This window comes from Rutidosis leptorrhynchoides, chromosome 11 (genome assembly GCF_046630445.1).
Source record: "Rutidosis leptorrhynchoides isolate AG116_Rl617_1_P2 chromosome 11, CSIRO_AGI_Rlap_v1, whole genome shotgun sequence".
Classification (NCBI taxonomy): Eukaryota; Viridiplantae; Streptophyta; class Magnoliopsida; order Asterales; family Asteraceae; genus Rutidosis; species Rutidosis leptorrhynchoides.
The window spans coordinates 351,047,570-351,191,748 of record NC_092343.1 but is presented as its reverse complement, the minus strand read 5'-3'; the positions used below and the strand labels follow the sequence as shown (position 1 = coordinate 351,191,748).

General features: G+C 34.0%; 1 non-coding gene across 1 annotated transcript; it reads right to left on the bottom strand.

The window, feature by feature from the left end:
• Positions 1–80,273: 80,273 nt before the first annotated feature.
• Positions 80,274–80,380, bottom strand: LOC139879228 (small nucleolar RNA R71). Its single transcript, XR_011770082.1, has one exon. It is a non-coding gene; the product is annotated as a small nucleolar RNA R71 (small nucleolar RNA).
• Between the last annotated feature and the right edge of the window lie 63,799 nt (positions 80,381–144,179).

The following is a 144,179-nucleotide window of genomic DNA, read 5'->3' as shown; positions in this document are numbered from 1 at the left end:
GTTTAAAGACGGGTTGGGTCGTTTCAAGTGGTATCAGAGCATGGTTTAAGGGATTTAGGCGACTTGAGATAGGTGCCTAGACTTAGACTTTATTGTGTATACGTTTTATGCGGGACTTGTATGAGACGGGTCAGACCGGGTTGGTTAGTGCCTAGGCTTGGGTGAACTAACCTTGTATTGATTGTTTTGTTTTATGTTTGCGATCATCGAGCGAGGTAGACGTTGTACTAGCGAGTTAATGCGACGTGCTCGCGTAACAATGACTGGAAACCATTGTCACAGGTGCAAATCATGTTAAACAAGCAATGTACGACGAGTATTGAGCGAGATGGACCGGTGTGGTGTACGTATGTTGTTCTCGTTTGTTCCGTTGTTTAACCTATTTCGTTTTATAGAATGAAGATGAGAAATGGGCACGATACTGATAACGGGGGTACGAGCGAAGATTCCGACTTCACGGCTAAGGTTGAGGCCATCTTTAAAGGTCAAAAAGAAAAACTTTTCGAGGATGTCAGAAAGGTCTTCCAAGAATCGGTTGATGATCAAATAACTGAGTTAATCAACGAAAGAATGAATGCCGCGGTCGAAGAGGCATTCGAAGCTAGGAACATTTATCCTCATGGTGGAGGGGGTGATGGTAATGGGGGACATGGAAGGCGATACTTCCATTACAAGAATTTCAAGGATGCCCAACCTCCTATGTTTAATAGGGTGAGAGATCCGTTAAAAAGTACATGTTGGATTTCTGACATCGAGGGGGCTTTCCGTACTAGTGAATGTCCTCCCGAGAAGAAAACGAGATATGGTTCTAGTATGTTACGTGAAGAGGCTAGGATGTGGTGGGATGAAAAGATTCAATTGTATGGCGAAGAGCAATGTATGAGCTTGTCGTGGGAAGAGTTTAAAAATGAATTCTTAATGAATATCGAACTCAAGCCGACCTTAATAAAATTCGGTAAGAGTTGCGCGATTTGCGACAATGTTCGATGGACTTGGTTACTCTCAAGTCTACCTTCTTGTCAAAGACTCGTTTTTGTCTGGAGTATGTTGGTGATGACCGAATTTTGAAGCTAGATTTCTATCGTACTTTAAATGATGAGTTGAAAGGTAAGATTAGTCAGGGAATGGCTAAGTCTTTCGAAGAGTTGTTTGAGTTGGCTCGGGTTTCGAACTGGAGATCTCGAAAAGAAGTGATTTCTCTTTCTCTAAGAGAAAGTTTGAAGGTTCAAGTCATTCGAACTTTTCAAACAAAAAGAACAAGAAGGGTTTCGAAAGTGTTAATAGCGTGAAGAAAGGTGGTACTTTGAGTTATGGACCCACGTGTTTTAATTGTGGTCAAAAGGGGCACATGGTCCGTGATTGTACCAAGGCACCGAACAAACTTACTTGTTACAATTGTCAAAAGGAGGGCCATCGAAGGACGGAGTGCCTCGATTTGTATGGTGATCAAGTGAAGAAGTTAGAGAAAGCGGCGGGTACGGCTAGGGGTCGCAAATACTTGATGACCAATGATGAAGCCAAACAATCCAATGAAATTGTCTCAGGTACTTTCATGGTTAACTCTAATCCAGCAAGGAAACTATTTGATAGCGGTGCTAATTTAACGTTTGTGTCTCCAAAGTTTGTGCCTAATCTTAATAAACCACTAGCCAAGTTAAGTCATCCGGTAGAAGTCGAAATAGCGGATGGTAAGACGGTTCTAGTGGTTAATGTTTGTAAAGATTGTAATGTTGTGTTTGGTACCGAAACATTTAAAATCGATCTCATTCCGATGACTCTGGGTGAGTTTGATATTATTGTTGGCATGGATTGGCTCGATCGTTATAGAGCCGATATCGCATGCCACGAAAAGTTCATTCGTGTAAAGACCCTAAGTGGGGGAGAGTTAATTATTCATGGCAATAAGCGAAGGAGACTCGTACCATTATGCACTTATGCACGGGCGCGTCATTTCCTTAATAGTGGAGGAATGGTTTTTCTTGCCCATGTAGTTGATACTCATGAAGAGACACCATCCATTCGTGAAATTTCAGTGGTTAACGAATTCGAAGACGTTTTTCCGGATGAGTTACCGGGTGTTCCGGCAGAAAGACAAGTTGAATTTCGCATTGAGTTGGTTCCGGGGGCTACTCCCATTGCTAAAACTCCTTATCGTTTAGCGCCGACGGAAATGCAAGAGTTGTTGAATTAAACCCAAGAGTTACTTGAGAAGGGTTTCATCCGACCGATTGCTTCGCCTTAGGGCACTTCGGTTTTGTTCGTAAAGAAGAAAGATGGTAGTATGTGGATGTGCATTGATTATCGGGGGTTGAACAAAGTGACGATCAAGAATTATCCATTGCCTCATTGATGATTTGTTTGAACAACTCCAAGGTGCGATGTATTTTTTTAAAATTGACTTGCGGTCCGGCTATCACCAAATGCCGGCCCGTGAGGAAGATATTGAGAAGACGGCTTTTCGAACTCGTTACGGACATTTTGAATTCGTAGTAATGCGTTTTGGTCTTACGAATGCACCGACGGCATTCATGGATCTTATGAACCGAGTGTGACAACCTATATTGGACAAGTCGGTAATTGTGTTCATTAACAACATACTTGTCTATTCTAGGAGTATGAAGGAACATGAACGCCATTTGCGTGAGGTGTTGAAGACGTTACGAAAGGAGAAGTTGTATGCTAAATTTTCCAAGTGTGAATTTTGGCTAAGGGAAGTGCAATTCCTTGGCCGTATTGTGAATAAAGAAGGCATTCAAGTAGATCCGGGAAAGATAGAGACGGTAAAGAGTTGGGGATAACTGACTACACCTATAAAAATTTGATGTTTTCTCGGATTGGCCGGTTATTATCGTCGTTTTATCCAAGACTTTTCCAAAATTGCTTCTCCGTTAACAAAGTTGACAAGGAAGAACGTGAGATTTAATTAGGAAAATGAGCAAGAAATTGCCTACCTATTGTTAAAGGAGAAATTGTGTCAAGCTCCGGTATTGGTATTACCGGAAGGAATTGAAGATATAACGGTTTATTGTGATGCCTCATTAAAGGGGCTCGGGTGTGTTCTAATGCAATGAGGCAAAGTCATCGCTTATGCCTCTCGACAATTGAAAGAACACGAAAAGAGATACCCGACTCACGATCTTGAATTGGCGGCTGATATAGCCAAAACAGACGGTTTTGTTCGTGCGGTGTCGTTAGGTCGCAGAGCGTCAAATTTGGTATAGCACACGGAAGTTGTCGTTTAATTTATATTGTGCGGGGCCTAAATTTACTTTTAACTTTCTAATGTAGAAGGTGTAAGTTAACCTAGGGTCGTGCTTTTGAATGGTTACGAATTGAAGATCAAGGGGATAATTGTCTTTTATTTAAATTACCTGGATAAAAGATAGTAATTGGTTTAAGCTAAAGTCCTAATTGCGGAAAAGTAAATAAAGTGAGAGGATGTTCGGAGTATGCAGACCAAGGAAATGTTGACCAAGATATTAGTTTGGGTTAGGGAAAGGTAATTATGTTGATATTAAAGCTTATGATTGAAATGGTGTAGATCTGGTTGGATGAGCCAATTACACAGACCTACTTATGTAAGACCTTGTTCCTGTTTCAGTTTTGTTCAGTTATATGGGACACCGTCCAGATTGGGGGACGCCGTCCAGTAGAGAAGGACTGGACGCCGTCCAGAATGTTGGACGCCGTCCAATTGGTCTGTCGTGCTAGCTGTGTAATTTTAAGATTTTAAAAGGCGTATGTTGGTCTTTTCACTTGGTGGCTGGTTTTAGCCACAAATGGGCAAGGTTGAGCTCATTCAAACTTATCTTCACCAACACAAACACTATCATCCATATCTAGTGAGAGAGTAAGAGTTTAGAGAGAGAGCTTGATTTGGAGAGGAAGGAGTCGGATTCTCGCCAAAGCTTGGGTATTAAAGTTGTTCACCTCATTCACGGCTACGTTGTAGTAGTATTGGTAAGTTCAAACTCCAAATTTCATTTGTTAGATTTGATATTCAAGTTAGGGTTTTAGCTTGTTTAATTGTGAAACCCTTTTGATGATGAAGTGGGTTTATGGTGACTAGTTTTTTGTGGTCACTTGACGGGTTTTGGTTTGGTTGACATTTTGGCCATGATTAGGCTTTGATAATGGGTATAATCACTAGTGTTAGTGATTATGGAAGTGTTGAAACCATTTGAGGGTATTTGGTTTATTAATTTTGAAATGGGTCAAAATTAGGGTTTATGTGTTAATTTGGGCAAGACGAGTGTTTAACACTTGTGTTCGGGTTTAAATGGCATATTAGGACCATTCTCACCTGTGTTAGTGATTATTGGTTGGTTTGGACGCGGTTTGGTGCTAGGAAGTGCAATGGGTCGAAATTGCACTAAGGGTCAATTGGGCTGGTTTGTAAATCCACCCTAATTGTGTTGTTTGTATTGTGATAATGGAATAGGTACTTTCCATTGGCGAGTTGCGGATTAATTTGGTTGCATTCATCAAAGACGACGAGGTGAGTGTTAATATCCTATGTGCATATGTATGTGTAGGATGGGTGCGGGTCGGGTGAAGTGGTTCTCGGTTATAGAGCTGACTTCACATATAGGTGGATTTGATGGACTTGTGTATAGGTCCAATTGGCACGGTTGTGCATTTTGGTTGACCACCTTTGGCCAGGTGCACACTTTGTGTATACGTTAACACATGTGCTTGTGATGTGGATTATATAACCCCAATGGCGAAGGGTTGATATTGAGTTGTGATTGGATAACCCCGATGTGGTGGATTTTATAATCCCGTGACCGTGCATTTTGAATTGGGAAGTAAATCACGTGTGGATGCGGATTTACGATGACGCGTGTAGTTCAGTCATCTTATTGAGGTAGTGATCTCGTGTGGTTGTGGATTCACTAAGGTTCGTGTAGTTCGGCCAACTCGATGTATTGTGTTATTGATGATAGCAGTCTCGTGTGGATGCAGATTTACTAAGGCTCGTGTAGTTCGGCCAAATCTTCATTTGGGTATTGGGTTAAGGGGTTAACCTTGGGTGCTTTACGCGTTTTTATATATATAGACATATATATTGTTGTATCGTTGTGATGTAGCTAACCCTCCGGGTGTAGCTTGTTGGAGTTGTTCACATCATCGTTGGTGATCTTACCTTGTTAACTTCTTAGCTTTTGTATAGCGCTCGTACGGTATGCTTAGTTAGTTGCCTTATACTTGGATGCTCCGGCATGTGTTATTTGATTATTTGTGTGGCGTGTCTATTTTATGCATATATATATATATATATATATATATATATATATATATATATATATATATATATATATATATATATATATATATATATATATATGTATGTAGTATATATTCTCACTCACTAAGCGTTAGCTTACCCTCTCGTTGTTTACATTTTTATAGATTTGCATGGATACGGTGGCTCGGGTAAGCGTGGGAACTAGTGGACTCGCGTAGTTGCTTTAGAAGATCTTGCTTTTGGATTGATTAGGATTGGGTAGCATATCCCCAATCGCCATGCTCGGTCTTTAGTTTATGTTAAAACTCACGTGGTCGAAAACTTGTGATTTTATACGAAAGTCGTAAAACGGCCGATGTGGGCACGGTGTCGTAAAACTCGGTTTTATTGTGGAAAACTCTTAGTTTTAATTATTATAACATATTGTGAAAGTGTTTTCGCGTGAAAGTGTCGGGAAGCGGGTTTTTTGCTCGCGTGTAAATGTAAAACTGATCAGAATATTTTAGTTCATTTGGCCGCCGTCCAAAAGGCTTGGACACCGTCTAGTCCTTCAGAGCTGGACGCCGTCCAGATAACCTGACGTCGTCCTGATGCACAGTCTCACAAATAATTTTTTTGACGTGCTTTTGTTCGGATAACGGGTTGGGTGGTTACAACTTATCTCTAGAATCTCAGAGTTCTCGTTGAGTAGTGAAAAGTATGTCACGTGGTTGTATAATAGAAATGTAACTATACCTCGGAGGTTATCCTTAGTAAAGCACTAGGTTTATTAGTGAGTTGAGTTCTAATCCTAACTCTCGTTATCAGTTTGGTTAACTGATTAACAACGTGCCGTGTTGATTGAACACTGATCACAAACGGAAGGAGTCCGTCGAGTTAATTTGACAAAACCTTAAATGAAAACTAACAACCATTTCATCATACTAATGAGATCAAACCAAGACAAACATTATACAGCATTAAAGTTGATATACTGAAAGTAAAGCAGATAGAAACATAGCAGGTACCTAGACGGTGAATATGACTTAATCCTAGGGCAACAATCAAACAAGAACATGCAATGAAAGGACTCGTTCATATACATTATAAACGATTCACAATAGTTGATTTCATTGCGAGGTACTTGACCTCTAAATGATACATTTTACAAACATTGCATTCATTTTTAAAAGACCAACTTTCATTACATCGAAAGTTGACGGCATGCATACCATTTCATAATATATCCAACTATAATTGACTTAATAATAATCTTGATGTACTCAACGACTCGAATGCAACGTCTTTTGAAATATGTAATGAATGACTCCAAGTAATATCTCTAAAATGAGCAAATGCACAGTGGAAGATTTCTTTAACACCTGAGAATAAACATTCTTTAAAGTGTCAACCAAAAGGTTGGTGAGTTCATTAGTTTATTATAATCATTCATTATCATCATTTTAATAGACCACAAGATTTCATTTTTTTCCATAAATATACATCTCATATCAGGCATTTCGCAAACTGCATAGAGATAAAAATTAATCATATAGTGAACACCTGGTAACCGACCTTAACAAGATGCATATAGAATATCCCCATCATTCCGGGACTCCCTTCGGACATGATAAATTCGAAGTACTAAAGAATCCGGTACTTTGGATGGGGCTTGTTGGGCCCAATAGATCTATCTTTAGGATTCGCGTCAATTAGGGTGTCTGTTCCCTAATTCTTAGATTACCAGACTAAAAAGAGGCATATTCGGTTTAATAATCCAGCCATAGAATGTAGTTTTCGATTACTTGTGTCTATTTAGTAAAACATTTATAAAAGCAGTGCATGTATTCGCAGTCCCAAAAATATATATTGCAAAAGTATTTAAAAATAGAGCAAATGAAATTCACAATACTGTATTTTGTAGTAAAAATACATATGACGACAATGAACAATGCAGGGTTGGCCTCGGATTCACGAACCTATATCATTTGTATATATATTAATATACATAGTTGTAATCAAACAAATATATATATAAATTTATTGGTTATATCCTTTTTATATTAATAATATATATATGTTTCTTATATTCATTTTGTTATATAAACTTAGTAATTTTTTTATGTTATATGTTTTAAATATATCTTTATATAGGTATATATCTTTTGTTTGTTAAAAATAGTAATTTTAGTAATAATATAATTATATTAATATTGATAAAAATGATAATAATTATAGTAATTAATATCACTGATAAAAATAATAATGTTAATAATAACTATATTAATGATATTAATAGTGATATTAATAATAATACTTGTAAAAATATTACTTTTACTGTTAGTGATTATTATGATAATGATTTTAATATCTATATAATACTAATACTTATGATGATAATAATAATACTAATAGTCATGATACTGATATTTGATAATAATAATATTTATATTACTAATACTAATGATAATACTGGTAATAATAACAGTAATACTATAAGTTTTAAAATGATACAAGTCTTAATTTTTAATGATCTAATACTAAACTTTGTTATCTTCATAAAAATAATAACAATGATAATCATAGTTATAATCATAATAATTATACTAATACTTAAGAACAATACAAAAATAATAATATTAGTAATGACAATGTTAATAATAATTATATTGATGATAATAATAATAATAATAATACTAATAATAATAATAATAATAATAATAATAATAACAACAATAATAACACTAATAACAATAATGATTATAATCATAATTATAAAATTAATAACTAATAATAATAATCATAATAATAATAATAATAATAATAATAATAATAATAATAATAATAATAATAATAATAATAATAATAATAATAATAATAATCATAATAATTAATAATAACAAAAAAAAAATTTGTATACCCTTTAAAGCTTTGCATAAAAAGAATTGCCCACAACGAGTCTCGAACCTCCGAGCTCTCATTAAACCATCAACACCCTAACCAATCCATCTGCCTTGCTTTTTTGAATGAAATCCATGATATAAATATTTAAATCAGTATTCTGTGTTTATAATCACTCTTCTTGTTACAAAATCAAAATCGACCAAAACATATACTAATCATAAAATCAATTTATATGTTTTCTTCAGATTACCAAGCTGAAACATAAATCAATTTTGCTGTGTTTGAAATTAATTTAAACAGAAAAGAAACAAAATTGTACAGCCTATATATGTACACCATAAACTCATAAATTGATTTTGAAATCCAGAACGTTTTAGACCTCGATTTGAACATGAATTATACTCTAAATCATTCCTAGAAACTTTATCTATGCTCAATTGAAATCAAAACATAAAAACAAATTCGAATTTCACTAAGATCAGACAGTTTGACTTTTGAAAATTTGAGTTTGACCTTCAAATTAAAACTTGATAGAATGAATTGGAACTTGATATTTTCCAAATAGTTTGAGTAAAAGTTTCCTAAGAAAACGGCATTAATACATTTTGAAATCAATTTTGAATTCGTGATTTGTCAAAAAAAAATGGAAGAAAGAGGTGTCGTTATGAAAATAAAAATTTGGTTAAATTAACAATTGGAATTCGTTTATATATAATTGTAATTGTTATAGAAGGTAAATAAAATGAGTAAATTTTTACAATGACACTGAGAAGAATCGTTTTATAACAATTTGATGTTGACAAGAGAATCATCATATACAGAGAAAAAAAATAAAAATAAAATAATAAGAATGCGTACGATTCCTAACAAATTTGTTGTATCTGTAATGGAAATCCTTTTGAAATCACTTTAAGGACAGAAAACAAAAATCACACAGTAAGATTGTGATGGAAAACCAATTTTGTACGAATTCCCTTTAATTCATATATTTAATAAATATAAATAATAATAATAATAATACTAATTAATAATAATTATATTAATAATAATAAATAATAATGATACAAAAATCATTATAAATTATAATAATTTTTATTATTACTGATAATAATAGATTGTATCAATTTTTAATAATAATAACTATAATAATAATAATAATAATATTAATAATAATAATATTGATAAAGATAATAATAATAGTAATAATAAATAATAATTAATAATAATTAAAAATTGTAATCTTACTACTAATTATTATATGAATAATGATAACAATAATATTAATAATAATAATAATAACAATATAACAAAACAATTGTATCAAATTTCATATTTATGTATTTTACATAATAATAAATACACTTATATTTATATTAAATATCTATTCTAATAATAGTAATGAGAGTAATAAGATAACAATTTAGATGCACTAAATTTCATATTTATATATTATCTATAATAATATAATTAATACGGATATTAATGAAAGTAATAATAATATTATTATAACAACTATATTTTAACTTGTTAATAACCTATTATTAATTATGTAATATTTAATAATCATATAACATTATATGATAACTTTTATTGATAAATCATTATTTATAAATTTTATATATATATACATATAATAATTATACATGAAATCATATATATATAGATTCACTTTAAATTTCACTTAATTACTTTGTATCATATTCTACCTATTTGATTTTATTATATTATATTACTTTCAATTATTATTTATATATTTATATTTATTTAATTATATTTTTTTTATATATAATTATTTTTATTTACAACAATGGTTCGTGAATCATCGGAAATAGTCAAAGGTATAAATAGATCTTTGTAAACAGTTCAAAATTTTGAGACTTAATATTATAGACTCTGCTTATCGTGTCGAAACATATAAAGATCAAGTTTAAATTTGGTCAGAAATTTCCGGGTCGTCACAGTACCTACCCGTTAAAGAAATTTCGTCCCGAAATTTGAGTGGGATCATCTTGGCTAACAATAAGAATGTTTTCCTGGCGAATATGAGCTGAAAAAAAGAGTTTTATTACTGTTGAGTAATATGGATAAGATAATTCGATTACTCGAAGAGTACGAGTGAAGCTATCACAAAAGAATGAAATGAGTAAATGCAGGTTCGTCTTAACCGGTGACGTAGTCATGGTTGATTTCCGGAAATCAAGGAATTTAGAGGAAATCTTTGTAATAAGATTTGGTTCTTCGGAATTTAAGGAAATTAGGATTCTCTTTGTTTAAATGCGATGATCTGTCTCGATTGTTTTGTCTGAAATTTCACTACAAATCCACCCTCTTCTTTTCCATTAAATTTTGAAATTCCATCCTTTTGTTTTCTCTTCCCAACTCTAAGTCAAGCGAATAATGGTCCAGAATTCGTAGGTATGAAGTTTCGTATAAACATGACTAACGTTCTAAGAGAGAAATTGTAATAAAACGATCTTCATTGGTTAATTTACCAGAATTCCAGAGAGAAGATAGAACTATCAAGAAAATATGTTCTTGATGTGTTTATAGATTAAATAGAATGTAAGAGTCGTGTAACATGGCACATAATGACGTTATGGTCTGTGAATCATCACGTTTCATTAGAAACTCAGCATGACTTACTATAATATAATCACGTTGATCAAGTGTCATTATATTATACTAACTCATGCCTATGTTCCCAACACTACTTCAAAAACAATCATGTTTTAAATTCGAATTTTTAGGATTTAGAAACTAAAACAGTTTCCTTTCTGATGTAATACAGATAACACGAAGAGATAAATGATTTCAGATAAGAATAGTTATGAAAAATATCTTTAGAAATATGGAGGATATTTATAATGAAAGATACGATAATATCTTAGAATTTTAGAATTAAATTGTGATGAAGAAATTCATTCATGATGATTTAGAGCGATTAAGGAGCAAGGTATTCGCTAAAGATTTCATCAGAAATAGAATCATCAGGATTCTTTATGTACAAGTTTAGTCCTTGTGATTTGTTCAGAGTCTCCTTCATGATTTGCTAAATTCATTTTTCAGTATCAAAATCTTTGAGCTCTTTCAACACTCTAATCTTTATCATCAAACTTTTGACTGTTACGGCAGTCTTCAGTTTTCACTGCTTCATCAGCCTTTTCAAAACTTGGAGTATTGATTCGTAGACTTAGTGCTTTTCAGAATTTTAGAATGGAAGATCATAATTCTAAGAGATAAATGTTATATGTATACATATAATTGTTGATGTAGACATGATGTGAGATTTCAAAATACTGATTGCTAATTCTCGGTAGTTGGTATGGAAATTATTGTTACAAGATGTAGATGAGTAAATGATAAGACTTCGATAGATATATATAGTGATTTGTCGGAAAGATTTAAGCCAAGGAGCAACGAGGTTGCTGGTACGTCTGTTGATAATATGGTGGAATATAAAAGGTTCCCTGGTAACAATAAAAGAGCACACATATATATCAAGGTTATAATAAGGTTGTTTCGTGCGAAAAGTCGAAGTTGACTTGCTGGAGCTGTGACAAAAATGGTTATGTCGAACAGGAGTCGCAATGTTATTTTCGGTAATAAAAATTCCAAAGGAGCTAGTACAGATCGTGTTCAGGTTCCGAGTGTTTTCAGGTGCATGACTATATGCATCAATCTTTTCTTTCATAGATGAAGTGCGATTGGTTCATCCTCTCGATTGAGGTGTTTTCAAGAATCATAAAATGTTTGAACGCAGATTGTAATCATCAAGATACAAATGAGGTTTAAGATAAAATAAAGTGGCAAACTTGAAGAGAGGTTTAGTTTCATATGTTATAATCAATATTTTAATTCATTTTAATTGTCCAATGTTGGTAGTCCACAGTTAGTAGTCCACAATTTGTAGTTCAACAATTCATATATAGTTTAATATATAATATTTGAATTAATTAATACATGTCGTGACCCATTATATACATGTCTCAGACTCGATCACAACTCAAAGTATATATATTATTTTTGGAATTAACCTCAACCCTGTATAGCTAACTCGATCATTACCGCATATAGAGTGTCAATGGTTATTCCAAATAATGTATATAGATGCGTCGATATTATATGTTAAAACCTTGTATACGTGTCCCGATATTTAAAATGCGTAAATAACAGTATTTAAATGACGATAAAAAAGCGCGTAAAATAAATAACAGAAATTAAATGACAATAAATAAAATTGCGAGAATTAAAATTGCGATAAATAAATTGCGATAAATAAATGTAATAAGGAATTAACAGTTAGCTAGGAACAGTTAGCTAGGATTTTGTTAGCGTGGATTCTTAACAAAATTTCTCATAGTTAATTTGTTTATTTCTAACAAATTTTATTTTGTCCAATGTTTTCTTCATTATGCCACTTGTTGGATTCTGATAGGTAAAAAAAATCCAAATATGAAATTGAATGATAATGGTTATTCTGTGATGAACGAATATGTATATCTGTGGATGTAAGTAGGATAGTAAACGACTGTTGAATCAGATTGGAAGAATGTACAGTGTAACTTATTAATGTGAAACCTAAATATTCCTCGGGTATTACCTACCAGTTAAAATATTTTCACCATTAACAGTTTGTACAAAAGAATTTTTAATTACAATCTTTATTAAAACATATATACATATATATTTTCTTCAGATGTAATCATGGATTTAATGAGTCAATATGATAATAGACTCATTTGATTTACCGTTAGAACAAGAATATATAATATCTAAAATATTAGAGAATACATAATCGCCATGTCGAACGAAGATAAATGATGTAGAACATCATGTAGAACAATGATTATACTCGAGGTACAGAATGAGATGTTGAGGCATGGATTGTTGATGGTACTGGTGCTGTACTGATGGTACTGTTGGTGCCGATAATGTTGCTGAAGCTGGTAAATTTTGCATCATATTCTCCAAATTGATTACTCGAGCGCGAAGTTCGTTGACTTCTTCTATTGATTCGGGATGATTGGCGGTTGGAACGAGCGGATGAATAAGATTCAGAATTTGAGATAGTATATAATCATGGCGAGATATCCAGGGAATGAGGGTGAAAAGGGTGTTTCGAATTGGTTCGCCGGAGAGTGCTTCAGGTTCTTCACCAAGAAGTGAATTCGGTTGGTGGAAGGGATCGCCTTCTTCGCATCTCCATTGATTAAGTCGACTATGAACCCATTAGATGAATTGGGGGTGGTTGATTGGTTGATTCATTCTGGTGAGGTTGCTTTCGGAGCTTAGGTGAACATCCATGTCAGAATAGCTGTCGGGTTCCGAAGAATTTGAACTAGTGACGAGTTCAATTTCGTACGATTGAGTAAAGGGTTTTTCGGTATGAAATGATTTTTGGCTATCGGAAAGTATTGTAATTACATAGAATATCTATATATATAGAATAAAAGATTTCGTAGAATAAGGAGGAATTTACTGAATATGTCAGGCAAAGTTTACAGTAACAGATACACTAAGATATGAATTTTGTCTATACACTATTCATGCAATCAATGCAGTAAGATGTTTCTAGACTAAGAATGATAAGCAAGTGATTTCCTAAGAATGATAAGCAGGTAATTTTTAACACGAAATGATAAGCAAAACTTTTGACATGCAGACACGGTCGAAGTCCAGACTCACTAATGCATCTAAACAACTATCAGTTAGACACACTAATGCAAGACCTGGTTCGCTAAGACCACCGCTCTGATACCAACTGAAAGGACCCATTCATATACATTATAAATGATTCACAATAGTTGATTTCATTGCGAAGTACTTGACCTCTAAATGATACATTTTACAAACATTGCATTCGTTTTTAAAAGACCAACTTAAAAAGACCAACTTTCATTACATCAAAAGTTGACGGCATGCATACCATTTCATAATATATCCAACTATAATTGACTTAATAATAATCTTGATGAACTCAATGACTCGAATTCAACGTCTTTTGAAGTATGTCATGAATGACTCCAAGTAATATCTCTAAAATGAGCAAATGCACAGCGGAAGATTTCTTTAACACTTGAGAATAAACATGCTTTAAAGTATAACACCCCGCCAAATTACCATCTGACGGCGTGTTAATCCAGGTCCCACAGTTAACAGTTACACCCTCTATATGAGACGTTTAAAGCAATAGCATTTAATTTTATTAAAAATTAACTTTCAAAAGCATAAGTCAATAATCCCAAAATAGAAACACTGTTGTGATCGTAACCACAAGCCAACAGTATTTAAACAATATAAAAGTTTTAAATGCGAAAGTAAATAATGTTCTTTAAAATCAAATGCTGACTCCACGACCAGTCATGCAGCAAACACAGCGGAAGCATACCTCTTAAGGACCTGAGAATAACAACACACAAAAACAGGTCAACAAATAATGTTGGTGAATCTATAGGTTTAAAAGTATAACAGTATCTGAAAAGCAGTTATGTAGCGACCCGACCAAATCGTCATTGACGGCGCCGTCTACTTAGGTCCCGTTACGTGGTCATAAGTCTTTAAAACAACGTTTGACCAAAAGATATGTCGCATTCATTTCAAATGTAAAAATAGTTCAAAGTTTACAAGAATAGTTCCACCACAAGTTACGTTACAAAGTTATAAGTACAATGAAACTTATGCGACACAATTTAAAAGTGGCCAAAAGACGCTCCATGTATGCATATATACTCGACATCCAATGCAAGTATCAAAATAATGAGCGGAAGCATGTATCATGTATCGTTCAAGGACCTGAGAAAAACATAGAAATCTGTCAACGAAAACGTTGGTGAAATCATAGGTTTGAGTAAGTAAGTACAAGTGAACCACAAGATTTGCAACAATGAGATAATAGTAATACATTCCAAAAGTTTGTTTCACGAGCACCCAATTATCAATGCTTAACATCCCTTCCATAGAACCCCATCACAATAGTGTTAGAACATACACTGTTTCTCGAAAATACATTTCATTCGTAAACGGTAGCGAACCGTTTGAATGAGGGTTTGTCAAACCCATATGGCCATATAACATAAGTTCTCGCTTACACCCGGCAAGTGTAACTAATGATAATCGAATTGAGGATTTTTGTTCAAACTCGTATGTAGAATGTTTGTTTTCCTGTACTTGTGTTCACTTAGTTAAAAAGGAACGTTTACGTTTTCTCATCCCAAATGTAAGTTTCAAAAGAGTAAAAGTGGGACTATGATCTCACCTTGAGTGCACGAGTATTAAAGTACTTCAACAAGTAAACGTGTGCAAAGAACAATGCTAGTCTTGACCTAAACAATAGGTTGTATCAATAACGGTAAACACGATAGGTCAAAGATGTTCAATTAGTCCTATGGCTCGTTACGACTCGAATACTACAACATGTGAGTCAAATTGTCACGTTTCATGCAAGATTCAAGTTATAAAAGCATGTTAGAACGATTGCACAAACATTTGGTTAAGTTTGATTAAAAGTCAACTTGGTCGGGTCAAAGTCAACAAAAAAGTCAACACGTTCGGGTCGGGTCCCGAACTATTTTTCTGAGGTTTTTAATCATATATGAGCATGTTAGACAAGTTACATGTGAATCGAAGGTCCATAGCATAGCAAACATTTTTCGAAAAATGACCAACGAAGACAGTAGCCTGCCAGGGTATCTGGACGGCGTCCAGATTTTCTGGACGGCGTCCAGCTTTGAAGGCTGGGACGGCGTCCAGATTTTCTGGACGGTGTCCAGCTTTGAATACTGGGACGGCGTCCAGGTATCTGGACGGGTCCAGGTTGGATTTCAAGTCTGATGCAGAACTCCTAAGTGCACGAACCAAAAACCAAATAAACACAATTTATGATCCGCAAACAATCAAGTCAAGTATTTTATACCGTTGGGAAGGTAATTTGACGAAGAAAACGACTAGACACATTTCAACAAGTAATTTAACACCTACAACAACCCAAAACCGCATTAAACGTTCATAATCAAAGGTTCAAGTTCTAAAACGCATTTCATGATTCGGGTAACCAATTTACATGTATGATATGCCGTTTCGAAGGTAATCAAACACACGTTGCAACAAAACACTTATCAACAATATTTCATAGCATTTGATACATCAAAAGTTCATATAAAGCTTATCAAACCCTAACCAACATCTCAAAACCAATAATCATGTTAATGTAAGGTTTTCATGTCAATCAACACACCAAAACGAAGTTAATGAAGTAACTAACACTTTGAACACACAACCATTAACATCTAAACACATTTTATCATTCAAAATCAAAGGTTAAACTAACCCATTTCAAGTGTTCATGCTAGTTACACCAAATAACAAGATCGAGCCTACAAATTACATACACGACATCACAATGAGCCATAGACACTAACTAACACCATTTCAAGTCAAAAACACGAATTTAGAGAAATCTAGAGTTTTAGAAATGTTACCCAAACGAGATGAAGTTGGTACCAAAATGAAGAGGATGAAGAGAGGATCACGAATATGTAATTTATTTTGTTGTAAGCCTCCTAGATCGAATTTAGATGATGATTGAATGAATTTGGTAATTGTGTGTGTGTTCTTGCTAGAGAGAAAGAGAGAGATTGAGATGGTTGAATATGGTGATTGGGGTGGACTAGTTGACCTAGTCAACTAGTTTGCCCCCTGTCAATTTTAGTCCCTCAAGTTTGAATCGGGTGCGTGAATTACCTAATCGAGATAATTTAAAACGCGTATTAACGAAAGATGTTATAAATATATAACGGACTTTAAAATAGTTAAACAGAAAGTAACCAGAAAAAGGCGGGATGTTACATTACCTACTCCTTAAAAGAAATTTCGTCCTGAAATTTAAGTAGGCGTAGTAGTCGTTGTTTCTTCCTCGAGATCTTGCGTTTCCGAATTCACGAATAGATGAGGATACTTCCTTTGCATTTGATCTTGTCTTTCCCAAGTAAACTCGTTTCCCCTTTTGGCGTTCCAACGGACTTTAACAATCGGGATTCGGCTTTGTTTCAATGTCTTGACGGAGGTGCCCACAATTTCAACCGGTTCCTCCACAAAATGAAGTTTGTCATCAATAGTAAGTTCCTCGAGAGGGATGACGATATCGGGTTCGGCAAGACACTTTTTCAAGTTAGATACATGGAAGGTAGGATGAACGGAGTTCAATTGAGGCGGAAGATCTAAACGATAAGCAACGGTTCCGATACGCTCCAAGATTTTGAAAGGACCAATATATCGCGGATTTAGCTTCCCGCGTTTCCCAAAACGGATTACACCCTTCCAAGGTGCGACTTTTAACATGACGCGGTCACCGACTTGAAATTCAAGGTCGTTGCGTCTTTTGTCGGTATAGCACTTTTGACGACTTCGGGCCGTCCTAAGCCTATCTCGGATTTGAACGATTTTCTCGGTGGTTTCGTGAATGAGTTCGGGTCCGGTAATTTGCACGTCGCCTACCTCGGCCCAACAAAGAGGTGAACGACATTTTCGGCCATATAGCGCTTCAAAAGGTGCGGCCTTTATACTCGCGTGATAACTATTGTTGTAAGAGAACTCGGCGAGGGGTAAGTGCTTGTCCCAAGCTTTTCCAAAATCAACCACGCAAGCTCGTAACATGTCCTCTAAGGTTTGAATTGTACGTTCACTTTGTCCATCGATTTAAGGAAGATATGCGGTGCTCATGTCTAAACGCGTTCCCAACGCTTCTTGTAAAGTACGCCAAAATCTAGAAACGAAACGGCCATCTCTTTCGGAGATAATCGATAAAGGTACACCGTGTCGGGCTATGATCTCCTTAATGTAAAGTTGTGCAAGTTTCTCCATTTTGTCCGTTTCTTTCATGGCAAGGAAGTGTGCGGATTTGGTGAGACGGTCAACAATAACCCAAATGGTATCATAACCGCCCGTCGTTTTTGGTAGCTTGGTGATAAAATCCATCATTATCCTTTCCCACTTCCATTGCGGGATCTCGGGTTGTTGAAGTAGTCCGGACGGTCTTTGGTGTTCGGCTTTGACTTTGGAACATGTCAAACACTTGGAAACATAAGTAGCTACGTCCCTTTTGATGTTCGGCCACCAATATAGTTGTTTAAGGTCGTGGTACATCTTATTGGCACCGGGGTGAATCGAGTATCGTGACTTATGGGCTTCATCGAAAATAAGGCTTAGTAGGTCCCCATAACTAGGCACCCAAATCCTTCCAGCGTAATATCGGAGTCCGGTCTCCCTAATTTCGAATCGAGAGGCGAGAATGTTCAAGAGCTCGTGTGAAAGGTTTTCATCCTTGAGAGCATCATCTTGGGCTACCCGAATTTGGCTATTAAGGTTTGTGTGGATGGTGATGTTTAAGGCTCGGACACGAAGAGGCACCACTCTTTCTTTTCGACTTAAGGCATCGGCTACTACATTTGCCTTCCCGGGATGGTAACGAAGCTCGCAATCGTAATCGTTTAAGGTTTCAATCCACCTTCGTTGTCTCATGTTTAGTTGCTTTTGATCGAAAATGTGTTGGAGACTTTTGTGCTCGGTAAAGATAGTACTTTTGGTTCCATAAAGATAGTGTCTCCACATTTTAAGTGCAAAGACAACGGCTCCGAGTTCGAGATCATGCATCGTGTAGTTTCGTTCATGAATTTTGAGTTGTCGAGAAGCATAAGCAATGACTTTCGTTCGTTGCATTAATACACACCCAAAACCATGTTTCGAGGCATCGCAATATACAACAAAGTCATCATTGCCTTCAGGAAGTGACAAGATAGGAGCGGTGGTTAGCTTTGTTTTCAAGATTTGAAATGTAGATTCTTGTTCGGTCTCCCAAATGAATTTCTTTCCCTTGTGAGTTAATGCGGTTAGAGGACGTGCAACCAAAGAGAAGTTTTCGATGAATCTACGATAGTACCCGGCGAGACCCAAGAATTGACGAATGTGAGTAGGAGTAGTAGGAGTCTCCCATTTACTAATGGCTTCGATTTTTGTGGGATCGACTTTAATACCTTGGTCACTTACAACATGACCAAGAAATTGAACTTCCTTTAATCAAAATTCACACTTGGAGAATTTGGCATAGAGTTGTTCTTGTCTTAAAAGTTCAAGCACAAGTCGGAGGTGTTCCTCGTGTTCTTCTTCGCTTTTTGAATAGACTAAAATATCATCGATGAACACGATAACGAATTTGTCAAGATACGGTTTGCACACGCGGTCCATAAGATCCATGAACACCGCCGGTGCGTTAGTGAGACCAAATGGCATGACAAAGAATTCATAACTACCATAACGAGTTCGGAAAGCGGTTTTGGAGACATCTTCTCCCTTAACCCTCAATTGATGATAACCCGAGCGGAGATCGATTTTCGAATATACACAAGACCCTTGTAGTTGATCAAAGAGGTCATCGATGCGAGGAAGAGGATATCGGTTCTTAACCATCAATTTGTCTAGTTCACGATAGTCAATGCACATTCGTAGGGATCCGTCTTTCTTTTTAACAAACAAAATCGGAGTGCCCCAAGGTGAATGGCTAGGTTGGATAAAACCACGATCAAGTAGTTCTTGGATTTGACTTTGCAATTCTTGCATTTCGGATGGAGCAAGTCTATACGGTGCAAGTGCTACGGGTGCGGCTCCCGGAATAAGATCGATTTGGAATTCTACCGGTCGATGAGGTGGAAGACCCGAAAATTCGTCGGGAAATACATCGAAATAGTCACTAACAATTGGCACATCATCGATGTGCTTCTCATCGGACTCGACTTTCTTAACGTGAGCAAGGATCGCAAAACAACCCTTACGGAGTAGTTTTCTAACTTTAATACACGAAACGAGGTTGAGTCCGGTGCAACTCTTATCGCCATAGACGATCAAAGGTTCACCATTCTCGATAGGGATTCGGATTGCGTTAAGATCACAAAGGATGTGAGATTTCATTTTGACTAACCAATTCATACCGATTATTACATCAAAGCTTCCTAGTTCCATGGGTATCAAGTCAATTTCAAATTCCTTACCCAAAATGTTTAACGTACACCCCCGGTAATATGTGTCGGCACTTAATAGTTTCCCGTTAGCCACTTCAATGGCATAAGTGGTATCTAATGGAAGAGGTGGAGTGCTAAAAGAATGAGTCAAAGTCTTGGATACAAAGCATTTATCGGCACCCGAATCGAATAAACAAGTAACATAAGTGTTGTTGAGAAGAAACGTACCCGTGACCAATTCATTATCATCTCGGGCTTCCTCGGTGTTGATGTTTAAAGCTCGGCTGCGCGTGTTGGGGTTATCTTTCTTCTTTGGGCATGCATTTCTATAATGACCCGTTTGGCCACATTCGTAACAAGTGCCCGTCTTTGGTGCATTGAGCCACTTTCGAGCGACGGGAGCGGCACTTTTACAATCATTGGCCTTATGACCAATTCCTTGGCACCGATGGCAAATTAGCTTACTACATTCGCCAAAGTGATGTTTGTTGCATTTGTTGCAAAGAGGTAGATTTCCGGCATAACCCTTCTTGCCGTCGGAGGTGAAAGATTTCTTGGCAAAGTTGTTGTTGCTTGATTGGGGAGCTTCCCATTTTCTTTTGTTGTTACCCGACTTGTCCTCGGCTTTAGGTGCCGGTACTACGATTTCGTCAACCGTTTCTATCAATTTGCGGGCCATGTTCAAAGCTTCTTGATGATTAGTGGGTTTGGATGACATTACTCCGTGTTTGATACTCTTTGGAAGACCATCCATGTAAAGTTCAACCCTTAAAGCTTCGGGGTTCACAAGATTTGGGCACATCAAGGCTAGTTCAGAAAATCGTTGATTATAAGCCTTGAGGTCATTTCTGATCGCTTTTAAAGTTCTTAGCTCTTGTTCGAGCCTTCAGGTTTCTTCACGAGGGAAATATTCGACAATCATCTTTTCCCTCAAGTCGGCCCAAGAGAGGGCGTGAGCTTCATCGGTACCCACCGATTGTACATAAGTATTCCACCATGTAAGAGCGACACCGGCGAAGGTGTGAGTAGAGTATTTGACCTTGTCTTGGTCCCGACAACAGCTTATGCTAAAGACGGCTTCCGTTTGCTCAAACCATCGGGTGAGCACGACCGGTCCCCCGGTTCCATCAAAAGTGTGAGGTTTGCACCCCATGAAGGATTTGTAGGAGCACCCTTCGTTTGAGTTACCGGCTCCATTGTTGTTGTTGTTTTTGTTGTGGTTGTTGTTATTATTGTTGTTGTTGTTGGATGAGTGACCGGCCATGGCCGCATCTACGGCGGTAGCTATCATCCGTTCGAGAGCTTGTTCGGGAGTTTCATTGCGGCGTACATGACGAGGAGCCATTGTTCCTTCAAGACACAAGAATATCATTGATTAGTATTCTCAATAATACTAACCGTGATATAGAATAAAGATAAAGAGAAGTTTTTCCTCGACTCGCCTTAAATTCTTTATGTCATAATGTCGGAACGTTCATATGAGTCACCGTAATATAATCCCGACAATTATATTACCCTGATTCATATGTGCATTCGACATTATTCTATAAAGTCAAGGTGGCGTGTCAATCAAATTAAACAACGTGAGATTAAGATGAACTAAGAGTAGATATGAGTAGAAGCGTTCGAGTATAAATGCACAAGTAGTCAAGTAATTCCTACTTCAAGTCTATATGCCGGTTGTAGTCTAGACTCACCAATGTACCCTATGACTCGAGGTTGACACCAATGAACTCTAAATCCCTACAACCAACGCTCTGATACCATCTGTAGCGACCCGACCAAATCATCATTGACGGCGCCGTCTACTTAGGTCCCGTTACGTGGTCATAAGTCTTTAAAACAACGTTTGACCAAAAGATATGTCGCATTCATTTCAAATGTAAAGATAGTTCAAAGTTTACAAGAATAGTTCCACCACAAGTTACGTTACAAAGTTATAAGTACAATGAAACTTATGCGACACAATTTAAAAGTAGCCAAAAGACGCTCCATGTATGCATATATACTCGACATTCAATGCAAGTATCAAAATAATGAGCGGAAGCATGTATCATGTATCGTTCAAGGACCTGAGAAAAACATAGAAATCTGTCAACGAAAACGTTGGTGAAATCATAGGTTTGAGTAAGTAAGTACAAGTGAACCACAAGATTTGCAACAATGAGATAATAGTAATACATTCCAAAAGTTTGTTTCACGAGCACCCAATTATCAATGCTTAACATCCCTTCCATAGAACCCCATCACAATAGTGTTAGAACATACACTGTTTCTTGAAAATACATTTCATTCGTAAACGGTAGCGAACCGTTTGAATGAGGGTTTGTCAAACCTATATGGCCATATAACATAAGTTCTCGCTTACACCCGGCAAGTGTAACTAATGATAATCGAATTGAGGATTTTTGTTCAAACTCGTATGTAGAATGTTTGTTTTCCTGTACTTGTGTTCACTTAGTTAAAAAGGAACGTTTATGTTTTCTCATCCCAAATGTAAGTTTCAAAAGAGTAAAAGTGGGACTATGATCTCACCTTGAGTGCACGAGTAGTAAAGTACTTCAACAAGTAAACGTGTGCAAAGAACAATGCTAGTCTTGACCTAAACAATAGGTTGTATCAATAACGGTAAACACGATAGGTCAAAGATGTTCAATTAGTCCTATGGCTCGTTACGACTCGAATACTACAACATTTGAGTCAAATTGTCACGTTTCATGCAAGATTCAAGTTATAAAAGCATGTTAGAACGATTGCACAAACATTTGGTTAAGTTTGATTAAAAGTCAACTTGGTCGGGTCAAAGTCAACGAAAAAGTCAACACATTCGGGTCGGGTCCCAAACTATTTTTCTGAGGTTTTTAATCATATATGAGCATGTTAGACAAGTTACATGTGAATCGGAGTTCCATAGCATAGCAAACATTTTTCGAAAAATGACCAACGAAGACAGTAGCCTGCCAGGGTATCTGGACGGCGTCCAGATTTTCTGGACGGCGTCCAGCTTTGAAGGCTGGGACGGCGTCCAGATTTTCTGGACGGCGTCCAGCTTTGAATACTGGGACGGCGTCCAAGTATCTAGACGGCGTCCAGGTTGGATTTCAAGTCTGATGCAGAACTCCTAAGTGCACGAACCAAAAACCAAATAAACACAATTTATGATTCGCAAACAATCAAGTCAAGTATTTTATACCGTTGGGAAGGTAATTTGACGAAGAAAACGACTAGACACATTTCAACAAGTAATTTAACACCTACAACAACCCAAAACCGCATTAAACGTTCATAATCAAAGGTTCAAGTTCTAAAACGCATTTCATGATTCGGGTAACCAATTTACATGTATGGTATGCCGTTTCGAAGGTAATCAAACACACGTTGCAACAAAACACTTATCAACAATATTTCATAGCATTTGATACATCAAAAGTTAATATAAAGCTCATCAAACCCTAACCAACATCTCAAAACCAATAATCATGTTAATGTAAGGTTTTCATGTCAATCAACACACCAAAACGAAGTTAATGAAGTAACTAACACTTTGAACACACAACCATTAACATCTAAACACATTTTATCATTCAAAATCAAAGGTTAAACTAACCCATTTCAAGTGTTCATGCTAGTTACACCAAATAACAAGATCGAGCCTACAAATTACATACACGACATCACAATGAGCCATAGACACTAACTAACACCATTTCAAGTCAAAAACACGAATTTAGAGAAATCTAGAGTTTTAGAAATGTTACCCAAACGAGATGAAGTTGGTACCAAAATGAAGAGGATGAAGAGAGGATCACGAATATGTAATTTATTTTGTTGTAAGCCTCCTAGATCGAATTTAGATGATGATTGAATGAATTTGGTAATTGTGTGTGTGTTCTTGCTAGAGAGAAAGAGAGAGATTGAGATGGTTGAATGTGGTGATTGGGGTGGACTAGTTGACCTAGTCAACTAGTTTGCCCCGTGTCAATTTTAGTCCCTCAAGTTTGAATCGGGTGCGTGAATTACCTAATCGAGATAATTTAAAACGCGTATTAACAAAAGATGTTATAAATATATAACGGACTTTAAAATAGTTAAACGGAAAGTAACCAGAAAAAGGCGGGATGTTACAAGTTATCAGAAAAATAGTTTAATTTCCTTGACCACGAGATTTTAAAAGTACAACACAAAGTCATAAAATGTTTTCATAATATGAGCACCTGAATACTAGCAATAACCCGTGTATAGAAGCCACTATACCCGCCTTACCTCGTAAAATGTTATACACTTGTTCGAATGTATTTAATGTTCAAAGTAAATGCGACACGGTTAATATTTTTTGGGCGAGGTTGTCAACCTAACGGATCCGTCCATCTAAATTGTGCTTACACCGATGATATTAAAAGTATTCAAGCTAGAGGCTTTTTGAACAAACTCAATATGCACATATAGTACTCATGTCAATACAAAAGCCTTTGAAAATATATGTACAACAGCGTGTATTCTCATCCCTGAAAACATGTAAAAAGCGGGACTGTAGACTGACATTTGAATAAAGCTCGGATTGAAAAGTGAACAATTAACTTGTACCGTTTATAGCCGAGTAATGCAAGCTAAGTACACGTATTTAGGTTGGTCAATATATGTATCTTAAATAAGTGTGGTTTCATAGTGTACGTTGTCTTATTGCTCAAATGGACGCGTTTCAAAGTAAAAGTCAACTATATTATGCAAGTCAAACAAAGTCAACCGAAGTCAAACCGAAAGTCAAACTTGGTCAATGTGGTCAACTAAAGTCAACATCAGTAGGTTCATGTCAAATATTTTTCAACATGTCAAACCTAAGTCAAACAATACGTTTCAGGTCATGAATGATCATTTTCACAATTTCAGTTTATCGTTATGCACAAAGTTCTTGAACACGTAGCATACTTAGCACATTATCTCATAGTACAAAATTCAATTAAACATGAAAAACTCTAGAACATAAATATTCTTAAAATCGATTCCAAAAAGTCTGGCCAGGGACTCATACGACAATTAAAAGTCAGGAATCAGAAGGGATACATTTGGGGTTTTCCAAGTCAGTTTCTGACCGCCCACTGATTTCATTTTGGCTATAACCGGAGTTAAGAACATGAAATTGATACAAAACCAGTGGCCATAATTCAAAGACAAATCATAGTAACACATATCAAAAATCTAGAAACTTTTGTTTAGCCAATTTGTACAGTTTATTCGTGCAAATTGAACATTCAGTTTTCAGCTCAAATCAGAATTCACATAAAGTATGGCTCTATTGTGCCCAATGCATAAGGTTTCAGAGATTAAAATAAACTAACAATAAGTCTCATATCATGTTAAGTTTAATTTTCCAGAAGCATACATTCTCATGCAATATACAAAATCCACAGAGTACAAAACCGTGAGAAAGTTACAGATTCGATTCCCATTTAGTTAGTCATATTCGCATGTGATTATCCGAAGATCAAGATACAATTAGCCTATGATATCCACATGAAAAGTGAAGTAATTTTTGTCTATATTTCAAATATGCAAAGCTTTAATCACAGAAGTTAACACAGTTTATCATAAAAGGTTATTTCATGCAAGTACTGTATAAAACTACTTTTACACTAATTCAAGCATATCTCGGGCTATACATAATCAAACGACATGATATCCTAGTCTAAATTGAGTGTTTTTAAATTATATTTCCAGTGGTATAAGTCTCACATGCCAATTCGTTGTCTATCAATTCCAGATTTCTGATTAAGCAACAAAAACACAACGATAATTCAAATTGACATAACTTAATCATACGGAAACGAAATCAAGCGAATCCAAAGCCTAAACTCAATTGTTTTTCGCAAGGAATCTGATTATAACATAATAATTAACATTTGAAAAACTTAATTTTTCTGATCAAGCAATAATAATTTCGTTTTAAAACCCTAGTTCATCAAACAATCAAAATAACGATAACGATTAACACGTACGCGTATAGACTTGAGCAATTGACAACATAACTATGAAACTCTCATAAAAATCAGATTTTAAGAATTAGGGTTCATGTAATATACCTTAGATCGCTAAAAGAATTATACCAATGCGTAGAGGATATCGAGAATTGCAACTTTCGTGTTCAAAGTTTTATCAAAAAATTAAAATTGAATGTGTGTGTATGTGTGCTATGGGCGATGGCTAGCAGCAAGGTGGGGAGGGAACAAAAAAAGTTGATCAAAAAAAATTATGGGGAAGGGTTTCTATTATTGCTTGCTTAATATAATTAGTTAGGGCCTAAACTTAATCACCACAATAGTACTAATAAGCCCAAAACAAGAAAAATAAGGGGGAATGGGGGAGGGTAGGCCGAACATGGCTCACATGGGGTTCCCGGGCTCGTCTTGTCCAATTCCTTGTAATCGTGGTTCGTTTTAAGTGTCGTTTAGTCGTACCGAAGGCCCAGAACGCTAACCCGATCGTTAAACGCAACCAATCGCTTAATTTATTAAAAACCCAATAAATTAAATATTTTAAAAAGTTAATAATTAATAAAATTAATTATTAAAATAAACCCGAGCGTTTCGTTGCTCAAAAAGCTATTATCAAAATCGTATCATTTTTATCGTATCTCATTATCCGAAATATTTATTTGAATTAATATCAACCCATATTAATTATTGTAACCCTCTGAAGATCAAGTATGCATTTATTACACATAAACACATAAAAGTTAAATAATCGCCGTTAAATAAACTAACGGAAGGTTAACGGAAGTAACGAAAAAATCAGGGTTGTTACATTACCCACATGTTATTGAAAATTTCGTCCCGAAATTTTAGTGATCGTCCGCTGAAGTAGTTTTCTTGGGAAACAATTGCGGATACTTCAGCCTCATCTGGTTTTCACGCTCCCACGTGAACTCTTGTCCTCTTCTCGCGTTCCACCGAACTTTAACGATAGGAATTCTGCTTTGCTTCAACTGTTTGACCTCACGGCCCAAGATTTCAACAGGTTCCTCAATGAAATAAAGTTTGTCGTCGATACGTAGTTCCTCTAAAGGAATAATCAAATTATCATCGGCTAGGCACTTCTTTTGTAACACCCCAGGTAAAACGTTCCCCGTAGCATGATATTTGTAATGACCCGCATTTTTCCGATCATTCTATACTTATAAGATTAACATTTACAAAAATTAAACTTACCAACATGATAAGCAATCCAAATTGTTGAGAATTATGTTTTGAAAAGAGTTTTACACAACGTTTGACCGTCTAGTTGACCGATGATATCACGAACTATATAACATATGATAATTATACGTTTGTGTATATATATGTATATATACATATTTAACATGATCTAAGAATGTTGTAATATCTCATTTTGTATTAATAACAATAAGTTAAAAGTATATTTTAAAACTACTAACTTAAGTTTTCAAAACGATAACCATACGTAACGTTATTTGACATAAATACTTATGACCTATAATGTTTATACATATATCGTATATGTAATGTATTTAATCACTTTTTAAGGACTTAAATACATAAAACAATATAAGTGTATTCACAAAAGATAGCTATATTTGAATTCTCGTTCCGTTTTCACAAGATTTCTATACGTATATCTAGAGTACATGTACCCGTATCATACCTAGCTTTTATACGTATTTACTATTGGTATATACACATCAAATCACCACCAACCAGCCCTTGTTCATGCCCTAGGTATAAGGTAATTGAATTTGGAAGCAAGTATGACAAATTGCACAAAAGAACAACCTAAAATTTTGTCCATGTCCCCCCCCCCCATTCACGTTTTTAATGGGGGTATTCTCACCTCATTTTGGTTCAACTTCTATCATCATTTCTCTAGCTAAACACACACACTTACTAGCCTCATGTCTCTCTAAGAACTCCAGCAAAAATCCTCTCAAGAATCACCTTAAACACCACCATAACAAGATCAAACAAAAACACTACAAAAATACAACTTTCAATTCAAGTTTATGTCTTAAGTTGCTTCCAATCTTTCATCCAATTCCATCACTCTTTTGGTTCTAGGTTTTTACTTCTCTTTTACAGCAATCTTGTCCAAGTAACTTGAGGTAGTAACTTTGTTCATAACCTTATTTGATTCATATATATATAGCTATCTTATTTTATGGTATAAAATTTTAACAACAAGAACATAGTTTGAATGTTTTCAAACTTGTTTGCAAACTAAATAGATCCTTCTAACTTAACTTTTAAAATACTTCAAGACCTGTAATATATCATAAATATATTCTAATTTAACAAGGTATAACTTGGTTTTTCAAAGAACACCTTAAAAACTGTTTTTACGACGTCGGAGTGCAACCGGGGGCTGTTTTGGGTTGGATAATTAAAAACTATCTTGAACCTTGAATTGGAGGTTTATTTTCTGTAAAAATGATATTTATTATGAATATGATAACACATAAAAATTTCATGATTTAACTCAAAGTATAAGTATTTTTAGAAAAATAATCATTTAAGGTTGTTTACATGATGGAAAATGATTAACTTCATAAGTTTCACCAAAGTTTGACCTATGACCTATGATTTCGAATACAAACTAAGGTATTTACAGTTCATAGTCTTAAATAAGAACTCGATCCAAGGAAGTGGCAAGTTGAACCAACGAAAACGGAGTTGTAACGAAGAAACTATGACCAAAACAAGAGCGGATATCCAAAACTAGTTTAGCCACGAAAATAATTGGAGAAAAATTAAATGAATCACATCTTTCTAAAATAACATGATATTTTATATATATGTACTCATAATTTAATTTTATATATTTCAGGACCACCCGTAAACAATACGAGAAGATTAATCATAAGATCCCATGATTGTACGCAACACGTCATTTGACAACACCGGTACTTTATGTACGCAACACGTCATTTGACAACACCGGTACCGTGGGTCAAGATTAATCCCGACCAATACAAATACGATGGGGTTTTATTTATTTCGATGGGGGTTTTATTTATTAAACACCTAAATATGAACCATTAAAATTGAATTACTAACATCGGACTGCTAACTACGGACTAAGAAATTATTAAAACTATTAAAAGTATAATAAGTATATATATGTGACGATTGTTTAAAATGGAAATATATTGATAAACTATATATGGATAGGTTCATGCTATCAACCGGAGACCAAGTTAAAATATATATATCTTCAAGGCAAAAGTGAGTATATAGTCCCACTTTTAAACTCTAAGTATTTCGGGATGAGAATACATGTATTTTATGTTTTACGTTATGGACACAAGTAACTGAAAAATATATTCTACGTTGAGTTGTACCACTGGCATACTTCCCTGTAGCTTGGTAACTACTATTTACAGCGGTATTGTAAACGCGAATCCTGTTGATAGATCTATCGGGCCTGACAACCCCAACCGGACTGGACGACCAGTATTCAACGGTTGCACAGTACTTCGTTTCGTGACTACACTTGGTACGGTGTAGTAAGATTTCATAATAAAGGGAATATGCGACGTGATTAAATGTTAAGTATGGTTACCAAGTGCTCAACCACTTAGGATATTTTTATTAAAATGTTTACATATGAAATCTTGTGGTCTATATTTATATCGCTGCCGGCATTAAACCTATATCTCACCAACTTTATGTTGACGTTTTAAACATGTCTATTCTCAGGTGATAACTAAAAGCTTCCGCTACAACATGTTGAATTTAAGCAAGATCTTGAGTATGCATATTTGTGTCAAAAATAAAACTGCATATCCGAGGAATTGTAATGTAAAATATGCTAGAAATCGTATTGTTATCATCACATGTAAAGTTTGTAAGTCTAAGATTATCGCTAAACGATAATCATCTTTATATTGTCTAAAGCTTGTATTAACATAAGAGTTATGGTTTGTAATGTAAATAAATGCAGTTGTTCTTTTAAAAATGTCGCATATAGAGGTCAATACCTTGCAATGAAATCATACGTTATCTAACTCGTTCTTATGATTAAGGACGGGTTATGACATGTGGTATCAGAGCGGTGGTCTTAGCGAACCAGGTTTGCATTAGTGTGTCTAACTGATAAGTCGTTAGGATACATTAGTAAGTCTGGACTTTGACCGGATCTGATTTAACAACCATTGCTTATCATTGTTGTTTAAAATTTATATGTAAATATTATGTAGTACTAATGGGTTAGTTGTTGTGTGATAGATGTCGGGCTCAAAACTTATTATCACATTCAGTGACTCCGAATCAGAATCTTCAGATGGTGTTTCAGTCATTAACCTATCCGATGACGAAAATAATATCTTTGGGGAAGACTCACAAATTCCAGATGAACTAACAATAAAGAACCCGGAAAGTGAACCCGAGGAGGAAAGTGAACCCGAGGAAGAAATACAAGAAATTACGAAAGACAAGTTCGAACTAGGAAAGAAACGAAAGGCTAATGAATTAGAAAATTCAAATCTTGAGTTTTGTAAGGATGATGTGGCACCAACTCCACTAGACACTACCACCCCTATTCCCGCTATTCCTATTCGTTCTATCCCGGCATCTAGTTCTTCAGCCCCACAGCCAAAATATAGGCAGACAGCTAGGATAAGCGTTAGGCCATTCCTTGAACCTAAACGTCCTAGAAAATAGACCAAACGATGCGCTGCCGTATTAAACCATGGGATCATATAATGTTTTGTATAATATTATTAGTGTGGTTTGCTCAATGTTCGATGTAAGATAAGCATATGTAAAATAGTTAAGTATGAAATGCAATAATTTTCCATGGGTAAGTATTATTTAGATTGTAGTAATTGGTTCTGTACTAAGCTATTAAGTATGAACATTAACGGGTAGGTACTACCCTAGATATAATTATAAAATGCTAATAAGAAGAAAAGGCTTTTATAATAATACCTGGTTCATATTGTTAACAAGCTATAATGTACTATAAATACACACTACATCTATAATATTCCATGTGAATAATTATTTTCTTTCATTAGGAAATGGCGCGATTGAATCGAATGACGGAACAAGAAGTCGAGGAATTCATCAACCAGCGAGTGAACGATAGAATGTTATGGGTCGAAGCTGCAAGAGCTGCTGCAGTTAACCCAAATCCTCGTGTAGGATGTACCTACAAGACTTTTCAAGCTTGCAAGCCCTCATCATTCAGTGGAACGGAAGGACCGATCGGTTTAACCCGGTGGATAGAAAAGATGGAGACTGTGTTTAAAATCAGTGGTTGTGTTGAAAAGGACATGACCAAGTATGCATCGTGCACTTTACAAGATAGTGCACTCACGTGGTGGAAAAATTATGTGAAGGCTGTAGGAGGAGATGTAGCTTATGATACCCCATGGGAAGAATTCAAAATAATGTTAATCAACGAGTATTGTCCAAGGAACGAGGTTAGGAAGTTGGAAGATGAATTACGAAGCCTGAAGGTTGTTGGTACTGAAATCACCAACTACAATCAGCGATTCATGGAATTAGTTTTGCTATGTCCTGAATTGGTTCCAACCGAAGAACGGAAGATTGAAATGTACAAAGATGGTTTGCCCAAAAAGGTCAAGGCAAATGTTACAGCATCGAAACCTAAGACAATTCATGAAGCTATAACCATGGCAAACGAGCTAATGGATCAGGTCATCATGGATAAGAAAGTATCCAATACTGATGTGAAGGTATCAGGTAACAAAAGAAAGTGGAATGGAAATTATGATCGAGGTAACCAACAACAATCTTTTAAGAAACAAGAAATCACGCAAGGTGCGGGTAGTGGTTTAAGCTTTGGTTACAAAGGAAAAAATCCTTTATGTAACCGATGCCACAAACATCACTCTGGTTACTGTAATGTGGTATGAAACAAATCTAATCGAAAGGGTCTTCTTGCTGAAGATTGTAGGGCTCTCGTTACAAATACAAATGGTACCAAGACTCCTGTCACCAATGCAAATAGAACTGCTTTGGCTACCATTACTTGTTTTGGGTGTGGAAAACAAGGTCACTATAAGAGCCAGTGCCCGAATCCAGAGAAGAATATCGGACCTGCACGTGGGAGAGCATTTATTATTAATGCTAGAGAGGCGTGTGAAGACCCGGAGCTTGTTACGGGTACGTTTACCATTAATAACTTATCCGCATCTATTATATTTGATACTGGTGCCAATAGAAGTTACGTGAGTAGAGGCTTTTACGCTAAATTGAATTGTTCATCATTACCTCTAGATGCTAAGTACATGATTGAGTTAGCTAATGGTAAACTAATTAAAGCCGATAAAATTTGTCGTGATTGTAAAATAAATTTAGCCGGAGAAATGTTTAAAATTGACTTGATACCCGTAGAATTAGGAAGTTTTGATGTAATAGTCGGCATGGACTGGATGTCCAAAGTAGGAGCTGAAGTTGTGTGTGCCAAGAAGGCAATTCGCATTCCTTGTAAGGATAAAATGCCGGTGATGATTTATGGAGAGAAGGGTAACTCAAAGCTAAAACTCATTAGCTGTTTGAAAGCCAAGAAGTGTTTAGAAAAGGGATGTTATGCTATTCTAGCACATGTTAATAAAGTCGAAAAGAAAGAAAAAGAGAAGTGCATCAACGACGTGCCTGTGGCAAGAGATTTTCCTGAAGTTTTTCCGGAAGAGTTGCCGGGATTACCTCCATTTAGATCTGTAGAATTTCAAATAGATTTAGTACCAGGAGCTGCACCAGTGGCTCGTGCTCCATATAGACTTGCACCGTCCGAGTTAAAAGAACTTCAAAGTCAGTTAAAAGAATTACTGGACCGTGGATTCATACGACCAAGCACTTCACCGTGGGGAGCTCCAATTTTGTTTGTTAAGAAGAAAGATGGATCTTTTAGGATGTGTATAGATTATCGTGAATTAAATAAGTTAACTATCAAAAATCGGTATCCACTACCGAGAATTGATGACTTATTTGATCAACTCCAAGGATCATGTGTGTACTCGAAAATTGACCTAAGATCGGGCTATCATCAATTACGCGTCAAAGAAGAAGATATACCGAAAACTGCTTTTCGGACACATTACGGTCATTACGAATTTTTGGTCATGCCGTTTGGATTGACGAATGCGCCAGCTGTATTCATGGACCTCATGAATCGAGTTTGTAGTCCATATCTAGATAAGTTTGTTATCGTTTTCATTGATGATATTCTTATCTATTCCAAGAGTGAGCAAGAGCATGAGCAGCATTTAAGGTTGATATTAGAGTTGTTAAGAAAAGAACAGCTATATGCTAAATTTTCTAAATGTGCTTTCTGGTTGAAAGAAGTGCAATTTCTTGGCCACGTTGTTAGTAGCAAAGGAATTCAGGTTGATCCAGCAAAAATTGAAGCCATTAAAAAATGGGAGACTCCTAAGACACCAACACAGATACGCCAATTTTTGGGTTTAGCCGGTTATTATAGAAGGTTTATTCAAGATTTTTCCCGAATAGCTAAGCCGTTGACAGCGTTAACGCAAAAAGGGAAGAAATATGAATGGACATCTGAGCAGGAGAGTGCATTTCAATTACTAAAGAAGAAGTTAACTACGGCGCCTATTTTATCGTTACCAGAAGGGAACGATGATTTTGAAATATATTGTGACGCTTCGCGACAAGGTTTTGGTTGCGTTCTTATGCAACGGAAGAAAGTTATTGCATACGCATCCCGACAATTAAAGATTCACGAGCGGAATTATACGACGCATGATTTAGAACTGGGAGCAGTCGTGTTTGCATTGAAGATATGGAGACACTACTTGTATGGGGTTAAATGCACTGTGTTCACTGATCATAAAAGTCTTCAACATATTTTTGATCAGAAACAGCTGAACATGAGGCAACGTAGGTGGGTCGAGCTGATAAACGACTATGATTGTGAAATTCGTTATCACCCCGGGAAGGCGAACGTGGTGGCCGATGCTCTAAGCAGAAAGGAACGAGAACCAATTCGAGTACGAGCAATGAACATAAAAATTCGCATGAATCTCAACTCACAAATCAAAGAAGTTCAACGAGAAGCACTTACTAAAGAAAACATAAGAAATGAAATAATGAAGAAGTATGAGAAGCAACTCGTTATACGGGAAGACGGAATTCGATATTTTGCAAACCGTATTTGGGTACCGAAGTTGGGTGGATTAAGGAAGTTGATATTGAATGAGGCACATAAGACAAGATACTCGATACATCCTGGAGTTGGAAAGATGTACCAAGATCTTAAGACACATTATTGGTGGCCTAATTTAAAGACAGACGTTGCAACATATGTTGGGGAGTGTTTAACTTGTTCCAGAGTCAAAGCAGAACACCAGAAGTCGTCAGGGTTACTTCAACAACCAGAAATCCCAGAATGGAAATGGGATGGTATTACCATGGATTTCATCACGAAGTTACCAAAGACTGCCTGGGGATACGACACCATTTGGGTAATTGTTGATCGTCTTACCAAATCTGCACATTTCTTGCCTATAAAGGAAACGGATAGAATGGAGATATTATTACGATTATATATAAAGGAAATAGTTTCAAGGCATGGAATACCTATTTCCATTATATCTGATCGTGATAGTAGATTTACCTCAAAGTTCTGGCAATCACTACAAGAGGCACTAGGAACTCGTTTGGATATGAGTACTGCATATCATCCGCAAACCGACGGGCAGAGTGAAAGAACAATTCAGACTCTTGAAGACATGCTCAGGTCATGTGTGATCGATTTTGGAAACGGATGGGATAAATATCTACCGTTAGCAGAATTCTCGTATAATAATAGTTATCATGCGAGCATTAAAGCTGCACCATTCGAAGCACTGTATGGAAGGAAGTGTAGATCTCCTATCTGTTGGAATGAAGTAGGAGATCGACAATTAACTGGTCCCGAGATCATACATGAAACTACTGAAAAGATAGTACAAATTAAGGAGAGATTGAAAACAGCCCGTAGTCGCCAAAAGAGCTACGCCGATGTTCGAAGGAAACCATTAGAGTTTCAGATCGGTGACATGGTTATGCTAAAGGTGTCACCTTGGAAAGGTGTAATACGTTTCGTAAAAAGGGGTAAACTGAACCCAAGATACGTAGGCCCGTTCAAGATTATCGAACGCATTGGACCGGTAGCTTATCGACTCGAGTTACCACAACAACTCGCCGGAGTACATAATACATTTCACGTCTCGAACCTTAAGAAGTGTCTTGCAAAGGAAGATCTCACCATTCCTCTTGAAGAAATCCATGTCGATGAGAAACTACAATTCATCGAAGAACCAATCGAAATCATGGACCGTGAAGTTAAACAGCTCAAGCAGAGCAACATACCGATCGTTAAGGTTCGTTGGAATGCTTGAAGAGGTCCTGAGTTTACTTGGGAACGAGAGGATCAGATGAAACAAAAGTATCCACACTTGTTTCTCGATGACGCAAAATAGGTACAATTTTAAAATTTCGGGACGAAATTTATTTAACGGGTAGGTACTGTAATGACCCGCATTTTTCCGATCATTCTATACTTATAAGATTAACATTTACATAAATTAAACTTACCAACATGATAAGCAATCCAAATTGTTGAGAAATATGTTTTGAAAAGAGTTTTACACAACGTTTGACCGTCTAGTTGACCGATGATATCACGAACTATATAACATATGATAATTATACGTTTGTGTATATATATGTATATATAAATATTTAACATGATCTAAGAATGTTGTAATATCTCATTTTGTATTAATAACAATAAGTTAAAAGTATATTTTAAAACTACTAACTTAAGTTTTCAAAACGATAACCATACGTAACGTTATTTGACATAAATACTTATGACCTATAATGTTTATACATATATCGTATATGTAATGTATTTAATCACTTTTTAAGGACTTAAATACATAAAACAATATAAGTGTATTCACAAAAGATAGCTATATTTGAATTCTCGTTCCGTTTTCACAAGATTTCTATACGTATATCTAGAGTACATGTACCCGTATCATACCTAGCTTTTATACGTATTTACTATTGGTATATACACATCAAATCACCACCAACCAGCCCTTGTTCATGCCCTAGGTATAAGGTAATTGAATTTGGAAGCAAGTATGACAAATTGCACAAAAGAACAACCTAAAATTTTGTCCATGTCCCCCCCCCCCATTCACGTTTTTAATGGGGGTATTCTCACCTCATTTTGGTTCAACTTCTATCATCATTTCTCTAGCTAAACACACACACTTACTAGCCTCATGTCTCTCTAAGAACTCCAGCAAAAATCCTCTCAAGAATCACCTTAAACACCACCATAACAAGATCAAACAAAAACACTACAAAAATACAACTTTCAATTCAAGTTTATGTCTTAAGTTGCTTCCAATCTTTTATCCAATTCCATCACTCTTTTGGTTCTAGGTTTTTACTTCTCTTTTACAGCAATCTTGTCCAAGTAACTTGAGGTAGTAACTTTGTTCATAACCTTATTTGATTCATATATATATAGCTATCTTATTTTATGGTATAAAATTTTAACAACAAGAACATAGTTTGAATGTTTTCAAACTTATTTGCAAACTAAATAGATCCTTCTAACTTAACTTTTAAAATACTTCAAGACCTGTAATATATCATAAATATATTCTAATTTAACAAGGTATAACTTGGTTTTTCAAAGAACACCTTAAAAACTGTTTTTACGACGTCGGAGTGCAACCGGGGGCTGTTTTGGGTTGGATAATTAAAAACTATCTTGAACCTTGAATTGGAGGTTTATTTTCTGGAAAAATGATATTTATTATGAATATGATAACACATAAAAATTTCATGATTTAACTCAAAGTATAAGTATTTTTAGAAAAATAATCATTTAAGGTTGTTTACATGATGGAAAATGATTAACTTCATAAGTTTCACCAAAGTTTGACCTATGACCTGTGATTTTGAATATAAACTAAGGTATTTACAGTTCATAGTCTTAAAGAAGAACTCGATCCAAGGAAGTGGCAAGTTGAACCAACGAAAACGGAGTTGTAACGAAGAAACTATGACCAAAACAAGATCGGATATCCAAAACTAGTTTAGCCACGAAAATAATTGGAGAAAAATTAAATGTATCACATCTTTCTAAAATAACATGATATTTTATATATATGTACTCATAATTTAATTTTATATATTTCAGGACCACCCGTAAACAATACGAGAAGATTAATCATAAGATCCCATGATTGTACGCAACACGTCATTTGACAACACCGGTACTTTATGTACGCAACACGTCATTTGACAACACCGGTACCGTGGGTCAAGATTAATCCCGACCAATACAAATACGATGGGGTTTTATTTATTTCGATGGGGGTTTTATTTATTAAACACCTAAATATGAACCATTAAAATTGAATTACTAACATCGGACTGCTAACTACGGACTAAGAAATTATTAAAACTATTAAAAGTATAATAAGTATATATATGTGACGATTGTTTAAAATGGAAATATATTGATAAACTATATATGGATAGGTTCGTGATATCAACCGGAGACCAAGTCAAAATATATATATCTTCAAGGCAAAAGTGAGTATATAGTCCCACTTTTAAACTCTAAGTATTTCGGGATGAGAATACATGTATTTTATGTTTTACGTTATGGACACAAGTAACTGAAAAATATATTCTACGTTGAGTTGTACCACTGGCATACTTCCCTGTAGCTTGGTAACTACTATTTACAGCGGTATTGTAAACGCGAATCCTGTTGATAGATCTATCGGGCCTGACAACCCCAACCGGACTGGACGACCAGTATTCAACGGTTGCACAGTACTTCGTTTCGTGACTACACTTGGTACGGTGTAGTAAGATTTCATAATAAAGGGAATATGCGACGTGATTAAATGTTAAGTATGGTTACCAAGTGCTCAACCACTTAGAATATTTTTATTAAAATGTTTACATATGAAATCTTGTGGTCTATATTTATATCGCTGCCGGCATTAAACCTATATCTCACCAACTTTATGTTGACGTTTTAAACATGTCTATTCTCAGGTGATAACTAAAAGCTTCCGCTGCAACATGTTGAATTTAAGCAAGATCTTGAGTATGCATATTTGTGTCAAAAATAAAACTGCATATCCGAGGAATTGTAATGTAAAATATGCTAGAAATCATATTGTTATCATCACATGTAAAGTTTGTAAGTCTAAGATTATCGCTAAACGATAATCATCTTTATATTGTCTAAAGCTTGTATTAACATAAGAGTTATGGTTTGTAATGTAAATAAATGCAGTTGTTCTTTTAAAAATGTCGCATATAGAGGTCAATACCTCGCAATGAAATCATACGTTATCTAACTCGTTCTTATGATTAAGGACGGGTTATGACAATATTGTCTGCTTTGCAGAGATAGGGACGTACCCTTGTCTCCCCCGTAGGTTGCTCATGGATTTTTCTTGGCGACCAAACACGACGAGCACTTTCCCAGGAGGTCATCCATCCTGGTAGTGCTCTCACCTGAGCACGCTTAACTGCAGAGTTCTCATGGGATCTGCTGCGCTTGTGGTCCCAAAACGCGTCATGCTAGGAAAGGTCACCACACCCTTATAAGGCATGCTTCGTTCCCCTCTCCAACCGATGTGGGACGGATGTAACACGGATGTTACAATCCTCCCCCCTAATGGGACACAGCGTCCTCGCTGTGCACGTTTGGTCCGGGGCCTGGCTCCGATACCATTCTGTAATACCCTAGGTAAAACGTTTCCCGTAGCATGATATTGTCCGCTTTGCAGAGATAGGGACGTACCCTTGTCTCCCCCGTAGGTTGCTCACGGATTTTTCTTGGCGACCAAACACGACGAGCACTTTCCCAGGAGGTCACCCATCCTGGTAGTGCTCTCGCCTGAGCACGCTTAACTGTAGAGTTCTCATGGGATCTGCTGCGCTTGTGGTCCTAAAACGCTTCATGCTAGGAAAGGTCACCACACCCTTATAAGGCATGCTTCGTTCCCCTCTCCAACCGATGTGGGACGGATGTAACACGGATGTTACATCTTTAGATTGGATACATGGAAAACGTCATGAATATCGCTGAGTGCTTGTGGCAGTTTCAATCTGTAAGCTACCGGTCCAACTCTTTCAGTTATCTCAAACAGTCCAACATATCTAGGACTCAGTTTACCTCGTTTTCCAAATCGTACAACACACTTCCAAGGTGATACCTTAAGCATAACCTTGTCACCAACTTGGAACTCTATGTCCTTCCATCTAACATCGACGTAACTCTTCTGATGACTTCGAGCCCTTCTCAATCGTTCCTGACTCTGTAGGACTTTCTCAGTTGTCTCCTGAATAACCTCAGGACCTGTCAACTGACTATCTCCCAACTCGCTCCAACAAACGGGAGATCTACACTTCCTTCTGTACAATGCCTCGAAAGGTGCAGCTTTAATGCTCGCATGGTAGCTGTTATTGTATGAGAACTCAGCCAGTGGTAAATACTTATCCTATCCTTTAACGCCATTAAAACGATAAATTTTTTTTTTTTTTTAAAAAAGGGTGCCATCCCAGGTCAAGTCATTTGCCGCGGCGCGGCTCCTTTTGTCGCGGCACGACATATAAAGGGTTTTTATCTTATGTTTAGCTGCCTTTATGTTACCAAAATGCGTTTAATGCCGCGGCGCGACACCGAATGTCACGGCGCGACATAACCCACGAACTGGCACCAACCTGCAACTTATTAACAAAATCACACTTTACCCAATTCAATAGCTCAAAACACATTTTTAACATCACAAGACATATTTAAACTTGACTAAACCAGTTTCAAGCATCATTCGACATTACTAAAATCTTTTGAATTAAGAACACGTGTTCACACAATTTAACAACATCATTTGGTCCCAAAGCATAACGAAAACATAATCGTTAAATACAAAAGGCTTGGCGTTGATAAGCGGTACCCAAAAGAGCTTGATTCAAAATAGAGACTTGCATTACCACTTACTCTAATGCTAATGCTCCACTTTCCTCAAACGGGTTCCTTACCTTCACGATGACCTTTCGTCCCTATAAAATATAAAACAACACGGGGGTAAGCTTTTACACTTAGTGAGTTATAGGCGAATATTTAAATATACAATGCCGGGCATAATCTTTTCATTACATTGCCTTTCAACCAAACGGTTGCTTACTTACTTTCGGATCCGACCCATCACTTACCATAGACATAACTTACTAGGCCGACCCTAGTAATTATGTCTAAGCTATCCATAGGCATACTCTTATGCCTAAGCTACTTTAATCACATTTCAATCATACATATGCACATAGACATCCAAAGTGTCTAAGCTAAACCATCCATATACAAGATTACCAAGCAACCTTAATAATCTTGCCTAAGCTAAACATCCACCATAGATACAATTATTAGGTGAACCTAATAATTCCATCTAAGCTATTCAACTAGTGCACTCAGCTGTTGCTCTCTTGCACGGATGCAATCCGAGAACACTAAGCCACTCTCGACCCGCCCATTTTACCCCCTATAAACTCACCTTGATTAAATGGAGTTCCTTGGTCACTTGACGTTCCTTTTCCTTGATTAGCACCTATACATGAGCTAATCTCATCAATAACATATCTCAACAAAATTACAATTTCCACAAGCTTTCAGCACATTCATACACTTGCACATTGACTTAACCCCCTATTTACTCCAATATACACATAAACACTTACATACATAGCATTTTAATCTCACCTTTTCCAATATAACCACACTATCATGCCAACATTACTTCCTTAATCACACAATTCTCTAGTTCATCTCTTACAATCATAACATGCAATTCTTCCAAATATTCCATTAAACATCAAATGTGCATAAACCCATTTCTATTACTAGCAACCCTAAATCATCAATTATCCAAATTCCATCACTTACAATAACAACAACAATTCACATATAAACTTTCTTCTTTAAAATTCTTAACTAAATCACATAAACATTTCATTGAGACATTTCATCAAACACCTAGTGTGCATGACTTGATTCTAAGCTAAAACATCACCAAATTCACCATATACATATCATTTACTCAAAATGCAAGTTTATACATGAACTTACTTCCATAATTACTAACAAATTTGTTTTCAATCAAGCAAGTGTGCACAATTTCAACAAACAACAACCTTTAAGCTAGAGATTCATCACAATCACCCAATATTAGTGATACATAGTTACAAAAGTTCATACATTGTCTTTAAGGGTTCAAGAACCCTAATTGTGCACAAAGGAGAAGAATTTGAAGAAATAAAACTTGCTAGAATGCTTAGTGTGCCTTAGATTTCACTAACTTATAATTGCATGAACACAATTTCTTAATTGGAGCTTCCCTCTTCTTCCTCCTTGTTGAGTCGACACCCACAGCACACACACATACGTTCTGTATTTTTTTTTTAAATAACTTTGCTCAAATTGCACTTTCTACCCTCCCTACCAAAACTATAATGAGGGAGGTTCTTAGTTCTAACCTTGCACCTTTAGTCCCTTCTAACTTAACTAACAAACTTAACTCTTATCTATTTATTTATACTAAATCATACCATCCATGTATATAATAATAAAATTACATAAAATAATACCTTAATTAATTGGGATGTTACAACTCTCCCCCTCTTGGATTGTTCGCGTCCTCGCAAACCATTCTTGATGAAACGATGGATAATACTTCATAAGCCATTCTTCGGGTTCCCACGTACATTCGGAGCCCTTTCTAAATTGCCATAACACTTACAATAACATAACCGACTTATTCCTTAATTGCTTCACCTTATGATCCAAAATCTTTATTGGCTTCTTCGCATATCTTAACTTATCATCAACCTCAATCTCATTCAATGGAACATAAGTTGATTCATCCGCCAAGCACTTCCTCAATTGTGACACGTGAAAAGTGTCGTGAATATTACTTAATTCATCGGGCAAGGCCAAACGATAGGCTACCTTCCCGACTTTTGCCACTACCTCAAATGGTCCCACAAATCTTGGACCCAATTTTCCCCTTTTTCTAAAACGAATAATACCCTTCCACGGGAAACTTTAAGCATTACTTTATCACCCACTTGAAATTCTATCGGCTTCCTTCTTTTATCCACATAAGACTTTTGTCGATCTTGTGCCACTTTCATTCTTTCACGAATTTGATCTATCATTTCGGTGGTTTGATGTACAACATCCGTGCTTCCTAATTCCCTTTGACCCATTTCACCCCAACATTATGAGGTTCTACATCTCCTTCCATACAACATCTCATAAGGCGCCATTCCGATAGTAGAGTGATAACTATTATTATACGAAAATTCCACTAAAGGTAGATGAGTATCCCAACTACCACCAAAATTAATGACGCATGCGCTTAACATATCCTCAAGAGTTTAGATAGTTCGTTCACTTTGGCCATCCATTTGTGGGTGAAACGCGGTACTCACATGCAACTTAGTGCCCATCTCTTCTTGAAACTTTCTCCAATATCGTGAGGTGAATCGAGTGTCACGGTCCGAAACAATGGAAACCGGTATTCCATGTCTTGCAACAACCTCCTTCATATATAACTTAGACATTGCTTCCGATGATGAAGCTTCTCTTATTGCCAAAAATAGCGCACTCTTAGTCAATCTATCAATAATAACCCAAATTGCGTGGTGTTGTCAAGGTGTCTTAGGCAACTTAGTCACTAAATCCATTGTAATGTGTTCCCATTTCCAAATCGGTACTTCTAATGGTTGCATCTTACCGTAAGGCATTTGATGATCGGCTTTAACTTGAAGACAAGTAAGACATTTATGAACATATTTTACTATATCCCTCTTCATTCTCGGCCACCAATAGTCCTTCCTTAGATCCCTATACATTTTTGTGGCACTGGGGTGAATCGAATACTTAGATTTGTGAGCTAAGTCAAGGATCTCACTTCTAACACCACTTTGTAAAGGTACCCAAATTCTTCCATATCTAAGCCGTAGACCACGAGAATCTAATATAAAATTATCAACTTGCCCCTTGATCCTTTCTTTTCTCACGTTTTCGGGTTTCAACGCTTCATCTTGTGCTACTTGGATACTATCGAATATATGTGGTGATATTACCATAGCCAAACTCGTTATCTTAATCGGTTGGTGGCTCGACTTCCTACTAAGAGCATCCGCCACCACATTAGCCTTCCCGGGGTGATACAAAATTTCACAATCATAATCTTTCACCAAGTCGAGCCCTCTCCTTTGCCTATCATTTAAATCCCTTTGATCGAATAAATACTTTAAGTTCTTATGATCAATATAAATAGAGAACTTAACCCCATAAAGATAATGATGCCAAATTTTCAAAGCAAAAACCACGGCCGTTAATTCTAAATCATGGGTGGGATAACGTTTTTCATGTTCCTTCAATTGTCGGGAAGCATAAGCTATGACTTTCTCATTTTGCATTAACACACACCCTAAACCTTTCTTAGAAGCATCGCAATAAACCGTCATATTCTCATTCCCTTCCGGTAAAACTAGTATAGGAGCTTGAACAAGCTTCTCCTTAAGGAGTTGAAACTCTTGTTCTTGCTTTTCTTCACATCTCCATGGCACATTTTTACGAGTCAACTTTGTGAGTGGGGGGGCTATTCTAGAAAAATCTTGTATAAACCGTCGATAATACCCCGCTAAACCTAGAAAACTCCTAACTTCAGTGGGATTCGTAGGTGGTTCCCATCTCATTATCGCCTCAATCTTTACCGGATCGACACAAATACCCTTCTTATTAATGACATGTCCCAAAAATTGGACTTCACTAAGCCAAAACTCGCATTTAGAGAACTTAGCGAACAACTTTTCTCTCTTTAAGGTTTCTAACACTTGTCGTAAATGCAACGCATGCTCCTCTTCCCCCTTGGAATATACTAAAATATCGTCAATGAATAAAATCACAAACCTATCGAGCATTGGTTGACAAACCCTATTCATCAAATCCATAAACGTGGCAGGAGCATTAGTTAACCCAAAAGGCATAACTACGAATTCATAATGACCATACCTCGTACGAAAAGCCATTTTGGGGATATCTTCTTCCTTCACCTTTAATTGATGATAACCCGACCTTAGATCTATCTTTGAAAAGAAACATGCACCTTGTAATTGATCAAACAAATCATCTATTCTCGGTAATGGATATTTATTCTTAATAGTGACGTTATTCAACTCACGATAATCTATACACATTCTCATTGTCCCATCCTTCTTTTTCACAAACAACACCGGAGCTCCCCAAGGTGAACTACTAGGACGTATAAAACCCTTATCTATCAAATCTTGTAGTTGAATCATCATTTCTCTCATTTCCAACGAAGCTAATCGATAAGGTGCTTTGGCAATTGGCGTGGCTTCGGGAATCAAATCTATTCTAAACTCTACCTCTCGTTAGGGAGGTACACCGGGCAACTCATTCGGAAACACATCCGGAAACTCATTAACTATCGGTACATCATTAATTTCAACAACCTTCTTTGAATCATCTACCACATGTGCCAAAAAAGCACAACACCCATGAGACAAAAATCTTTTAGCTCTAGCATACGTGCATATAGGAATAGCACGCCTAGCCCGTTCTCCGTAAATCCATATAACTTTCCCACTTGGTGATTGAACTAATACAATTTTATTACGACACAAAATTATTCCTTCATTGTCATCTAGCCAATCCATACCCACAATTACTTGAAATTCTCCCATATGCATGGGTATTAAATCAATAACAAACTTTTCATCATCTAAAATAATTTCACATCCCTTAATGATACTATACACCATAACGGTTTTATTATCCGCTATCTCAACCTCTAAAGGGTGCTCTAACATACTTGGGGTCATGTTAAAATGTTTACAAAAAGAATAAGAAACAAACTGTGACGACCCGGAAATTTTCGACCAAATTTAAACTTTAATCTTTATATTTTTTCGACACGATAAGCAAAATCTATAATGTTGAGTCTCGAAATTTTTGAAATGATGTTCATATATTCAATTACCTTGTGACTATTCCCTACGATTCACGAACCTTTAATTATAAACAGAAATATAAATAGTTATATATGAAAATAATTATATATGATAAATTAAATAAACTAATGAACTATTATGAGAATTAGTTAGTATGAAAAATATAACTTAAAAATAACTAAAACATGTTGTAGTGTACTCTGAGATTATTAGTAATTAATATATTTATTTAATGGGTAGTTAAAATATACTTAGTTACGTAGTAGTTGAAATATATATAGATATATAATATATATGATGAATATACATATTCATTGATTGTATGTATATTATAATAAATTAAATATTCAAGATATATTATTATATCATAGATATTATATAACATGATATATTTAATAAATAGAAGTAAATATATATTAAATAAATTTACAAGTTGAAAGTATAAGTGTATTAGTAATATTATCATTACTTCTAATATTACTACTAATAATAATATCAATATTGTTATAATTCAGTAGGCTTATAACTACCTTTAGTGGTTTGATTTTTGATGTTATAATTCAGTAGGCTTATAACTACCTTTAGTGGTTTGATTCTTGATGTTATAATTCAGTAGGCTTATAACTACCTTTAGTGGTTTGATTCTTGATTTAGAATACTAATAATGAAGTGTAAGAACAAAGATGATAATGGAGAGAAAGAAAGAAACACTTTGTAAGTGTGAGAAATGGTGCCATTTTAATGTTTGCATTCATGAGTATTTATAGCCTAAAATCTCAATATAAAAATACATACTTTGTGTACCAAAATTGACTATCCATATCTATATTATTATTATTATTATAACACTCCCCCTTGGATAGCAATTTTATTTTGTTGAAGATCAACTATAAATTACTGCCTCGTAAAAAACCTTGCTAAAGAAAACCCAGTGGGAAAAAACTTTAGCTAAGGGAAAAAGAGTGCAGCATGGAGTTGACTCCCCCTCAAGTAGACATCGCTTCAGCTGTTACATCTTTTGAACATGTCTCATGCCAATGTTATGAACGTGTGTTCTGAAAATAGCAGTTGGAAGTGCTTTCGTGAAAAGATCAGCAGAGTTTTTGCTAGATTGCACATATCTCATTTCAATCTGGTTGTCCTTAATGAGATTTTGAGTGTATGAGAAGAATCTAGGTGGTATGTGTTTTGTTCGGTCACTTTTGATATACCCTTCTTTCATCTGTGCTATGCAAGCTGCATTATCTTCATAGATAGTTGTTGGACTTTTATCGCGTTCTAGTCCACAAGAATCAGTAATGAGTTGTGTCATTGATCTCAACCAAAAACATTCTCGAGTAGCTTCATGTAATGCAATCACTTCGGCATGATTTGACGATGTAGCAACAAGTGTTTGTTTTTGAGAACGCCATGATATTGCAGTACCTCCATTTAGGAATACATATCCAGTTTGAGATTTAGCTTTATGTGGATCAGATAAATAACCTGCATCTGCATAACCAACCAAATCTTGTTTTGATTCGTTAGAATAAAATAATCCTAAATCAGTAGTTCCTCGAAGGTATCGAAATATGTGTTTGATCCCATTCCAGTGTCTTTTGGTAGGAGCAGAGCTGAACCTTGCCAACAAATTAACTGCAAAAGAAATGTCAGGTCTTGTACAATTTGTAAGATACATAAGAGCTCCAATTGCACTAAGATATGGTACTTCTGGTCCAAGAATGTCTTCTTGATCTTCACATGGACGAAATGGATCAGCTTCAACATTGAGTGATCTAACAACCATAGGAGTACTTAATGGTTTTGCCTTGTCCATATTGAAACGTTTCAAAATCTTTTCAGTATATGTTGTTTGATGTACAAGTAAACCATTAGGCATATGCTCAATTTGTAAACCAAGGCAATACTTGGTTTTTCCGAGATCTTTCATTTCAAATTCTTTCTTTAGAAGTTGAATGGCTTCATGGATCTCTTTATTTGTACCTATGATGTTAAGATCATCAACATAAACAGCTATGATCACATATCCGGATGTTGTTTTCTTAATGAAAACACAAGGGCAAGTAAGATTATTTGTATACCCTTTGCTTATCAAGTAATCACTTAATCGGTTATACCACATACGTCCCGATTGTTTTAACCCATATAAAGATCTTTGTAATTTAATCGAATACATTTCTTTGGGTTTTGCATTTGATGCTTCTGGTACCTTAAATCCTTCAGGTATCTTCATATATATATCACTATCAAGTGATCCATATAGATAAGCAGTCACAACATCCATGAGATGCATTTCTAAATTTTTAGAAACTGCCAGACTGATTAAGTACCTAAAAGTAATTGCATCCATAACAGGAGAATAAGTTTCTTCATAATCAATTCCCGGTCTTTGAGAAAAACCTTGAGCTACAAGTCTAGCTTTATACCTTGTAACTTCATTTTTCTCATTTCTTTTTCGGACAAAAATCCATCTGTATCCTACAGGTTTCACATCTTTAGGAGTGAGAATGATGGATCCGAAAACTTTTCTTTTATTGAGTGATTCTAATTCAGCTCGTATTGCTTCTTTCCATTGAGCCCAATCATGTCTATTTTGACATTCAACCATAGATGTTGGTTCTGGATCATCATCATTATTCATGATGTCATATGCAACATTAAATGAAAATTTCTCATCAAGATTTTTCATTTCATTTCGGTTCCATAATATTTTTGAATATGCATAATTGATTGCAATTTCTGTATTGACATCATCAATCTCCTCTGCAGTAGGAGTACTGATTTGTGGTTCTTCTTGAACACTTTCTTTTACTTCATTATCAGCTGATTTTCTTTTTCGAGGATTTTTATCCTTTGAACCGATTGGTCTTCCACGTTTCTGACGTGGCAAAGATTCATGAGTGACGTTATTGCCAGCTTTTGGAATTTCAATTCGAGCTGGAGTATTTACTGCTGGTATATATGATTTTGTCACCGTTTTTGTATCTGTAAATGCATCAGGCAATTGATTTGCAAGTTCTTGTATATGCATTATCTTTTGAACTTCTGTCTCGCATTCTTTTGTGCGAGGATCAAGATACTTTAATTGAGGTTCACACCATGAAACATCATTTTCTTTATTTTTCATTTCTCCCCCTAATCTAGGGAACAATGTTTCATTAAAATGACAATCAGCAAAACGTGCTGTAAAAACGTCACCTGTCATAGGTTCAATATACCTTAATATTGAAGATGTTTCATATCCAACATATATTCCCAACCTCCTTTGAGGACCCATTTTTGTACGTTGTGGTGTCGCAATTGGAACATACACTGCACAACCAAATGTTCTAAGATGGGAAATATTTGGCTCTTGACCAAAAGCAAGTTGTAGGGGGGAATATTTATGACTTGCACTTGGTCTGATGCGAATCAATGCAGCAGCATGTAAAATTGCATGACCCCATATAGATACAGGGAGTTTTGTTCTCATTATCAATGGTCTAGCGATTAACTGTAAACGTTTAATCAATGACTCGGCTAAACCATTTTGTGTATGCACATGAGCAACAGAATGTTCAACAACAATTCCTATAGACATGCAATAGTCATTAAATGCTTGAGATGTAAATTCACCAGCATTATCAAGTCTCACCCTTTTAATGGTGTAATCAGGAAAATGAGCTCTCAATTTAATAATTTGGGCAAGAAATTTTGCAAATGCCACATTACGGCTTGATAACAGACAAACATGAGACCATCTGCTAGATGCGTCTATTAGAACCATGAAATATCTAAATGGTCCACATGGTGGATGAATTGGTCCACATATATCACCTTGAATTCTTTCAAGAAATATTGGTGATTCTTTCTCAACCTTAAGTGGTGAGGGTCTAGTTATCAATTTTCCAAGAGAGCAAGATGTACATGGAACCATTGTATCATGATGGATTTTTCTATCCTTTAGTGGATGTCCATGAGTACATTCAATAATCCTTTTCATCATTGTTGATCCTGGATGGCCTAATCTGTTATGCCATAAACTGAATACACCAGGATCAATATATTTTTCGTTAACTACCATATGTATTTCTGGTACATTTATATGTGTATAATGTAATCCAGAACTAAGTCTTGGCAGTTTTTCAACCACATGACTCTTGTCAGTGATACTTAAATATTTCTCATTTTCTGTTGTCACTGACTGATAATCATACCCGTTAAGGTATATGTCGGAGAAACTCAATAAATTTCTGCTTGACTTGGGAGAAAATAAGGCATCATTTATTAAAAATTTTGTACCATTTGGTAGTATGAAATTTGCCTTTCCTATCCCTTTTATCAAGTTAGCAGGTCCTGATATTGTATGTATAGTTCCTTCCGTTGGTTTTAGATCAATAAAATATTTCTCGGATTTAAGTATAGTGTGTGTAGTTCCACTGTCTGCTATACAGAGATCTCCACCACTTGATTGATGTTGTATTCCAGCAAAATTCATATTGAACTTCATATATAAGAAATAAATAGTGAGTACATTAATATTACACAATATTTTAAACGCAAATAGATAGTACTGAAACATTTAGCAAACATAATGACAAAGACAGACGATATTAAATCGTTTATTTTTCAAAAGACACACAACTTAAACATTCAAGAAATCTTCATATAAATCAGATGGTTTCTCAGTGACTGTTGGATCAATATTATCCACAAAATTTACTTCCTTTTCTTTACCTTTCAGCGAATCCTGATACATCTTAACAAGATGTTTAGATGTTCGGCAAGTATTAGCCCAGTGGCCCATTCTACCACATCTGTAGCAAGATTCTTCAGAATTTTTAGAAGAATTTTCTTCAACATCTTGTTTAATGGGCTTGTTTTGTGGTTGATATTTATATTTTCGTGGATTACTATTTCTTTGACCACCACGGCCACGACCACGACCACGTCCACGCCCATTACCATTACCATAAGGATGGTTTCTACCATAGTTATGGCTTTTGGCATGATGATGGTGATGGTTATTATAACCACGACCTTGCCCGCGTCCTTGTCCCTGTTTATAATTATTTGCAGTATTTGCTTCAGGGATTGCAAGTGTACCAGTAGGACGGGATTGCTGATTTTTCATTAATAGCTCATCATTTTGCTCTGCAACTAAGAGATATGAATTAAGTTCAGGATATGTTTTGAACTTTAGCATTCTCAAATTTCTTTGCACTGTGATGTTTGCAGCATTCATTGTGGAGAAAGTTTTCTCCATCATGTCTGCATCACTAATTTCATGTCCACAGAATTTAAGTTGTGAACATGTATTATACAGAGCTGAGCTGTATTCATTTACTTTCTTAAAGTCTTGGAACCTTAATGTTCTCCATTGTTCCATTGCAGCTGGAAGTAAAATTTCTCTTTGATTATTGAATCTGCTTTTGAGACCTTCCCATAAAACATGGGGATCTTCTACAGTCACATAATTATTTTGTAAGCATTCATCAATATGTTGATGAATAAAGCAACATGCCGTAGCTTGTTCTTTTTCAGAACAAGTGTTGTTTTCATTTATGGTTTCAAGAATGCCCATTGATTTAAGATGCATTTTTACTTTTATAACCCATGGCATGTAGTTGTTTCCAGTTGATTCTAAAGGAGTAAATTTAAGCTTTTCCAGATTCGACATTTTCTATTATCAAAAATTAAAACAAACATCATGATAAATTAGAGTCAATTTATATTCATAAGTATATAAACATTAAACATAAATTTAATATAACATAAATGATAAGTAGGTGACAGTGTCGACCATGTGTAAGCAATCATAAATAAATGTTATATAACAAAAATATAAATATTAGTAAACATAAATGAAAATTTGGCGACAGTGTCGACCATATATTTTTTCAGGTGGTATAACCGACCTATATCATTCTGGTGGTATAACCGACCATATATCATTTTGGTGGTATAACCGACCATATATCATTTTGGTGGCAGAGCCAACCATATTTAGTATTAAGATTATCGTGCTGATAACGTGTTATAATTCAGTAGGCTTATAACTACCTTTAGTGGTTTGATTTTTGATGTTATAATTCAGTAGGCTTATAACTACCTTTAGTGGTTTGATTCTTGATGTTATAATTCAGTAGGCTTATAACTACCTTTAGTGGTTTGATTCTTGATTTAGAATACTAATAATGAAGTGTAAGAACAAAGATGATAATGGAGAGAAAGAAAGAAACACTTTGTAAGTGTGAGAAATGGTGCCATTTTAATGTTTGCATTCATGAGTATTTATAGCCTAAAATCTCAATATAAAAATACATACTTTGTGTACCAAAATTGACTATCCATATCTATATTATTATTATTATTATAACAAATATTAGTATTATTAATATTATTATTATTATTATCAAAATGAGTATCGTATTTAACATCATTATTATTAATTTTATTATTATTATTATTATGTATCAACTTACTATTTGTAATAATATTATTATTAATACAAGTATATATTTATTTACTCAGGTTATATTCAGATACATATACAAATATGTATTTATACACTGATGTGTATATATATATATATATATATATATATACAAATACGTACTAGTAATCAGTATTATACTTATATACAAAAACATGTCATATTAATAAACAGATATAGATATATACGAATCAGATTTAGATCCTGGTTACAATCAAAATGTGTTAAACTTTTGTTCTTGTCTCAAATCCGCTACCCATCTCTATCTATCGTACAAATTGATTCCAGTTAAACAAATGCAAACAAAATCGGTTAAAGGTAGACATCTACTTTCAATTTTTTTATTCTTCATTCGTACATGATGAAACAGAAACTGTCGATGACCTTTGACTTTAAACAAATGAATAATATATGTACTCTCACCATAACAACAAAATTCGTTTGCCATCTCTATCTGTATATCTATTTTATTATTTCTCTAATTAAAAGTTTATGTACTTCATGTCTTCAATTTGTTAAGTGTCGATATCAATTCACATTACTACAATTGTGATAAATTATAGAAGCCTCACTCTGTACTCGATCGCTCCATAAAATTCTTTTACTGCAATACTTCTTGTTTCTTTCTTACTTGAACACCATGATCACATCTATCTCTCTTTACCAGTTTCTTTTCGTTAACCTTAAATGGACCATCACCCTTGACATATCTCTATCTCTCTTCATTTAAATCGCCACCTTTATCACAACAAACAACACCATTTTTGAACTATCAAACACCATGAATCACCTCCCTTAGCCGTCACTTTGTTGCTACGTTAGGCAGCCATCAAACTCGATCTCCACAATCATTTTTTGTTGTTGTACGTGGCTAGAACCCACTCCAAAACAACCTTTGAACATTTTTGTTCTTTGCTACTCGCCACCTTCTGTTTCCATATATTTTATTGGTTTGAAACTCTTATACACCGCCACTATTACTTGTTGATTGTTCCTTGTATCTACTACTACAGCCTTTTTCTTCTATGATATCAAAACCACACCAACAAAACAAACTTTTGGAAAGATCGTGATGATGAAGGTGTATATATATAAATTGAGTTGCTAATGCGTATATATATAAATATCATTTCTTTATGTGTTGGCCAATATCTGAAAGGACCCTTTCATATATATTATAAACGATTCACACTAGTTGATTACATTGCGAGATATTTGACCTCTATATGATACATTTTACAAACATTGCATTCGTTTTTAAAAGATAATCTTTCTTTACATCAAAAATTGACAGGCGTGCATACCATTTCATAATATCCACTATCCAACTATAAATTGATTTAATAATAATCTTTGATGAATTCAATGACTCGAATGCAACGTTCTTCGAAATATGCTATGAAAGACTCCAAGTAATATCTTTAAAATGAGCAAATACATAGCGGAAGATTTCTTTAACACCTGAGAATAAACATGCTTTAAAGTGTCAACCAAAAGGTTGGTGAGTTCATTAGTTTATCATAATCATTTATTCCCATTATTTTAATAGACCACAAGAATTTCATTTCCAGTTCTCATAAATATACGTCCCATGCATAGAGACAAAAAATAATCATTCATATGGTGAACACCTGGTAACCTACATTAACTAGATACATATAAGAATATCCCCTATCATTCCGGGATCCTCCTTCGGACATGATATAATTTCGAAGTACTAAAGCATCCGGTACGGTACTTTGGATGGGGCTTGTTGGGTCCGATAGATCTATCTTTAGAGTTCGCGTCAATTAGGGTGTCTGTTCCCTAATTCTTAGATTACCAGACTTAATAAAAAGGGGCATATTCGATTTCGATAATTCAACAATAGAATGTAGTTTCAATTACTTGTATCTATTTCGTCAAACATTTATAAAAGCGCATGTATTCTCAGTCCCAAAAATATAAAGGGTAAAAAGGAAAATGAAACTCACAGTACTGTATTTTGTAGTAAAAATACATATGACGACATTGAACAATGCAGGGTTGGCCTCAGATTCACGAACCTCAAAGAAGTAGCCCTTAAAAGAAAAATGCCCAAGTCCGGGTTTGAACCCGCGACATCCCGCTAACACCTTTAACAACTGTTCTACCATAGCTTTTCTGATTATAGCCCACGTTTTTAATTATTTAACCCATACGAAACCATTTATCTTCTTTATCATATTTCATTACTAATCTAAATCTCCATCATTACATAATCATAACATCCTAATCCTCATGATCATATTCATATCATAATTATCAATTCGTTTACTCGTTATTTTTATGTATCACATTCCCTCATCTAATGTATCATTATACTATTTTCGTCATTAAACTCATAACCGGATCATCATCATTAAATCAATCATCATCGTTTTCATTAGCCATGATCATCATTAACCTCTACCACCCTCATCATTATAATCTAATTATCAACCCATACTCATTATACAAATTTGTATTGGCGTAAGCATAATCACTTGCCCAAATTGGAACTGAAATCTAGTAGACCAACACAAGTTCTTGGCCCAATCTGTGACAGCAAGATCACGGCCCATGAGAAAAGAATACGGCCCAAGTAACCTTTATCTAGTCCCCACCGATCCACAAGTGTTTTATTTATGTTATGAATCTCGTGAAATATAGCTGGAAGTGGGGTTCAATTTCATAAGCTTTATCTATAAAAAAAAAAAATATTGGCACGTCCCCTTTTTATTCCCTTTGGTCGGCCATGGATTGTTAAAATGTCCCACATGCAATTTGATTTAAACACATATCTTAATATATTATAGCCAAGTTGACAAAATCATGGACCATAACATTTTCAACCTTTTTCATTTCTTTAAACAACTCGGCAGAAGAAATAGAGATCGAGTGGAGATGGTTATGGTCACGAAAAAGAAGTGGTACAGCTGTTGCAGTTGACAGAAATAGCAGAAGCAAAGAAAATGATTTAGAGAGAGAGAAGTAGAGGGAGGAAGGGAGGTGTTTTACGATGGTGGCCGTTTATGAAGTTTTGCAAACGAAAACAGTAGCAACAACAATGGTGGTCGATGATTGTAGTGGTTTCATAATGGTGATGAAATGGTGGTGGTTTGTTTATGGTAAACGAAAACAGAAAAATAAAATGGTGATTATGGTGGTTCTTTGTTGAAGTGGGTTTTCGTGTTGTGGGTTGGAGTGGCAGTAACAAAGTGAGTATTGGTTTGTCGTTCGATCCATAATAGAAAAAGGGTGTAGCAGCAGAACTTACGATGCAGTAGCTTTTGGTATTATCGATCAATAGCATAACATGAATATGTTTGTTGGGGTTTTTGGGTTTTGACAGAAAGAAGAAACAGGTGTAGCATTTATATATAAAATATAAAGGAATGGTGGTGGTTGCTCTAGCTCGATGGTGGTTTTCGGTTATGGTGATGGTGGTGATGGTTTGTGAGTTTATAGGTGTTTCTCCCTGCAAACACCAAGAAGTAGTATATATTTATGTAAGTGTATGTATATTCTATATGTAGATTTTTATGTGCTAGTGGAAAGATGACAGGCAAACACAAACAAAAAGATTACAATGAATTTCAATATTTAACAGTGATCGAATAGTAATATCAATTCCAATTCATGAATGAGGTGCCAAGGAGTTGTCGAGTTGTGATTTCAATCACATAAAGCAACATTTACTATATTAATTAAATATGATAATAAACCTAAAGTCTGTGATGAATTGAAATTAACATAATGTACTGGAATCATTATATATTATCCACCGACACTTTTATTAGAAATATTATATCGTGCTCCGTTGATCATTAGTGACGGATTAAAAGTCCTCGGAGAGATTCCAAATTCTTAAATTAAATTCCATTATTTATATCGGTCATTATAGTAAAAATAATCGGTCATTAATTGTTTAAAATTATTAAATAACTATTTACTTAATTATTAGCCTCCAACCTTAAGTAAAATATAAGAAGTGTTAAAATTTAATAATTAAATCCTAAATACATTTCTAATAAGTCTATAATTTATAGAACTTATTTTCGTATCACCGTTTATTATTATTTTTTTTTAAAATTACACAAGTCTGAATTTAACTTGCTTAATATCAATCAGAACATCAAACGAGTATTACAATCATTTAATATTTATTTTTAATATACTTTATTTATATATAGAGATATATTTTAAATAATAATCATTATAATATCCTATTTTTTTTATTTTATTAATCTTTAATAACAACATATAATACATCAAATTATATTTCAAATTATTATTTATAAATATATACACACATCTATATTTACAATTAATTGTTCGTGAATCGTCGGGCGTGGTCAAAAGGGTAATTGATTACATGTATATAGATTTCAAAACTTTCGAGACTCAACATTACAAATTTTGCTTATCGTGTCTGAATAATATAAAGATTAAGTTTAAATTTGATCGGAAATTTCTGGGTTATCACAGTACCTACCCGTTAAAAGAAATTTCTTCCCAAAATTTGATAGAGGTCGTCGTGGATAACAATAAGAATGTTTTCATGACAAATATGTGCTGATAAATAGAGTTTTCATCATTACAGAATAATACAGATAAAATAATTCGATTATCCGAAGAGCACGAATGAAACTATCATGAGAGAGGTCCCAACGGGCATCGTCCACCTTCGCCCAAAAACTTGCCCAAATTTTTAGCCGTTAGTAAAAAAATAAAAATAAAAATTTTTCAACGGCTATCCCAACGGTCACTTTTACACTATAAAAACACCAACCATATACTTCAATTTATACACTCAAACATATATTTCTTTTATATTTCCTTCTTTCTTAAGATCAAGATCAAACACTCCCAAACTGCAAAATGTTAACACTTCCCCCAATGATTGTTTCATTCGATGTTCATTACGGAGGTGATTTCTGTAATCAAATGAAGGAATATGAGTGGGGCGACAGTATTTCGTTTGAAGATATCGACATTCGTGATGTTGGTTTACAAGATTTGCTATCCTTTCTGAAGGAAAAAGTTCCGTGTGAATTCACGTCTGTGTTCTTTTATAGAGACGATTATGATGCGGATTGTAGGGCAAGTTTTCTGTGTACCGATGATTAATGGTACTTTATAAAAGATACCATTGAAGATCGCAGTAAACGCATTTCTTTATATGCGGTTCTTGAAGATGAAGAGACGTTGGGTTATCGTTACCTCGATGAATCAGTTGAAACAGCAGTTGAGGCATCAAAAGAAATACCGATGTCTCCAGAGTACCTCACGGATGGTGAAATGACTGGTGAACGCTACTTTGCAGATGACAATTGACGACGACGAGTAGTTTGATTGTAATCTTTTAATTTTTAATTGTCGTGATGTTTTAATTTTTAATTATTGTAATTTCAGCGTTGTTTTCGAGTTTTATATCTTCCTTTATGTTTCGGAGCTCTTCGTCTTTTTAATCTCCTCTCCATCTCTAGTAAAATGAGTAATGGTCTGGAATTTGTAAGTATGGAGTTTCGAATGAATTTAATGTTATAATCAAGAAAGAACGTAATAGCACGATTTGATTCGTCAAATTACCAGAATCATTAAAAATAGAGCTATCAAGAATATACTTTCTTGATATGTTCTGAAGTTAATTAGAATGAAAGAGTTATGTAACATGACACAAGATGGTGGTATGATCTACTGTGAACCATCATGTCCCATTAGAACTCAGCATGACTTACTGTAATATAATCACGTTGATCAAGTGTCATTATATTATACTAAATCATGCATCAGTTCCCAACATTACTTCAATAACATTCATATTTTAAGCTCGAAAGTTTACAGAATATAGAAACTAACAGTTTCTATATGATGTAACACTGTTAGCATGGAGAGATTAATGATTTCAGATAAAAACAGTTATGAAAATATCTTCAGAAATATGGAAGAAATTTATAATGAAAGATACGATGATATCTTGGAATTTCTAATATCGATGGATGATGAAGAAGATTTATCTGTAGGGGTTTAGATTCGGAAGCAAGGTTTTCGCTAAAGATTTTGTCAGAAACAGAATCATTTGGATTCTTTGAAGTCAAACTTATTCTTTGTGATTTGTCCACAGCTTCCTTCATAGTTTCGCATAATCCTCTTTTCGGTACTAAATTTTCTATTGAGTGTTTCCAATACTCCATTCTTTATCATCAAACTTTCGATAGTTAAGGTCGTGTACTGTTTGTGCTGCTGTATTCAGCTTTTTCAGAAATTGTGGTATTGATTTGTAGGCTGGTGCTTTTCAAAATTTCGGAATGAAAGATCATAATTCTAGGAGATAAATGTTATATGTTTACATATAACTGTTGATATAGACATGCTGCGAGATTTCAAAATACTGATTGCTGATTCTCGGTATTTGGTACGGCAATTCTCGTTATAAGATGTAATTGAATAAATGATAGGGTTTCACTGAATATATTGATTTTTCGGAAAGTCAAAGATCAACGGAGTTGTTGGTAAATTTACTGCTAATGTGGTGGGATATAAACGGTTTCCCGGTATCGATGACGAAAGACAACTTATATAGTAAGGTTATAATAAGGCTAATCCGAATGAAAATTAGAAGTTGACCAGCTGGAGCTGTGACAGAATTGGCTAATTTGAAAAAGGAACTGCAAAGTTATTTTTTGGTAATAACAACGCCAAAAGAGCTAGCACAGATACATGTTAAACGTTTACTCAGGTTCCAAGAGTTTTTCAGGTTCATAACAATATGCATCAATCTTTTCTTCCTTAGATGAAGTGCGGTTGGTTCATTCTCTCGATTGCGGTATTTTCAAGAATCATGAAAGGTTTGAACGCAGATTGTAATCGTCAAGATACAAATGAGGTTTAAGATGAAATCAAGTGGAAAACTTGAAGAATTGTTTAGTTTCATATGTTATAATCAATATTTTAATTCATTTTTAATTGTCCAATCTTATTAGTCCACAATCGATAGTCTACAATTAACAGTCCAATAATTTATATATTGTTTTATAATATTCGAATTAATTAATACGTATCGTTATCCGTATTCGTCTCAGACTCGATCACAACTCAAAGTATATATATTATTATAGAATCAACCTCAACCCTGTATAGAGAACTCGATCATTACTGCATATAGAGTGTCTATGGTGATTCCAAATAATATATATAGATGTGTCGATATGATATGTCAAAACCTTGTATACGTGTCCCGATATTTAAAGTGCATAAACTAAATAACAGAAATTAAATGATGATAAATAAAATTGCGAGAATTAAAATTGCGATAAATAAATTGCGATAAATAAATGTAATACGGAATTAACAGTTAGCTAGGAACAGTTAGCTAGGATTTTGTTAGCGTGAATTCTTAACAAAATTCCTCATAGTTAATTTGTCTGTTTCTAACAAATTTTATTTTGTCAAAGTTTTCTTCATTATGCCACTTGTTGGATTCTGATAGGTAAAAATCCAAATATGAAATTGAATGAAAATGGTTATTCTGCGGTGAACGGATACGTATATCTGTGGATGTAAGTAGGATAGTAAATGACTGTTGAAACAGATTCGAAGAACGTACAATATAACTTATTAATGTGAAATTTAAATATTCCTCGGGTATTACCTACCCGTTAAAATATTTTCACCAGTAACAGTTTGTACAAGAGAATTTTTTTAATTACAATCTTTATGAAAACATATATACATATATATTTTCTTCAGATGTATTCATGGATTTAATGAGTTAATATGATATTAAACTCATTTGCTTTTCGGTTGGAACTAGAATAAATAATCTCTAAAACTTTAGAGATTACATATTCGCCATTTCGAACGAAAATAAATGAAGTAGAACGATACGTAGAACGAAGATCATACTCAAAGTATAGATGATGATTTTGAAGCATGGATTGTTGATGGTACTGGTGCTGTTATTGATGTACTGTTGGTGTCGGTGATGTTGCTGAAGCTGGTACATTTTGCACCATGTTCTCCAAATTGATTATTCGAGCGCGAAGCTCGTTGACTTCTTCGATTACCCCGGGATGATTGTCGGTCAGAATGAGCGGAGGAATAAGGTTCAGAATTGTGGATAGAATATAATCTTGTCGAGTTACCTGGAAATGAGACTGAAAATGGTGTCTCGAACAGGTTCGCAGGTGAACGCTTCAGGTTCATTGTCATGAGGTGAATTCGGTTGGTGGAAGGGATTACCTTTTGCGCGTTTCCATTAATTAAGTCGACTACGAACCCGTCAGATGAATTGATAATGGCTGATTGGTTGATTCATGCCGATGACGCTGTTTTCGGAGCTTAGGTGAATATCCATGTCGGAATAGCTGTCGGAATAACTATCGGAATAGCTATCGAAATCTGAGGGACTCGAACTAGTTGAGGGATTCATCTCGTACGATTGGATAAAGGATTTTCGATATAAAATGATTTTTCGGCTATCGGGTGGTATTCTATTTACATAGGATATCTATATATAGAGATCAAAAGATTTCATAGATTACGGAGGAATTTGCGGGATATGTCAGGCAAAGTTTAAAATAACAGATACGATAAGATATGATTTAGCAGATACGCTAAGATATGAATTTTGTCTATACACTACTCATGCAATTAATATAGCAAGATGTGTCTAGACTAATAATGATAAGCAGGTAATTTCCTGTGGATGATAAGCAGATGATTTTTGACTAGAAATGATAAGCAAAACTTTTGACATGCAGACACGGTCGAAGTCCAGACTCACTAATGCATCCTAAAGACTTATCAGTTAGACACACTAATGCAGACCTGGTTCGCTAAGACCACCGCTCTGATACCAACTGAAAGGACCCGTTCATATATATTATAAACGATTCACAATAGTTGATTACATTGCGAGGTATTTGACCTCTATATGATACATTTTACAAACATTGCATTCGTTTTTAAAAGACAATCTTTCTTTACATCAAAAATTGACAGGCATGCATACCATTTCATAATATCCACTATCCAACTATAAATTGATTTAATAATAATCTTTGATGAATTCAATGACTCGAATGCAACGTTCTTCGAAATATGCTATGAAAGACTCCAAGAAATATCTTTAAAATGAGCAAATGCATAGCGGAAGATTTCTTTAACACTTGAGAATAAACATGCTTTAAAGTGTCAACCAAAAGGTTGGTGAGTTCATTAGTTTATCATAATCATTTATTCCCATCATTTTAATAGACCACAAGAATTTCATTTCAAGTTCTCATAAATATACGTCCCATGCATAGAGACAAAAAATAATCATTCATATGGTGAACACCTGGTAACCGACATTAACTAGATACATATAAGAATATCCCCTATCATTCCGGGATCCTCCTTCGGACATGATATAATTTCGAAGTACTAAAGCATTCGGTACTTTGGATGGGGCTTGTTGGGCCCGATAGATCTATCTTTAGAGTTCGCGTCAATTAGGGTGTCTGTTCCCTAATTCTTAGATTACCAGACTTAATAAAAAGGGGCATATTCGATTTCAATAATTCAACCATAGAATGTAGTTTCAATTACTTGTGTCTATTTCGTCAAACATTTATAAAAGCGCATGTATTCTCAGTCCCAAAAATATAAAGGGTAAAAAGGCAAATGAAACTCACAGTACTGTATTTTGTAGTAAAAATACATATGACGACATTGAACAATGCAGGGTTGGCCTCAGATTCACGAACCTCAAAGAAGTAGCCCTTAAAAGAAAAATGCCCAAGTCCGGGTTTGAACCCGCGACATCCCGCTAACACCTTTAACCACTGTTCTACCATAGCTTTTCTGATTATAGCCCGCGTTGTTAATTATTTAACCCATACGAAACCATTTATCTTCTTTATCATATTTCATTACTAATCTAAATCTCCATCATTACATAATCATAACATCCTAATCCTCATGATCATATTCATATCATAATTATCAATTCGTTTACTCGTTATTTTTATGTATCACATTCCCTCATCTAATGTATCATTATACTATTTTCGTCATTAAACTCATAACCGGATCATCATCATTAAATCAATCATCATCGTTTTCATTAGCCATGATCATCATTAACCTCTACCACCCTCATCATTATAATCTAATTATCAACCCATACTCATTATACAAATTTGTATTGGCGTAAGCATAATCACTTGCCCAAATTGGAACTGAAATCTAGTAGACCAACACAAGTTCTTGGCCCAATCTGTGACAGCAAGATCACGGCCCATGAGAAAAGAATACGGCCCAAGTAACCTTTATCTAGTCCCCACCGATCCACAAGTGTTTTATTTATGTTATGAATCTCGTGAAATATAGCTGGAAGTGGGGTTCAATTTCATAAGCTTTATCTATAAAAAAAATATTGGCACGTCCCCTTTTTATTCCCTTTGGTCGGCCATGGATTGTTAAAATGTCCCACATGCAATTTGATTTAAACACATATCTTAATATATTATAGCCAAGTTGACAAAATCATGGACCATAACATTTTCAACCTTTTTCATTTCTTTAAACAACTCGGCAGAAGAAATAGAGATCGAGTGGAGATGGTTATGGTCACGAAAAAGAAGTGGTACAGCTGTTGCAGTTGACAGAAATAGCAGAAGCAAAGAAAATGATTTAGAGAGAGAGAAGTAGAGGGAGGAAGGGAGGTGTTTTACGATGGTGGCCGTTTATGAAGTTTTGCAAACGAAAACAGTAGCAACAACAATGGTGGTTGATGATTGTAGTGGTTTCATAATGGTGATGAAATGGTGGTGGTTTGTTTATGGTAAACAAAAACAGAAAAATAAAATGGTGATTATGGTGGTTCTTTGTTGAAGTGGGTTTTCGTGTTGTGGGTTGGAGTGGCAGTAACAAAGTGAGTATTGGTTTGTCATTCGATCCATAATAGAAAAAGGGTGTAGCAGCAGAACTTACGATGCAGTAGCTTTTGGTATTGTCGATCAATAGCATAACATGAATATGGTTGTTGGGGTTTTTGGGTTTCGACAGAAAGAAGAAACAGGTGTAGAATTTATATATAAAATATAAAGGAAGGGTGGTGGTTGCTCTAGCTCGATGGTGATTTTCGGTTATGGTGATGGTGGTGATGGTTTGTGAGTTTATAGGTGTTTCTCCCTGCAAACACCAAGAAGTCGTATATATTTATGTAAGTGTATGTATATTCTATATGTAGATTTTTATGTGATAGTGGAAAGATGACAGGCAAACACAAACAAAAAGATTACAATGAATTTCAATATTTAACAGTGATCGAATAGTAATATCAATTCCAATTCATGAATGAGGTGCCAAGGAGTTGTCGAGTTGTGATTTCAATCACATAAAGCAACATTTACTATATTAATTAAATTTGATAATAAACCTAAAGTCTGTGATGAGTTGAAATTAACATAATGTACTGGAATCATTATATATTATCCACCGACACTTTTATTAGAAATATTATATCGTGCTCCGTTGATCATTAGTGATGGATTAAAAGTCCTCGGAGAGATTCCAAATTCTTAAATTAAATTCCATTATTTATATCGGTCATTATAGTAAAAATATTCGGTCATTAATTGTTTAAAATTATTAAATAACTATTTACTTAATTATTAGCCTCCAACCTTAAGTAAAATATAAGAAGTGTTAAAATTTAATAATTAAATCCTAAATACATTTCTAATAAGTCTATAATTTATAGAACTTATTTTCGTATCACCGTTTATTATTATTATTTTTTTTTAAATTACACAAGTCTGAATTTAACTTGCTTAATATCAATCGGAACATCAAACGAGTATTACAATCATTTAATATTTATTTTTAATATACTTTATTTATATATAGAGATATATTTTAAATAATAATTATTATAATATCCTATTTTTTTATTTTATTAATCTTTAATAACAACATATAATACATCAAATTATATTTCAAATTATTATTTATAAATATATACACACATCTATATTTACAATTAATTGTTCGTGAATCGTCGGGCATGGTCAAAAGGGTAATTGATTACATGTATATAGATTTCAAAACTTTCGAGACTCAACATTACAAATTTTGCTTATCGTGTCTGAATAATATAAAGATTAAGTTTAAATTTGATCGAAAATTTCTGGGTCATCACAACATCTTACCCCACATGCCAAGCTATTTTCGTTAGTGGTAGGAATACAATAATAGAAAGTGGTAACACATAATCAAAGATAAGGTGCCCGGCCAAATGCTCCACCATCCCATAATAGTACGCGTTTCATATTTTTTTTGTGGATTACGGTATTAGGTGTAATGATAGAGGTTTGCCTGGTCACGACCCACATACTATAAAGGAGATGATGATTTAAAGAAACGAAAATATAATGGAAGTAATGATGTTAATATAGATGATAATACATGAGGTTGATTATGTTAGATGATGCGATTATGATGATAGATGATGATGATGATGTTAACGTCTGATGATGACAGTAGATGACGAGAAGGATGATTAGATGTCGACAGGTTCTGTTTTCTGATTCAAATACTATAACATGGGCCGTTGCATATTAAAAGAAAAAGGGTGTCGACAAGTTGCATGCTTTGTTACTTTAATGACAAAGTTGATTAATTTTATATGGTAGACTTATAGAAATTTAGCCAACTACTAGTGTCCAGCATGAACCCATTTAATCATTACCGTATAATCACTAGAGTGTTATTATTAGTTCTGTTTTGAAGATGCTATTGGCCGACCAAAAGCAAAGTGGGATAAATAAAGGGACGTGTTTAGTGATTAGTTAAAGATTAAGATTATGATTAAAACCCACTACCACTTGTTTATTTCATGAGGCAGAAATCCAAAACAATTTTGGAGGATTCATTTAGTTGTGTTGGTCGACCGCACTATAACATTTTGGGCCGAGATTTAATTGATTAGTTGGGATGCGTACTTGATTCTAGTTGGGCCATGAAACAAGTACTTCGGATTCCTTGTATATGACGAGATATGATGATGATAGATCATATTGATGATGATGAATGAACGGATATAATGATGATGATTAAGATGATATTATGTTAATAGGAATCATAACGATGATGATTTTTGTTGATGAACTGAAGATGTTTAGGTTGTTATCGGGTTAGCGGGACGTCGCGGGTTCATACCCGGACTTGGGCATATTTTTTAAGGATTACTTCTTTGAGGTAGAATCCCTATTTACTTACTATTATTATTACTTTTATTATTATTATTATTATTATTATTATTATTATTATTATTATTATTATTATTATTATTATTATTATTATTATTATTATTATTATTATTATTATTATTATTATTATTATTATTATTACTAATATTATTATTGATATTATTATTGTTACATCATTATTATAATTAAAGATAAATATTATTATCACCATTAATATTATTATCATTATTAGCATTATTACTATTATTATTATTATCATTATTATCAATATTATTATTATTACCATAAGTATTAGTATTATTATTATTAATAGTATTCATTATCATTAAAATTAACATTTTTATTAAAAGTATCATTTTGATTAAAATTACCATTTTTATCATTAATATTACAAGTATCATTTTTAACTCTATTATCATTATTATTATTATTATTATTATTATTATTATTATTATTATTATTATTATTATTATTATTATTATTATTATTATTATTATTATTATTATTATTATTATTATTATTATTATTATTATTATTATTATTATTATTATTATTATCATTTCTAATATTATTTTAGTATTGTTATAATTTAACAAACAAATGATATATATATATATATATATATATATATATATATATATATATATATATATATATATACAAAAATATATTTAATACATATAACATAACAAAATTAATATTTTTATTTATTTTAAATATATAAAATTAAAATAAGAGACATATAGGTTATTAATATAAAAATATTATAACTAATAAAGTTATATATATAAATTCGTTCGATAACAATTATATGTGTTAATATAAATATAAATGATATAGGTTCGTGAATCCGAGGCCAACCCTATACTTGTTCAATGTCGTTATATGTATTTTTACTACAAAATACAGTATGGTGAGTTCATTTGCTCTTTTTTTTACTCATTACATTTTTGGGCTAAGAATAAATGCAAATGCTTTATTAACTGTTTTACAATATTTATATGTGTGAGTTCATTTGATTCCCTTTTTACTCTTTACATTTTTGGGACTGAGAATACATGCGCTGTTTTTACAACTGCTTTATTAAATGCTTTTGAAATATATTTTGAACTGCGAATACATGAAATGCTTTTATAAATGTTTGACGAGATAGACACAAACAAAATATTCCTCGAATGAATTATTATGCAGACAGAAGTTCTGCGGATTATTGTTGAATTATGTGGACATGATAATTGCCACTGTTGAATTATGTGGACATGATAATTGCCACCATTGAATTATGTGGACATGTTAATTGCCACCGTTGAATTATGTGGACTTGATAATTGCCACCATTGAATTATGTAGACATGATAATTACCACCAATTGATATGAATGTTATGTATCAAGAGAATGATTTTATACGCAGGTTATGTGTATGTTATTTTTGTGCACGAGATATGTGTACGGTTACTAAGATTTATGAAAGATGATTTTGTACACGCGAAAGGTGTACTGTATTTAAAAGATATCGCATGTACATTACAGGTGGGTATAGGATTCGGGCCCATTTGTACCATGCAACATTTAAATCTTGTGGTCTATTAAAATGATGAATTTTATTGTTTTATGATAAACTTATGAACTCACCAACCTTTCGGTTGACACTTTAAAACATGTTTATTCTCAGGTGTGAAAGAAATCTTCCGCTGTGCATTTGCTCATATTACATGGAGTCATTCATGGCATATAGAGGTCAAAACCTTGCAATGAGATCAACTGTTGAAGATTTCGTCCAGATGGATTAGGACGGGTCCTTTCAGTTGGTATCAGAGCGGTGGTCTTAGCGAACCAGGTCTTGCATTAGTGTGTCTAACTGATAGTTGTTAAGATGCATTAGTGGGTCTGGACTTCGACCGTGTCTGCATGTCAAAAGATTTGCTGATCATTTCGTGTCGAAAATTACTTGCTTATCATCCTTAAAGTCTAGACACGTCTTACTGCCTCTATTGCGTAGATAGTGTATAGATAAATTCATATCTTAGCGTATCTGTTATTGTTACTTTTGCCTGACAGCTTCCGTAGATTTCTCCGTAACTTATGGGATTTTAGTATTATATATACATATGTAAATTATGTATTATAGGGTACTAATCTACATCCTATAATCAATTTCTTATCGAAAATTCTTCATCTGATCGTATGAGATGAATCACTCAACCAGTTCAAGTCCCTCAGATTTCGATAGCTATTCCGACATGGATATTCACCTAAGCTCCGAAAGCGGTGTCACCAGAATGAATCAATCAATCAGCCATCACCAATTCATCTGATGGGTTCGTAGTCGACTTAATCAATGGAGACGCAAAGAAGGCGATCCTTTCCACCAACCAAGTTCAGCTTTTGGCAAAAAACCTGAAGCACTTACCGGCGAACCTGTTTGAAATACCATTTTCTCTCTCATTTCCAGAGTATCTTGTCATGATTATACACTATCTCGAATTCTAGATTTTATTCATCCGCTCGTTCTGACCGACAATCATCCCGGAGTAATAGCAGAAGCCAACGACCTTTCGGGGCCGAGTTGTAGCTTTGGAAAAAAATATGGTGCAAAACGTACCAGCTTCAGCAACGGCACCAGTATCAACAGTACCATTACCACCAACAACAATATCCGCATCACACGTCTCGACATCACAATTTGTACCTCGAGCATAATCATCAATCTGCGAATCGTTTTACATTATTTATCTTCGTTCGACATGGCGATTATGTAATCTCTAATGTTTTAGAGATTATATATTCTTATTCTAACGATAAATTAAATGAGATTAATATCATAATTGATTCATTAAATCCATGATTACATCTGAAGAAAATATATATGTATATATGTTTTCATAAATATTGTAATTAAAAATTCTTTTGTACAAACTGTTAATGGTGAAAATATTTTAACGGGTAGGTAATACCCGAGGAATATTCAGATTTCACATTAATAAGTTACACTATACATTCTTCGAAGCTGATTCACCAGACGTTTACTATTCTACTTACATCCATCAATATATAAATCCGTTCACCACAGAATAACCATTTTCATTCAATTTCATATTTGGATTTTGACCTATCAGAATCCAACAAGTGGCATAATGAATAAAATATTGAACAAAATAAAATTTGTTAAAAATAAACAAATTAACTATGAGAAATTTTGTTAAGAATCCACGCTAACAAAATTCTAGCTAACTATTCCTAGCTAACTGCCAATTCCTTATTACATTTTAATTGTCGTAACTTATTTTATTGCAATTTAATTCTCGCAATTTTATTTATTGTCATTTAATTTCTGTTATTTACTTTACGCATTTTATTTATCGTCATTTAATTTCTGTATTTATTTTACGCATTTTAAATATCGGGACACGTATACAAGGTTTTGACATATCATATCGACACATATATATATATATATATATATATATATATATATATATATATATATATATATATATATATATATATATATATATATATATATATATATATTATTTGGAATAACCATAGACACTCTATATGCAGTAATGATCGAGTTCTCTATACAGGGTTGAGGTTGATTCTATAATAATATATATACTTTGAGTTGTGATCAAGTCTGAGACATGTACACGGGTCACGATACGTATTAATTAATTCGAATATTATATATATTAAGCTATATATGAATTATTGGACTGTTAACTGTGAACTATCAACTGTAGACTGCTGACATTAGACAATTAAAATGAATTAAAATATTGATTATAACATATGAAACTAAACAATTCTTCAAGTTTGCCACTTGATTTCATCTTAAAGCTCATTTGTATCTTGACGATTACAATCTGTGTTCAAACCTTTCATGATTCTTGAAAACATCTCAATCAAGAGGATGAACCAACTACATCTCATCCACGGAAGAAAAGATTTATGCATATAATTATGCACCTGAAAACACTCGGAACTTGAGTAAACGTTCAACACATATCTGTGCTAGCTCCTTTGACGTTATTATTACCGAAAATAACTTTGCAACTCCTGTTCGAGTAGCCAATTTTGTCACAGCTCCAACAAGTCAACTTCAATTTTTCAGACGGATTAGCCTTATTATAACCTTGATTCATAAGTTTATCTTTCGTCATCATTACCGGGGAACCGTTTACACCTCATCACATTACCAGAAAACTTATCAGCAACTTTATTACTCATTGACTTAAGTTTCTCCGAAAATCCATTATATCTGTTCATTAAAACCCTATCGTATACTCATCCATATCTTATAACGAGAATTGCCATACCAACTACAGGAAATCAGCAATCAGTATTTTGAATCTCGTAGCATTTCTACATCAATAGTTATATGTATACATATAACATTTATCTCATAGAATTGTGAACTTTCATTCTAAAATTCTGAAAAGCACTCTAGCTTACAAATCAGATCTCTGAGTTCTGAAAAATGAATCGAGCAAACATGAAGGAGACCAAGGACAAATACAAGGACCAAACCCTGTATTTAAAGAATCATGATGATTCTATTTCTGATGAAATCTTTAGCGAATACCTTACTCCTTAACCACTCTAAATCATCGTGAATGAATTTCTTCATCACAATTTGGTTCTAACATTCCAAGATATTATCGTATCTTTCATTGTAAATATCCTCAATATTTCTGAAGATATCTTAATAAATATTCTCGTCCGATATTAATTATCTCTCCACGCTATCTGTGTTATCTCATATAAGGAAACTGTTTTAGTTTCTATATTCTATAAATCTTTGAATTTAAATTATGAATATTTTTTTTTTAAGTAGTGTTGGGAACTGATGCATGAGTTAGTATAATATAATGACACTTGATCAACGTGATTATATTACAATAATTCATGTTGAGTTTCTAATGGAACGTGATGATTCACAGAACATACCATCATCATGTGCCATGTTACACGACTCTTACATTCTATTTAATCTATAAACATATCAAGAGCATATTTTCCTGATAGTTCTATCTTTTCTCGTGACTTCTGATAACTTGACAAGTCAAATCGAGTTGTGGAAATAAGGAAACAAAGAGGGTGGATTTATAGTGAAATATCAGACAAAGCAATCAATACAGATCATAACATTTAATCAAAGCGGATCTTAATTCCCTTGATTACCGAAGTATCAAATCTTATTACGAAGATTTTCTCCAAATCTCTTGAACTTGGAAAACAATCCTATCTACGTCAAAAGATATGACGAATCTATATCTACTCATTTCACTCTTTGGAGATAGCTTCATTCGTACTCTTCGAATAATCGAATTATTTTATCCATATTACTCAATGATGATGAAACTCTATTTATCAACTACTATTTGTCATGAAAACATTCTTATTGTTATCCATGATGACCTTTATCAAATTTTGGGGATGAAATTTCTTTAACGGGTAGGTACTGTGATGACCCGAAAATTTCCGACCAAATTTAAACTTTAATCTTTATATGTTTCCAACACGATAAGCAAAATCTGTAATGTTGAGTCTCGAAAATTTTGAAATGATGTTCATATATTCAATTACCTTGTGACTATTCCCTACGATTCACGAACCTTTAATTGTAAACAGAAATATAAATAGTTATATATGAAAATAATTATATATGATAAATTAAATAAATTAATGAACTATTATGAGAATTAGTTAGTATGAAAAATATAACTTAAAAATAACTAAAACATGTTGTAGTGTACTCTGAGATTATTAGTAATTAATATATTTATTTAATGGGTTGTTAAAATATACTTAGTTACGTAGTAGTTGAAATATATATAGATATATAATATATATGATGAATATACATATTCATTGATTGTATGTATATTATAATAAATTAAATATTCAAGATATATTATTATATCATAGATATTATATAACATGATATATTTAATAAATAGAAGTAAATATATATTAAATAAATTTACAAGTTGAAAGTATAAGTGTATTAGTAATATTATCATTACTTCCAATATTACTACTAATAATAATATCAATATTAGTATTATTAATATTATTATTATTATTATCAAAATGAGTATCGTATTTAACATCATTATTATTAATTTTATTATTATTATTATTATGTATCAACTTACTATTAGTAATAATATTATTATTAATATAAGTATATATTTATTTACTCAGGTTATATTCAGATACCTATACAAATACGTATTTATACACTGATGTATATATATATATATATACAAATACGTACTAGTAATCAGTATTATACTTATATACAAAAACATGTCATATTCATAAACAGATTTAGATATATACGAATCAGATTTAGATCCTGGTTACAATCAAAATGTGTTAAACTTTTGTTCTTGTCTCAAATCCGCTACCCATGTCTATCTATCGTACAAATTGATTCCAGTTAAACAAATGCAAACAAAATCGGTTAAAGGTAGACATCTACTTTCAATTTTTTTATTCTTCATTCGTACATGATGAAACAGAAACTGTCGATGACCTTTGACTTTAAACAAATGAATAATATATGTACTCTCACCATAACAACAAAATTCGTTTGCCATCTCTATCTGTATATCTATTTTATTATTTCTCTAATTAAAAGTTTATGTACTTCATATCTTCAATTTGTTAAGTGTCGATATCAATTCACATTACTACAATTGTGATCAATTATAGAAGCCTCACTCTGTACTCGATCGCTCCATAAAATTCTTTTACTGCAATCCTTCTTGTTTCTTTCTTACTTGAACACCATGATCACATCTATCTCTCTTTACCAGTTTCTTTTCGTTAACCTTAAATGGACCATCACCCTCGACATATCTATATCTCTCTTCATTTAAATCGCCACCTTTATCACAACAAACAACACCATTTTTGAACTATCAAACACCACGAATCACCTCCCTTAGCCGTCACTTTGTTGCTACGTTAGGCAGCCATCAAACGCGATCTCCACAATCATTTTTTTTGTTGTACGTGGCTAGAACTCACTCCAAAACAACCTTTGAACATTTTTGTTCTTTGCTACTCGCCACCTTCTGTTTCCATATATTTTATTGGTTTGAAACTCTTATACACCGCCACTATTACTTGTTGATTGTTCCTTGTATCTACTGCTACAGCCTTTTCCTTCTATGATATCAAAACCACACCAACAAAACAAACTTTTGGAAAGATCGTGATGATGAAGGTGTATATATATAAATTGAGTTGCTAATGCGTATATATATAAATATCATTTCTTTATGTGTTGGCCAACATCTTACCCCACATGCCAAGCTATTTTCGTTAGTGGTAGGAATACAATAATAGAAAGTGGTAACACATAATCAAAGATAAGGTGCCCGTCCAAATGCTCCACTATCCCATAATAGTACGCGTTTCATATTTTTTTTTGTGGATTACGGTATTAGGTGTAATGATAGAGGTTTGCCTGGTCACGACCCACATACTATAAAGGAGATGATGATTTAAAGAAAAAAATATATAATGGAAGTAATGATGTTAATATAGATGATGATACATGAGGTTGATTATGTTAGATGATGCGATTATGATGATAGATGATGATGATGATGTTAACGTATGATGATGACAGTAGATGACGAGAAGGATGATTAGATGTCAACAGGTTCTGTTTTCTGATTCAAATACTATAACATGGGCCGTTGCATATTAAAAGAAAAAGGGTGTCGACAAGTTTCATGCTTTGTTACTTTAATGACAAAGTTGATTAATTTTATATGGTAGACTTATAGAAATTTAGCCAACTACTAGTGTCCAGCATGAACCCATTTAATCATTATCGTATAATCACTAGAGTGTTATTATTAGTTATGTTTTGAAGATGCTATTGGCCGACCAAAAGCAAAGTGGGATAAATAAAGGGACGTGTTTAGTGATTAGGTAAAGATTAAGATTATGATTAAAACCCACTACCACTTGTTTATTTCATGAGGCAGAAATCCAAAACAATTTTGGAGGATTCATTTAGTTGTGTTGGACGACCGCAATATAACATTTTGGGCCGAGATTTAATTGATTAGTTGGGATGCGTACTTGATTCTAGTTGGGCCATGAAACTAGTACTTCGAATTCCTTGTATGTGGCGAGATATGATGATGATAGATCATATTGATGATGATGAATGAACGGATATAATGATGATGATTAAGAGGATATTATGTTAATAGGAATCATAACGATGATGATTTTTGTTAATGAACTGAAGATGTTTAGGTTGTTATCGGGTTAGCGGGACGTCGCGGGTTCATACCCGGACTTGGGCATATTTTTTAAGGATTACTTCTTTGAGGTAGAATCCCTATTTATTTACTATTATTATTACTTTTATTATTATTATTATTATTATTATTATTATTATTATTATTATTATTATTATTATTATTATTATTATTATTATTAATATTATTACTAATATTATTATTGATATTATTATTGTTACATCATTATTATGATTAAAAATAATTATTATTATCACAATTAATATTATTATCATTATTAGCATTATTACTATTATTATTATCATTATTATCAATATTATTATTATTACCATAAGTGTTAGTATTATTATTATTAATAGTATTCATTATCATTAAAATTAACATTTTTATTAAAAGTATCATTTTTATTAAAATTACCATTTTTATCATTAATATTACAAGTATCATTTTTAACTCTATTATCATCATCATGATTATTATTATTATTATTATTATTATTATTATTATTATTATTATTATTATTATTATTATTATTATTATTATTATTATTATCATTTCTAATATTATTTTAGTATTGTTATAATTTAACAAACAAATGATATATATATATATATATTTATATATATATATATATATATATAAATATATATATATATATATATATATATATATATATATATATATATATATACAAAAATATATTTAATACATATAACATAACAAAATTAATATTTTTATTTATTTTAAATATATAAAATAAAAATATGAGACATATAGGTTATTAATATAAAAATATTATAACTATAAAGTTATATATATAAATTCGTTCGATAACAATTATATGTGTTAATATAAATATAAATGATATAGGTTCGTGAATCCGAGGCCAACCCTATACTTGTTCAATGTCGTTATATGTATTTTTACTACAAAATACAGTATGGTGAGTTCATTTGCTCTTTTTTTTACTCATTACATTTTTGGGCTGAGAATACATGCAAATGCTTTATTAACTGTTTTACAATATTTATATGTGTGAGTTCATTTGATTCCCTTTTTACTCTTTACATTTTTGGGACTGAGAATACATGCGCTGTTTTTACAACTGCTTTATTAAATGCTTTTGAAATATATTTTGAACTGCGAATACATGAAATGCTTTTATAAATGTTTGACGAGATAGACACAAACAAAATATTCCTCGAATGAATTATTATGCAGACAGAATTTCTGCGGATTATTGTTGAATTATGTGGACATGATAATTGCCACCGTTGAATTATGTGGACATGATAATTGCCACCGTTGAATTATGTGGACATGATAATTGCCACCGTTGAATTATGTGGACATGATAATTGCCACCATTGAATTATGTAAACATGATAATTGCCACCAATTGATATGAATATTATGTATCAAGAGAATGATTTTATACGCAGGTTATGTGTATGTTATTTTTGTGCACGAGATATGTGTACGGTTACTAAGATTTATGAAAGATGATTTCGTACACGCGAAAGGTGTACTGTATTTAAAAGATATCGCATGTACATTACAGGTGGGAATAGGATTCGGGCCCATTTGTACCATGCAGCATTTAAATCTTGTGGTCTATTAAAATGATGAATTTTATTATTTTATGATAAACTTATGAACTCACCAACCTTTTGGTTGAAACTTTAAAACATGTTTATTCTCAGGTGTGAAAGAAATCTTCCGCTGTGCATTTGCTCATATTACATGGAGTCGTTCATGGCATATAGAGGTCAGAACCTCGCAATGAGATCAACTGTAGAAGACTTCGTCCAGATGGATTAGGACGGGTCCTTTCACAAACGACCGCGTAGCACCGGAATCAAACAAAACATGCGCAGGTAAAGAATTTACAATAAAGGTACCTGACACCACATTTTGGGACTCCTTCGCTTCGAGTGCGGTAATCTGATGAGCTCGGGCTCTTGGTCGGCTATCACTAGTCTTTGGTTCCGTTTTAACCTCTTTCTTAACACTACCACTTGCCAAGTCTTTCTTATACTCCGGACACTCGGCTTGAAAATGACCCTTTTCAAAACAATAGTAACATTTTTTTCCCTTCTTAAGACACTCAGCGGCTCTATGACCCGGCCTCCCACATGAATAACAATCGGCAGTACCCACTTTACATTCACCCGCATGATTCTTACCACACCTATTACATGACTTCACTTCTTTACCACCATTCTTTCCTGACATGAAACCCCCTTTTGATTTGTGAGGAGATTCGGAATTAAACTTACCCTTCTTCGGGCTCATACTTTGCATTGATTTTGAGTCTTGATCTAACTTCCGCTTAAACGCGGCCTTCTTCCTAAGTTCATGTTCTCTCACAAGAGCCCTATTCATCATTTCGGCTAAGGTCTTATACGTGCCCTTATCTATAAACTCATTTATTTCGGGGTTTAACTTCTCGTGATAGTAATCCATCATCAACTTAGGACTTGACACAAAGTCCGGGCAAAAACGAGACTTATCATTAAACTCGGCATTAAACTCGGTCACCGATTTACTCCCATGCTCTATGTTCATGAATTCGAACTTTAACCTACTAACCTAGGCGGGTGGAGCAAATTGATCCATAAACAACCCTCGAAACTTTTCTCATGAAAAACTTGTCGCTACGTCTCGCCCATGAGACTTAACTATGAAATTCCACCATTCATAACCGCTTCCCATCATTTCGTGAGCCGCGTAGATTACTTTTAAGTGCTCGGGACATTCACACAACATAAATGTTTCTTCTAACTCATCAATTAACCTTTGACTAATAATCGGATCAACCTTACCATGAAACTCCGGTGGATGACAATTAGCAAAATTCTTGTACTCAAAGCGCTCATCTTTCTTTCTCGGTGCTTCTACTTCTTCCTGTCTTACCCCACTTCCCCCTTCTCCTCTTAAAGTAGGATTATTAGTCATAAGAGTCTTTAACTTTTCGTCCAATTGATCATTAATCAATGTCTTAATCTTCTCTGAAAGGGTTGGGGTGTATCGTATCAAAGCTTGTCCTATTTGTCCCGATATATCGTTTGCCATAGTAACCTCATCGGATTCGGAGTGTGAGCCTTCTATAGACTCCATTGACGGGGTGTGGACGTACTCATCGTCCTCATCATTATTTCTATTTGGGGATACGATAGCCATTCTGAAACAAAACATCCAACTCATTAGTTCAAATACCTGCATCATTACATACCATAACCAAGAAAACCGAAGGAATTCCTAACTCATTTCACCATGACCATAGTAGACGTTCATGCGTACTAAAATGAAGTAATGACAATGGCCGGTTGTCATTACACCATCTTATTACGCACTTAATCCATTATGACCCATGGTTAAGAGTATTAAACTCCTTACTTAAATCAACCATGATCTTAGCATTACACTACAAGTCTCGTCAACGACTCTATCCTATGGAGCATGGCACAATCATTCAACCTTAACTATCATGCAAGTCCTAAACCGCTTATCCTTCAACAACAATGGTTTAAGCCTAGATAATCCCTATAGAGGGTTATCCAAGTCCCTTAAACCGTAGCTCTGATACCAACTTTTAACGCCATTAAAACGATAATTTTTTTTTTTTTTAAAAAGGGTGCCTGCCCAGGTCAAGGCATTTGCCGCGGCGCGGCTCCTTTTGTCGCGGCGCGACATATAAAGGGTTTTTATCTTATGTGATAAGGCTAAAAAAGAACATATATTTCATAGCAAAATCCCCCAAGAAAGACAAGATTTTAGTTGCAATTGTTCCATTTTCGAGTAATATTCGTTTATTTTAAATAAGTGCGAAGACAAAAGGCGAAAACGACGATTTGAAGACACAAAGGTCCAAAAAGCTAAAAAGTACAAGATACAATTAAAAAGGTTCAAATTATTGATGAAGAACGTCTAAAAATGACAAGAGTACAAGTTACAAAACGCAAAGTACAAGATATTAAATTATACGAAAGGACGTTCGAAAATCCAGAACCGAGGCATGAACCAACTCTCAACGCTCGACGCAACGGTGTAAAAATTACAAGTCAACTATGCACAAGAATAAAATATAATATTTAAATAATTCATAATAAGAATAATATTAAATAATAAAAAGTTGTTAATTGAGCATAGTTCAGGGGTCGTAAATGAAAATTCAATTTATAATTTCACCTATAAAACGAATGATATGTAACGATGAGAGGAGGAGAATTTTTATCCGATCTTTTTTTCTTCGATCAATTATCAATATCAATTATCAATATCTATATTCTATATCTCTATCATAATGTTAATGTAATAAGATATAACAATAATCTTAATTTTAAGTTTAAATTATGATAATAATAAGATTTATGATAGAGATCATTTGAGTGTGTAAGTCGAAATTCTGTCCGTGTAACGCTACGCTATTTTTAATCATTGTAAGTTATGTTCAACCTTTTTACATTAATGTCTCGTAGCTAAGTTATTATTATGCTTATTTAAAACGAAGTAATCATGATGTTGGGCTAATTACTAAAATTGGGTAATTGGGCTTTGTACCATAATTAAGGTTTGGGCAAAAGACCGACACTTGTGGAAATTGAACTATTGACTATTAATAGATGGGGGTATTGTCTAATTGAGTGACAACTCATTGGAGTCTGTCGAACCTATCTTCAAATTAATTATCCTAATAATTAATAATGATTATGGTTGTCCTATTTAGTGATGTTCATATGGAATCTGTTATAATCATTTAATTAATCAATTGGGTTGGGTAATTGATTATTCATTCTGATCAAGTGGATGAATTAATATTCATAAACTAATTAAAACAAGGGTGGATTACATACAGTGATAACTGGTGTAATTGTTGACAGAAGTGATAACTGCGTCACAGTTTAAATCCTTAATCAGTTGGAATATTTGACTTCGGGTATAAGGGTAATTTGACAAGGATACTCGCACTTTATATTTATGACCGATGGACTATTATGGACAAAAACCAGATAGACGTATCAAATAAACCAGGACAAAGGACAATTAACCCATGGTAATAAATTAAAATCAACACGTCAAACATCATGATTACGGAAGTTTAAATAAGCATAATTCTTTTATTATATTTCTCATCGTATCTTTATTTTCTGTCATTTTATTACTCGCAATTTTATTTTACGCACTTTAATTCTTGTCATTTATTTTTACGCTTAAAATCGACAAACCGGTCATTAAACGGTAAAAACCCCCCTTTATAATAATAATATTACTTATATATATATATATATATTTGTATTTTTACAATTATTGTGTGTAAAAAAATATAGTGTTATACTTCACGAGCTCCCTGTGGAACGAACCGGACTTACTAAAAACTACACTACTCTACGATTAGGTACACTGCCTATAAGTGTTGTAGCAAGGTTTAGGTATATCCATCCGTAAAATAATTAAAACTTGTGTAATATTTTGTAGTATTTCGTAGTAAAATTAATACTATTTCGTACCCTCACGCTACATCAACAAGTTTTTGGCGCCGCTGCCGGGGAGCACTAAAACGCTATATTTTTAATTTATATTTGCAAAAAAAAAAAAAAAAAAAAAAAAAAACGTAAAAAAAAAAAAAAACAAAAACGTAAAAAAAAAAAAAAACAAAAACGTAAAAAAAAAAAAAACAAAAACGTAAAAAAAAAAAAAAACAAAAATGTAAAAAAAAAAAAATTATAAAAAAAAAATATATTTTTAAGATTTTGTCTATAAAAAAATTTTTTTTTTTTTTAGTTTTATTACCTTTAGATTTTTAGACTATATTCGCAACTTTTAGTATTAAGTTTAGTTTTGCCATAGTTATTTTTACTTCTAGAATTTTTAGGCTTTGCCGTAAAATCCCTTAAGTGCTTATTCCTTAGACTAAGTTTTAGGTGCTTTAGAATTTTACGACGCCGTATTTCGCACTACTTTCTTATTTTTATTTTTCGACGCCTATTTTTCGACCTTTTTATTTTTCGACACTTTTCGACGCGCAATCTTTTTCTCTCTTATTTCTCGCCATTCTAGTTTTTAGGACTTAGAATTTTTTCTACTTCTTCTCTAAATTTCTTAAAATTACGAAAATTTATTTTAAGTGGTTAAATTGATAGACATCAAAATTTTCTGGTTCGTAGTAATAGTTGGATTTGTACGTGGACCGGGTTATTGGAGCCAAACAGTACTCAATTATATTGAGACCAAACGAATCCTGCCCCTCTGCTGCATCTTTTGGCTATTCGAAACGTGGGCAAAATCAGAAAAGTCTATTGATTGGATAACTTATATAATTTTTCTTTCCTTTTTAAAAACTAATAGGATATTCAGTGAATGCACCGAGCAAGACGTTCACCGCCGGTCATACGTTCACCACCTGTAACTCGATCAAGACATCGTTTAGCAAATATTATCGCCGTTGATTTTTCTTTAGAATCGTCATCTAGTCGACCAAGTACTCCAATTCAAATTTTCGATAATCCATCTTTTGAACCCGACTTCACAACTAAGAACCCGGAGGATATTCAAGGACAATTCCAAGATCCTGAACCAATAGTCATTCCTCCTGAGCTACAAACCGTTAAATCAGAATCTTCTAGTGATTCGAATTCAAAAAATTCAATTATGGAAGTAACGGAACCTCTAAGTATGGAAGACCGAATGAGAGCTACACGCACGGGCCAAGGTCACGCCATTATTAAGCCAGAAGTTAATGCTCCAGATTATGAAATCAAAGGACAAATCCTACACATGGTAACTAATCAATGCCAATTCGGTGGTACGGCAAAAGAAGATCCAAACGAACATCTTCGAACCTTTAATAGGATCTGTACTCTATTTAAAATCAGAGAAGTGGAGGATGAACAGATTTATCTCATGTTGTTTCCCTGGACTTTAAAGGGAGAAGCCAAAGATTGGTTAGAATCGTTACCTGAAGGGGCGATTGACACATGGGATGTCTTAGTTGAAAAATTTCTTCAAAGATTCTTTCCGGCATCTAAAGCCGTGAGACTTCAAGGAGAAATTGTTACGTTCACACAAAAGCCAAATGAAACATTATATGAGGCGTGGACAAGATTCGGAAGGATGTTGAGAGGATGTCCTCAACACGGTTTAGACACTTATCAAATAGTACAAATATTCTACCAAGGTGTCAACGTTGCTACACGAAAAGACATCGACATAACAGCTGGTGGTTCCATTATGAAGAAAACCGCAACTGAAGCTTACAAAATTATTGATAACACAGCCTCCCACTCGCATGAGTGGCACCAAGAAAAAGATATTTTTCGTTCATCTAAAGTGGCTAGAGCCGATTCTAGCCATGACTTTGATTCCGTTTCCGCAAAAATAGATGCTTTCGAAAGACGAATGGAAAAGATGAATAAAGATATTCACGCAATACGAATCAGGTGTGAGCTATGCGGTGGACCACACTTATTGAAAGATTGTCACATTGAACCAACCATGGAACAACGAGAGAATGTTTTCTATATGAACCAAAGGCCGGGAAATAATTATCAAAATAATTATCAACCGCCAAAGCTAAACTTCAATCGAAATCAAAATATTCTTTACAATCCAAAAGGACCCGAAAATAACTGGTATAACCAACAAGGTCCGAATAACCAACCAACTCAAAACAACACTTTCAATCAACAAAGACCTGGCTTATATAAACCACAACAACAAACCGAAGAGAAAAAGTCAAATATGGAAGACGTGGTATTCAAGCTAGTTGAATCTCAAACACAATTTATTGAAACTCAAACCCAAACGAACGAGAGATTTGATCAGTCATTAAGAACTCAACAAGCTTCCATTTTGAATCTAGAAAAACACGTAGGTACTCTTGCTAGCATGATGAGTGAGAGGGAACAAGGAAAGCTACCGAGTAATACTGAAGTAAATCCTCGGAATGAGAATGTTAATATGGTTTCAACGAATTCTGAAAAACCAGCACCAGAAGATGGGAAGGTTTTAGATGAGAGTAACAATGAAGAAGTTACACCACCACCACCCGAGTATGTAAAGCCAGTGGTGGCACCATACAAACCACCCATCCCGTTTCCAAGAAAAGGAGTTGAGTATGAGCAAGTGATAGGTAATAAAGATTGTGATACCTCTGGAAAGAAGAAGAAGAAAAAGAATAAGAAAGTGCAAGAAACAAAAGCCGTAAATATAAACCCGGTGAAGACAGTTCCACCAAAACCTCCACCTAGGGTAGGTGATCCGGGTGAATTTATTGTTCCTTGTCTACTTAGTGATTGTGTCATGTATGATGCACTAGCAGATTTAGGTGCAAGTGTAAGTGTTATGCCTCTTTCCTTATATAAGAGATTAGTTGTAGGTAAGTTAAGTCCAACGGACATGAGTGTTCGACTCTTTGATCAAACCATTAAGCACCCAGTTGGAATTGCTGACAACCTACCCGTTCAAGTAGGCAATTTAACCTTTCTAGTCGAATTTATTGTCATTGACATAGAAGAGGACCCAAACGTTCCTCTAATTTTAGGTCGACCATTCTTAGCGTCCACCGGGGCGTTATTTGATGTAAGAAAGGATAGAATGACACTTAGTAATGATGAGAAATCGATCACCTTTATGATTCGAAAGTCTAAATATCCACAAACCAAAACCGTTGAACCGACAAAAACGATTGGTAAGAACCATGTTGTTTTACCAACTCCAACGGTAATGCTTAACAATAATAGAACGCCTAAGTGTGGGGAAAATGAAGTAACACCTAATGATGACATGATAACAAAGAACCCCGTTGTTGATACGAAATTAGATAATCCCGTTATTAATAGTTCAATGAAGAAACTTATTAAACGGATTCGCGATGCTAGAACCAAGGGGAACTTTAAGTTATGTAACCGGTTAGTATCCAATCTATCACCTAAAGAAAAGGAGAAACTAGTTGAAATTGTGGATATTACACAGGAATCCGACCAATGGCTTAAAGAAAAAGTCACAGATATGCAAGTTGATTATGGACCAAGAGAAATTGAAGATGAAGTTAATCACAATTACGACACCACAGCTACCTAAGTGTGGGGAGATTCAAATGTTCTAAAAGAAAATGTTATTTAGAATTAGTTGTTCTGTTCTCGTGTAGTTCCGAGAATGGAATCCGATTGGTCTTTTCCGCTAGCAGACACTAAAGAACTAGTTTTCTCCCTCCATTCTGAATTTTTGCTTTGTAGGTTTTATATGAAATTAATATGCTTTTTAAATTTAAGTTTTGTGTGTTTTTAAAAACAAAATTTACTTTATTTCATTAAGTTGAAAAAAAAATGATTTATAAAATTCGTCGTAAGTTGAAGACTAGGTCATAGAGCCGAAATTGCTTTACCCGAAGGCGAGGCGACAAATTTTGTTATCATTATTTTATTGATTTAAAGTATGCCAAAAAAATATTATATTTTATAAATTTTTGAACGTGGGGTTATATACCAAACTTCAAAAATATGTATATATATGTTTGTATTTTATGTTATATACAAAACAGGGTAAAACAACGCACTTTCAAAAGACTGTCATTAAGTTTAGCAAAAGGTACTAATTTTGACGACAAGAAGCAAAATATCAAATGTGAGATAACAACAAGATGTTTGCAAACTGGGTATTTTTAATCACTTTTCTACGCTAATCACCCTCATGAATTTAAATTATAGTCTGATTTCATGCAAATGAGGGCATTGCATGATCTTAAGTGTGGGGAAGGGTTATAAATTCTCTCAGGTTTATACTTGGTTTATTTGCCAAATTTTGGTGAAAATTTGAAAAATTTTCAATTAAATGAAGTCAAAATCATGTTTATACATATTTATGAACGGTGAAAACTAGGTGATAATACCGAAATTATCGTTACCTCGGAAAGGACATAAATTGAGAAACAACCAAAATGTTAGAATTCATTTAAGAATGGAATAGAGGAGAAAAAGGCAAAGAAAAACATAAATAAAAGCCAAGTGTGTGAAAACTCTACCAAGTTATTCAAAATATATCACATATTTTTGTACAAACAATTGAAAATACTTTTGTTTTGGACGATAATCAACTGTTTTACCCGATGAAAGAAAAGAAGAGATGGATCTACACGATGAATCAATTCCATCATTAGAAGGAAGTAAAGTCTTCCGAAAAAGACACGCGCTTCTTGATTTAGGTCATGAAGTTGTCGTCCAGACCAGCTGTAGGTTGACGAAAAATCTAGAAAAGTCATCTCTAAAATCAGCAGGAAATCCACGGACCTCAGCATCAAACAGGGTCGCAAGGTGGTCAGATTTATCCTAACCATGAGAAGGATTTATCTCGCACAATGGGGGGGCACCGTGCAAATTAGCTTGATAAGACTAATGAATCAAATCCCCAGAAAGGATAATCTCCTTAAAGATTAAAAATCAGCTTTTAAGACTGATATTACTCAATCCTAGAGATTGACCTTAAAGATTGAGAATTCAAACTCATGGAATTCAATGATATCTAAACTCGAGCTTGAACGAGAAAATATTTTGATCAAAATTAAAACCGATTTGTTTTCTGAAAACCCATTTTCAATGCGTTCATTACCATTGAACGTAAAATCCTGAGAATTCATCAAAATTCATTAGGTCACCTGAACCAAATCGGGTGTTAACCGTAAGAACGGTGGTTGCATAGCATGGTCGGAGACAGGACCTTGTGCCAGACCGAAAAATCATAGGATGATCTTTACTATTGCTCCTACCAAGGATAGTACTAGCATCCGACACGTTAAAAGACCATAACCCAAAGCATGTCATTAGACATTGCCTTAACAGTTTCTTGTTCATCGCTTTCCTTTACAACCGGACGGTAGTTTGCCGAAAGGTAATATACGGAACAAGTAAACTGGATGTGTGCTTTCCGATACCGGGATAGCAGTGGATTACACGAACCTAAATGTTTTTAGCCAAAATATTGATCCACAAATATATTTTGCAACACCGATGGTGGGTCAAATCAGAAAACTTGTCTAGGGTAAAATCTAGCTTGAATTTTTAAAAGATCAAATGTTTTCATAAAGATCCTATTTCCTAAAGGATCTAAATTTTTATAGTCATGTGAGACTGTAAACCGCCTTTCAAATGTGCACTTTGCTTTGGAAACCGAAAGTAAATCGGCTATTTGATTGCAAGTGTCGTTGACCTAAACCCAAGGCAACTGTGGATGACACACCCACCTTTAACCATGATTATATCGTTACTATCATTGTTTATACCACCATATCAAAATCACTGATGTACAAAGTATGAAGAATAAAGAAGTGATTCGTGTGATTTGTATTATCTTATTTCAAGACTGTATTGCTTGAGGACAAGCAACGCTCAAGTGTGGGGATATTGATAAGGCTAAAAAGGAACATATATTTCATAGCAAAATCCCCCAAGAAAGACAAGATTTTAGTTGCAATTGTTCCATTTTCGAGTAATATTCGTTTATTTTAAATAAGTGCGAAGACAAAAGGCGAAAACGACGATTTGAAGACACAAAGGTCCAAAAAGCTAAAAAGTACAAGATACAATTAAAAAGGTTCAAATTATTGATGAAGAACGTCTAAAAATGACAAGAGTACAAGTTACAAAATGCAAAGTACAAGATATTAAATTATACGAAAGGACGTTCGAAAATCCAGAACCGAGGCATGAACCAACTCTCAACGCTCGACGCAACGGTGTAAAAATTACAAGTCAACTATGCACAAGAATAAAATATAATATTTAAATAATTCATAATAAGAATAATATTAAATAATAAAAAGTTGTTAATTGAGCATAGTTCAGGGGTCGTAAATGAAAATTCAATTTATAATTTCACCTATAAAACGAATGATATGTAACGATGAGAGGAGGAGAATTTTTATCCGATCTTTTTTTCTTCGATCAATTATCAATATCAATTATCAATATCTATATTCTATATCTCTATCATAATGTTAATGTAATAAGATATAACAATAATCTTAATTTTAAGTTTAAATTATGATAATAATAAGATTTATGATAGAGATCATTTGAGTGTGTAAGTCGAAATTCTGTCCGTGTAACGCTACGCTATTTTTAATCATTGTAAGTTATGTTCAACCTTTTTACATTAATGTCTCGTAGCTAAGTTATTATTATGCTTATTTAAAACGAAGTAATCATGATGTTGGGCTAATTACTAAAATTGGGTAATTGGGCTTTGTACCATAATTAAGGTTTGGGCAAAAGACCGACACTTGTGGAAATTGAACTATTGACTATTAATAGATGGGGGTATTGTCTAATTGAGTGACAACTCATTGGAGTCTGTCGAACCTATCTTCAAATTAATTATCCTAATAATTAATAATGATTATGGTTGTCCTATTTAGTGATGTTCATATGGAATCTGTTATAATCATTTAATTAATCAATTGGGTTGGGTAATTGATTATTCATTCTGATCAAGTGGATGAATTAATATTCATAAACTAATTAAAACAGGGGTGGATTACATACAGTGATAACTGGTGTAATTGTTGACAGAAGTGATAACTGCGTCACAGTTTAAATCCTTAATCAGTTGGAATATTTGACTTCGGGTATAAGGGTAATTTGACAAGGATACTCGCACTTTATATTTATGACCGATGGACTATTATGGACAAAAACCAGATAGACGTATCAAATAAACCAGGACAAAGGACAATTAACCCATGGTAATAAATTAAAATCAACACGTCAAACATCATGATTACGGAAGTTTAAATAAGCATAATTCTTTTATTATATTTCTCATCGTATCTTTATTTTCTGTCATTTTATTACTCGCAATTTTATTTTACGCACTTTAATTCTTGTCATTTATTTTTACGCTTAAAATCGACAAACCGGTCATTAAACGGTAAAAACCCCCCTTTATAATAATAATATTACTTATATATATATATATTTGTATTTTTACAATTATTGTGTGTAAAAAAATATAGTGTTATACTTCACGAGCTCCCTGTGGAACGAACCGGACTTACTAAAAACTACACTACTCTACGATTAGGTACACTGCCTATAAGTGTTGTAGCAAGGTTTAGGTATATCCATCCGTAAAATAATTAAAACTTGTGTAATATTTTGTAGTATTTCGTAGTAAAATTAATACTATTTCGTACCCTCACGCTACAACATCATTATGTTTAGCTGCCTTTCTGTTACCAAAATGCGTTTAATGCCGCGGCGCGACACCAAATGTCGCAGCACGACATAGCCCACGAACTGGCACCAACCTGCAACTTATTAACAAAATCACACTTTACCCAATTCAATAGCTCAAAACACATTTTTAACATCACAAGACATATTTAAACTTGACTAAACCAGTTTCAAGCATCATTCGACATTACTAAAATCTTTTGAATTAAGAACACGTGTTCACACAATTTAACAACATCATTTGGTCCCAAAGCATAACGAAAACATAATCGTTTAATACAAAAGGCTTGGCGTTGATAAGCGGTACCCAAAAGAGCTTGATTCAAAATAGAGACTTGCATTACCACTTACTCTAATGCCAATGCTCCACTTTCCTCAAACGGGTTCCTTACCTTCACGATGACCTTTCGTCCCTATAAAATATAAAACAACACGTGGGTAAGCTTTTACACTTAGTGAGTTATAGGCGAATATTTAAATATACAATGCCGGGCATAATCTTTTAATTACATTGCCTTTCAACCAAACGGTTGCTTACTTACTTTCGGATCCGACCCATCACTTACCATAGACATAACTTACTAGGCCGACCCTAGTAATTATGTCTAAGCTATCCATAGGTATACTCTTATGCCTAAGCTACTTTAATCACATTTCAATCATACATATGCACATAGACATCCAAAGTGTCTAAGCTAAACCATCCATAGACAAGATTACCAAGCAACCTTAATAATCTTGCCTAAGCTAAACATCCACCATAGATAAAATTATTAGGTGAACCTAATAATTCCATCTAAGCTATTCAACTAGTGCACTTAGCCGTTGCTCTCTTGCACGGATGCAATCCGAGAACACTAAGCCACTCTCGACCCGCCCATTTTACCCCTTATAAACTCACCTTGATTAAATGGAGTTCCTTGGTCACTTGACATTCCTTTTCCTTGACTAGCACCTATACATGAGCTAATCTCATCAATAACATATCTCAACAAAATTACAATTTCCACAAGCTTTCAACACATTCATACACTTGCACATTGACTTAACCCCCTATTTACTCCAATATACACATAAACACTTACATACATAGCATTTTAATCTCACCTTTTCCAATATAACCACATTATCATGCCAACATTACTTCCTTAATCACACAATTCTCTAGTTCATCTCTTACAATCATAACATGCAATTCTTCCAAATATTCCATTAAACATTAAATGTGCATAAACCCATTTCAATTACTAGCAACCCTAAATCATCAATTATCCAAATTCCATCACTTACAATAACAACAACAATTCACATATAAACTTTCTTCTTTAAAATTCTTAACTAAATCACATAAATATTTCATTGAGACATTTCATCAAACACCTAGTGTGCATGACTTGATTCTAAGCTAAAACATCACCAAATTCACCATATACATATCATTCACTCAAAATGCAAGTTCATACATGAACTTACTTCCATAATTACTAACAAATTTGTTTTCAATCAAGCAAGTGTGCACAATTTCAACAAACAACAACCTTTAAGCTAGAGATTCATCACAATCACCCAATATTAGTGATACATAGTTACAAAAGTTCATACCTTGTCTTTAAGGGTTCAAGAACCCTAATTGTGCACAAAGGAGAAGAATTTGAAGAAATAAAACTTGCTAGAATGCTTAGTGTGCCTTAGATTTCACTAACTTATAATTGCATGAACACAATTTCTTAATTGGAGCTTCCCTCTTCTTCCTCCTTGTTGAGTCGACACCCACAGCACACACACATACGTTCTGTAATTTTTTTTTTAATTTTTTTTTTAAATAACTTTGCTCAAATTGCAATTTCTACCCTCCCCACCAAAACTATAATGAGGGAGGTCCTTAGTTCTAACCTTGCACCTTTAGTCCCTTCTAACTTAACTAACAAACTTAACTCTTGTCCATTTATTTATACTAAATCATACCATCCATGTATATAATAATAAAATTACATAAAATAATACCTTAATTAATTGGGATGTTACACATCCGTTTCCGAAATCAATGACACACGCTCTCAATATGTCCTCAAAAGTCTAAATAGTTCGTTCGCTCTGGCCATCCGTCTGGGGGTGATATGTTGTACTCATATCTAGACGGGTCCCCATTGCTTTCTGTAATGATTGCCAAAACCTGGAAGTAAATCTGCTGTCGCGGTCGAATATAATAGATATAGGCACTCCATGCCTAGAGACGACTTCCTTAATGTAGATCTGAGCCAACTTCTCCATTTTATCAGTTTCCTTTATCGGTAAGAAGTGTGCGGACTTAGTGAGACGATCCACGATAACCCAAATAGTATCGTGACCTCCCGCCGTTCTAGGTAGTTTTGTAATGAAGTCCATGGAAATACCTTCCCACTTCCACTGGGGAATCTCTGGTTGAGTTAATAATCCTGATGGCTTCTGATGCTCAGCCTTGACTTTAGCGCAAGTCAAGCACTTCCCAACATAGGTAGCAATGTCAGCTTTCAAATTTGTCCACCAATAAAACGCCTTCAAATCTTGGTACATTTTATCTGATCCCGGATAAATTGAGTATCTCGACTTGTGTGCTTCCTCCAACACGAGTTCTCTCAATCTACCAAACTTTGGTACCCAAATTTGGTTAGAAAAATACCGTGTTCCGTCCTCCTTGATGTCAAATTTCTTATCCATTCCTCTGAGAAATTCAACATCGACATTTTCTTGTTTCATGGCTTCTTGTTGTGCTTCGCGGATTTGTGATGTGAGATTCGTACGGATAACTATGTTAAGCGCTTTAATCCTAAGAGGTTTCTCTTGCTCTTTTCTACTTAAGGCATCCGCCACAACATTCGCCTTGCCCGGTGTAACAACCCAACCCGTATTAAAACCGGCCCATAAAAATTTTTCCTTTTAATACGCGTCAAATATTACTTTAGGTTCCATTACACAGGTTCCAAAACATATTTGTTACCAAAGTAAGTTCAACGAACTTAAAACACACATTAATAAATTAAACTCCTTAATACAATAATGCGATATTTAAACATAAACCAAGCATGGTGATTTGGGACTACGCTACCCAAATCCTAATAAAGTACGAAAGCAAGATCTTCTAAAGCATACTAGTCAAGATCTCTAATTCCCATGCTTACCCGAGCCACCATCATGCGAACCTATAAAAATAGAGAGGGTAAGCTAACGCTTAGTGAATGTTAACATACTACATACATATATATGTATAAAATGGACACGCCACACAATATCAATACCGCATAACGAAGCATCCAAGTATAAGGCAACTACACTAAGCATACCGTACGATCTCTAAGCAACATGCTAAAGATATCAACAAGTATAAGTTCACCAACGACGATGTGAACAACGCCAATAAGCTACACCCGGAGGCTTAGCTACAACACAACAATACATTAATATATATAACAATATAAACGAATAAGGTTACCAAACTACAAGGTTAACCCCTTAACCTCAATCATACGAACATTGGCCGAACAACCCAAGCCTTAGTAAATTCGCACAACCCGAAATTCACTTTTCCACCAATTCAACAACCGAGGTTGGCCGAACTACCCGAGCCTCTATGAATTCGAACAACCCGAAATTCATCACCTCATCAATAAGATGACCAAACAACCCGAGTCATCATGAATCCGCACTACCCGAGATTCACTTCCCAAATCAAAACCCACATCATCGGGTTATCCAAAACACAACACAATACTAACCCCTCGCCATTGGGGTTATAACATCCACATCACAACCACGTGTGATAACGTACACACAAAACGTGTACCTCGCCAAAGGTGGTCAACCAAAATGCACAACCGTGCCAATTGGACTCATACAAAAGTCCATCAAATCCACCTATATGTGAAGTGAGCTCTATAGCCGAGAATCACTTCACCCGACCCGCACCCATCCTACACATACATATGCACATAGGATATTAACACTTACCTTGTCGCCTTGAAGAAATGCTTCCAAGTAATCCGCAACTCGTCAATGGAAAGTACATAATCCATTATCACAAATTCAACAACACACTTAGATTGGATCTACAAACCAACCCAATTCGACACTTAGTGCAATTTCGACCCAAATGTACTTCCAAGGACAAACCGCGCCCAAAATAACCAATAATCACTAACACAAGTGATAATGGTCCTAATATGCCAATTAAACCCGAACACAAGTGTTAAACACTTATCGTTCTCAAAATCGCCCATAAACCCTAATTTTGACCCATAAGATCAAAATCTCACCATTTACAAGTTTTGACACCAAAACATGTTTAACTCGGTTTTATACTTCAACTTAATCCATTTTAAGTTTACAAACCTCATCGAATCCACATTCGGGTCATAATCCTCAACAAACCCTAATTTTGACTCTAGTCAAAATTAGTCAACCACGAAAACCCTAAAAGTCTCCAAAACACCAATAATCACTAATGCTAGTGATTGTACACCATTTACAAGTCTTAAACATGGTTAAATCATTAACCAACCCAAAACCCGCCTTTAACACTTATAAACCCGAATCTTGGTGTTAATCTCCAATTAACAACTAAATGGGTTCCATCTATGAATCATACAATCAAAAGCCCCAAATTTGAATGATGAACACGAAAATGAAATTCGGAGTTAGAGCTTACCACTAGTATCACCGTGTAGCTAAGAACGAGGAGAACAACCTAGTCAACTATGCCAAAGATCAAATCCCGCTTCTTCCTTTCCAAAAATCCCTTTGAAATCAAATGGGTGTTTGAGTTTTTGAGAGGAAAAATGAAATGAAAAGGAAAATGAAATTAGGAAATGAAAGGAATGGATGAGGTTAAAGCCTCAAATCTGGCTCAAACGTGAAATGACCAAATTGCCCTTGAACCTTATTTAAAATTACAAGAATCTGGTACCAGTTTGCCCGTATCGCCGCGCCGCGGCCTTAAATGTCGTGCCGCGACATTTGCCAAGGTCTGAGATCATTTTTAATCGGGCTTCTGATCTGGATTCCAGTTAATTGCCGCCCCGCGGCCTCCTTCATCGCACCGCGACGTTCAACGTGGTCTGACACCTTTCCTTGCATACAAGACCTCAACACCCAAACATGTCCCGAACCCTTCATACGCCTATCGTACATACACAATACACCTATAAATCATATACGGGGAAAACGGGGTGTTACAACTCTCCCCCACTTAGACTCGATCACGTCCTCGTGATCTTCTCTACTTAACCAATCCGGACCTACTCAACGGTCCTCAATCATAAGTCCCAATCCGAACTTTCCTAGACAACTCTTCCCAGTGAATCGCCTTAAAGACTAAAGTCGTCACTCGCAAATTATCAAATCCACCAATCCGAGCACTAAAACCATGCTCAATCCCTCACATCGGGAAAAACTCAACCAATCTCGAACCGAGATATCAACCCTCTAGCGTACCATTACCAAGTACAATGCTAAAAGCAACCAAGTCTCAACCTAAGGTCAACAACCCAAAACAATGAATACCGAACCAAGCGAATCCTTACGGATAACACCAAATCACTAACCATCCATTGTAGTGCACAACACAACCAATACGCAACTACCGTAACATCATAATCTAACAGTTAAAACCGATAGCGTCCAAACAACTATGGCAACGCAAATCCCAAGGTGTACCAAATCGACTATTGTCACACCCGTAACAACACGTGAGCGAAACACGGCTATCGTACGACTAATCATACAACATGGTCCTCACAACCCCACCATCGGCGTATAAAACAACCAATAGATCACACCACACGGTCCTTACGACCCCACCATTGGTGTATAAAACAACCAATAGATCACAACACAACATGGTCGAAACAACCCGAGCCTAAACACATATGGAGGTGGTCGAAACAACCCAAACCTTAGTGAATTCGCACAACCCGAAATTCACCAACCCAATCCATATATCTCACAACGAAATGACCGCACAACCCGAGTCATCGTGAATACGCGCAACCCGATATTCACTACCACCGCCACATAGTATAACCGAGGATGGCCGTACAACCCGAGCCTTAGTGAATCCGAACTACCCGACATTCACTACCTCAAACCCTGTGTCCAACCAACAGGGACAATCATACTACCCGAAATATTGTGAATACGAACAACCCGTTATTCACGTCCCACAACACAACTCAAGAATGGTACTCTCATTTCCCACCGGTACTCGCATTTCCCGATAATGTTATGCCATGCCGACGTAACACTACTCCCTTGATGAAGTCAGCGGACCCCGAAGGTCATGCTCCACCAATCTCAACACCGGATGAAGTCAGCGGACCCCGAAAGTCATGCTTCACCGATATAACACCACGCTCATGATGAAGTCAGCGGACCCCGAAAGTCATGCTCCACCAATCACGTACTCCCATGATGAAGTCAGCAGACCCTGAAGGTCATGCTTCACCAATAAACAATATCCATTAGTGTACTTAACACCTCGTACACTAATCCTCGGGTGGCATCTTAACACCTCGATACTTCACCCCATGACAATGTGGTGTCTTAAACACCGCGACAATACCACTCGTTACGTACACACGAACATCGCTAACACATTCGAGCAAGAACCACCCATATCGAACATAGGCACAAATCAACAATTCTCCAAAGAGAACCTGATACACACACATCCCTTAACCGAGGGATTTCACCTTGCTCGCCAAACACGTCCATTATCTCTCAACGAGATTACCACATTATCACCTAGGTGATAATTTACATCACAAAATCATAAGTACAACTTAACCAAAATTGTACTTCACCACAAATCGACCAAAACTAGGTCTCAACTCAAGTTTCGGATCTACTAATAACGTCATCCGAAATCTCACCCTAAGGTCTCCTCGTGCCAGAGTGTAACTCCCCCACTTGGAACTACATTCCATATCCACAACTCGTACAACCATACAATGCTACCAAAGGTAGACTTTACTAACAATTTGGGTTCACACGACTCATCACCATATCTTGCTCCAACCTTGAGCATACTAAGGATCTTAACCTATCCTTAAACACTTTGAACGAAAAGTGTACCACAATTACACAAACTATACCCTCGCAATGATCCAATTGCTTTAGTTTGTCAGAGTTCAACCCAGTCACTCATGTACCTAAGGGTTTCTCCGATACCCTAAGTACAACGTAACCGCATCACCATCGGAGTCGAACACCACGCTAGTAGGTATGAAAGAGGCACCTAATGTCGCATCACGTAGACTCCTTCACCAACATACATCGAGATCAAACACTCGATCTTTTTCAGGTTCCAATTCACCCGATGAACCTCATTGTTCATCAACTTCAACACGAAAGTGAACACGCTCTTAACAATCGAACACCAAAGCCCATTCCTAAGGCTTGGTAGAAACATTTCCCAACATTAAGGAATGCTTGGTTGCACCAAGTCTTATGCCCTTCGTCCAAAAATCAAACATCACCATAGGGTACTTCCATTAGGAACGTCACCCATAACAACACTATGCACAACACAATGCATTTAACAAATCCGAACTTAAACGCCACATAAATAAATATTCAAATGACATATTTATTAAAATGAAATGTACCTCAACGTCTCCTTGCGGCATTCGCCGCCGCCAACTCGGGACAATCCGGCTTGCGATGCCCCTCCTTATGACAATAGTAGCACATCCCGTCATCACTTCTCGGCATTGTGCACTCTCACAACTTGTGGCCCCTAACACCACAATTGAAACATCTAGGTGCACGAGAATCCACCGTGCCTTTTCCCACATTACCCGTACTCGCACTTGCACCCTTATTTTTCTTACCCGGGGCGCCGTACGAATCAACCCTCCTCTTACTTGAAGGTTCACACATCTTTGATCGCGTATACGACTCGAAACCTCTAGCCAAGTTGAATAATTCCGCAAACGATTTCGCTTGACCCCGACTAATTTTACTTTTCAAGTCATCATTCATGGTCCGATAGAAATCCCCCATTAACAAACGATCATTCCCCAAATACTCCGGGCAAAAACGAGCCTTCGCTATAAAGTTCGTCTTGAGAGTATTCAAATCCATAGATACTTGTCGCAAATTTCGCAACTCATTACGCAATTCCCACAAATCGGCCGAAGTCCGGAACTCCTCGAAGAATTCCTCCTTAAACTCGTTCCACGATAAGGCCATAAATGTTTTGCCACCGACAAGATCGATCTTACCATCCAACCAATACCTTGCCCTGCCCCGCAACAGACTAGTAGCGAGTCTCGTCTTTTTCTCGGGAGGGAAATCAATAGTACGAAAACACCCTTCGACATCTGAAATCCAAGTTGTGCTCACCAAAGGATCCGGTTTCCCGTCGTACATCGGGGGTTTAGTCCTCATGAAGCTCTTAAGACAACGCTCCATATCGCCACTGCTTTGAAGTTCGGAATACTTCCTATCTAATTCTTCCCGAAATGCACTCATTTGCTCCGCAATGGCGGCCGCAACTCTAGCGTTAAACTCAGCATTGTTCGTCTCTATCCCACTTCCTGTCGCCATTCTAAGGAATGCAAAGCGATTAGATCACGAACGTATAAAACACACACTCCACACCGATCCATCTTGCTAAACACTCGTCGTACATCACTCGTTAGACACGAATTTCACCCGTAATAAGGTTTGCAAGTCCTTATTACGCACACACGCCGTATCCACTTGTTAGTACAACGACCGTCTCGCTCGATGATATAAACAAACACAATCAAAATTCTACACGATATAAACACACGCGAGAATTATCATTACAACACAATAATATATTAATAATATCCGCATTACTAATATAAATGTTAGTCCACCTACAAACAAGGCACTAACTACAACTCATTCTGACCCATAATCCTACAAGTCCCGCAACAATTAAGCACACACAAAAGTCTAAGTCTAGGCACCTATCTCAAGTCACCTAAATCCCTTAGACCATGCTCTGATACCACTTGTAACAACCCAACCCGTATTAAAACCGGCCCATAAAAATTTTTCCTTTTAATACGCGTCAAATAATACTTTAGGTTCCATTACACAGGTTCCAAAACATATTTGTTACCAAAGTAAGTTCAACAAACTTAAAACACACATTAATAAATTAAACTCCTTAATACAATAATGCGATATTTAAACATAAACCGAGCATGGTGATTTGGGACTACGCTACCCAAATCCTAATCAAGTACAAAAGCAAGATCTTCTAAAGCATACTAGTCAAGATCTTTAATTCCCATGCTTACCCGAGCCACCATCATGCGAACCTATAAAAATATCAACAACGAGAGGGTAAGCTAACGCTTAGTGAATGTTAACATACTACATACATATATATGTATAAAATGGACACGCCACACAATATCAATACCGCATACCGAAGCATCCAAGTATAAGGCAACTACACTAAGCATACCGTACGATCTCTAAGTAACAAGCTAAAGATATCAACAAGTATAAGTTCACCAACGACAATGTGAACAACGCCAATAAGCTACACCCGGAGGGTTAGCTACAACACAACAATACATTAATATATATAAAACAATATAAACGAATAAGGTTACCAAACTACATGGTTAACCCCTTAACCTCAATCATACGAACATTGGCCGAACAACCCAAGCCTTAGTAAATTCGCACAACCCGAAATTCACTTTTCCACCAATTCAACAACCGAGGTTGGCTGAACTACCCGAGCCTCAATGAATTCGAACAACCCGAAATTCATCACCTCATCAATAAGATGACCGAACAACCCGAGTCATCATGAATCCGCACTACCCGAGATTCACTTCCCAAATCAAAACCCACATCATCGGGTTATCCAAAACGCAACACAATACTAACCCTTCGCCATTGGGGTTATAACATCCACATCACAACCACGTGTGATAATGTACACACAAAATGTGTACCTCGCCAAAGGTGGTCAACCAAAATGCACAACCATGCCAATTGGACTCATACAAAAGTCCATCAAATCCACCTATATGTGAAGTGAGCTCTATAGTCGAGAATCACTTCACCCGACCCGCACCCATCCTACACATACATATGCACATAGGATATTAACACTCACCTTGTCGTCTTGAAGAAATGCTTCCAAGTAATTCGGGACTCGTCAATGGAAAGCACCTAATCCATTATCACAAATTCAACAACACACTTAGATTGGATCTACAAACCAACCCAATTCCGCACTTAGTGCAATTTCGACCCAAATGCACTTCCAAGGACAAACCGCGCCCAAACTAACCAATAATCACTAACACAAGTGATAATGGTCCTAATATGCCAATTAAACCCGAACACAAGTGTTAAACACTTGTCGTTCTCAAAATCGCCCATAAACCCTAATTTTGACCCATAAGGTCAAAATCTCACCATTTACAAGTTTTGACACCAAAACATGTTTAACTCAGTTTTATACTTCAACTTAATCCATTTTAAGTTTACAAACCTCATCGAATCGACATTCGGGTCATAATCCTCAACAAACCCTAATTTTGACTCTAGTCAAAATTAGTCAACCACGAAAACCCTAAAAGTCTCCAAAACACCAATAATCACTAATGCTAGTGATTATACACCATTTACAAGTCTTAAACATGGTTAAATCATTAACCAACCCAAAACCCGCCTTTAACACTTATAAACCCGAATCTTGGTGTTAATCTCCAATTAACAACTAAATGGGTTCCATCTACGAATCATACAATCAAAAGCCTCAAATTTGAATGATGAACACGAAAATGAAATTCGGAGTTAGAGCTTACCACTAGTATCACCGTGTTGCTAAGAATGAGGAGAACAACCTAGTCAACTATGCCAAAGATCAAATCCCGCTTCTTCCTTTCCAAAAATCCCTTTGAAATCAAATGGGTGTTTGAGTTTTTGAGAGGAAAAATGAAATGAAAAGGAAAATGAAATTAGGAAATGAAAGGAATGGATGAGGTTGAAGCCTCAAATCTGGCTCAAACGTGAAATGACCAAATTGCCTTTGAACCTTATTTAAAATTACAAGAATCTGGTACCAGTTTGCCCATATCGCAGTGCCGCGACCTTAAATGTCGCGCCGCGACATTTGCCTAGGTCTGGGATCATTTTTAATCGGACTTCTGATCTGGATTCCAGTTAATTGCCGCGCCATGGCCTCCTTCGTCGCGTCGCGATGTTCAACGTGGTCTGACACCTTTCCTTTCATACAAGACCTCAACACCCAAACATGTCCAGAACCCTTCATACGACTATCGTACATACATAATACACCTATAAATCATATACGGGGAAAACGGGGTGTTACACTCGGATGGTATTGAAGTTCGTAGTTATAATCGTTAAGTAGTTCCATCCAACGTTGTTGTCTCATGTTGAGCTGTTTCTGATCGAATATGTGCTGTAAACTCTTATGGTCAGTGAAGATAGTGAACTTGATTCCAAACATGTAGTGTCTCCACATTTTAAGTGCAAAGACAACAACTCCCAACTCAAGGTCATGCGTAGTGTAGTTCTGCTCGTGAATCTTTAACAGTCGCGATCCATAAGCAATAACTTTATTTCATTGCATAAGCACGCAACCCATTCCTTGACGTGAGGCATCAAAATGAACAACAAAATCTTCACTTCCCTTGGGTAGAGACAATACTGGTACTGTTGTTAACTTCTCTTTCAACAACTGAAATGCAGTCTCTTGCGGTTCTGACCACTCAAACTTCTTGCCCTTATGAATCAACGCGGTCAATGGTCTGGCGATCTTAGAGAATTCTTCAATGAATCTCCTGTAGTAACCATCTAGACTCAAAAATTGCCTAATCTGCGTTGGCATCTTTGGAGTTTCCCAATTCTTAACCGACTCAATCTTTGCTGGATCGACCTGTATTCCATTGGCCCCTACAACATGGACAAGAAATTGTACTTCTGGTAACCAAAAGTCACACTTAGAGAACTTTGCATACAACTTCTCTTCTCTAAGCATAGTCAATATCGAACGTAGATGTTGCTCGTGCTCTTCTCTGTTCTTGGAGTACACCAATATATCATCAATAAACACAATGACGAATTTTTCTAGGTATGGCTTACACACACGGTTCACGAGGTCTATGAACACTGCTGGTGTGTTCGTCAAACCAAACGACATCACTGTAAACTCATAATGTCCATAACGTGTTCTAAACACTGTCTTCGGGACATCAGCTTCTTTGAATCTTAATTGGTGATACCCGAATCTCAAATCAATCTTCGAATAACAACTGGATCCCTGCAGCTGATCAAATAAGTCATCAATCCTCGGTAACGGATACCGATTATTGATTGTCAACTTGTTCAATTCTCTGTAGTTGATACACAATCTCATCGACCCATCCTTCTTCTTAACAAACAAGACCGGAGCTCCCCAAGGCGAAGAACTCGGTCGAATAAATCCCTTGTCTAACAACTCTTGCAATTGACTAGAAAACTCTTGAAGCTCTGGGGGTGCGAGTCTGTATGGTGCGCGAGCCACCAGTGCCGCTCCTGGCACTAAGTCTATCTGAAACTCAATTTCTCGGTGCGGGGGGAGACCAGGTAATTCCTCCGGAAAAACTTCAAGAAATTCCTTAACTATAGGAATGTCTTCGTGTCTCCTTTCTTCTGGTACAATTTGTCTTACATGAGCCAAAAACGCGACACATCCTTTTCTCACATACTTCTGGACTTTCAAGCAGTTAATGAGATGTAATTGTGAACCACTCTTTTCACCATAAATCATCATAGGTTCATCGTCAGCAATAGGAATACGAATAGCCTTTAGGTCACAGACCACCTCGGCTTTGTTATCAGCTAACCAGTCCATTCCAACCATAAGGTCAAAACTTCCCAGTTTAATAGGTATCACATCAATGCTAAAAGGCTTAGTTTCTAACATCAAGGTACAATCACAATAAATCTTATCAGCTCTCATCAAGTTACCATTTCCTAGTTCTATGGAATACACGTTATCTAAGGAAGAAACAGGATTCTTAACATTCCTTAGATATAAAACTTCTATCGGCGCCAGTATCAAACAAAACATAAACAGGTTGATCATCGAGTGAAAACGTACCCGTGAATAGCTTCGGATCATCACGAGCTTCTGCAGAATTGATGTTGAACGCCCTGCCTCGAGCATTCCCATTGTTGTTCTTAGGACAGTCCTTCTTGAAATGACCTAGCTATCCATAACCATAACAGTTCTTACCATTATTAGCATTGTTTGCGTCGCTTGCAGTGCTGTTGTTGTTGGTGTTGCCGTTGAGATTAACCTTACAATCTTTTGACATGTGGCCAAGCTTCTTACAACGGTCATAAACGAGAAGAGTACAGTTTCTGGTATGATGCCTGCCACACTTCTGACATTGTGGCTTTTTACCCTTGTATCCGGAGTTAGCCCCTGTGACTGGAATGTCGTTACGATAAGAATCTTGCTTTTTGAACGGCTGTTGGTTAGAATATTTATCCTGACCACCATTCCACTTCCTCTTACCATCGTTTGACTTATTCTCATTCACTGTAGTGCCCTTCCCTCTCTGGGCAATCTAATCTAACAGCAAACTAGCCATGTCAATAGCTTCCTGCACATTTGCGGGTTTTGAAGTAGTGACCCCGCCTTGAATATTCTCACTCAGACCTTCAATGTACAGTTCCACCTTACGCCTTTCTGGAGTAACCATTTCAGGACACATTAACGCCAGCTCAAAGAACCTCTTGTTATAGGCGATGAGATCGTTGCCTACTAACTTCAGCTCTAGGAACTCGCGTTCCATTTTCTTAATCTCGTTCCTCGAACACTACTCCTCGATCATTCTTTGCTTCAGGGTTTCCCAAGGTAGGGTATAAGCTTGATCATGACCCAGGGATTGAGCATAGTTGCTCTACCAGGTGAGCACACTGTCTGCCAGTGTGCCCGTTGCAAAGCCTACCCTGTCATTATCATTACACCCACTAATGCAGAAAACCGACTCGAGCATCTCAAACCACCTAGTGAGACCAACTGGTCCCTCAGTTCATTTGAAAGAATGCGGGTTGCAACCAGTGAATGTTTTGTAAGAACATCCATTATGGCCTTGAGTGCCGTTCCCATTGGTGTTGCTCGAACCTCCACGATCATTACTGTTTCGAGCGTTGTTGAATTCTCTCAGTAGTTCAGCTCTTTCAGCCGCATTTCCTTCGGTGACCATTCTCCTGATTTAGGCGACGGTTGATTCCTTCGGAGGCATATTCATCACAGAAAAACACACCAGGTCAGTGTCAAAACAATGCTATATATGAAAATATACTAGCAATGAGAGTTGAAGACTAGTAAACAATAATAGTACAAAAAGATTCGTTAGTAGTGAGAAGTAGTGTAAGTAGTGATAGTAGTGTTAGTAGTGTCACTAGTGGTAGTAGTAGTGGTAGTAGCACTAAGTAGTAACATTAACGGCAATAGTAGTAGTATAACATAACACAAGTATTATGGTCATACAAAGTTACTAAATACAGAATAATACCGCATGCAATATTAGATAATAGTTATTAATAGCATAAACTACTATTATTATAAATAAAATCCATAAGTGATAAACCAATATCCAAAAGTAGTAACCCAAATAATAAACATAATGTACTAGTAGCCCGATTTATAACACCCGGTAAGTCTTATATAATCAATTAAAGTAAGTATGGCGGATGAAAAAGGAAAAGAAGCTCATGGTCAACGACCCTTCACTTCCTCTTCTGTCGAGTACGGGAGGCAGGTCCATCATTCCTCGGCCTATTACGTTCCGCCTCCAACGCAGCAACCCTGGCAGTCAACGCTGCCATCAATCCCGCCATCTCAATGAACCTTACTTCAGCCTCGTACGTATAAGTATTTATACCTGTGACCCTTTCGTCTAACCTATCAAGATCATTGGGGTGCAGATATGTCCTAGCAATATCGCTCAAAGCGTTAACACAGTCAACAATATCCCTGTTACGGTTAGTATGAACCAAATCCAATGCATAAAGGTTAATGGGATGGTTAGGTATCTGATGCGGAGCAGGTGCTGGTGTTGGGGCAGGAGCATTCACCTCAGCCACACTGGAGTCGCTACCACTGTTTCCTGAATCCTATGACATCAAGCTCATAGTACAAGAACACATACGAGACATATTAGTCAAGTAAATAACGTTAGTCACAAAGTACTCATGTAATGACTAAGTCTCGGTCGTAGTCTAGACTCATCAAGGTGTCCTAATGACCATATCAGACACACTAATGCAAGTCCTAGTTTCCCTACGAATCGTGAGTTCTGATACCAACTATAACACCCCGCCAAATTACCATCTGACGGCGTGTTAATCCAGGTCCCACAGTTAACATTTACGCCCTCTATATGAGAAGTTTAAAGAAATCGTATTTAATTTTATTAAAAATTAACTTTCGAAAGCATAAGTCAATAATCCCAAAATAGAAACACTGTTGTGATCGTAACCACAAGCCAACAGTATTTAAACAGTATAAAAGTTTTAAATGCGAAAGTAAATGATGTTCTTTAAAATCAAATGCTAACTCCACGGCTAGTCATGCAGCAAACACAGCGGAAGCATACCTCTTAAGGACCTGAGAATAACAACATGCAAAAACAGGTCAACAAATAATGTTGGTGAATCTACATGTTTAAAAGTATAACAGTATCTGAAAAGCAGTTATCAGAAAAATAGTTTAATTTCCTTGACCACGAGATTTTACAAGTATAACACAAAGTCATAAAACGTTTGCATAATATGAGCACCTGAATACTAGCAATGACCCGAGTATAGAAGCCACTATACCCGCCTTACCTCATAAAATGTTATACACTTGTTCGAATGTATTTAATGTTCAAAGTAAATGCGCCACGTTTAATATTGTTTGGGCGAGGTTGTCAACCTAACGGGTCCGTCCATCTAAATTGTGCTTACACCAATGGTATTAAAAGTATTCAAGCTAGAGGCTTTTTGAACAAACTCAATATGCATATATAGTACTCATGTTAATACAAAAGCATTTGAAAATATAAGTACAAGAGTGTGTATTCTCATCCCTGAAAACATGTAAAAAGCGGGACTGTAGACTCACTTTTGAATAAAGCTCGGATTGAAAAGTGAACAATTAACTTGTACGATTTATAGCCGAGTAATGCAACCTAAGTATACGTATTTTGGTTGGTTAATATATGTATCTTAAATAAGTGTTTTTTCATAGTGTACGTTGTCTTATTGCTCGACTCGACGCGTTTCAAAGTAAAAGTCAACTATATCATGCAAGTCAAACAAAGTCAACCGAAGTCAAACTGAAAGTCAAACTTGGTCAATGTGGTCAAATAAAGTCAACATCAGTAGATTCATGTCAAATATTGGTCAACATGTCAAACCTAAGTCAAACAATACGTTTCAGGTCATGAATGATCATTTTCACAATTTCAGTTTATCATTATGCACAAAGTTCATGAACACGTAGCATACTTAGCACATTATCTCATAGTAACAAATTCAAGTAAACATGAAAAGCTACAGATCATAAATATACTTAAAATAAATTCCAAAAAGTCCGGCCAGGGACTCATACGATAATTAAAAGTCAGGAATCAGAAGGGATACATTTGGGGTTCGCCAAGTCAGTTTCTGACCGCGCACTGATTTCATTTTGGCTATAACCGGAGTTAGGAACATGCAATTGATACAATACCAGTGGACATAGTTCGAAGACAAATGAAAGTAACACATATAAAAAATATAGCAACTTTTGTTTAGCCAATTTGTACAGTTTATTCGTGAAATTTGAACATTCAGTTTTCACCTCAAATCAGAATTCACATAAAGTATGGCTCTATTGTGCCAAATGCATAAGGTTTCAGAGATTGACATAAACTAACAATAAGTTACATATCATGTTAAGTTTCATTTTCCAAAATCATACATGCTCATGCAAAACAAACAATCAACAGAGTATAAAACCGTGAGCAAGTTACAGATTCGATTCCCATTTAGTTAGCCACATTCGCACCCGATTATATGAAGATCTAGATACAATTAGCCTATGATATCCAAATGAAAAGTGAAGTAATTTTTGTCTATATTTCAAATATGCAAAGCTTTAATCACATAAGTTAACACATTTTATCATACAAGGTTATTTTCATGCAAGTGCTGTATAAAACTACTTTTACACTAATTCAAGCATATCTCAGGCTATACATAAGCAAACGACATGATATCCTAGTCTAAATTGAGTGTTTTTAAATTATCTTTCCAGTGGTATAAGTCTCAGATGCCAATTCATTGTCTATAATTTCCAGATTTATGATCAAGCAACAAAAACACAACGATAATTCAAATTGACATAACTTAATCATACGGAAACGAAATGAAGCGAATCCAAAGCCTAAACTCAATAGTTTTTTGCAAGGAATCTGATTATAAAACAATAATTAACATTTGAAAAACTTAATTTTTCTGATCAAGAAATAATAATTTCGTTTTTAAACCCAAGCGCATAAAACAATCAAAATAACGATAACGATTAACACGTACGCGTATAGACTTGAGCAACTGACAACATAACTATGAAACTCTCATAAAAATCAGATTTTAAGAATTAGGGTTCATGTAATATACCTTAGATCGCTAAAAGAATTATACCAACGCCTAGAGGAGATCGAGAATTACAACTTTCGTGTTCAAGGTTTTATCAAAATATTAAAATTGAGTGTGTGTGTGTGTGTGCGCTATGGGTGACGGCCAGCAGCAAGGGAGGGAGGGAACAAAAAAAGTCGATAAAAAAAATTATGGGGAAGGGTTTCTATTATTGCTTGCTTAATATAATTAGTTAGGGCCTAAACTTAATCACCACATTAGTACTAATAAGCCCAAAACAAGAAAAATAAGGGGGAATGGGGGAGGGTCGAATGAACATGGCCCACATGGGGCTCCCGAGCTCGTGTTGTCGAATTCCTTGTAATCGTGGTCCGTTTTAAGTGTCGTTTAGTCGTACTGAAGGCCCGGAACGCTAACCCGATCATTAAACGCAACCAATCACTTAATTTATTAAAAAACCAATAAATTAAATATTTTTAAAAGTTAATAATTAATAAAATTAATTATTAAAATAAACCCGAGCGTTTCATTGCTCAAAAAGCTATTATCAAAATCGTATCATTTTTATCGTATCTCATTATCCGAAATATTTATTTGAATTAATATCAACCCATATTAATTATTGTAACCCTCCGAAGATCAAGTATACATTTATTACACATAAACACATAAAAGTTAAATAATCGCCGTTAAATAAACTAACGAAAGGTTAACGGAAGTAACAAAAAAATCAGGGTTGTTACATAAAGTGTCAACCAAAAGGTTGGTGAGTTCATTAGTTTATCATAATCATTCATTTTCATCATTTTAATAGACCACAAGATTTCATTTTTTTTTCCATAAATATACATCTCATATCAGGCATTTCGCAAACTGCATAGAGAAAAAAATCATTCATATGGTGAACACCTGGTAACCGACCTTAACAAGATGCATATAGAATATCCCCATCATTCCGGGACTCCCTTTGGACATGATAAATTCGAAGTACTAAAGCATCCGGTACTTTGGATGGGGCTTGTTGGGCCCAATAGATCTATCTTTAGGATTCACGTCAATTAGGGTATCTGTTCCCTAATTCTTAGATTACCAGACTAAAAAGGGGCATATTCGGTTTAATAATTCAGCCATAGAATGTAGTTTTCGATTACTTGTGTCTATTTTGTAAAACATTTATAAAAGAAGCGCATGTATTCTCAGTCCCAAAAATATATATTGCAAAAGCATTTAAAAAGGGAGCAAATGAAATTCACAATACTGTATTTTGTAGTAAAAATACATATGACGACATTGAACAATGCAGGGTTGGCCTCGGATTCACGAACCTATATCATTTGTATATATATTAATATACATAGTTGTAATTGAACAAATATATATATAAATTTATTGGTTATATCCTTTTTATATTATTAATATATATATGTTTCTTATATTCATTTTGTTATATAAACTTAGTAAATTTTTTTTATGTTATATGTTTTAAATATATCTTTTTATAGGTATATATCTTTTGTTTGTTAAAAATAGTAATTTTAGTAATAATACAATTATATTAATATTGATAAAAATGATAATAATTATAGTAATTAATATCACTGATAAAAATAATAATGTTAATAATAACTATATTAATGATATTAATAGTAATATTAATAATAATACTTGTAAAAATATTACTTTTACCGTTAGTGATAATTATGATAATGATTTTAATATCTATATAATACTAATACTTATGGTGATAATAATAATACTAATAGTCATGATACTGATATTTGATAATAATAATATTTATATTACTAATACTAATGCTAATACTGGTAATAATAATAGTAATACTATAAGTTTTAAAATGATACAAGTCTTAATTTTTAATGATCTAATACTAAACTTTATTATCTTCATAAAAATAATAATAATGATAATCATAGTTATAATCATAATAATTATACTAATACTTAAGAACAATACAAAAATAATAATATTAGTAATGACAATGTTAATAATAATTATATTGATGATGATAATAATAATAATAATAACAACAATAATAAAACTAATAACAATAATGATTATAATCATAATTATAAAATTAATAACTAATAATAATCATAATAATTAATAATAACAAAAAAAAAAATTGTATACCCTTTAAAGCTTTGCGTAAAAAGAATTGCCCCTTTAATGACACTAGGGGTCTCATTAAACCATCAACGCCCTAACCAATCCCTCTGCCTTGCTTTTCTGAATTAAACCCAGGATATAAATATTTAAAACAGTATTCTGTGTTTATAATCCCTCTTCTTGTTACAAAATCAAAATCGACCAAAACATATACTAATCATAAAATCAATTTATATGTTTTCTTCATATTACCAAGCTGAAACATAATTCAATTTTTCTGTGTTTGAAATTAATTTAAACAGAAAAGAAACAAAATTGTACAGCGTATATATGAACACCATAAACTCATAGATTGATTTTGAAATCCAGAACGTTTTAGACCACGATTTGAACATGAATTATACTCTAAATCATTCCTAGAAATTTTATCTATGCTCAATTGAACTCAAAACATAAAAACAAATTCGAATTTCGCTAAGATAAGACAGTTTAACTTTTGAAAATTTGAGTTTGACCTTCAAATTAAAACTTGATAGAATGAATTGGAACTTGATATTTTCCAAATAGTTTGAGTAAAAGTTTCCTGACAAAACGGCATTAATACATTTTGAAATCAATTTCGAATTCGTGATTTGTCAAAAAATATGGAAGAACAGAGGTGTCGTTATGAAAATAAAAATTTGGTTAAATTAACAATTAGAATTCGTTTATATATAATTGTAATTGTTATAGAAGGTAAATAAAACTAGAAAATTTTTTACAATGACACTGAGAAACAATCATTTTATAACAATTTGATGTCGACAAGAGAATCATCATATACAGAGAAAAAAATAAAAAAAAATAAAAAGAATGCGTACGATTCCTAACAAATTTGTTGTATCTGTAATGGAAATCGTTTTGAAATCACTTTAAGGACATAAAACAAAAATCACACAGTAAGATTGTGATGGAAAACCAATTTCGTACGAATTCCCTTTAATTCATATATTTAATAAATATAAATAATAATAATAATACTAATTAATAATAATAATAATATAATAATAAATAATGATACAATAATCATTATAAATTATAATAATTTTTATTATTACTGATAATAATAGATTGTATCAATTTTTAATAATAATAACTATAATTATAATAATAATATTAATAATAATAATATTGATAAAGATAATAATAATAATAATAATAATAATAATAGTAATAATGAATAATAATTAATAATAACTAAAAATTGTAATCTTACTACTAATTATTATATGAATAATGATAATAATAATAATAATATTAATAATAATAATAATAACAATATAACCAAATAATTGTATCAAATTTCATATTTATGTATTTTACATAATAATAAATACACTTATATTTATATTAAATATCTATTCTAATAATAGTAATGAGGGTAATAAGATAACAATTTAGATGCACTAAATTTTATATTTATAAATTATCTATAATAATATAATTAATACGGATATTAATGAAAGTAATAATAATATTATTATAACAACTCTATTTTAACTTGTTAATAACCTATTATTAATTATGTAATATTTAATAATCATATAATATTATATGATAACTTTTATTGATAAATTATTATTTATAAATTTTATATATATATATATATACATATAATAATTATACATGAAATCATATATATATATATAGATTCACTTTAAATTTCACTTAATTACATTGTATAATATTCTACCTATTTGATTTTATTATATTATATTACTTTCAATTATTATTTATATATTTATATATATTTAATTATATTTTTTATATATAATTATTTTTATTTACAGCAATGGTTCGTGAATCGTCGAAAATAGTCAAAGGTATAAATAGATCTATGTAAACAGTTCAAAATTTTGAGACTTAATATTACAGACTCTGCTTATCGTGTCGAAACATATAAAGATCAAGTTTAAATTTGGTCGAAAATTTTCGGGTCGTCACATGCAATAGGCTGGGATCATACAGTCAGGGCACTAGCTAGATCTTAATAGCTCCTAATAGGTCTCTTTGGAATAGTCAATAGGCATACTAGGTCATTCATGTCTCAATTCCTAAGTTCCGTGTCCTAAAAGCGCATTAAATACCTCTCGGAAACTCCGGCCATACCGAGTTCATTGATTCTTCAGATACAGTATAAGTAGGGGTCTTAATCCTATGAAGTAGCTAAGTTCATATAGGTGAATAAGTCCTGATCACAACCTAGGTTGGCCAATCCTTAAGATGCTAGCATATAAATCTATCAGACTTCCTAGTTCAGCATAATAACGATAACCGTACTAATTTAACATAATCACGCTAACCCAAACTTCTATCATGGCAACATACAGATTAATTAAGCTATCATGGTGTGATGACCCGGGAATTTCCGACTAAATTTAAACTTAATCTTTATATAATTTCGATACGATAAGTAAAGTTCGTAATGTTGAGTCTCGAAAACTTTGGAACAGTTTACATGAATGCATTTACCCTTTTTACCATTCCCGACGATTCACGAACAATTGTAAACAAATATATATATATATATATATATATATATATATATATATATATATATATATATGAAAGTATGTATATATATGAAAGTATGTATATATATATATGAAGGTATGTATATATATATATATATATATATATATATATATATATATATATATATATATATATATATATATATGAAAGTATGTATAATAATTAGAAATATTAAAAGTATAATTGAAACATAGAATCAAATATGTATATAAAATAAAGAATTTTTATACTATAATAAATCTATATCTATATATACATGATTTCTAGGTATAAACATTATTCTATACATATTCTAAAAGTATAAATAATATGTGTTTAAATTATAATATCTACTCTTAACATAATATCTTTAGTAAATATATAACATTAATAATGTTGTCAAATTTACATATGCAAACATGTGTTATATAATAATATATATACATATATTAAAATGTATATAAATTAAATATTCAAAAGTAAGATAGATAACTATTAAATATTACATAATTAATAAAATGTAGTATCAAAATCTTAAATTTACTTACAAATTATAATATAGTTGTTATATGAGTAAAATAAATAATAATATTAATATTAATATCATTATTATACTTTGTAGTAAATTATAATTTTTGTCATTATTATTATAGTTATCATTATTATTATTAATATTATCATATTATTATCATTCTTAAAAATTATTATTATTATCTTTACCATCAATATTATTATCATTATCAACGTTATTATTAATAACTATCAATATACTTAATATTAATATTAGTATTTTTATTTTCAGTATTATTAAAAGTATTATTATTATTAATATATTTATAATTAGTAATTAATAATATTAATGTTTATATATAAAAAGCAAAAATAGGATTGAATTCTGTTTAATGCATACATCAAGCTGTACTATATTTTCGTTCCTGTCTCCCACTCGTTCACCAGTAGGATAGAATTTCAAACATAAAAACAAAATCAGTTACATTTTATTATCTATTTTATATTTTATTTATTTCCCTTGTATTTATCTATCTGTAATCACTGAAAACGCGATAACTTTATGTATTATAGAATCCAATTGATTTTATCTTATCAGTTACCAAATCCCCAAAGCCTTTACAGCTATTATCCCAACGAATTCAAACCCAAAGAATGCAGTACAACTCGTTCGTTCAACTCTGTACAGAACCTCAATCACCAAAACCTTGATTTCGAAACAAATTTAAAAATGTAAAAACGCAGTTAGGTTAGGAATTAATTGGTAAATCTTTCTTCAAAATCTCATCTTCCAAATTTTAGAAACGAAGATGAATTTTCGAGTCAAACTTTTTTTTTAAAAAGTCAACAAATGTTCATCAATCGAATTAGCATTTTCTGTGATGATTTGAGTTAAATTGACAATTCCTATAGTTTCTAGGATTGAATTGATATATACTTTGTGTTTTAATCTTTGTCTATTACGTTTGTATAAAAGGATTCAATTTTTATTTTTTGTTTATGCAGTCGACGAGCAACAGCACTGTCTTCTTTTAATATTTTTTTCCTTCTTCTCAATTCAGATAATCACAAATAATTGTTTTTCTGTTTTGCATTGTCATAACCCGACCTTAACCATAAGGACGAATACAATAACATATGATTTCATCGCGAGGTATTGACCTCTATATGCGACATTTTTCAAAAACTGCATTCATTTTTACAATACAAACCATAGCTTTTATTACAAATACAAGGTTTAAACAACTTAATAATGATTATCGTTTAGCGATAATCTTAGACTTACAAACTTTACATGTGATAATAACAATACGACCTCCAACATATTTTACATTACAAATCCTCCGATATGCAGTTTTATTTTTGACACAAATATGCATACTCAAGATCTTGCTTAAATTCAACATGTTGCAGCGGAAGCTTTTAGTTATCACCAGAGAATAAACATGCTTAAAACGTCAACATAAAGTTGGTGAGATATAGGTTTAAAGCCGGCAGCGTTATGAATATAGACCACAAGATTTCATATATAAACGTTTTAATAAAAATATTCTAAGTTGTTGAGCACTTGATAACCATACTTAACATTTAATCAACGTCGCATATTCCCTTTATTATGAAATCTTACTACACCGTACCAAGTGTAGTCACCGAAACGAAGTACTGTGCAACCATTGAATACTGGTCGTCCAGTCCGGTTGGGGTTGTCAGGCCCGATAGATCTATCAACAGGATTCGCGTTTATAATACCTCATGTAAATAGTAGTTACCAAGTTACAGGGAAGTATGCCAGTGGTACAACTCAACGTAGAATATATTTTTTTTAATCACTTGTGTCCATAACGTAAATCATAAAATGCATGTATTCTCATCCCGAAATATTTAGAGTTTAAAAGTGGGACTATATACTCACTTTTGTCTTGAAGGTATTTAACTCGACTTGGTCTCCGATAGATATCACGAACCTAACCATATATATAATATATCAACATATTTTCTTTTCAAGTAATCGTTACATATATATATATATATATATATATATATATATATATATATATATATATATATATATATATATATATATATATATATATATATATATATATATATACTTTTAATACTTTTAATATTTTTTTAGTCCGTAGTTAGCAGTCCGATGTTAGTGGTCCACAATTAGTTGCTTAAATAAAATAAATAAAGACCCCATCGTATTCGTGTTGATCAGAATTAATCTTGACCCATGGTACCATGTTGTCAAATGACGTGTTGCGTACATAAAGTACCGTGTTGTCAAATGACGTGTTGCGTACAATCATGAGGTCTTATGATTAATCTTCTCGTGTTGTTTACTGGTGATCCTGAAATATATAAAATAAAATCATAAGTAAATATATATTAAATATTATGTTAATTAGCCAAGATATGATTAACCCGATTTTGTCATAATATGATATATTACAGGTCTTGAAGTGTTTTTAAAAATCAAATTAGAAGGATCTATTTAGTTTGCGAACAAGTTTGAAATCACTCAAACTATGTTCTTGTTGTTAAAATTTTATAACACAAAATAAAATAGCTATATAAATATGAATCGAATAAGGTTATGAATAAGGTTACTACCTCAAGTTACTTGGACAAAGCTACTGGAAAAGGTAAGAAAAATCTTGGAATCAAAAGAGTGGTGGAGTGGGATTGAAAGATTGGAAGTAATCTCCTTGAAATCGGATGACTATACTGATACGTTCTTGAGTAGGTAAATGAAGAGAGAGATTAGGGAGTGAATTAACTTGAAAGAAAATTAGAAATGAAATTGTATGTGTGTGTGTGCAAAATAGCATGATTATGGGATGGATATATAGGACATTTAGTTTGTTTTCTTGCACAAAAGTCACACATGAGGTTAAAAGACTGGTTCCCACATGTAACATCATGTCTAGTGGCTGATCATTGAAGTTTATTGTTGGTATATACCAATAGTAAATACGTATAGAAGCTATGTATGATACGTTTACATATACCCTTGATATACTTGTAGAAATTTTGAGGAATCGGAACGAGAATTCAAATATGGACGGGTTTATAACTGTAAAAGAGGCTCAAAACTGGGCTTTTATTTTTGGGTCAAACCGGGCCAAAATAAAATTTTAAGACATTTTTAATAAAGCAATGTTAGCCCAAAAAAAACTGGGCTCTTGACCCCGCCAGGGGTTGCCACCCCTTGGACCCCGCTTATCGGGGGCGCTGCCCCCGAACCCCCGTCATAATCAAGATAAGTTCAAACAAGTGTGCACTCCACACTTCCCCAAACTTGTTTGATATTTATCAAGATTATTTTGGTTACAAATTAATCGCATTACACTTAAATCATATTGGTGACATAGATCAGCAACACATTATATATTGTAAGTATATATGTCAAAGAATGTTACATATAGTTATCGTTTTGATAACTTAAGTTAGTGGTCTCAAAGTATACTTATAACTCATTGTTGTTAGTTCACAATGAAATGTTAAACCATCCTTAAATCATGTTAAATATGTATAGATATGTACATATACATAATCGTATAATTATCGTGTGTTATATAGTTCGTGATATCATCGGTCAAATTGGATGGTCAAATGTTGTGTGAAACTCTTTTCAAAAACATAAGTCTCAACAGTTTGGATTGCTGATCATGTTGGTAAGGTTTATTTTATGTAAATATTAATCTCATAAGTATAAAATGATCGGAAAAATCCGGGTCGTTACATGCATACTCAATTCTTTAATCGTTTTAGAAAAGATTAAATTGTTTGGAATTGATTTGGTTAAGATGAAGAAGATGATATATATGGGGATACATAATACGGATTATATAAATTTGGGGAGAAATTAAATCAGAAAAATCAAAGCAGCTCAATGGTATAGGAGAGTGTCAGTGTAGCTTGTGTAGTGACCCGAACTTTTCCATGTTTATATATATATTAAATGAACTTGTTATTTACATGATTAAGTGTTTCCAACATTTTAAGCAATCAAACTTGTTAAGACTTGATTAATTGAAATAGGTTTCATATAGACAATTGACCACCCAAGTTGACCGGTGATTCACGAACGTTAAAACTTGTAAAAACTATACGATGACATATATATGGTTATATATATAGTTAACATGATTTTATTATAAGTATGTATCTCATTAGGTATTTTAACAATGAGTTATATACATAAAAATGAGACTATTAATTTAAGAAACTCGAAAACGATATATATAACGATTATCGTTATAACAACCTCTTACTAGGTACATATGAATCATATTAAGATATTGATACACTTGGTTAATTATGTTAAATGATAAGTAAATATATTATTAAGTGTATTAACAATGAAATGCACATGTAAAAATAAGACTACTAACTTAATGATTTCGAAACGAGACATATATGTAACGATTATCGTTGTAACGACATTTAACTGTATATATATCATACTAAGATATATTATATATCATAATATCATGATAATATAACAATTTAACATCTCATTTGTTATAATAAACGATGGGTTAACAACATTCAATAAGATCGTTAACCTAAAGGTTTCAAAACAACATTTACATGTAACGACTAACGATGACTTAACGACTCAGTTAAAATGTATATACATGTAGTGTTTTAATATGTATTCATACACTTTTGAAAGACTTCAAGACACTTATCAAAATACTTCTACTTAATAAAAATGCTTACAATTACATCCTCGTTCAGTTTCATCAACAATTCTACTCGTATGCACCCGTATTCGTACTCGTACAATACACAGATTTTAGATGTATGTACTATTAGTATATACACTCCAATGATCAGCTCTTAGCAGCCCATGTGAGTCACCTAACACATGTGGGAACCATCATTTGGCAACTAGCATGAAATATCTCATAAAATTACAAAAATATGAGTAATCATTCATGACTTATTTACATGAAAACAAAATTACATATCCTTTATATCTAATCCATACACCAACGACCAAAAACACCTACAAACACTTTCATTCTTCAATTTTCTTCATCTAATTGATCTCTCTCAAGTTCTATCTTCACGTTCTAAGTGTTCTTCATAAATTCCAAAAGTTCTAGTTTCATAAAATCAAGAATACTTCCAAGATTGCAAGTTTACTTCCAAGTTTTCTAAATCCATTCCAAGTAATCATCCAAGATCAAGAAAATTTTGTTACTTACAGTAGGTTATCTTTATAATACAAGGTAATAATCATATTCAAACTTTAATTCAATTTCTATAACTATAACAATCTTATTTCGAGTGGAAATCTTACTTGAAATTTTTTTCGTGTCATGATTCTGCTTCAAGAACTTTCAAGCCATCCAAGGATCCTTTGAAGCTAGATCTATTTTTCTCATTTCAGTAGGTTTATCCAAGGAACTTGAGGTAGTAATGATGTTCATAACATCATTCGATTCATACATATAAAGCTATCTTATTCGAAGGTTTAAACTTGTAATCACTAGAACATAGTTTAGTTAATTCTAAACTTGTTCGCAAATAAAAGTTAATCCTTCTAACTTGACTTTTAAAATCAAATAAACACATGTTCTATATCTATATGATATGCTAACTTAATGATTTAAAACCTGGAAACACGAAAAACACCGTAAAACCGGATTTACGCCGTCGTAGTAACACCGCGGGCTGTTTTGGGTTAGTTAATTAAAAACTATGATAAACTTTGATTTAAAAGTTTTTATTCTAGGAAAATGATTTTTATTATGAACATGAAACTATATCCAAAAATTATGGTTAAACTCAAAGTGGAAGTATGTTTTCTAAAATGGTCATCTAGACGTCGTTCTTTCGACTGAAATGACTACCTTTACAAAAACTACTTGTAACTTATTTTTCTGACTATAAACCTATAATTTTTCTATTTAGATTCATAAAATAAAGTTCAATATGAAACCATAGCAATTTGATTCACTCAAAACGGATTCAAAATGAAGAAGTTATGGGTAAAACAAGATTGGATAATTTTTCTCATTTTAGCTACGTGAAAATTGGTAACAAATCTATTCCAACCATAACTTAATCAACTTGTATTGTATATTATGTAATCTTGAGATACCATAGACACGTATATAATGTTTCGACCTATCATGTCGACACATCTATATATAATTCGGAACAACCATAGACACTCTATATGTGAATGTTGGAGTTAGCTATACAGGGTTGAGGTTGATTCCAAAATATATATATAGTTTGAGTTGTAATCAATACTGAGATACGTATACACTGGGTCGTGGATTGATTCAAGATAATATTTATCGATTTATTTCTGTACATCTAACTGTGGACAACTAGTTGTAGGTTACTAACGAGGACAGCTGACTTAATAAACTTAAAACATCAAAATATATTAAAAGTGTTGTAAATATATTTTGAACATACTTTGATATATATGTATATATTGTTATAGGTTCGTGAATCAACAGTGGCCAAGTCTTACTTCCCGACGAAGTAAAAATCTGTGAAAGTGAGTTATAGTCCCACTTTTAAAATCTAATATTTTTGGGATGAGAATACATGCAGGTTTTATAAATGATTTACAAAATAGACACAAGTACGTGAAACTACATTCTATGGTTGAATTATCGAAATCGAATATGCCCCTTTTTATTAAGTCTGGTAATCTAAGAATTAGGGAACAGACACCCTAATTGACGCGAATCCTAAAGATAGATCTATTGGGCCTAACAAACCCCATCCAAAGTACCGGATGCTTTAGTACTTCAAAATTTATATCATATCCGAAGGGTGTCCCGGAATGATGGGGATATTCTTATATATGCAACTTGTTAATGTCGGTTACCAGGTGTTCACCATATGAATGATTTTTATCTCTATGTATGGGATGTGTATTGAAATATGAAATCTTGTGGTCTATTGTTACGATTTGATATATATAGGTTAAACCTATAACTAACCAACATTTTTGTTGACGTTTAAAGCATGTTTATTCTCAGGTGAATACTAAGAGCTTCCACTGTTGCATACTAAAATAAGGACAAGATTTGGAGTCCATGTTTGTATGATATTGTGTAAAAACTGCATTCAAGAAACTGATTTCGATGTAACATATTTGTATTGTAAACCATTATGTAATGGTCGTGTGTAAACAGGATATTTTAGATTATCATTATTTGATAATCTACGTAAAGCTTTTTAAACTTTTATTTATGAAATAAAGGTTATGGTTTGTTTTAAAAATGAATGCAGTCTTTGAAAAACGTCTCATATAGAGGTCAAAACCTCGCAACGAAATCAATTAATATGGAATGTTTTTAATCAATAAGAACGGGACATTTCAGTTGGTATCCGAGCGTTGGTCTTAGAGAACCAGAAAATTTGCATTAGTGTGTCTTATCGAGTTTGTTAGGATGCATTAGTGAGTCTGGACTTCGACCGTGTTTTCTTTAAAAATGATTTCTTAACATTTTTGTTGGAAACTATATATTATTAACATGTATATATTATGTGATATATTAATCTCTTAACATGTTTGATATTGTGTGATAGATGTCTACCTCTAGCACAAATTCCATTGACTCACCTAATAATAACGAAGAGTCGAATATATATTGGACTGATTCACAAGTTCCCGAAGAAGAACCGGAAGAAGAATCAGAACAGGAAGAGGAGGAACTGGAGGAGGAAATAGAACCGGTGGGGAAAATAATAAAACGGTTAAGTATAAGAAAATCCTCAACCAACTGACCAAGGTTAATTATGGTCAATGGTGTTTCCGCCAAGGAAGCAAAATATTGGGAGGATTACCAATTCTCTGATGAATCGGATTCTGACGAGAATTCCGATGATGTTATAGAAATTACCCCAACTGAATTTAAAAAGGCAAAAGAAAATAATAAGGGAAAGGGCATAAAAATAGAGAAATCTAATTCCAACCCCGATGAACTTTATATGTATTGTCAACCCCCGAAGCCCTTAAGTTGTAACAATGACCCGGGAACCTCTAAACCACCAGGTTTTTCTAAACCGTTGTGGAAAACGACAGCTCGTATTAGGGGAACATCATATATCCCTAGAAACTTGGCAAAACGAACCAAAACTGAAGAAGAAGAAACGAGCAAGTCGGAATAAGATAGTTGTATTCGTGTTGTGTAATATATGTAATATAGTGTGCTTATGCTTTATGATATATGTAAAAATTGCTTGTATTAATAAGTATTTTTTTTTATGAATCTAACTCTTGTCCATTTTACAGTATAAAAACACAAAATGGATAGACAACCCAATATTTTAAGAGACCTACCCGGAGACATGATTGATGAAATCTTGTCTAGAGTCGGTCAGAATTCTTCGGCACAACTATTTACGGCGAAATCAGTTTGTAAGACATTCGAAGAACGTTCCAAGAATGTCTTGGTTTATAAGAGACTTTCGTTTGAAAGATGGGGGATATCACATTGGGAAACCAATAAGTTACGATGTGTTTACTTTGACGCATATATTGCGGGGAACCCAAATGCTATTTTACGCAACGGGTTAAGAAATTATTTTGACTCAATGTATCCGAATATAGGACTTCATGATTTAGAAAAAGCGGCTAACATTCAACATAAAGAAGCATGCTATGCTTACGGGTTAGTAATGTTCGCTTCTCACCAAAGTGAAAAAAAGAACATCGGGCTACAACTATTAAACAAAACGTTCCCACAAGTGACGGAGTCGGTAATTGGGGTAAGAAATGAGGTTTTTAGGTTATTACGAGACTGTTGGTCATTACGTAACCCTCATCCCTTAGACGACGTTACAACACGCTGTCTTATCAACGGCCATAACGGTTATGTTCCACAAGACCAAGGATGGGAAGTAGTCCTAGTAAAACCAGAATGCATGACTTGTTTCTGGACGTATGAATTACGTGTCTTTATTGCCTTTGCTGAACGACTTGTGTACTAGCTAGAATTATCTTCACAACTATCTTGTATCAAAGTTATTGTGTGCTATATTTCATGCTTTATGTAAAATAAGCGGTATTGTAAGTTTGTAAAATATTGTATAAAAGTTTGAACGCAAAATATTATTATAATCAGTTTTTCATATAGAATTGTAGTAGTTGAATTGTATATTAGCTACTAAGTATGAACTTAACGGGTAGGTACTACCCGAATTTAAACTTATAAAACGCTAATATGAAGAAAAAGCTTTTATAAATGAGTTCATATTATGCTACGAAATACTATTAACTACTCTAAATATTTTGTATGATTAACTTGTTCCATTTGAATATTTTGAAGGAAATGGCACCGACTACTCGACACACCGTGAATATGAATGAAGAGGAATTCCATACTTTTCTATCTTCAAACATAGCCGCAGTACAGGCTGCGCTACATACCAACAATAACCTTGGATCTAGCAGTACAGGAAATCGTGTAGGATGCACCTACAAAGAATTCACTGCCTGCAAACCTTTGGAATTTGATGGAACCGAAGGACCGATCGGATTGAAACGGTGGACCGAGAAGGTCGAATCGGTGTTTTCCATAAGTAAGTGTACTGAAGAGGACAAAGTGAAGTACGCTACGCATACCTTCACAGGTTCTATGTTAACATGGTGGAATACTGATGTCGTACGAGGTGTATATAAAATAGCTATTAATTTTAGCAGGAAATACTATTAAATACGATACAATTTTACACAAGATATTTATTTATTTAGAGAATGGATATACTTAAACCTTGCTACAACACTTATAGGCAGTGTATCTAATCGTACAGTAGTGTAGTTTTTAGTAAGTCCGGTTCGTTCCACAGGGAATCTTTTTAAACAAAGCTTAACGCTATATTTGTTTACTTTTATAAAAATACAAATATATATATAAGTAATATTATTATTATAAAGGGGGGTTTTTACCGTTTAATGACCGGTTTGTCATTTTAAAACTTTAGTCGCAGTTAAAACCAAATGTAAAATATTAAAAATAAATACAAGACTTAAATTAAAGCATAAAGTAAATAACGATAATGAAATTGCGAATAATAAAAGTGCGATAAAATAAACTTGCGATAATTAAAAAGTACGATAATTAAAAGTGCAATTAAATACAATAACAATAAATAAAAATGCGATAATTAGAAGTGCAATTAAATATAAAATAAAGGAAATTAAATATGAAATAAAAGAATTATGCTTATTTAAACTTCCGTAATCATGATGTTTGACGTGTTGATTTTAGTTTTATGCCCATTGGTTAATTGTCCTTTGTCCTGGATTATTTAATATGTCCATACGGATTTGTCCATAATAGTCCATCAGTTATAAATATAAAGAGCGAAAGCCTTCGTCAAATTATTCTTATTCCCGAAGTCAAATATTCCAACTAATTGGGAATTCGAATTGTAACAAGGTTTTAATACTTTGTTTAATGAATACACCAGGTTATCAACTGCGTGTAAACCAAGGTTTTACTACTTTGTTAACAATTACACCAATTACCCTTGAATGTAATTCACCCCTGTTTCAACAAGTCTATTAACTATTAATCCAGTTCCGTGTCCGGTAAAATGAATAATTATTGGTATTTATAGATATCCCACCCACCGTACCCAGTCAAGCGTATGTGGTTATATATAAATACGTCGAATTATAAGTTTGTATATTAAATTAACAAGGTATTGTTTAGTTAATATAAAACCCATTAATAGCCCATAGTCTAATTTCCACAAGTGTCGTTCTTTTGTCCAAACCCCAATTATGGTACAAAGCCCAATTACCCAATTTCAGTAATCAGCCCAACATCATGATTACTTCGGATTAAATAAGCATAATAATAACTTAGCTACGAGACATTAATGTAAAAAGGTTGAACATAACTTACAATGATTAAAAATAGCGTAGCGTTACATGGACAGAATTTCGACTTACACCCTTACAACATTCGCTAACATACCCTTATTATTAGGATTTAAAATTAAAATATAAATTATATATATATATATATATATATATATATATATATATATATATATATATATATATATATATATATATATATATATATATATATATATATATATATATATATATATTACGATATAGATAGAGAGATGGATATATTGGTTATGAAAAATGATCAGAATTCGGTTGGCTTTATAGGGAGTTTCAGACTTTGGGGCTCCGCGACTCGCGGCATTTTTTGCCTTCAAACTCCGCGAGTCGCGGAGTTTGTAAATACAGCTCACCCAATTTGGAGTCTTTCTTGCCGACGGATTTTTATTATTAATATAATATATAAATAATTATAAGAATTATTTAAATATTATATTATATTTATGTGCATAGTTGACTTGTAATTTTTAGTCCGTTGCGTCGAGCGTTGAGAGTTGACTCATGTCCCGATTCCGGATTTTCGAACGTCCTTGCGTACAATTTTATATTTTGTACTTTGCGTTTTGAATCTTGTACTCTTGTAATTTCGAGACGTTTCTTATCAATAATTGGAACCTCTTTGATTGTCTTTTGTACTTTTGAGCTTTTTGGTCGTTTGCGTCTTTAATTCGTCCAATCTGTCTTTTGTCTTCACCTTTTATTATTTAAACGAATATCACTTGTAAATAGAACAATTGCAACTAAAAGCTTGTCTTTCTTGAGGAATAATGCTATGAAATATATGTTCGTTTTTAGCATTATCAAATATTCCCACACTTGAGCGTTGCTTGTCCTCAAGAAATATCGTCTTGAAATACTAGAATCACTTCTTTATTCTTCACACTTTGTACATCAGTGATTTCTATACGGCGGTATAAATAATGGTAGTAACGATATGGTTTACAGTCCCACATGACTATAAAAATTTAGATCCATTAAGGAAATTGGATCTTTATGAAAACATTTGATCTTTTGAAAATTAAATCTAGTTTTTACCCTAGATAAGTTTTCCGGAATAACCCTTCACCGGTGTTTGCAAAATATTTTTGTGGGTTTGGTGGGTTTCAGATTTGAAAATTTTAGCTCAAAACTTATGGTTTTGTGTCACCCACTTGCTAACCTTGTATTTAGAAAGCAACACGTCCAGTTTACTTGTCCCGTATATTACCTTTCGGTAAACTACCGTCCGGTTGTAAAGGAAAGCGTTGAACATGCAACTGTTAAGGCAATGTCTAATGACATGCATTTGATTATGGTCTATAACATGTCGGACGCAATTACTATCCTTGGTAGGAGCAATAGTAAAGCTCACCCTTATAATTTTTCGGTCTGACACAAGGTCCTGTCTTTGACCTTGCTATGCAACCACCGTTCTCACGGTTGACACCCGATTTAGTTCAGGTGACCTAATGAATTCCAGGTGAATTCCTAGGATTTTACGTTCAATGGTAATGAACGCATTGAAAATAGGGTTTTCAGAAAACAAATCGGTTTGTAATTTTGATCAAAATATTTTCTCGTTCAAGCTCGAGTTTAGATATCATTGAATTCCATGAGTTTGTAATTCTCAATCTTTAAGGTCAATCTCAAGGATTGAGTAATATCAGGCTTAAAAGCTGATTTTTGATCTTTTAAGGAGATTATCCTTTCTGGGGATCTGATTTATTAGTCTTATCCAGCTAATTTGCATGGTGCCCCCCCATTTTACGAGATAAATCCTTCTCATGGTTAGGATAAATCTGACCACTTGGCGACCCTGTTTAATGCTGAGGTCCGTGGATTTTCTGCTGATTTTAGTGATGACTTTTCTGGATTTTTCGTCAACCTACAGCTGGTCTGGACGACAACTTCCTGACTTAAATCAAGAAGCGCGTGTCTTTTTTGGAAGACTTTACTTCCTTTTAATGATGGAATTGATTCATCGTGTAGATCCATCTCTTCTTTTCTTTCATCGGGTAAAACAGTTTAGTTTAGTCCAAAGCAAAAGTATTTTCAGTTATTTGTTACAGATATATGTGACATATGTTTAAGATAACTTGGTAAATTTTCTCACACTTGGCTTTTATTTTCCTTTTTATCGTCCTCTATTCCATTTTAAATGAATTTTAACATTTTGGTTTGTTTCTCAATTTATGTCCTTTCCGAGGTTATAATAATTTCGGTGTTAAAACCTAGTTTTATCGTTCATAAATATGTATAAACATGATTTTGAGTTCATTTAATTGAAAATTTTGTAAAATTTTACTAGAATTGGGTAGTCAGTATATAAGACTAGGGCTGTTCTTTATTATCAGAGAGCACTAGATTCTAATACAACTACTACTTTACTAGTATTTTTAATGGTAACCAAGTGTATAAAGTAAAAAATTTTAAAATCCGAAAGAATTTAACCCCTTCCCACACTTAAGATCTTGCAATGCCCTCATTTGCAAGAAATCAGTAACAATTTAAATTATCGAGGGTGATTTGTGTGAAATTGATTAAATTGTACCAAAATTTCCAAACATATTGGCGTTTGTTTACGGAATGATAAATGGTGCACATCATTTGTTCATTCCGTCTTGTTGTTATTTCGCATATATTTTGCATCTTGTCGTCAAAATTAGTTGCTTTTGCTGAACTTAATGCCAGTCTTTGAAAATGCGTTATTTTACCCTGTTGTGTACATAAGATAAACTGCAAACATATATACATATTTTTGAAGTTTGGTATATTACCCCACATTCAAAAATTATTAAAATCTAAGAATAAAAGTTAGAAAATTATAAAAACTATTACAATATTAACATAAGTATTAAACGTATCAATATTACAAATTACAAAATAAATAAAACTAAGTAGACTAGGGATGATATTGATACCAATAGGGGTTCCAAGCATAACCATGGGTGCTATAGAATGCTTCGGCAGGGTTATACGTAGGATACGGTGGTTGCATCTCTATAGACCAGGGAGGGAATATGGGTTTCGGAGTAGGAATATAGTTTCTACCTATATGTTGGCAATGAGCTATGATTTGGTTTTGATGAACTTGCCAATCTTCAAATGCTCTCTGTCTAGCATTTTCGTACTCCTGTGAAGCTATAAACCTTTGCATTTCTTGCATTTCATTTCCCCCTCCTACATTACCTTGCTGTTGGTTTCTCTCAACCTGTGGATGTCTACCATGGTATTGTACTGCGGCGTTATTTCGCCTCTTCAAAACTTTCGTACCATGGTATACATTTAAACCTATAGTATCGCGGGGTTCTGGTTCTTCCACTAATAATCCCCCCCAACTTATATCCACACCGAGATATTCAGCAATCAAAGTAATAAAAATACCACCTCCTATTATGCTATGCGGTCTCATCCCCCTAACCATAGCTGATAAATAATAACCCACACAATAAGGTATACTTACAGCGCTTTGTGGGTCTCGAATACACATATGGTAAAACAAATCCTGTTCATTTACCTTTTCCTTGTTCTTACCTCTTTGTGTAATCGAATTAGCTAAAAACCTATGAATCACTCTTAATTCAGCTCTATCTATATCCAAATAAGAGTAATTTCCCCTTTTGAATCTGTGATGGCTTGTCATTTGACTCCATACACCGTGTGTATCAAAATTTTCATCTATCTTTCTACCATTTAGTATCAACCCTCTACAATCGGCAGATGCTAACTCCTCAGGCGTATATATACGTAAAGCCTGAGCCATGTCTAGTAAAGACATGTGGCGCATCGAACCTCCTAACAAAAATCTAATAAAAGATCGATCGGTTAAACTAGCTATCCGATCATTTAATTCTATACTACATAACAATTCTTCACACCATACTTTATATACAGGTCTACGCATGGTGAATAAACGTACCCAGTCATTAAAAGTAGAATTACCATACCTCTGTACAAGTAATTCCCTAATTGGCCCGGCCAATTCTACAGCTTCTAATGGTCCCCATTCTATGACCCTAGGTACCTCAACAACCTTAGAATGAAGAGTATGCAAACCCCTTTGGTATTTTGGATAATCTATCCAAAGTCTGTCAAATCTTAGGTTCGAGTGCAAATCTTCCAAGTGCATATCAGAAAAGGTCATGACTGGATGAGGTATATCTTGCTTGTAGTAGTTATCCACCTCCTGTTGTTCCGCATTCTCAGCAGGAGCATTGCGAGCTTGGGATGAAGATTCACCCCTTTCAGTCTGCAAAACACATCAAACACAATTTTTGTGCATCCAAATATGCATTAGTGTCAGCAAAATCATCAATCAAAATAATTACAATGACATGATCAATTTATATCAAAATTAAGCTTATTTTCACATTTTTATCAAATCTACACTTTTTCAAATAAGCATATACGAAAATGTTCGCCAAGTTCATAAGCATTCAACTCAAATAACATGTCAAAATAATCATTACTAGCAATTAAACAAGTTTCAAATGGCATTATCTCTCAAAAATCAAGTTCATGAATTTTAGACTTGAAAAAGTCCACTTTAATTCTCAAAATCATGTTTAGGCTCAAAGTTTGGATCATTTAACTACCTAAACATGTTACACTACTTAATTTAGCAACAATTCATGACAAAAATCGGCCATAACCTGTTTAAATCAAAAAGCCCCAAATTTGCTCAAGAACACAAACCCTAGATTACTCAAAATTTGAAGTTTAAGGCTTCTAATCATGTTAAATAGCATCAATATAGGTTATACAAGCATAATACATAAATAATTTAAGCATAATTACACTAAAAAGCATCAAAATCAAATTGGGGAAAAAATTGCTCAAGAACACTAATTTTCGGATTAAATGGTGTTTAGGTGTAGAAATTTACCGTTTTTCTTGAGTAATTCCTTGATAGCATCCTTCTCAACATGATTTTAGTAAAAGATTTGATGATTAACAGTTAAAAATTGTGATTTTAGGGGTGTTTTTTCGTGTTTTTTCTTCAGTTATTTCGCAGTATTGGTGTGTTTGTGGGTTGGGACTGATCTGTTCCAGCTCTTATATTTTTTTTCTGTAATTCGATATCTCCGCGAGTCGTGGTGTTTGAAACTGCAAACTCCGCGAGTCGCGGAGTTTGTATTTATTTTTTTTTTAACATCTTATATTAATTAAAACAATTAAGTAATTAATTTTAAAATTTTGTTTCCCTTGTTATTTAGGACGAGGTCGTTTCGGATCGATGTCCTAGTCCGTCCTTCGACAAAATTTTAAAATTTGTCTTTTTGTAGCGATTGTTTTAAAAGCTAAGATTTTTGGGTTTTTTAAATGTTTTTGGCATACTTTAATTCAATAAGATTAAAAATAATGATAATAAAAGTTCTCGTCCCTCCCTCGGGTAAAGCAATTTCGGTTCAAAGACCTAGTCTTCAACTTACGACGAATTTTAAAAATCATATTTTTAACTTAATGAGATAAAGTAAATTTTTGTTTTTAAATTCATACAATTTAAATATAAAATTCAAAATTAATATTAAAAATTCACACCAAACTTTAAAATTTGAAATGCATAAAATTAAAAATTCATATTTTAAAAATTAAAAATTCACACCAAACTTAATTTAAAAATTCATATTATAAATTCACACCAAACTTATATTAATTTTTCAAATATTTACAATTTTAAATATATTGTCTTTACAAAGTTTACAATATTAATTTAAGATTTATATATTAATTTTAAAAACATGGTAAAAATAAAATTAAAAATCTTTTTGGCTTTTTATCCCACTTTAATCAATCAAATATTATCAAAAATATGCGCCCCTCTTTTCGGTAAAGTAATTTCGGTTCCAAGACCTAATTTAACTCATGACGAATTTTTGAAATATTTTGGGTTGATTGATTAAAGATATTTATACCTTAAGAATAAACGTTAAATTTAGCAGTGATGTAATAAATTTTTGAATGATATCAATAATTTCGGTCGCCAAACCTAATTTTATTCAATACCAATTTAATACTTTATAGCGAACAAATTAGCGTTTATTATCAAAAGGTTAAAAAAAATTAAAAAAAAAACTGTACAGACATACCTGTGAAATAGATTTCTTAGTTATATGATCTATCCCATTCATAAGATAGTCGGTTTAATTGGTTTTCCATGGCTACATAGGCGTAACCTCGAGCATTCAGTGTCTTTTCTTCTAAACATATGAACGGTCCGTCTCTGCATAAAGTAACAAATTCGGTGTTTGAATAGGTTTGATTATTTGAACATTTACCTCCATGTGACCATTTTCCGCATTTGTGACATCTTTCTAGGTGTCGTGCTCTTCTTTTTGCTGCGGATTTTGATTTTCCTTTACCAAATTGTAACTTATTATCTTCGCATCTGGATTCTTTTCTAACTCCGTCCATTCTTTCTCTGATTACTGATACTATTTCACTCAGAAGTGTGTCATTATTACGTTTAGTGATCAAAGCGTGTAGCATTAGACCATGGTTTAGTTCACATGCAGTCTTCATTTCCTAAAAAAAATAAAAATTCAGAATGGGGGGAGAAGACTAGTTCTTTAGGGTCTGCTAGGGAAAGACCATTCGGGTTCCATTTTCGAGAACTACACGAAAACAGACAATCTAACTCTAACAGAAATACATATTATCCTTTAAAGACTTGATTCTCCCCACACTTAGTTAGCTGTGGTGTCAAAATTGTGATTAACTTCGTTGTCGACTTCCATCGGACTATCTATGTAGTGTTTAACTCTGTGACCATTAACTTTAAATTCAATCCTATTTGAATTTATTAATTCTATCGTTCCGTATGGGAAAACTCTTTTGACTATGAAAGGTCCAGACCATCTTGATTTCAATTTTCCAGGAAATAGCTTGAATCGTGAATTGAAAAGAAGAACTCTGTCTCCTTCTTTAAATTCTTTTAAACTTCTGATTTTTTTATCATGCCATTTCTTCGTTCTTTCTTTATAAATTAACGAATTTTCGTATGCTTCATGTCTTAATTCTTCTAATTCGTTTAGTTGACTTAATTGTAGACGTCCGGCTTCATGTAAATCAAGATTACATGTCTTCAAAGCCCAAAATGCTTTGTGTTCAATTTCTACTGGAAGATGACATGCTTTTCCATAAACAAGTCTAAAAGGTGTGGTTCCAATTGGAGTTTTGTAGGCTGTTCTAAAAGCCCAGAGTGCATCCTCCAATTTAATGGACCATTCCTTCGGATTTGATCCTACGGTTTTCTCTAGAATACGTTTTAAAGCTCGGTTGGTATTTTCAACTTGTCCACTTGTTTGTGGATGATATGCGGTGGAGATTTTATGAGTTACTCCATATCTTTTAAGAGCTTTCTCAAGTTGATTATTACAGAAATGAGTACCCCGATCACTTATTAAAGCTTTCGGTGTTCCAAACCTTGCAAAAAGACGTTTTAAAAAGTTGACTACAACTCGTGCATCGTTAGTTGGGAGAGCTTGTGCTTCCGCCCATTTAGATACATAATCAATGGCTACGAGAATATAGAGATTATTATGAGATTTTGGAAATGGACCCATAAAGTCAATACCCCAAATGTCAAATACTTCGCATACTTGGATGACATTTTGTGGCATTTCATCACGTTGACTTATTTTTCCGGCCCTTTGACATGCATCACAGGATTTGCAAAGAAGGTGTGCGTCTTTGTAAATTGTAGGCCAATAGAATCCAGCATCATAAACTTTTCTTGCTGTTAGTTGAGGCCCATAATGCCCTTGATAATGCCAAAAACGAACATATATTTCATAGCATTATTCCTTAAGAAAGACAAGATTTTAGTTGGTATTGTTCGATTTACAAGCGATATTCGTTTAAATTTTAAAAAGAGAAGATAAAAAGCAGATTCGACAAATTGAAGACAAAAAGGTCCAAAGAGCTAAAAAGTACAAGATACAACTAAAAAGGTTCAAAATATTGATGAGGAACGTCTCAAAATGACAAGAGTACAAGTTACAAGACGCAAAGTACACGATATAAAATAATACGCGAAGACGTCCGAAAATCCGGAACCGGGACCTGAGCCAAGAAGAAACGCCCGACGCAACGGACCAAAAATATCTAGTCTACTATGCACAAGAATATAATATAATATATATATAATTATATATAATTATATATTATATATATTATTATTATTATATTACGTCGGCAAGAAGAAAACAAAGTAGTTGGCTGGATCCAGGGTGGCCATGCGACTCGCATGGCCAGAAGCACAAAATCATGCGAGTCGCATGGAGTGAGATTGCTGGTCAGGTCCTATATAAAGCCAGTTTTCTGCCGAGTTTTAATCAATTTTTTTCTCTTCCTCTTCATACGTAAATATATTTATATTTATAATTTATATTTTAATTTTAATTATAATTCTAATAATAAGGGTATGTTAGCGAATGTTGTAAGGGTGTAAGTCGAAATTCTGTCCGTGTAACGCTACGCTATTTTTAATCATTGTAAGTTATGTTCAACCTTTTTATATTAATGTCTCGTAGCTAAGTTATTATTATGCTTATTTAAAACGAAGTAATCATGATGTTGGGCTAATTACTAAAATTGGGTAATTGGGCTTTGTACCATAATTGGGGTTTGGATAAAAGAACGACACTTGTGGAAATTAGACTATGGGCTATTAATGGGCTTTATATTTGTTTAACTAAATGAAAGTTTGTTAATATTAATATAAAGATTTACAATTGGGCGTCCCTATAAATTACCATATACACTCGATCGGACACGATGGGCGGGGTATTTATATGTACGAATAATCGTTCATTTAACCGGACACGGGAATGGATTAATAGCCACTAGAATAATTAAAACAGGGGTGAAATTACATTCAAGGGTAATTGGTGTAATTGTTAACAAAGTAGTAAAACCTTGGTTTACACGCAGTCGATAACCTGGTGTATTCATTAAACAAAGTATTAAAACCTTGTTACAATCCGAATCCCCAATTAGTTGGAATATTTATCTTCGGGTATAATAATAATTTGACAAGGACACTTGCAATTTATATTTATGACTGATGGACTGTTATGGACAAAAACCAGACGGACATATTAAATAATCCAGGACAAAGGACAATTAACCCATGGGCATAAAACTAAAATCAACGCGTCAAACATCATGATTACGGAAGTTTAAATAAGCATAATTCTTTTATTTCATATTTAATTTCCTTTATTTTATATTTAATTGCACTTCTAATTATCGCACTTTTATTTATTGTTATTTTATTTAATCGCACTTTTAATTATCGTACTTTTAATTATCACAATTTAATTTTATCGCATTTTTATTATTCGCAATTTCATTATCGTTATTTACTTTACGCTTTAATTTAAAGTCTTGTATTTATTTTATATTTTACATTAGGTTTTAACTGCGACTAAAGTTTTAAAATCGACAAGCCGGTCATTAAACGGTAAAAACCCCCCTTTATAATAATAATATCACTTATATATATATTTGTATTTTTATAAAAGTAAACTAATATAGCGTTGAGCTTTGTTTAAAGATTTCCCTGTGGAACGAACCGGACTTACTAAAAACTACACTACTGTACGATTAGGTACACTGCCTATAAGTGTTGTAGCAAGGTTTAAGTATATCCATTCTATAAATAAATAAATATCTTGTGTAAAATTGTATCGTATTTAATAGTTTTTCCTAGTAAAATATAAGCTATTTTATATACACCTCGTTCGACATCAAGTATTTTTGGCGCCGCTGCCGGGGAACTCGCCGAAGCGAAACGCCATATTTTTAATTTTTAAGTTATAATTAGTTTTGGTAAAATTTATATTTTTAAAAAAATAAAAAAAAAATATATAAAAAAAAGAGCTTTTAAAAACCGAAAAAAAAAATATACTTATATATATTTTTAAGATTTTTATTTACAAAATTATCAAATATTTCTATTTTTAGTTTTATAAAAATATAAGTTTTTATTTAAACTATATAAATATTTTATATTAAATTTTAAAACAGAAAAATTAAAAAATAGAAAAACAGAAAAAAAAAAAAAAAAAATAAGTAATCGGGCCAAGGTACTGTAGCAGCCCAACTTTTGGCCTGGATCCGAACACCATGCGAGTCGCATGACCCACCCCCTTAAACCATGCGAGTCGCATGAGGGGTCTGACAGGGCCACATCCAAACCCTAATTCCGCATTTATTACGATTATTATTTAATTATTATTAATTAAACCCTAATACTATTATTATTATTATAATTAAGTTTTTAATTTATTTAGTTATTTTTACTTTTTGTTTAGTTTTATTATTTATTTACTTAATACTTTTATTATATAATATAAAAATAATATTTTTATAAAATATAATATTTTTATAACTTTTTATAATTTTTATATTTTGTCCCTTTTTAATCGTTTTAGCGTAATATTTGTATTTTTTTGCTCATATTTAATTTTAAACTTAGTTTTTGCTATAGTTATTTTTACTCCTAGATTTTTAGGCTTTGCCGTAGAATTCCTTAAGTGCTTTTTCTTTAAACTAAGATTTAGGTGCTTTAGAATTTTGCGACGCCTTTTTAAGTTTTAGTTTCTTTTTAAGTTATTTCCATTTGGGATTTAGTTTTTCCTGTAAGCTTTAATATTTTTAGACACCTTTTACTATGTATCAATTATCATTCCAATTAGTAATTTCAATTTGCGATTATAATTTTAAGTTAGTTGTAGTAATAAGGTTAGGTTAGTTAAGTATTTTTAAGTTTTTATAAGTTTCTTTTATTTTTCCGTCACCTTTTATTTTTCAACCATTTTTTCTTTTTCGACCTTTTTCGACGAACTCTTTTTCTCTCTTATTTCTCGCTATTCTAGTTTTAGGACTTAGAATTTTTTCTACTTCTTATCTAAATTTCTTAAAATTACGAAAATTTATTTTGAGTGGTTAAATTAATAGACATCAAAATTTTCTGGTTCGTAGTAATAGTTGGATTTGTACGTGGACCGAGTTATTGGAGCCAAACAGTCCTCAATTATATTGAGACCAAACGAATCCTGCCCCTCTGCTGCATCTTTTGGCTATTCGAAACGTGGGCAAAATCAGAAAAGTCCATTGATTGGATAACTTATTATAATTTTTCTTTCCTTTTTAAAACTAATAGGATATTCAGTGAATGCACCGAGCAAGACGTTCATCACCTTTTGTACGTTCACCACCTGTAACTCGATCAAGACATCGTTTAACAAATATAACCGCCGTTGATTTTTCTTTAGAATCGTCATCCAGTCGACCAAGTACTTCAGTTCAAATTTCCGATAATCCAGTTTTTGAAACAAACCTCACAATTGAGAATCCAGAAAATATTCAGGAACGGTTCGTAGATCCTGAACCATTAAACTTTCCTCCGGAACCACCAATCATTCAAACAGAGATTGTTGAGGAACGAACTATTAAATCAGAATCATCTAGTGATACCGAGTCAACAAATTCAATTATGGAGAATCTGGAACCTTTAAGTATGGAAGACCGAATGAGAGCTAAACGCACTGGCCAAGGTCACGCAATTACTCATCCAGACATTAATGCGCCAGATTATGAAATCAAAGGACAAATTCTACACATGGTGACTAATCAATGCCAATTTAGTGGTGCGCTGAAGGAAGATCCAAATGAACATCTACGTACCTTTAATAGGATCTGCACACTATTTAAAATTCGAGAAGTGGAGGATGAACAGATATATCTCATGTTATTTCCCTGGACATTAAAGGGAGAAGCCAAAGATTGGTTGGAATCGTTACCTGAAGGGGCGATCGATACATGGGATGTTTTAGTTGACAAATTTCTTAAACAATTTTTTCCTGCATCTAAAGCCGTAAGACTTCAAGCAGAAATTGTTACGTTCACACAAAAACCAAATGAAACTCTATATGAGGCGTGGACAAGATATGGAAAGTTGTTAAGAGGATGTCCGCAACATGGTTTAGACACCTGTCAAATAGTACAAATATTCTACCGAGGATGCGACATCACTACAAGAAAAGACATAGATATAGCAGCTGGTGGTTCTATTATGAAGAAAACCGAAACTGATGCTTACAAAATTATTGATAATACTGCTTCCCACTCACATGAGTGGCACCAAGAAAAAGATATCATTAGATCATCTAAAGCAGCTAGAGCCGATTCTAGCCATGACTTAGATTCCATTTCGGCAAAGATAGATGCTTTCGAGAGACGAATGGAAAAGATGACTAAGGATATTCATGCTATACGAATTAGTTGTGAGCAGTGTGGAGGACCACATTTAACAAAAGATTGTCTCAATATTGAATTAACAATGGAACAAAGAGAGAATATTTCATACATAAACCAAAGGCCTGGAAATAATTATCAGAATAATTATCAACCGCCAAGACCGATTTACAATCAAAACCAGAATTATAACCGAAATATTCCATACAACAACCAACAAGGTCCTAGCAATCAACAAGTATCCAATAATACTTACAATCAGCAAAGACCGAATTTTCAAAACAAACCACCACAACAAACCGATGATAAAAAGCCGAATTTAGAAGATATGATGACGAAGCTAGTTGAAACTCAAACGCAGTTTTTCACATCTCAAAAACAAACCAATGAACAAAATGCTCAAGCATTTAGAAATCAACAAGCTTCTATTCAAAATCTGGAACAAGAAGTAAGTAACCTAGCAAGGTTAATAGGTGAAAGAAAACCGGGAAGTCTACCTAGCGATACAAACGCTAACCCCCGGAATGAAACAGCTAAAGCTATTACCACAAGAAGTGGTACAACACTTAAACCACCTGAAATACCTGTAACTTCTGATGAAACTATTCCTACTCCACAAGAACCACAACCTGATCAAGATAAGGAAAAAGAACCGGTAGTAGAAAAGGTTAATGAAGATAACACAGTTAAGGATAAACCTTATGTTAAACCATACCAACCACCACTTCCTTACCCGAGTAAAATGAAGAAAGAAAAACTTGAAGCCGAGCAATCCAAATTCTTGGATATGTTTAAACAGATAAATGTAAATCTTCCTTTCATTGATGTGATTTCAGGAATGCCAAGGTATGCTAAATTCTTGAAAGATCTAATCACGAATAGAAAGAAAATGGAAGAACTCTCGGCTGTTACTATGAATGCTAATTGTTCAGCAGTGCTGTTGAATAAGATACCAGAAAAACTATCTGATACAGGAAGTTTCACAATTCCATGTTTTCTGGGTAGTCTTAGTTCAATAGAAGCATTGGCAGACTTAGGTGCTAGTATAAATCTAATGCCGTATTCACTATACACTAAACTAGACCTTGGAGAATTAAAACCAACCAGAATAAGCATACAACTAGCCGATAGATCAATAAAATATCCTAGAGGGATAATGGAGAACATGCTAGTTAAAGTTGGTACTTTAGTATTTCCAGTAGATTTTGTTGTTTTGGACATGGAAGAAGATTCTCAAGTTCCTCTCATATTAGGAAGACCATTCTTAAACACGGCTAAAGCAATGATAGACGTGTTCGGTAAGAAACTGACCCTAAGTATAGAGGATGAGAGTGTTACCTTTTCAGTTGATAGAGCAATGCAACAACCACAATCTGCAGATGATACATGTTATTATATTCAAACTATAGATGCACATGCAGAATTATTAAAAGAATTTCCAGAATTACAAGGAACAGGAGAATGTTCTTTAGGAGAAGGTAATGAACCAATTGATGAAGCTGAAATGTTAGCTACACTTATAGCTAATGGATATGAACCAACAACAGAAGAAATTCAAATGCTAAAAGAAGAAGACAGATATCGATATAAATCATCGATAGAAGAACCTCCGAAATTAGAGTTAAAGCCACTTCCAAACCATTTGGAATACGCTTATTTACATGGTGAATCTGAATTACCTGTAATAATATCGTCTTCTCTTACTGAAAATGAGAAATCACAACTCATTTCTGTGTTGAAAGCTCATAAACCAGCCATTGCATGGAAGATTCATGATATTAAAGGAATAAGTCCTTCGTATTGCACACATAAAATCCTTATGGAAGAAGGTCATAAAACGTATGTGCAACGCCAACGAAGACTAAATCCTAATATGCAAGATGTAGTTAAGAAAGAGATTATTAAGCTGCTAGATGCAGGTTTAATTTATCCAATCTCTGATAGTCCATGGGTAAGCCCAGTTCAATGCGTGTCTAAGAAGGGTGGCATGACTGTCATTACAAATGAGAAAAATGAGCTTATTCCTACTAGGACTGTAACAGGATGGCGTGTATGTATTGATTATAGAAAATTAAATGACGCCACCAGAAAAGATCACTTTCCCTTACCTTTCATAGATCAAATGTTGGAAAGATTAGCCGGAAATAGTTACTATTGTTTTCTAGATGGATTTTCCGGATATTTTCAAATTCCAATAGCACCCGAAGACCAAGAGAAAACCACATTCACGTGCCCTTATGGTACTTTTGCTTACAAACGCATGCCATTTGGACTTTGTAACGCCCCTACAACCTTTCAAAGATGTATGATGGCGATTTTTCACGACATGATAGAAGAATGCATGGAAGTATTCATGGATGACTTTTCAGTCTTCGGTGATACATTTAAATCATGTCTAGTTAATCTGGAACGAATGCTAATTAGATGCGAAAAATCAAATCTAGTACTTAATTGGGAGAAATGCCATTTCATGGTTAAAGAAGGCATCGTTCTTGGACATAAAATTTCAAAAGAAGGAATTGAAGTGGATAGAGCTAAAGTAGATGTAATTGCTAAACTTCCACATCCCACCAATGTTAGAGGAGTTAGGAGTTTTCTAGGGCATGCCGGTTTTTACCGACGTTTCATAAAAGATTTTTCTAAAATTGCCACTCCTATGAATAAACTCCTAGAAAAGGATGCGCCATTCATCTTTTCAGATGAATGTATCAAATCTTTTAATATTCTTAAAGAAAAACTCACTAATGCACCGATCATGATAACACCAAATTGGAATCTACCATTTGAACTAATGTGCGATGCAAGTGATTTTGCAATGGGAGCCGTTTTAGGACAAAGGATTGAAAAACGATTTCAACCTATATATTATGCTAGTAAGACATTACAAGGAGCACAAACGAACTATACAACTACTGAAAAAGAACTCCTTGCTATTGTCTTTGCTTTTGACAAATTTCGATCATATCTCGTTCTAGCAAAAACGGTGGTCTATACCGACCATTCTGCTCTTAGATACCTATTTTCAAAACAAGATGCTAAACCAAGATTAATCCGTTAGATCTTACTCTTACAAGAGTTTGATATTGAAATCCGAGATAAAAAAGGAGCAGAAAATCTCACCGCTGATCATCTTTCTCGTCTTGAAAATCCTGAATTAGAAGTTCTGAATGAATCGGCCATACAAGACAACTTTCCTGATGAATATCTATTGAAGATAGATTATAAAGAAATCCCATGGTTTGCAGACTATGCAAACTACTTAGTTTGTGGATTCCTTGAAAAAGGATTATCGTACCAAAGACGAAAGAAATTCTTCAGTGATATAAAACACTATTTCTGGGAAGATCCACATCTGTTTAAAAGTTGTCCCGATGGAATAATACGCCGATGTGTATTTGGAGATGAAGCTAGTAAAATTTTAAACCATTGTCACACAGGACTAACAGGAGGGCATTATGGGCCTCAACTAACAGCAAGAAAAGTTTATGAAGCTGGATTCTATTGGCCTACAATTTACAAAGACGCACACCTTCTTTGCAAATCCTGTGATGCATGTCAAAGGGCCGGAAAAATAAGTCAACGTGATGAAATGCCACAAAATGTCATCCAAGTATGTGAAGTATTTGACATTTGGGGTATTGACTTTATGGGTCCATTTCCAAAATCTCATAATAATCTATATATACTCGTAGCCATTGATTATGTATCTAAATGGGCGGAAGCACAAGCTCTCCCAACTAACGATGCACGAGTTGTAGTCAACTTTTTAAAACGTCTTTTTGCAAGGTTTGGAACACCGAAAGCTTTAATAAGTGATCGGGGTACTCATTTCTGTAATAATCAACTTGAGAAAGTTCTTAAAAGATATGGAGTAACTCATAAAATCTCCACCGCATATCATCCACAAACAAGTGGACAAGTTGAAAATACCAACCGAGCTTTAAAACGTATTCTAGAGAAAACCGTAGGATCAAATCCAAAGGAATGGTCCATTAAATTGGAGGATGCACTCTGGGCTTTTAGAACAGCCTACAAAACTCCAATTGGAACCACACCTTTTAGACTTGTTTATGGAAAAGCATGTCATCTTCCAGTAGAAATTGAACACAAAGCATTTTGGGCTTTGAAAACATGTAATCTTGATTTACATGAAGCCGGACGTCTACGATTAAGTCAACTAAACGAATTAGAAGAATTAAGACATGAAGCATACGAAAATTCGTTAATCTATAAAGAAAGAACGAAGAAATGGCATGATAAAAGAATCAGAAGTTCAAAAGAATTCAAAGAAGGAGACAGAGTTCTTCTTTTCAATTCACGATTCAAGCTATTTCCTGGAAAATTGAAATCAAGATGGTCTGGACCATTCATAGTCAAAAGAGTTTTCCCATACGGAACGATAGAATTAATAAATTCAAATGGGATTGAATTTAAAGTTAATGGTCACAGAGTTAAACATTACATACATGGTCCGATGGAAGTCGACAACGAAGTTAATCACAATTTCGACACCACAGCTAACTAAGTGTGGGGAGAATCAAGTCTTTAAAGGATAATATGTATTTCTGTTAGAGTTAGATTGTCTGTTTTCGTGTAGTTCTCGAAAATGGAACACGTATGGTCTTTCCCTAGCAGACCCTAAAGAACTAGTCTTCTCCCCCCATTCTGAATTTTTATTTTTTTTAGGTTTTTACGAAATGAAGACTGCCTGTGAATTAAACCATGGTCTAATGCTACACGCTTTGATCACTAAAAGAAATAATGACATACTACCGAGTGAATTAGTATCAGTAATCAGAGAAAGAATGGACGGAGTTAGAAAAGGATCCAGATGCGAAGATAATAAGTTACAATTTGGTAAAGGAAAATCAAAATCCGCAGCGAAAAGAAGAGCACGACACCTAGAACGATGTCACAAATGCGGAAAATGGTCACATGGAGGTAAATGTTCAAATAATCAAACCTATTCAAATACCGAATTTGTTACTTTATGCAGAGACGGACCATTCATATGTTTAGAAGAAAAGACAATGAATGCTCGAGGTTACGCCTATGCAGCCATGGAAAACCAATTAAACCGACTATCTTATGAATATAATAGATCATATAACTAAAAAATCTATTTCACAGGTATGTCTGTACAGTTTTTATTTTTATTTTTATTTTTAACCTTTTGATAATAAACGCTAATTTGTTCGCTAAAAAGTATTAAATTGGTATTGAATAAAATTAGGTTTGGCGACCGAAATTATTGATATCGTTCAAAAATTTATTACATCACTGCGAAATTTAACGTTTATTCTTAAGGTATAAATATCTTTAAACAATCAACCCAAAATATTTCAAAAATTCGTCATGAGTTAAATTAGGTCTTGGAACCGAAATTACTTTACCGAAAAGAGGGGCGCATATTTTTGATAATATTTGATTGATTAAAGTGGGATAAAAAGACAAAAAGATTTTTAATTTTATTTTTACCATGTTTTTAAAATTAATATTTAAACCTTAAATTAATATTGTAAACTTTATATAAACAATATTTTTAAAATTGTAAATATTTGAATTTTTAAATTAAGTTTGGTGTGAATTTTTAATTTTTAATTTTGAATTTTATATTTAAGTTGTGTGAATTTAAAAACAAAAATTTACTTTATCTCATCAAGTTAAGAATATGATTTTTAAAAATTCGTCGTAAGTTGAAGACTAGGTCTTTGAACCGAAATTGCTTTACCCGAGGGAGGGACGAGAACTTTTATTATCATTATTTTTAATCTTTTTGATTTAAAGTATGCCAAAAAAAAAAAAAAAAAAAATTTAAAAAATCCAAAAATCTAAGCTTTTAAAACAATCGCTACAAAAAGACAAATTTTAAAATTTTGTCGAGGGACGGACTAGGGCATCATCCCGAAACGACCTCGTCTTAAAAAGAAACAAAATTTTTAAAATTTTATTAATTCTATGTTTTAAAAGTATAAGGTTTTATAAAAAAAAAAAAAAAAAAAAATATAAAAAACCTGGAAAATACCCCCATGCGACTCGCATGGGGGTAAGAGTAAAACCATGCGAGTCGCATGGCCATAAAAAACTGGACAGGATCAAGTTTCAGTCGAGTTCTGTTTCTTTCTCACAATACACACACATATACACGAAAACTCTCCAAAACACTCTCAAAAATTCATCATTTTTCACCAAATTTCTTGCAAAACTTCACAACAATCATGCCTAGATTCAGTAGTCTCAACCCCTTCAGGAGAAAGGTAAAGATTTCACCCCTAATCTCTTAAAATTCGAATTTTTGTGTTCTTGAGCTAGAAAATTTATATTTCGATTTTGTTAAATTTAGGTGTAATTAGAGCTAAATTGTTGTTATATTATGCATGTATATCCTAGATAGAAGCTATTTAACATGAATTGAAGCTAAAAACTTCAAATTTTTAAGAATCTAGGGTTTGTGTTCTTGAGCAATTTGGGGCTTTTTGATATAAACAGGTTATGGCCGATTTTTGTCATGAATTGTTGCTAAATTAAGTAGTGTAACATGTTTAGGTAGTTAATTGATCCAAACTTTGAGCCTAAACATGTTTTTGAGAATTAAAGTAGACTTTTTAAGTCTAAAAATTCATGAACTTGGATAATTTGATATAAAGGCCATTTGAAACTTGTTTCATTGCTAGTAGTGATTATTTTGGCATGTTATTTGAGATAAATGCTTATGAACTTGATGTACATTTTTCGTATATGCTTATTTGACAAAGTGTAGACTTGACAAAAATATGAAAATGAGCACTAGTTTGATTTGAATGCCATGTAACAAGTGTTTAATTGCTATAATGATTATTGTTGACATGTTTAAGAGTTTAAATGTGATAAAACATTGTACACATTTTCGTATGTAAAAGTGTAGAATTGTTATTGTTAAGAAAATGTGTATAAAATGTGTTATGAATTGAACATGTCATCATAATTGTTTCAAGTTATTATTTTGCTAACACTAATGCATATTTGGATGCACAAATTTTGTGTTTAATGTGTTTTGCAGAGAGCCGATACTGGAGGTTCAGGAGCATCATCATCCAGGCAACCAGAGCCCGAACCGGAAATGTTTCATGAACAAGAACAACATATGCAACAAGAAGAAGAAGAACAGGAGGAGCAACATATTCCATATCACGATCAAGATCAATTATTCATGAATCAGTTTCGTCAATTCGCTCCACATCAAAGGATTCTGAGTTTAGACATTAATGAAGATCAGTTACACCCAAATCTGAGATTTGATCGATGTTGGATAGAGTATCCAGATTATCAAAAGAACATGCACATTCTCTACTTTAAGGTTGTTGAAATGCCAAGGGCAATTGACTGGGTACCTTTGGAAACAGTTAACCTTGCCGAACCGATTCGGGAATTATTGGTGCAAAGGTATGGTAATTCTCAGTTTAACGATTGGATGCGTCTATTTTCCATTCGTAGAACCATATATAGGGAATGGTGTATAGAATTACTTAGTACTATTAAGTTAAACAGTGATGTTAGGAGGATAGATGATAGAAGCTTTATTAGATTTCTGTTAGGTGGACGAATGTACAGAATGTCCATGATAGATTTAGCTAGGGCCTTACAGATTTACACCCCTGCTGAACTTTTGAGCCCCGACTGTAATAGCCTGATTGCCCAAGGAGAAAGGGTAGATAGGGAATTTGATATTAAAGCCATCTGGAGGCGTATGTCCCACTTTAATGAATTTCACGCCAGTGGAAATCATACATACTTAGATATAGACAGAGCTGAACTCCGGGTGATTCATAGATTCTTAGCAAACACAATTACACAAAGGGGAAGAAATAAGGAAAAATTGACCGTAAACGATTTGTTCTACCTCAAGTGTATTAGAGACCCGAGGAGTTTCGTTAACATTCCCTACTGTGTTGGTTATTATCTCGCTAATGTAGTTTCGGGGATGAAATCAGGGAGTATTATAGGTGGTGGTATTTTCATTACTCTCATTGGAGAGTATTTAGGTGTAGATAAGCACCAAGGGGGTCCAATGAACGAAATAGAGGACGGAGGTGAAACTATAAGTTCAAACCTTTATCACGGTGCAAGGGTATTATTGATGAGACGTGGTCGGGTATATCGATACGAGGGACCTCAGCGACAGGTAGAGAGAGGTTCGGATGACGAGATGGAGGAGGCGAACAACATTATAGGAGTTGTTCGGGAGACTGCTCTTGATTTAGGCGTTCGTATGGAGGATGAATACATGACGAACTATGATAGGCATATGCAGTACGAGGCATGGAAACGTCGGAATGACTACGAGCATTCCCGGCAACGAGAGCATGGCCGATGGGATTATCATCAGCGCCAAATTATAAGCCAGTTGCAGCCTGGCGAGATGTATTATCCGACCCGACCCGCATACTATCCCGCACATCAGCCAGAAATGAGACCACCCTATGATTCATATGATTATGACGCAGCATACCAGTTCACCTATAATCAGCCATGGAACCCGGACGCGAACATGAATTGGGATCCATATCCTAATTTTCCTCCTAACCCACCTCCTGATCAGTAGAGATAAGTTGGTAATTTTTATTTTTATTTTAAACACTTAACATTTTATTACGTTTATGTAATGTTTGATATTCTTATTATTATTGTGTACTAATATTTTTCTTATAATTTGAAAGTGGGATGCCAAAGTTCCATTTCAAATTGCATGTATGATAATATTTGTATTGTATGTATTCTATTTTATGCACAAAACAGGGTAAAACAATGCGTTTTCAAAGACTGGCATTAAGTTCAGCAAAAGCAAGTAATTTTGACGACAATGATGCAAAATATATGTGAAATAACAACAAGACGGAATGAACAAATGACGTGCACCATTTATCATTCAGCAAACAAACGCCAATATATTTGGAAACTTTGGTAAAAATTTAATCATTTTCACACTAATCACCCTCAATAATTTAAATTGTTACTGATTTCTTGCAAATGAGGGCATTGCAAGATCTTAAGTGTGGGAAGGGGTTAAATTCTTTCGGATTTTAAAATTTTAATATTAAACACTTGGTTACCATTAAAAATACTAGTAAAGCAGTAGTTGTATTAGAATCTAGTGCTCTCTGATAAAAAAGAACAGCCCTAGTCTTATATACTGACTACCCAATTCTAGTAAAATTTTTCAAAATTTTCAATTAAATGAATTCAAATCATGTTTATACATATTTATGAACGATAAAACTAGGTTTTAACACCGAAATTATTGTTACCTCGGAAAGGACATAAATTGAGAAACAAACTAAAATGTTAAAATTCATTTAAAATGGAATAGAGGACGATAAAAAGAAAAATAAAAAGCCAAGTGTGGGAAAATTTACCAAGTTATTTTAAACATATGCCACATATATTTGTAACAAATAACTGAAAATACTTTTGCTTTGGACTAAACTAAACTGTTTTACCCAATGAAAGAAAAGAAGAGATGGATCTACACGATGAATCAATTCCATCACTAAAAGGAAGTAAAGTCTTCCGAAAAAGACACGCGCTTCTTGATTTAGGTCATGAAGTTGTCGTCCAGACCAGCTGTAGGTTGACGAAAAATCTAGAAAAGTCATTTCTAAAATCAGCAGGAAATCCACGGACCTCAGCATCAAACAGGGTCGCCAAGTGGTCAGATTTATCCTAACCATGAGAAGGATTTATCTCGTACAATGGGGGGGCACCATGCAAATTAGCTGGATAAGACTAATGAATCAGATCCCCAGAAAGGATAATCTCCTTAAAGATTAAAAATCAGCTTTTAAGACTGATATTACTCAATCCTAGAGATTGACCTTAAAGATTGAGAATTCAAACTCATGGAATTCAATGATATCTAAACTCGAGCTTAAACGAGAAAATATTTTGATCAAAATTACAAACCGATTTGTTTTCTAAAAACCCTATTTTCAATGCGTTCATTACCATTGAACGTAAAATCCTAGGAATTCACCTGGAATTCATTAGGTCACCTGAACTAAATCGGGTGTCAACCGTAAGAACGGTGGTTGCATAGCATGGTCAAAGACAGGACCTTGTGCCAAACCGACAAATTATAAGGGTGAGCTTTACTATTGCTCCTACCAAGGATAGTAATTGCGTCCGACACGTTATAGACCATAATCAAAAGCATGTCACGGGACATTGCCTTAACAGTTGCTTGTTCAACGCTTTCCTTTACAACCGGACGGTAGTTTGCCGAAAGGTAATATACGGGACAAGTAAACTGGACGTGTTGCTTTCCAAATACAAGGTTAGCAAGTGGGTGACACAAAACCGCAAGTTTTGAGCTAAAATTTTCAAATCTGAAACCCACCAAACCCACAAAAATATTTTGCAAAACACCGGTAAAGGGTTATTCCGGAAAACTAATCTAGGGTAAAAACTAGATTTCAAAAGATCAAATGTTTTCATAAAGATCCAATTTCCTTAATGGATCTAAATTTTTATAGTCATGTGGGACTGTAAACCATATCGTTACTACCATTGTTTATACCGCCGTATAGAAATCACTGATGTACAAAGTGTGAAGAATAAAGAAGTGATTCTAGTATTTCAAGACAATATTGCTTGAGGACAAGCAACGCTCAAGTGTGGGAATATTTGATAATGCCAAAAACGAACATATATTTCATAGCATTATTCCTTAAGAAAGACAAGATTTTAGTTGGTATTGTTCGATTTACAAGCGATATTCGTTTAAATTTTAAAAAGAGAAGATAAAAAGCAGATTCGACAAACTGAAGACAAAAAGGTCCAAAGAGCTAAAAAGTACAAGATACAACTAAAAAGGTTCAAAATATTGATGAGGAACGTCTCAAAATGACAAGAGTACAAGTTACAAGACGCAAAGTACACGATATAAAATAATACGCGAAGACGTCCGAAAATCCGGAACCGGGACCTGAGCCAAGAAGAAACGCCCGACGCAACGGACCAAAAATATCTAGTCTACTATGCACAAGAATATAATATAATATATATATAATTATATATAATTATATATTATATATATTATTATTATTATATTACGTCGGCAAGAAGAAAACAAAGTAGTTGGCTGGATCCAGGGTGGCCATGCGACTCGCATGGCCAGAAGCACAAAATCATGCGAGTCGCATGGAGTGAGATTGCTGGTCAGGTCCTATATAAAGCCAGTTTTCTGCCGAGTTTTAATCAATTTTTTTCTCTTCCTCTTCATACGTAAATATATTTATATTTATAATTTATATTTTAATTTTAATTATAATTCTAATAATAAGGGTATGTTAGCGAATGTTGTAAGGGTGTAAGTCGAAATTCTGTCCGTGTAACGCTACGCTATTTTTAATCATTGTAAGTTATGTTCAACCTTTTTATATTAATGTCTCGTAGCTAAGTTATTATTATGCTTATTTAAAACGAAGTAATCATGATGTTGGACTAATTACTAAAATTGGGTAATTGGGCTTTGTACCATAATTGGGGTTTGGATAAAAGAACGACACTTGTGGAAATTAGACTATGGGCTATTAATGGGCTTTATATTTGTTTAACTAAATGAAAGTTTGTTAATGTTAATATAAAGATTTACAATTGGGCGTCCCTATAAATTACCATATACACTCGATCGGACACGATGGGCGGGGTATT